This window comes from Apodemus sylvaticus, chromosome 9 (assembly GCF_947179515.1).
Source record: "Apodemus sylvaticus chromosome 9, mApoSyl1.1, whole genome shotgun sequence".
Lineage (NCBI taxonomy): Eukaryota > Metazoa > Chordata > Mammalia > Rodentia > Muridae > Apodemus > Apodemus sylvaticus.
The window spans coordinates 81,933,992-82,078,170 of record NC_067480.1 but is presented as its reverse complement, the minus strand read 5'-3'; the positions used below and the strand labels follow the sequence as shown (position 1 = coordinate 82,078,170).

The window sequence follows — 144,179 nt, the reverse complement described above, 5'->3', positions numbered from 1 at the left end:
GAGAGAGAGTGAGTTCTGGTTCATTTTCAAAGTATTCACTGATATTTCCTGTGTTCTCTGCAGATACTTTTAAGCTGATTTTCAGTTCTTTAGACATAATAAACACAACTCTTTCCAAGTTAGTGTCTGATGATACCAATGTTGGGAATCCATGAGTCAGTTACATCTGTGGGTTTCTGATGGTATTTTACTTTATGCAAATTTGGTTATCTTTCACTGTGTGTCAGGCATTATACTCAAAAAAAATTATTTATATAAGAAACGTGTCTGGAAACATTAATTTAGAAGCCACATTAATCCAAAACCAGGGTCTGAGTGTCTATGGACCACCCAAATTGTGTAGGTCGGAGCTCAAGGAAGACCTGATTTAATCCAATTCACTCCGGCTTTGATAAATTAGCCTTAGGAGGCCCAGCTCATAGAGAGGGCCTCCAATTAGACCTACAGTCTACATGGGTCTTTGACTGTGATTTTGGTAGACAAAACAAAAGTTCAGAATTGTTCAGAAGTCGGGTTCTCTCAGGGCAAAAGCAGACCCTATGTTCGCTGATGTAGATAGCTCCCGTCTCCTCTGCAGCATCGGCCTGGTAACTGCTTCAAATACGTAATTAAGATGTTCTTTTGATTTTACGTAGGGCCATTGGTTATTTCCAAAAGGCAAATAAACTAGCTCATAGTCTCCAGGAACAAAAGCTGTAAGGGTCCATTCTATACCAAAGACAGCCTGGCTCTCCGGCGTGTCCTCTCCACCTGTCTCAAAGCATCTGCATTTCATCTCATTGAGTAAGTCCTCCCAACCAGTGGCCACCTCACACATCCCTGTCTGTCTTTGTGACCATTTTGTCTCCACTCCCTAGTTTGTACCATGTCCTACTTCACCTTTCATTGCTGGGACACAACACCATGACCGAAAGCAAATTGGGTAGGAAAAGGTTTATTTCAGTTTACAGTGTATAGTCTGCCGTGAAGGGATGTCAAGGTAAGAACTCAAAGCAGGAGCCTGGAGGCAGGAACTGAAGCAGAGGCCAGGGAGGAGGAGCACTGTTCGCTGGACTACTCTAGTGATTCGCTGAGTTTGTTTCCTTATAGACCCCAGGCCCACCTGCCCAGGGAATGGCACCACCCATAGTGGGCTGGACCCTCCATACCAACCATTAATCAAAAAAAAAACAAAAACAAAAAATGCCCACAGAATTGCCTACCCACCAATCCAACAGGGGAATTTTCTCATTTGAGGTTCTTCTCCCATATGATCTAGACTTAATGTCAGATGGACTTTACCCTGTCCATCAGTTCAGCACTGCATCACCAGACGTCTTCACTTTCTCTTCTCAGTTTCCCTCTTATGTCATCTATCTGGAAAATCAACTCCTCGGCTGAGCCAGACCTCCTAGTCTTTACACTCAAGCTGTTGAATACTTGTGAGTAAACACATCCACCCATTCATTTTTATATCACTCTCCTTTGTTGGTTCCTGATGACTGCTGGGTACCCATTACCACTCAGGAGACATCTATATCTATGACATCATCAGCACTATGCCGCTTTTCCCCAGGACTTTGACAGTGTCCTCGATAGGAAACCCTTCGGCTCCTCATCAAGTCCTCCTACACAGAGAGTGTGTTTCTCACCCACTTCTACTGAAGCAGCCACATCTGGAGCCTCATCTAAACGCCTTCCCCTTTCTCCAACAAAACCACAAATCTTTGTCTACGTCTGGCTCTTATCTGCTGTTCTCACAGCTTCTCCATCCTCCTTACCTGGCCCCGTCTTCTTCCACTTAGGAACCTTAGACCAATAACTGACCTAGATGTTTCTCTTGCCAGTGAGCCTATCTCAGAGTTTCCCCACCTGTGGATCACGACCCCTTTGTGAAGATTGCATATCAGATATCCTGTGTTTCAGGTATTTATATTACAATTCATAACAGTAGCAAAATTACAGTTATAAAGTAGCAATGAAATAAGTTAATAGTTGATGGTCACTACAACATAAAGGGTCACAGCTTCAGGACAGGCGAGAACCACTGTTCTAGCCCATTGCGTAGACACATGCGCAATCCATCCGATGTTTAAAATGGGATCTGGGGCTGGAAGTGTAGCTCCTAGAGTACTTGCCTAGCATGCACAAACCTTGCATTCAATCCTTAGCTCCTGGTGAGTTCAGTACAGCACTTATCCCTACAATCCTAGTACTTGGGAGGTGGGGGAAGAAGAATCAGAAGTTCAAGGACATCTTCAGTTACATATAGTTCAAGGTCAGCCTGGGCTACCTGAGACTGTCAAGGCAGCAAGAACAATGGGCTATTTGCTTCCAACCTTCACCCACATAGGATAGTCACAGCAAACAAGTTCTCACCACACACAGCCGCCAATTATGGGTCTGCTTTCTTGTACTGTAATTCTTCCCCCCCCCCCAAAGACCATGAACTCCTTGAGGGCTGGAACTTCTCTGTAATCACTATTGAAGTTTCAATACCTAGCATAAAATTCACAGAAGAAATGAAAGAGTAAGACCTGGGGTCATTGTTAGGCTCCGCAGTGGCATTGGTCACTGAGATCTAGTTACCAGGGCATTGCGCTTTGAAGAGGAGCCAACTGGCAGAGCGTTAGCGGTGCGGCGTTACTGATGTTGTGCCCTTCTTCTGGTGCATGGAAACTCTGGCTTTAGCCAGTAACTGATTTGTGGGTTAATGAGTCTTTGTCTGAAGGTCTTGATGCACAGCATGAGGCTAAGATCACCTTTCTCAGACTCCCCCAGGGCTTTGGGTGAGGGGAATGAGTGTGTTCTGAAGTACTAACTCTTTGGATCACGTACAGAATCTCAGTCAGAGCGCACTACTCATTAGGGTTTATTTACCTTTTGTGGTGGCCTAGAAAAAGCCAGGCTTAATGAAGTGGTTACCAAAAACCTTTAACATCATATTTTCCACAGAGTTCATAAAAATATTGACAGTGGACTTAACTACCACGTTGCATCTTTCAAAGAGATGAACAAAAATCACATTAAGCATATTGATTTAGTGTTTTTTTTTTTAAAGTCCACATTTGAGAGGCCTGAAATGCTCTCAAAAAACTTGGGCCTTTTGTGGATGAGACGGTGGTCTCAAGGCCTTGGGCACACTACTGTCGCTCTCTGGTCTGTTTCCTCACAACAAATACGTACAGATGAAGTGAGCCTATGATTGTGTCTGCTTTAGAACGGAACAGGCTATTCTTTCTAAACTCACTCCAGGACTGGCTGTGTCTTTGATGTAAAAAGAGAGACAGCAAGGAATATTTTCCTATCTTAGAGATGCCCCACAGCCAGAAGATAGGAGAAAGTAGTGGTGGCCCCGTGTGTAACCGCCATGTTCTTACAAGCTTTTCTGATGCCAGCTTTTCTCAACTCTTTGCCTAGCTCACCCTGAGCTCAGTAGGACAGACCCCTCCCTCTTTTCCTCCTCTTCTCCCAAGATCCTCAGCTGTACTGCACCCTCCTCCGCAGAAGAGAGAGATCAGAGAGATGGGAGAGCTATCCCAGGAGAGCCTTAGAACCATAAGATAGAGGGGATATTTAGAACAGATTCCTGTCAGCCTCTGATGGTGCATGCCTTTAATCCCAGCACTTGGGAGGCAGAGGTAGGCGGATTTCTGAGTTTGAGTCTGGTCTACAGAGTAAGTTCCAGGACAGCCAGGGTTACACAGAGAAACCATGTCTCAAAAAACCAAAAAGAGAAATAAAAAAATAAAAAAAATTAAATAGAATAGATTCCTGAGCCCCACTCAAGCCTCTGGATTCTAAGTATCTAGAGCTGGGGAATGAAGCCTCAGGATACGCAACAAGCTCATAGGTGACTGATAGACGAGATGAAGATGCTCTTAAACACCCACTGCATGCTCTCTCTTAAAGTGTCAACTGTGGGGCATTAAGACTGGCCTGAGATGGGGGAACAGTAATATATACACACACTTAAACACACACTCACACACACACACACACACACGCATTCACACACACTCACACATTCAAACACACACACTCTCACACACATTCACACACACATTCACACACTTACACACATTCACTCACTCACACATATACACACATTCACCCACCCACAATCACACACACATACACACACATTCATCTACTCACAATCACATACACATTCACTCACACACACATACACACACACATACTCACACACAGTCACACATTCAAACACACACACACACATACACACACACTCACACACATACAAACAAAAACCTGGGTGATGAGGGTCATACTCCTGTCTTCCTATATATTTCCTATATTCCCTAATGTCTCCCCTCACCAGATATGAGATGTGTACCTCTGTCCCTAACACATGGTGAATGGCAACTGTCAGCTCTCATTGAATCTTTGTCTTTCTCATTTTTGTCACCACTGTCACCACCATTTCTCCCACAATATATGAGTCCTTACTATACCTTTAATTACATGTATAATACGTAAGTAGAGGCAGAAAGATAGACGGTGCCCTGCTATTGTCCGTTAGCCACAGAGGGAACTCCTGTCACACTTCTAGAAGAGATTTTCATCTCTTAGAGGGCTGCACTTGTGCCTTCCGTCCCTAGCTTCCAGCTCTAGAAAATGTCACTGTCATGGAAAAAATGGGGGCCTGAAGGAGGCGCTCTGGGGATCAGACATGATGTTTGGTGTGCCCTGGTGTCACCAAGCTTCAACCAAACCCAGAACCCTGCTTCAGGACCTTCCATGACAAAGTGGCAGGAGAATGACGATTTGGGAATCAAAGCATCTGGGAGCCAAAGCATCAGGAGCTGGCCACTTGAACTGGAGCAAGGCGCGTCCTCACCAGCACGCAGTGCGGAGACCGTGCTGCCTCCCCCATAGAGATGACAGCAGGGCCAAGAGCACAGGCATTGAGAAGGCAAGAGCCAGGGTTGTGGTAGTGAGCAATACACAACCACTACTGCCAGGTGTAGCAGTGCAGGTCTGTAATCCCAGTACTTGAAAGTCTGAGGCAGGAGGATCACACAAGTGGGACAAGTCTGGGTTACATAAGGAGACTATCTCAAAAGAAGAGCGCTCACTATTATTACATGAGATCATTAATTATCTTTTTATTTAATTTACGTGTGTTAAGGTGTGCTATATGTGCATGGTGTGTACGACCATGCTTGCAGGTGCGAGGTCATGTGTGTGTACAGGCTTTGGTGACTCCAGGTCGGTGGCCTGTCTTTACCCAATCAAACTCCACCTTTATTTTTTGAGACAGGAACTCTCACTGAACCTGCAACCTGTCAGTGTGGCTCGATGGACCAACCAATGAGCTTCGGGGATACAACTATGGTTTTTCCTTCTCTTCAGTGCCAAGGTTAAGCCATACCCAGCTTTTTAAGTGAGGCCTGCGCATCTGAACTCAGGACCCTGTGTCTTCAGTGCTGGGGCACGGACGGGGGTGGGGGGCACTTTGCTCACTGAGCCCCTCCCTGGTGCTCTTCATCATTCAAACCATTCACAATCAGAGCTTCTGTTCTTGATGGCAAATGCATCCTAACTGAGCGGTGCATCTAATGACCATGACTTCTGACCTTCCTTCATGACAGATAGTGAGATAAGGCCTGAGACTCTTCCTCTGAAGCAGAGTCTTTTAATTATTCAGTCAGTAACCATTTATTGAAATGTCACAAGAATTGGGAGCCTTTGAAGGACCCAAAGGCCCATCCGGGAAATCTGGTTGGGAGAAGGGTTCTTTCATATATAAAGAGTAACCCCAAGTGGGTATTCCCAGGAAACTGCCCAAACAGGATTCACCCTAGTTTAATCAGCTCCATCTCGGAACCAGAGGTGCTTCGCAGCACCCTGGGAAGACCCTGACCTCTTTCTATCAGGGAAACAGGCCAAAAAAGAAAGTCCTCACACAGATAGGTATGACAGCAGCCGTGCGTGTGGAGGCTTGGGAGGTCCCAAGCAAGCTGCTGACTGCAGTGATTTTAGTGGTTGCTGAGACCTCATAAGAAGCAACCTAAGAGGAGAAAGGTTTGCTTGGCTCACGGTGCAGAGGACACCGCAATCGTGACAGAAAGGCAGGCGGGCAGTGCCTGTCAGCCAGTGTACGCAGTCAAGGCGCAGAGATGTGTGCTCGGCTCTCTCTGCTCTCTCTTAATCCAGTCCAGGACTCCAGTCCATGTGTTGGTGCTACCAGCGCGGAGTGGGGTGGTGTGCACAAACTCACACGAACCTGCCTACTCAGTGAAATACCTCTCTGATACACCCAGAGGTGAGCCTCCTGGGCGATTGATTCTAAATCCAGTCGAGTTGACAACAGAGATAAACTGTCACTCTGCAGAAGCTATGTTTAAGAAAGGAAACATTTGGGAGAGTGGAGAAAGGTCATCACTAGGAAATTACACTTAAACCAAGACCTAGAAGGTCAGAGGCATAAGGACGGCAAGGAGACTTGGGAGTGTGTGGAGGGCACAGGGAACACCATGCCAGGGACCCAATGGGAGAATGTCGCGTTGGTCTGCGAGACCCACACAAAACTGCTGCGTCAGAGGCCCAGGAAGCAGCGGAGAGCTGGGAGCCACCGGAGTCGCTTAACGCTTATCCCAAACTGGGGGGTTACCAGGGAGATGACAGTGCTCCTTGGGTACAAAGAAGAGAAGGGTCTCATGGAGGAAAGAAAGGGTTCAGCTGGATGTGACTGTGCATAACTGTGACCCCAGCACTTGGGAAAATGAGGCAGGAGGGTCACTAGTTTAAGCCAACATAGACTGTATAGTAAGATCTTGTCCTAAGTTAAAGTTATTGTTATTGCTATTATTGTTATTGTTATTATTATTATTAATTCCTAGCTGAGCCATCTCTGACTGCTACCGACTTGTGCATTTGTTGTTAAAAACCCTCTAACAAGCGCAGGGCTGAAATGGTCAGGCTGGGCTCAAGCTCCCTTTCTACTTAGGAAAATAATCAGAAATATTAATCTCTAATTAAAAACAAAAAGGCACTGCAGAACTGTAGGAGACCTTAAACAGCTTGCAGGATTCCCAACCTCCCTGGAAACCCACACCCACACGTCTGCTAAATGTGGTCTGGAAAGACTTCTGCACAGATACAGTGCCTGTGGAAGCAGGGGACATCAGCTTAGCTTTAAGTGGCATCCACAGATATCCAGGCAGGGTAAGCGACAGGGCCAGGCTGCCGAGAAAGCGTTAGAAGACAGCAAGCAGCTCTCCCCATGGGGATCACAGGTCCTCCACCCCTTCCCGCCTTAATGCTCAGCCAGAGTCTGAAGCCATCCCACCTGGATTTCAGGAAGCTGAGTAAAGTCGTCCTTGAAAATAACCTCAGGCCCTCCACAGTTAATCTTAGTTCCTGCCTCTTTCCAATCAGACCCTGAACTGTAATCCATCTTCATTATGCCTCTTTTAAAGCAAAAACAGTGCATTTCCAAAAGGCTAATTAAGGAAGGAATGTTGCAGGCCTTAGATCATGACTCTCTGCCTACCACAACTGTTTCTGTGCCTGTTACAGCTGTATATAAACATGTACACATATACATTTATGCATGTATATATATGTACACACATACATGCACACATATGTATACATGCATGCATACATGTATACATGTGTGTACATATATATACTCTAAGCACAGTCACTCGTACACACAAAATCACACACACACACACACATACACAGATGCACACAGTTGCACACACACACACACACACACACAGGCTGCTTTGGAGGAAGGCTACTCCCAAGCCCATGAATGTATGAAATAGCAACGTCACTATCAACTGGCAGCCCTACTCTCTTGTCCATCTTGCATTCACAGACCCATCATATGGTGTGCACACCCAATGGGTACCAAACAGATGGGGCGGGGCTGCCTGCCTGGGCCCCACCCCAAAGGATGTAGCAAGCTTTGACGGAGCTGAAGCGGCCATCAATGCTTTTTGACAATGTAGTTTTAGAATGGCACTTGACCCATTACAACAGTGAGACCAAAAGAAGTTTTGTTCAGGGTTCTGGTGAAGACTCTTTCCAAGGCAAAAAGGACAGGGTGCTAAATAGAGCTGGGTTATGTAAGGGTGACACACATCTCTGCAACAGACAACAGGGTGAAAACCTATTAGCCACAGGGAAGGCAGTAGCCCACATGTGGTCTACCTGCCAATGGTGTAGCTTGAGTGTCTTTTGGGGAAAGGGAATGTTAGGATAAAATTATATTATCCCCGGGCACGTCTGGCTGCTGCCCTCTAACTGCATGAATCTGACTGTGGGACCCTGTGTAAAGGCTGGCTGGGATGATTCAAACCTTGCCCAAGAGTCACAATTAACTCTGAAGATGGGAATTAGACTGGACTATGTTTGAAAATACGGTGCCACTTACCTTAAAGATGAGAAGAAGTTTAAGAACTTGGTGACCTGTGTCTTCCAGGTCCAGATGGGTCCTTCTGTGGGTACATTCTCAGCCCACTTCCAATCGCCACCTGCAGTCTCAGGCCAATCACGAGGCACATCTGAGTTTTCTGACTGTCGGTGAGGGGATGGTTCCTATAAGCCTCCCTTCTTTTATTCATCTAAGTACATGAACATCCTAACCACTTCAGGGACTCTGTATTTACTGAGGTCACATCCTCATTCATGCAGACCGTCTCTGTCCCCCATGCAATGATCCCACCTCATCCCCACTTAATTAGTATGGCAAACCACGCAAGTATGTTCTTACCTAACACACACCAGCAGTTAGTACATCTTGAAAACGTACTGGCCATTGAATTTCCTCTGGGGGATATTTAAAAGTCTGGGCATGATTTCTATGCATCACAGAACCACCTCAGTGCAGAGGAACAAGTCTGGACCAGCCCATCGTATTTTAACAGATGCCACCACAGTTTAAGGATGCCAGAGGAGACTGATATCACAGCAGCCTAGTGGCAGAGCGCGTGCCTAGCATGCACAAGCTCCTGGCTTGGTCCCCAACACTGCCAAAAAGAAAAGAAAAGGAAGGGAGGGAGATGCCATATGCATGTGTGTGTGTGTGTGTGTGTGTGTAACATCCTCCCAGAGAGCATATGCACATGCACATATTTGTGCGTATTCTCAGCTTGAGACCCAGCCAGGAGTCTTCAACCCTGAGATGGGGGAGGGAGCTGTTAAGCTGCCCCAGCTGGCAGAGTCTGTTGACTTGAAGGGACCTTAAAGATCAGGAGGATTAGCCTCCTCTTGGTGTTGATGAGAAGCTAAATCCAGAGAGGAAAGAAGCTTGGCTGGAGGGCCAAAGCTCTGGGCTTAAAAATCCCTGAAAACAAGTGAGTTCGCATGATGTCAAGGATGCTAGTTTTCAGAGTCAGAGATGCAGTGGCTCTCTCGGCACACTATGCACAATTAAGACCTGAGGTTCAGTGGATGCTCCCAGAGCACTGTAGAGACCTCTTAGATCGTACTGTTAGATAGCTGAAGCTCCACTGTTCAGTGGTGCACACAGTCACACTTTTCAAGGCAGGTCCACGGCCCTGTCTCTGTTCCATGTTCCCACAGCTGACTGAGGGTGACCGGCCATGGGAGAAGGCATGGCCCAGGTTGGCCAGGCAGTCTGCTTACCAGGGACTTGACATCTAGCACTGTAGGTGGGGCTTTCTAGTAGCCTCTGGCTTCTGCATCTCCCACTCCTTTGCAAACCGTGTGCACCCTGCACACCTGCCCAGCCAAGGCTACAGTGTTGTTCCTGCCGATTTCTACCGGTACCAAACAACAGCCGCCTGAGAACTTGGTAGGAAAGAACCAATGCAGGCAAGGCATCCAAGCAGGGAGTCCATGGCCGGAGGGTGGGAGGGGTTGGGGGAGTGAATAAACCAAGAAACCGTAGAGAATGTGGGAGGAACCAACAGATCTGTTCCTCCATGCCCCCTGGGGAGCTAGATGGCCACTTGGGGTTAGTATCCTCACTACCTCAAGTTTCCTGGTATTCATTCAAGGGAAGAGAATATGCCAGCCCTGACTAAGTATGTCCTCACCCCAGGTGACCTCAGGGCAGCCACTCGGACAAGGTACAGCTGTGAGGTATGAGAAGACTCCCAGGGGACACACAGCTGGTGGCTTCTGAATTCCGCTACCTAGCTGTTCTGCTCATGTTCAGGCCTACAGGTGAGGCCCTGGCTTAGGGTAATCATGTGCGCTGGGTAACACAAATCTGGCATTTCAGGGCTAACATGAAGAGGGCAGTGCCAGTTTCAGGGCACAAAAAAGGGAACCTTAGTAAGAATGAGCCCACACTCCTTAATAAACAATAGAGTCCATACCCCAACTAGATACTTGGATTCAGGGCCCCCCAGGTTCTCACTAGGGATAGAATGATGTGTGCTCACCCAGGATAATGAAGGGTTAATCTTCATCAATAACTTGCCTGGATTTAGAATCATCTAAGACCCATGAGGTGTAGGCCCCAGCAAGCACATCTGCTAGGGCATGTCCAGATGTGTGTAACTAAAAGGGAAGGCTCACCCAGAATGTAGGTAGCAGCATCCCATGAGTTGATATCCTGGATTGGGAAAAGGCGGGCACAAAGCCTGTGAGTCAACCAACCAGGTGCAGCCTAAAGGCAGTTCTCTGTGGGCCACCCAAAGGGGCCAAGTGGGACGAGAGAAGAGACAGCAGAGTCAGGGAGAGTCTGTACACACAGACATTAGAAAACCTACAGGGCACCCACATTCCTGCCAGCTGCTGCCAGCGCCAGCATTTTCAGAGAGCCCACTCCCTGAGGAGCATCAGCACAAGAAAAGGTCACAGCTGTCTCCCTCCATTTCCAAGCTTTACAGAGAAGAAGGCACTGGGTCTTCCACGTGTGTGCTGTCCCGGGTGTGCAGTAAAATCCGCCTGCACATGGGCGCCTCTGTGCTGTGTGTTAGACGCTCTGGTCTGCCTGTGACTCTGAGGGTCTGTCTGCCAAATGCCATAAATCCCATGACATCTCTGAGCTCAGGGTCCCAGCAAGAACCTCACACGCAGCCAAAACTACAGTTGAGACACCAGGTCCCCGCCCCTCTGCAGTTCTCTAGAGCAGTGGTTCTTGGAGGGTGGGCCTTGGATTGGCATGGAAGCATGGCCTAAGAACTTTCTGGAAATGCACATTTCCAGGCCCTAGGCCGCCTGACTCGATGACCCTCTCGGACTCCCACCACACCCTCTATGACTAGCACCCCCTGCCAGCCCTCCAGGGATTCTCAGGCACAGAGAGGGCTAGGAACCATCATTTCCCTTAGGCCCTGTGACAGTCTTGTGAGGCAGGAGAGTTACCTTTCAAGATGAACGCGAAGGTAAGTACTCTTTCTCAAGGCCTGGGGACAGTACGAAATCAGTGGCAAAAGGACATGAGGATTAGCAGAGGGGGCCAGGCTGGGAAACTCGGGCCTGAGAAAAGTTATAGTAACAAGATGCAAACTTGTCCACGTGTCCTCCAGGAGAGGCCAGGTAAGGGGGCTGATACTGGAGAGTGTGGGAGAGAAGGAAAGTCAGCATCCAAGCAAAGGCTCTCACATTGCTAGGGAGTGACGGATTCCGCACCCCTCTCTTTCAGAGCATCCAGGCCAGCAGGGAGGAAAGCCCCCACCCCATGGCCACCTCCCTGTGCCCAGGAAGACTCTCAAGACCTCAGAGTCACATCTCCTGCCCAAACTCAGTGGGGTGGGGCCTCCCACAGCTTTCCAGTCTGGCCATATAGATTCTAAGGTGAGAGGACAATGAGGAACCGTGCACAGGGAGATCAGCCACAGATTCAAGCACGTTAAGTCGGAAGGCCTTTGCTAGGCTTCCATTGGAAGAAAAACAAAAGCAGCTCGTGGGCTCACAGCTTTAGAATCAATCACAGTGCCAATACACAGGGGCGAGCATGAGGCACAGGGTCACACTGCATCTGCAGTCAAGACAGATCAAATGATGCCCAAGACAGAGGAAGAACACAGCATGGATACTCTGGCCCTTCTTAGAAGGGGGAACCAAACACCCACAGAAGGAGACACAAAGTGTGGAGCAGAGTCTGAGGGAAATACCATCCAGAGACTACCCTACCTAGGGATCCATCTCATATACAGTTACCAAACCCAGACACTATTATCAATGCCCACAAGTGCTTGCTGACCAGAACTGGACATAGCTGTCACCTGGGAAGCTCTGCTACTGCATGACAAATACAGAGGGGACACTCTCAGCCAGCCATTGAACTGAGCACAGAGTCCCCAAAGGAGGAGCTAGAGAAAGGACCCAAGGAGCTGAAGGGGTTTGCAGCACCTTAAGAGGAACAACAATGAGCCACCCAGTACCCCCAGAGCTCCCAGGGACAAAAACCATCAACCAAAGAGTACACATGGAGTTACCCAGGGCTACAGTTGCATAGGCAGCAGAGGATGGCCTTGTTGGACATCAAAGGGAGGAGAGGCCCTTGGTCCTGGGAAGGCTCAGGGCTGCAGTGTAGGAGAATGCCAGGACAGAGAAGCGGGAGGGGGTTGATTGGGGAACAGGGGGAGGGGGGTGGGTTATGGGATTTTGGGGAGCGGGGGAACCAGGAAAGGGGAAAGAAATCATTTGAGATGTAAATAAAGAATATATCTAATAAAATAAAAAAAGAAGCAAAGAGAGATGAAGGCAGCCCACTTGCTCTCTCCTTTTCTTTCAATCTAGCCCCACCCCCTCCCCAACCCACCCGCCCCCCCCCCCATGCTTCCATTCAGGGTGAGTCTCAGATAACCCTTCTGGAAACACATAACATAGGCATACCCAAAAGTATGTTTCTATGGTCATCCTAAATCCAATCAAATTGGCAGTGAAGATTAACCATTTCTTTCATGTGTATGTGTGTTTTGCCTGCATGTATGCATATATGTATACCTGGTGTCCAAGGAGGCCAGAAGGAAGCATTAGATACCCCCTTTAAATGTAGTTAGAGATGGTTGCGAACCAACATGTGGATATTGGGAGTCAAACCCAGGTCCTCTGGAAGAGCAGCCTGTGTTCTTAACCTCTGAGCTATCTACACACACACACACACAGAGAGAGAGAGAGAGAGAGAGAGAGAGAGAGAGAGAGAGAGAGACTCACCATCACCACTACTGCTTAATTAAATAGACATGGAAAATAAAGGCCCCAAACCACCTTCCACCATCTGCCCAAGGCCCAACCCCTTAAGGGAACAGCAAGGACTCTACAGATGCTGCCCTTGTAGTGGCTGAACAGCTCTGGAGAACTCTTACAGTGTCTGCGGAGGAGACAGGAGAAGGGAGGTTCCTTCTGGTTTTCTCCCTGGCTGTGGCAGGCCATTTGTAGATCTAATAAACCTTTCAACTGGCTCCATCCAAGGCCCCAGCACCAAGGTGTTGTAAAACGGGCTGTGAGTCAATGAGAGGCAGCTGGTTGAAGCGTTTCCCAGCTTTTCATATGACTCATAAATTTGTTACACGGTGAGGAAATTCCCTGAAGGCTCTTTGGCAGGCTCATCCAGTCTGACCAGTAGCTAAGAAACACATAGCCTTCTAGTTACAAAAACACACAAGGCTTTGACTCAGGCCTTAAACATAGGGTCACTTAACAAGCTCTCCTTGCAACAGTGTTCACAGCAGCTTTCTGGGAAAGAGCGGGGATTTATTAGGAAGATACACAGCGAACCAAGCACTCAGAGGTCAGAGGAGGCTCTGTGTGGGACAGCTCACACATGCACACGCTGCTGGAACAGTCAATCCCTGACTCAGGCAGACAAAGAGGGACATCTTGCATCACTAGTATGCCCGCTGAGGAACACACAGCCTGCTCCTCACACCTACCCATAGGCAGGCCTCTGCCCAGCCAGTGGATTTAGGACATCAGCCAGTTCCTCTCCTGCCACTGTCCACCTTTGAGCTCATGTGACAAGACAGAGCAGGAGAAAAAGCCACACAGTCCATTTCCTCCCAGTCCAATTTCAGGCAAACAGTGTCACCAATCCGTGCAAGCATCGATGTTGGATCTCTTTGAGAAAGAGAGTGAGGAGGGGTGACCTGGGAAGTAATTCTACTTCTGGGGGCTCTGGGTGGTAATGAATGGTGTTTGCTTTGTGATGGTCCAGCACAGTGTCATTCATCAAATGGAATGATTCTTCCTTGTTCTGTGCAAGCTGTAAGCTGCTGGGCATCATGGTGGCACTTGATTGTGTCAGCCTGCTCCTCGGCATCAAGGACACGACCTTCTCCATGAGATGGGTCGAGCTCTCCATAGGTCTGTAAGATTTCAATACAAGTTTATCTTTTAAACACTACCTATTTATTCATCGGGGGCCTAGATGTACAGAACTATAATTCCAGCTACTCAGGAGGTTGAGGCCGGAAGATCACAAGCTGAAGGTCGGCCTGAGACACTTAGTGAGACTTGGTCTCAAAACTTAAGAAATTCAAAGAATGAATGGAGAGTGTAGTTTAGTTGGTAGAGAGCTTGCCTAGAAAGCACAGGGCCTGGGTTAGAGTCCCAGAACCTCATAAAACCAGGCCTAATGCCTGTAAATCCCAGCTCTGATGAGGTGGAAGCAGGAGGGTTAGAAACTCAAGATCACCTTTGGTTATACAGAGTTCAAGACCAGCCCAGGCTGCATGAAACCCGTTCTCAAATTACTTAACTAGGCAGATGATAGACAGACAGACATACTGACAGACAGATAGATAGATGATAGATAGATAGATAGATAGATAGATAGATAGATAGATAGATAGATGATAGATAGATAGATAGACATAGGTAGATAGATAAATTATAGACTTATAGACAGATACATGATAGACAGTAGATAGATACATAGATAGAAACATAGATAGATACATAGATAGATAGATAGATAGATAGATAGATTATAGAATTATAGACAGATACATGATAGACAGGTAGATAGATGATAGACAGACAGACAGACAGATGATAGAGAGAGAGATACATGAGAGAGAAAGAGAGAGAGAGATGATAGACATAAATACATGATAGATATCCCAGCCACACAGTCCACACTATAGTGTGTGTGTGTGTGTGTGTGTGTGTGTGTGTGTGTGTGTGCTTTTCTATCTGAGCCTCTGTTTCCTCACCGGTTAAACAAAGTTAGTAACAAACGCCTAATGAGCATGTGGTAAGTAGACACTGGCACCTGTGGAGGCTGCATGTGACAAATATGTTGACATCCTTTGTCACAGAAAGTCATAGTTCCTGCTTCCCTGCTATCTCATCTACTCCAGCCAACACCTCCTTTTCTGTGCCTTGTGTGCATTTTTAGTCTTACTGTGTGCTAGGGTTTCAGAAAGACCAGGTCGAACAGTAAAGAAAGACTAGGGAATCTTAGTAAATGCTATTGCACAAAAAAAATAAAATAAAATAAAAAATAAAAAATAAAAAATAAAAGCCCTTCATGATGCACTTGAAAGGCAAGTCAGGCAGTCTTTGAATTTGAGGCCAGCCTGCTCTAAAGAATGAGTTCCAGGCCATCAAAAGCTATAATCTCAAAATAGACAAGTAAATAATCATTTTTTACTTTAATTTCTTTTAATCTTAAACTTTTTAAATTTTAAATTTTTACATTAGCTAATATCAGCACTGACCACGGTGCTGGCCATGCCTGGGGAAGCAGCAGGGCAGCCAGGGCTGAGGGCAAGGAGGGGACAGCAGCCTGGAGCTCACACAGCTCCTGCCCCCAGACATGCTGCCCAACGGCTCCATCACCCTGACTCTGAGCAACAGCAAGATATCCAAGATGACAAAGGGCTCATTTTCTGGGTTAAGTCTCCTCAAAAGACTTCTATGTTCTATGCTACCACCAGAAGCCATGTTGGTGTCCAAGGTCCACGCTGACACTGGAAACTATGCGGATGTCTGTTGGCCATGCTGCCGCAGGCTGCTATAGGAAAGCAGGGGAGCTTCTCTTGCAGTGGTACTGATGACTGCGGACTCATAACTGAGAGTGAGAGACACTCAAGGCTTCCAGAGAAAGAAAAAGAAAAAGAAGCCGGGTAGCAGTGGCGCACGCCTTTAATCCCAGCACTTGGGAAGCAGAGGCAGGCGAGATTTCTGAGTTCGAGGCCAGACTGGTCTACAGAGTGAGTTCCAGGACCACCAGGGCTTTACAGATAAACCCTGTCTCAAAAAACAACAACAACAAAAGAAAAAGACATGTTCCAGACTTGAAGCTATTGAAGAGAGTCCTTAAAGATGTTCAAGTGCAGCTCTTCACAATTGATGACTCCTAGTGGGGTGGGGAGACATGACAGGACAACATGGACACTGCATCATGGACACCGCGACACGGATACCATGACAGGAACACCGTGACATGGACACCGTGACACCACAATGGACACCATGACATGAACACCTCAAGGGACACTGCTTTAAAGGGCTGGCCACTTTAATTTTGACCATGCTCCAGTGAGTATATGCATACAACACAATTTAGAGGTGGTCTTTTCTTCTCTTTTCTTTTCTTCTTCTTGGGGGATGGGGGATGGAAGGGTGGGAGGGTTGGCCTGGAATGAATGGGAGATGAATGTGATTACAACGCAATGTATGAAATTTCCAAATAACAAAAATGTTCAGCGAGGACATTCTATTAATACAAACATCTGGAATTGTGGGAACAAGGACAGGCTTGGAGAGCACACAAGCACGTGAGACAGAGAAAGTGAACAAGTAGGGCTGAATGGTGGCCCCATGTCTCCTGAGCCGAGTTCACCCCGAATGTGGACTCTGGAAATTTATAAGAACTGTTGGGGTTACAGTTGCTTCTCAGAAAGAACACAGTTTGGAGGGTGGGACTAAAGAAAGGGCATACTCCAGAGAGATTTTAGTCAATCTCTTTAACTGTGTCAAAATAACAACAACAGCAACAACAATAATAATAATAATAATACTGCCATGAGACAGATGAGATGGCACTTTCTGAACAAGCCTGGAGACCTGAGTTCCATTCCTGGAGAGAATTGACTCCTTAAGTTTGTCCTCTGCCTTATATGTGCACACCATGACACACACATGCCATCATATACACGCTGTGCACACACACGTGATGATAAATATGTAAATAATTCTAATACCCATGCAGAAATGTAAAGAGCCTAAGATGAGAATGAGCGACAGGCAAGCTAGCGAGGAGGACGGGTAAAGCGATCACAGAACATCGCGGACATTCTAGAAAGCCGTGGTGAAGAATTAGATTTTCCTCCAAGAGCAAAGAGAAACCGTTGGTGGTTGTTAAGAGGTGAGAAATACACTCCGCAGAACTTCGAATTCTAACCGTGTATATGGGCACCATCGGTCACGTAACGCATACTCACACGGCCACACAGCCTGTCTCCAAGATTCACCTCCAGCGCACAAGTCCCCTGTGCACCATCAACTTCGACATGTGAAGCAGAGGTAGAGGAGGGAGGGGTGACTGCCAGATTTGGGGGTTGGAAATCCCCAAGTTCAGTAGTGGACAATAAACCAGTCTGGGGACAGGGAGGACCTCAGTTATCTATTGCAAATCATAAATCCGCTCCAAAACTCTTTGACTTGAGACAAATAAGATTTTCCAATGCTTGCGATTTCCCACCAGCTAGAGGGGCTTCTGCTGCCTCTGCTGAAGTCATCCATTATGCCTGATGCCCAGAACCCAAGGCAGGAAGCACACCACTCCTGGAAGGTGTGCTCTGGCTTCACGCGTGTTCTGTGGCATGTGAATGCCTGCACTCATACAAGCTGATTGCTCATGTGTGCATGCCCAGACATGACAACAACAAAAAAGAAATACACTCAGCAGAAGAGATTTCCCCAGCCCAAGGCAGACCGTGACGCAGAGAGGCTCTTACCCGGTAAGAGGACAGGAGTAGAATGGTATTAGAAAGCCAAGGAGCTGGAAAGAGCACTGGGAATGCTAGGTCCTGGGAGCTGCAAGGGAGCATGACCAACAGGAGGGCACGCAGCCGAGAAATCAACATAAAGCCAAAATGTGCTGGTGTGTATATATCAGTGGGTATAATGCCTAACACTCAGGTGCCCAGAGTTTAGTCCCTAACACCATATAGACTGGGGTACGATGTAACCCCAACACTGAGGTGTCAACAGGAGGAGTCACTCAAGGACATCTTCATGGCAAGTATAGGGAGGTGATCAAACTCCCCTAATGGTAACAGAAGAGGATTTGGGTCCAGGATAAGAGCAGACCCAGAACTGCTCTGAACGGGGAACCCAACGACCCCACATTTAATCTGAATAAAAATCTCAGTCATTGAAACCTAGCTCCCTGACAGAAGTGGGTCATGAGGACACCCCAGGAGGAGGGTGGAATTTAAGCTTGGATGCTGAGACACGTGGACAGCACACACCCATGGGGATGCTTGTGGTGGAGTTGTTAGTGAGACCTTTGTTCCTCCCACACGGCCTTCATCCGTGTGAGCCGCTTTGGGCATCTGGATGCAGTGATGCAGTCATGTGTGTTATATCGGAGCAGAGACTGAGCCGCTATGTGCCCACCATCCCTTCCCCTCTGCCTCGGGAACAGCATGTGTCAGATGAGAGGTGAGCGCTTCCTCAGCCAGGCCCAGAAAGAGCAGAGGCCCAGAAGCCATTTAGTTGTGGATCTGGTTCTTTTTTTTTTCACCTTTTTTTTTAATTTATTGATATATTTATTTACATTTCAAATGATTTCCCCTTTTCTGGACCCCCACTCCCTGAAAGTCCCATCAGTCCCCTGCCCTCCTCCTGTTTTCCCACCCAACCCTTCCTACTTCCCTGTTCTGATTTTGCTCTATACTGCTTCACTGAGTCTTTCCAGAACCAGGGACCACTCCTCCGTTCTTCTTGTACCTCATTTGATGTGTGGATTATGTTTTGGGTATTCCAGGTTTCTAGGTTAATATCCACTTATTAGTGAGTGCATACCATAATTCATCTTTTGAGTCTGGGTTACCTCATTTAGTATGATGTTCTCCAGTTCCATCCATTTGCTTAAGAATTTCATGAATTCATTGTTTCTAATGTCTGAATAGTACTCCATTGTGTAGATATACCACATTTTTTGCATCCACTCTTCTGTTGAGGGATACCTGGGTTCTTTCCAACTTCTGGCAATTATAAATAGGGCTGCTATGAACATAGTAGAACATGTATCCTTATTACATGGTGGGGAATCTTTTGAGTATATGCCCAGGAGTGGTATAGCAGGATCTTCTGGAAGTGAGGTGCCCAGTTTTCGGAGGAACCGCCAGACTGATTTCCAGAGTGGTTGTACCAATTTGCAACCCCACCAGCAGTGGAGGAGTGTTCCTCTTTCTCCACATCCTCGCCAACACCTGCTGTCTCCTGAATTTTTAATCTTAGCTATTCTGACTGGTGTAAGGTGAAATCTCAGGGTTGTTTTGATTTGCATTTCCCTAATGACTAATGAAGTTGAGCATTTTTTAAGATGCTTCTCCGCCATCCGAAATTCTTCAGGTGAGAATTCTTTGTTTAACTCTGTACCCCATTTTTTAATAGGGTTGTTTGGTTTTCTGGAGTCTAACTTCTTGAGTTCTTTATATATATTGGATATTAGCCCTCTATCTGATGTAGGATTGGTGAAGATCTTTTCCCAATTTGTTGGTTGCCGATCTGTCCTTTTGATGGTGTCCTTTGCCTTACAGAAACTTTGTAATTTTATGAGGTCCCATTTGTCAATTCTTGATCTTAGAGCATATGCTATTGGTGTTCTGTTTAGAAACTTTCTCCCTGTGCCGATGTCCTCAAGGGTCTTCCCCAGTTTCTTTTCTATTAGCTTCAGAGTATCTGGCTTTGTGTGGAGGTCCTTGATCCATTTGGATTTGAGCTTAGTACAAGGAGACAAGGATGGATCAATTCGCATTCTTCTGCATGCTGACCTCCAGTTGAACCAGCACCATTTGTTGAAAAGGCTATCTTTTTTCCATTGGATGTTTTCAGCCCCTTTGTCGAGGATCAAGTGGCCATAGGTGTGTGGGTTCATTTCTTTTCAATATTGTACTTGAGGTACTAGCTCGGGCAATTCGACAACATAAGGAGGTCAAAGGGATACAAATTGGAAAGGAAGAAGTCAAACTATCATTATTTGCAGATGACATGATAGTCTACCTAAGTGACCCAAAAAACTCCACTAGAGAACTCCTACAGCTGATAAACAACTTCAGCAAAGTAGCAGGTTATAAAATCAACTCAAGCAAATCAGTGGCCTTCCTATACTCAAAGGATAAGCAGGCTGAGAAAGAAATTAGGGAAATGACCCCCTTCACAATAGCCACAAACAGTATAAAGTATCTTGGGGTGACTCTTACCAAATATGTAAAAGATCTGCATGACAAGAACTTCAAGACTCTGAAGAAGGAAATGGAAGAAGACCTCAAAAAGTGGGAAAACCTCCCATGCTCATGGATCGGCAGGATCAATATAGTTAAAATGGCCATTTTGCCAAAAGCAATATACAGATTCAATGCAATACCCATCAAAATCCCAACTCAATTCTTCACAGAGTTAGAAAGAGCAATTATCAAATTCATCTGGAATAACAAAAAACCCAGGATAGCTAAAACTATTCTCAGCAACAAAAGAAATTCTGGGGGAATCAGTATCCCTGACCTCAAGCAATACTACAGAGCAATAGTGTTAAAAACTGCATGGTATTGGTACAGTGACAGGCAGGCAGATCAGTGGATCTGGTTCTTAACACAACAAAGCGAAGGTTGACTGGCGGAATTGCAGTAACTACAGAGAAAGGGATGGAGGCAGAATTGGATGACTGAGGTAGTGGCCAAGAGGAAGGCCCGGGAAGGGACCATTTGTACTAGGCCTGACCTGGGGAGGAGCTACCCGGGAGGGAGGCAGTATGCTAATGCCTTATAATCAAGACCACTCTTAGGGCCCTTTGCGTGTTTGAATTCTGCGTAAGAACTTTCTAGTTCCTAAGAATACTCACTTAATAGCACACTCTGGTTCTTTTTTGAAATATACTTCTAACTCCTATCCTGGCGGGGCGGGGGAGAAGGGGGGGGATGCTGTATCTTAATGGCTTGGACTACCTCATGCGAAGGACATCCAAATAAGACTGGAATTTCCCAGCAGAGAGTATAGAGAGATCTGGAAAGAACTCCATATTCTTGCCTGGGAAGAAACACGGTTCACTTTAAGAGGCAGAGCTCCCTGCCAAAGGTGGGCTATGAGGCTGCCTGGGGGCGAGAGGCGGGAAGGGGGGGAGGTCTGATTGACAGGGTCCGCTATGCCCACCTCCTCGGGGATTCTCCCCTCCCCTCTCAGGACAGCCATTCTGAGCTAAGGTAAGAAAGGCGGACAGACACATAGTGATGGTTGGAGCTCTAGAACCCAGAGCTGTCCCAACTAGAGGCTGTTGCAAGGTCTGCAGTGAGTAGTGGGGGGGGGGGGAGAATAATGTGTGTGTGACTGTGTGTGTGAGTGTGTGTGTGTGTGTGTGTGTGTGTCAGTATGTCGGTATATGTGTGTGAGGGTGTGTTTGTGTGTGACTGTGTATGTGTATATGTGTGTGTGAGCATGTGTGTGTGTGTGTGTATTTGTCAGTATGTGGGTATATGTGTGTGAGGGTGTGTTTGTGTGTGACTGTGTATGTGTATATGTGTGTGTGAGCATGTGTGTGTGTGTGTGTGTGTATTTGTCAGTATGTGAGCATATGTGTGTGTGTGTGTATTTGTCAGTATGTGGGTATATGTGTGTGAGGGTGTGTTTGTGTGTGACTGTGTATGTGTATATGTGTGTGTGAGCATATGTATGTGTGTGTATTTGTCAGTATGTAGGTGTGTGTGTGTGTGTGTGTGTGTGTGTGTGTGTGTGTGCATAGCAGAGGAACTAAAGCCAAATCGTTTAATGACAACCATCCATGGAGACAAATCTGAATCATTTTCTCATTAGCAAATGCAGCATGTGGCCCGCCTAATGTCCCATGAGCCAGTAGCTCCGCCCCCCTCGCTCTCCCACTACACTCTGATGGGCTGCGAAGGACTTCCGCCTTCCACTCGGGCTGCTGGGTAGCCAGAGTCTAGTGACAGAGGAACAGGGCTTATCTTCAAATGCGAACATGAGGCACACCATGGAAAGCTGGGGACAAGGACACCTCCTGATGGAGAGCCAAGGTCCCCACACCCGCCCTCAGCTGAGGTATATCCAGAAGCTTCTGCTTCTTCCTCTGCTCCTCCCATTACCCTTCCCACTCCCACCATCTGCCTTCTTTCCTCTGTCTTTCTGTCCCTCTGTCCCATGGAGTCCTCCCTCTCCCTCTCCCTCTCCCTTTCCACTTCCCAGTGGACACATGCTCCTGGTGTGTGTGTGTGTGTATGTGTGTGTGTGTGTGTGTGTGTGTGTGTGAGTGTGAGTGTGTGTATACCTCCACATGTGTGCATGTGACCCACCTGTGGAACCAGGTCACAGTTCTGTCTTAGAAGACGTCAAACACAGTTTTCTCAGACACACCCCACCTTCCGGCTTCAGTACATGATGTGATCATCTACAAAATTCATATCTGAAAACCATGCAGTTCCAAAAGGGGGGCGGGGGAGATGTCGACGTGATTAGAGTGATTAGAAAAACATACTGCTCTTCCAGAGGACCCAAGTTCTATTCCCAGCATCCACTTCGAGCAGCCAGCTCTAACTCCAGCTCTGGGGGATCCGAAGCCTCAGACCTCCTCCGGCACCTGCAATCACATGTGAATACCGTCACGCAGGCACGCATACGGGCAGAAATTTAAAATAATACAAATAAATCTTTATTTTTAAATCTCACATTGTTTTAAGTACAATCACAACACAGTTTCGTGTCAGGCTGCCCTCATGGCTATCCTGAGGGCCGTGTGCCTAACACCACGACTGCAAGCCTTTCCTCAGCTGCCTCCAAGTGCTCTGCCTTCCAAGGAAAGTAAGGCTGAAGTGCGAGCCCTCACCACATCTGGAGATGAGCGCCATGCTGGTAGCCCCCCTCCATCTCTGAGCACCCCCAGCATCGACTCTGCCCTCCTTCTCAACAACGATGAGCTGTGACATCTCGGAGGATAAGAGCGATGCCCTCGTGCCCTCGTGCCCTCGTGCCCTCGTTAAAGCAGCGAGTGGCAATGTTGAACCTTTCTGGCCTGGCCTGTTTGCAGAGGTTCTGGCCCCTGTCAACACTGGGAGTCCCGGGGAGCTGGAGCCAAGCCAGCGGGCCATCCCACCCCCCAATGCTGCTCTCCCAGATGAGGGGAGGAAGATGGAAGCAGAGAAGAATGAGTCTGAAGAGTCTGAGACATGGGCTTTGGTCTCTTTGACTAAACCTCTTTTTGTTAACATGATCAGTAAACACCTATTTCCAGGGTTGGGGAAGAAAAAGAAATGTGGAGCTTGCCACTCCTCATGTGGCCCAGGGGCCAGCATCTCCTGACCTGACAGGAGATGGTTTTTGATTGGATGAATGAGTGAGTGAAGGACCTGTGGCTGTGACCCCGCAGGGATGCTGAGCCCAGTGAGCACACCCCCCCCCTTCACGCTCTCCCACACACTATGACCAACCCTGGCAAGGAAAGACAACCCAAAAATGTTAAGACCTCATTGGAGGCTCTCCCACAGAAGTCACTCTCCAAGGCCCCGCCATCTTCTCCATTTACTGCCTTAATGGTGAGACACAGGAGAAGGCACCAGACAAAGATGGGATCCAGGACACAGAAATGTCTATCTGTGGCAATCAGTATGGGATCAAGGATGCTATTCTCTGGACCAGCCATGAAGGCCACGGGCAAGCCAGCCTGTCTCGTGGTCCCAGACTTCTCAGCCAGCCAATCTTGTGGGGACATTTCTCCATCCACTACAAAGAAGGGCTAGGGATGGATCCAACTAAGGTGCTTGCTACATCTATGATCAAAATGCCCACCAGGTCAGAGACAAAGACACTGTCCTCTTACTTTCCCCTTCTCTGCCCTTAAAAAGCCCTGGGACGAATGCTTTTAACCAAACTAAAGCCTCACTACGCAAACCAGCAGCCCAAGCTCCCTGGAGCTTGTCAGAAGGGCAGCCTCTCAGATCCACCTCAGACTCTGCAGCTGGGCCTGATCTCTGGAGTAAAGATCCCTACACTGAGGTACGTGGAAAGTGCATCAGCCCAGGACCCAGCTGATCCTCAGGAGCCACATGTGCCAGCACATCAGCTCTTGCCAAGCAGAGATCTGCCTATGTACCCAACTTGACCCCTTCATGTCAAACTGAGGTAAGAGGGTGGGGGAGCTGGCCCAGTGATTGAAGTGTCTTTCATAGAGTTCAAATCTCCAGAGCCTATGTAAAGGCTGGGTAGGCATAAGGACTCATGTCTCTAAAGGCAGAGACTGAGGGCTGCCGGTATAAACTGGCTAACAAGATTAGCCATATCTGCAAGCTGTGGGACTTACTGTGAGACCTTACCTCAAAAAATAAGGTGTAGGAGCAATTGTGACTTCTACATGTTTGCACACACACATGCACCTTCACACCCATGCAAAAGCATCCATACATGCCCATGCACAACACACACACATACACACACACATTGAGAGCAGCAAGAATGGAATTCACAGTACCAGCCATGTGAAAATGAAAGCTCTTGTGCATGTTTATGGATGCATGGAAACGCCTAGAAGGCGAGGACCGAGCTACTAATCGAGGCAAAATGAGACATGAAGGGATGACCAGGGAGCAGAGACCATTGCTCCCGCAGATTGTCTTGACTCTTACTAACCTTGAATGAGCAGGCTGTGCAGCTGAGGGGTTTCTGAGTTCAGCCAGAAGAACACATCCAAAAGGGGGCGCCTTGCTCTATATGTCTTCGACACCCCTCCACCAGGATATCTCCAGGACAACTTGTCGTCGTTTGTCCCAGGAGATTCTCCAACTCAAATCTCAAAAGAAAAGGAACAGTCGCTTATGTGAAATAACCACCAGAGAGGGGATATTTTTGAATGTCACCGTGCTCTTGGGCACATTCACCTTTGCTAAAGTGCCGCAGACTCTAATAAAGGCTGAAACAGCATCAAATTTAGGGCAAGAAAGGGCTTGACGTCACCTTGGGAAGATCCCTGCATCTCCTGGTGGGCAGCTCCTAAGGAATAAGCCCTGGGGTTGAGCTCTAGCTTTACCTGTGTACATGCGTGTGAACACTAACACATACATGTACACAAGCAAGCACATGCTCATGCACATACACACACACTGGCCATCCACATTGCACAACTCGGGGCTCACCTGACTCTGTGGGCCTCACTAGGTGGCTGTAAGGAAGGCTAGAGAAGAGGGGAGCCCTGATGGTGTTGAGGGGACCCTCCTGGACTAATGTTCCCCACCATGTGACTTCCTCTTACTCGGAAAGAAATAGATCCCTGTGGCTCTGTAGAAATCTCCTTCCATGTGTCCTAGAAAGCAGGGTCTTGAGCACAGCCACCTTTATATGCTCCTCGGGATTCCCACTGGGAAGCAGTTACACATTTAAGAGAAACTCGGCTGAAGATGATCTGACAAGCAGCAAAATCTCCTCACTAGCCTCTCTGGGGCTGGGCTGCTGAGCCCAGGGCAGGGAGGGGCAGCAGGGAGATCTCAGCATCCTGAAGCACTCACTTCAAGGACTGCAGTCCCAATCCCAGCACAATAGGTAGGCACAGCAGCCTGTCAGTGTCCCAGTGCTGCGGTGGCAGAGAGAGGTATGTGCAAGCTGGCCATCTAGACTAATTAGATTGGCAATCTCTGCTTTCAACTACTCTTAAGAGCCAACACGTCTGCCCCTGCTGAAGTTCTGTTTTCGTGGAGATTCCCTCTTCGTCAATCTTTTCACCCAAAGTGTCACCCTCGATGGGCAGGACTTGGCTCCATATAAAACCAGGAGGAACCACCCGGTTAATTGCCACTAATGTGACTGGTTGAGGAACAAGGCCTGTGAGCACAGGAAGCCTGTCCTGACTCCTAAGCCCCAATAGACCCAGGGACTCCCATGTCCCCCTAAGAGGCATGGAAGACAGCAGGGTGGCTCTAGATGGGAGAACCTCCCCAAGGAGACTCTCACAGGGCAATTATATCAACACAGGACGCCTTTGTCTTGCTCTCAGACGGGGTTCCCACAAGCGACTGAAATAAATTAGAGCCTTTTCAACGAGGGCGGTTGAAAGCAGCCCTCTTGGAAAAATCTCAGCAGCTGTGCTTTATGGGATTATAACTAGTAGCAAAACACCCCAAACCACACAATCGCCTGCAAAGGGGGAAATCAAATCAAACTCAACATTGTTGTAGACCTGGAAAATGTCTCCCCAGGAAGCCAGGCCTGGGAGCCTGCTCAATGTTCCCTGCCCAGTGGCTCGGGGAGACAGGCGCTGCTCTCAAGAGGTCACAGGTAGTTTGTCTGTACAGAACAAGCAGCTAGAGCACCCAACAGACACCACACACAGGCAGACTGAAGTCAGGGGACCCGACCCAGGGCAGGACACGATCACCGGGATGTGCAGGGGTGTGCTGAGTGGTGCAGCCCAGATAGCAATGTGCAGGAGCACTCGCTCTGAGCTGATAAGTCTCTAAAAATGAGCGGGATTTAAAAACAAAAAGCCTGCTAAGGGGGTGGGCGGGGGGCGGGGGGGGCTGAGTGTGCCTAGAGATGAATACAAGCTCCACTCCATAGAGAGATGCTGGAGGCACCCGTACCAGGAGACCTCTAATTTAGTAGAACGTTGTCATGGAATAGCAGCCAAAGCCCTGGTGGGCTCCATCTCTGCCACACCCCAGCTCCATGACCTCCAAGGAAATAAGTGAGCCTCTGTTGCCCTGGCAATAAAATGGGTATCTCTGTATCCTCTGTTTTTCCGAAGACAGGGGCAGGGATGGTTAGAATGCTTCCGAAGAGAAGCCAAGGAGACAGAAGTCAGAAAAGGACTGTGTGGTGGGAGCAAGCCGGCCTGGGGAAAGGCAAAGAGAATTGGCCCGACTGACCGCAGTGTGCCAGCATCTCGACGAGGGGGAACCGAGCTCCTTCGTACCCGTCAGCACGCACCAAGCCTTGCGCTGAAGGACTCTCTGCTGTATGCCAATTTTATTTCTGTTTGTAAAGCTAGGAAGTGAAGTTTAAGTGCTAAGAGAAGGGAAGGGACACGGCCATAAAAGGGACTTCATGGCTGCTACGACCAGGACACGCCCAAGTCCATAACATTTCACATCACCTAGGAAGAGAGATTATTTTTGAAGTTCAGGTCCACCAGTTTTAGAAAACGCATAAGTTTGTGTCTCATTCAAACTGGTTTGGTAGATATTCAAGAGAAAACATTCATGGGATTTGGAGTGCAGTCAAAAAGTAATAATATTTGGGTTCAGTTTGGGGGTTTGGTGAATTGGAGCAGTGTTTTCCTACTTAGGGTCACGGTTTGGTTCAGTTCAAGCTCTCGTTGGGACAGCCCAGTGCAGGGCGACCTCCAGGACAGTCCTCACACTGCCCTCCCTGCCTGTCCAGCCAGCCCTTCTCAGCCTTCCCAGCACCTTCTGAAAGAAGTGGGAACTTGAGAGGAAAAGAAACAGGGTCCCCAACTTGGCAGATGAATAAAAGGCAGGTGGAAGAAAGCCAGCGGTCTATCCCCACAGTCCCTGGCTGGGGGCTGCTGGGCCCTCCTGCTGGGGGGGAAGGAGGCTGAGGAGAGATGGGGAGCTTGGCCCAGGCCCTGGTCAGGCCTAATATGAACACACAGCAGAGCTATAAGCACCTCGTGTAAGGCCCAATCCTCCCAGGCCACCCATATGCACTGAGGTGCTCGCTCCTTCCAAGCCTTTTTGTGCATAACCCTCTGTCCCAAGGAGTCCTCTCAGCACATGCACAGAGGAGCTGTGACGTTCTCTTTAGTGCCCACAACTCTAAAAAGGAGCTGGAACGACAGGCAGAAGACAGCTCAAAACTACTGATGGAAGTTTCCAGAAAGATCGTTGGCGTGGCACGTGAATAAACCTCCAGGAGCACTGTGAGAGGAAGGAGTTGCCTCCTCACCTGGCCTCCTCAGCTACTTGGCTCTTGCTGAGAGACCAAAGGGCACGGTGACCTCTCCTCCCCCTTCCCCATCTCCGGGTGTCCTGGCTCATTCTGCCTGGGCCTGAAGCACAAAGCCAGGCCTCTCCCTTGGCTGCTTCCCCTGTCCCCTACAGTCTGCGCTGCCTTCCTACTCTCCATCTGCCTCAAGGGTTGGACAAACTTGTGCATAGGTGTATAAATTCCCTCACCCCTGGGCCTTTCCTTGTCCTGGTTCTTCTGAGTAACATCTCTGGGTGCTCCCAGGTGGCGCTCACAGCTCTGTGCAGCGGGACCAGCCCGGGAGATATCTCCAAATCGGAAACATCTCTCCAGCTCACCCTCCTTTCTGGCCAATCGTCTCCCAAGGTCCTTTATAGAAACAGACAGCTGTCAGCAGGAACACCCTGTGCCGTTGTGCACTTCGTGGATTACATACATGTGTCAAACTAAGGGGGTCGGGCCGACAGGGCTCCTGTACAGAGTTGTGACGTAAGAGCCATGCCCAATCCAGAGAGGGCATTTTTCTTTAAAGAATCGATTCTCACCTATAAAAGCAACAGTGGCCATGTCCAGGCCACATGGACACAGAAGAGGTCCCACTTTGACTATCCATCTTAGTAAGTGTATCACTGTCTTGATTGAAGTGACTTGCTGAACTTAATCAGGGAACAACAAACTGGAGTGACGTGTGTGTCAACACAACACCTAGTCTAGGCAGCTCAGCAAGTACCCAGGGCTGATTTTACAGAGTACAGGGCCTGGTGAGTCTCCATTTTGGATTTCGGGGCTGAGTGTCAGGCCCAGTCCACACAGTGTCCTGGATCCAAATGGATCCTCTTGCTTAGCGACTCTCTGACACCTCAGGCCCACCACCCCCAGTTTCTCCTAACCAGCGTGCCTGGGAATGCTACCACCAGCCTAACGTACAGGAGAGGGACTGAAAGTAATTGATGCCCAAACTGCTTGGTCTGGGACACATCACAGAGGATGCTGCCCCACAGACCTCCATGGGGTCTTGAGGAGAAGAAATGGGGCTCACTCATTCTCTTAGATAGAAGTGCAGAGTGGGCAGGTTTCTAACCTGCTGGAAAGGAAAACCTTCCAAGATACTTGGAGTGGCCTGCCTTCTGGGCACCACGGTCCCCGCCGCCTGGGCACCGTGCGTTGGGCAGCAGCGACCCCTGCTGGCTGTGAGCGTGGCAGTCCTGAGGAGCTGAGGAAGGAGAGGGGACCACGTCTCTGTACCCTCAGACATGTGGTCACTGCTCCAGACTAGTGAGAGCTTCTCCATGTTTTTTTTTTCAGGGAACACGCAGAGGCCCCAAGAACGGATCCCACCAAATGTCATGCAAAGGCTGTCTTAGAACTGTGGTTTTTCTCTGCTTTCAGTCAGATAGGGTTGGTCTCCCTCCATAAGCCAGTCTTTTTGCAGCTCATAGACATGATGGGATGTGCCTGGAGGAGGTCGGCTGCCTCCCTGAGGGCCAACTGTCCATACTACAGTCTCATAACAGGGCCTACTCTATAGCGAGTCCTCCTCGTTGCCTGTGGCTGTCACTTCTCAAGGTCAGTCGCTACACAGGTGTGCGGCTGTGCAGGGCAGAGAGGTGAGGTGAGGAGAGTGAAGGACACACAGGGGCTCCCAGCAAGCCTGAGGCCCACCTGGGCGGGTCCTCGGCTCTGCCTTGCTTTGGCCTTCCAGAAGGTTTGAAAATACCATTAGAACAGACTGAACACAAATTTAAGTGGGTATCACTTGGCTCACTGGTGACAAGTAATCCCGATATCCTCCACAGCCAAAGACCATGCTGATCTTAAAAACAGCAGATGAGACAGGAGAGATGGCTCAGTGGCCCTCTGACCTCTCTCTCTCTCTCTCTCTCTCTCTCTCTCACACACACACACACACAAACACACACACACACACACACACACACACACACACGATAGATAGATAGATAGATAGATAGATAGATAGATAGATAGATAGATAGATAGATAGATAGATAGATAGATGGATGGATGGATGGATGGATGGATGGATGGATAGATAGATAGATAGATAGATAGAGAATAGATGGATAGAATGGGTAGATAGATAGATAGATAGATAGATAGATAGATAGATAGATAGATAGATAGATGGATGGATGGATGGATGGATGGATAGATAGATAGATAGATAGATAGATAGATAGATAGATAGATAGATAGATAGATAGATAGATAGATAGATAGATAGATGATAAAGAAGATGAGAGAGAGAGATTTTAAATAGATATACTAACACCATTTTATTTTGTTTGTTTGTTTGTTTTACAAAATATGTCCTTCCTAGTCCAAGACCTGAAAAATCTTCTGGGGTGTCTGGGATGGCTTGAGGAGAGTTTAGGGAATTATTTCTTCCTAAGACTGAAGTGAAGGAAGACAAGCAGGGAAGACAAAGCACCCAGAGCCCCTGTCCATCTCTAGCCCTGAAAGAGAAAGGGAGGAGAGCTGTGTAGGAGGGTCACTCACGGGAAGAGACCCCAGCAGAGGGCCAGGGAGAAGAATGACTGTCCCAGCAACATTTTCCATCCACACAGGCCAAGCAGCGTGGAAGCCAGCCTTGGGGCACAGATGCAGGGGCAGGAACTGGGGCAGCCCAGGCCGTGGGGATTTGAGGACTCTCAGAGCAGACCCCAAGGAGTGTTCCCATTGGAAAGAGGGGATCCTGGGACGCCAGGAGAAGGGGATGCCACTGGGTTTTTATTCACAGACTTCTATGTCGACATGTCTAACAGCCAGATGGAAGTCTACCCTCGCCAACAGGAGTGTTCTGTTTAGGGAGCAGCTCTGTGGGAAGAGCCCCATGCAGTGCTCGGCGGTCTGAAGGCTTGTTCTCACCTCCTTCCAGAAGCCCTGCCTCAGAACCAGTGGTATGGCTAAATGACCGAAACCGTGCCTGCCTAGCGAGTACAAGGCTTAGGTTCCTCCCCCAGAAAACTAAAGGCACAGAGGAGACGCTGGGGATGAGCAAGGGTAAGGGCCTGAGTTCAGTCTCCAGTGTTAAACATCTAAGTACACGGGGACACGTGAGCCCTGCTCTGGGGAGGCGGGGAGGCAGATTTCTGGGGCTTGTTGCCCCCCCCCCACTTCCCAATCTAGCTGAATCAGTATCCAGTTCAATGAGAGACCTTGCCTTGAAACAGTAAAGGGGAGAACAATAGAAGATACCCAGTGCGACCTCTGATCTTCAGCACATGCATATAAACACACGTGTGTGCCTACATGTGTACACACACACACACAAGCACACGCATGTGCACATACATACACCTCATGCAGGCATAGAAGACAGGGTCAGGGCTTATGATCACAGCAAACTGGTCCCCTCCTAGGCAAGGGGACCTGAGGTGTAAGTTAGGTGGGGTTACCTGGTGTACTGGCCTCATTCACTCCACTGACATTCTGTAAGTCACCCGGGAAAGCAACGTGTCGAGCCCAACACCCTGGTATTCATAACTGTAAATGCTTCTCTCTCCTTTTTTTTTTCCATTATTAAAAGGGGGGAACAGTTTAAGAAGAGCGCTGGCTTCATTTCCTGCCCTTTCCTGATCGCAGGGGCAGGAGAGGTTTCCTTCAGTGGCGCAGGTTCTGTTTCCATTGGGGGAGGCAGGCCTCTGGGGAACAGCCCCCTTTAGGACTTTCCATGGGCTGAGAAATCTAATCCAGTGTTTTGCAGCCATCATTTAGCAGTGAGCTGTCGTCTGGGTGGTTTGTTCAAGCCCTGTGCTGCCTCCACCTCCCTCCCTCCCAGTCCCTGAGGACCAACTCGGTGACTCTCCTCATAGCTATGAACTAGCAGATCTGCTAAAACCTAGGAGGCCCGGGCTAAACCAAAACGTTTTTCAAAGAAACACTTTCCAGTCGAGAAAGGTAATATCCTAGAGGCCTGCCTGCCTTCCTGCAATTAACTAGAACACCACCCAGCACCGCTTTCGTTGGCTGCCACTTCCCATGGAAATACCTCAAATGCTTTTCCTCAGCCCTAAAATGGAACCTTTGTCTCTTTCCTGTTCAAGCCACAGAAAGGCAGTGGGACCAGCGAGCCCTTCCTCCACCACCCACGGCAGCCAGGGCCAGTGGGCTGGCTCGCGGGTGGGCTCCAGAGCCAGGGCCAGGGCCAACCCCCTAGGCCAGAAGGGGTGCTTGCCTGGAGAAGGGCCCTAGGACATTCAAACCCAGCCTCGTCAGACAGACCCTCCAGCTCTGGGAGCTTGACCCAGGGCCTGCACCTTCCCAAAGCCCAACCCACCACCTCCTAGTCCTTACAGAGGAACAGAATCTGCCGGGTGGTTGGGAAAGGTGGTCCATGCAAACTCCTGACACACAGTAGTTGTGGACGCAAGACCCTGCTTCCTGCTGGAAACTTGTTAGCAGAAATTCTGGGGAGTCCCTCCAGAGTCAGTGCATTACTTGGGAGAATCAGGTTCCCTCTTGAGGTTCTTAGTCAATAGGAGGAAGACAGAGAGGAGAGAGAGAAAAGGCCGTGTGTTTGAGGGAAGCCAGTATAGAGGTTGACAGGGCTGAAAGGAAGTTTTGGAGAAAGTTAAGTAAGGAAAGCCAAGATAGAACTGAGATAAGAAGAAAAGGAGGGACTGGAGAGACAGGGGGACCGGGGTTCAGTTCCCAGCACCCACAGATCAGCTCACAGCCGCTGTAACCATGGTCCCAGGGATCCAACACTCCCGGGTTTCATGGCATAAATGCATGTAGGCACACACACACATGTAACATAAGTAAGAATAAATAAACCTTTTTAAGTTATTAATGACAAACAACACCTTAGATGACTTTTTGTTGTTTATGTTTTTCCCCCAAAATGCTGCACAGCTGAGCACAGGAAACCCAGAACTTGGGAAGCTGAGGCAGAAGGCTTGGGACAGTGAAGCCAGCCTGAATTATGAAACAAGTTATGTAGCAAGTTCTCGTCCCCAAAATCAATGAGTTCATGAAATGGCATATGGTTGAGTCTTTCAAAAGATATTTGGCCAATCCATATTTTCTCTGAGGAATTTTCCAAATTTGAAACAAAGCATGTGCAGGGGCAGCCTCGCTAGAGTCAGACGGTAAGACAAGGCAGTAAGATTTGTCTGGTTAACCGTGTGTACTGTAGCTTGGAGGATAAAGAAGAATATATTTTAATTGTTAATTACATACTAGACTGTGGGGCTTACCATACTGCTACACTGTTCCTGAATACACAGAAGGCAGACGCAGCCTAGACACCCATCAGCCAATGAACAGATACACAGTGTGAAGCCATGAAGAAGAGTGAAATCGTGACATCTGCAGGAAAATGGAAGGAACTGAAAGTTATTCTCTTTAAAATAGATTTTTTTTAATTTATTTATGTATATTATGGGTATGAGTACTCTGTATATATGCCTGCACACCAGAAGGAGGTCATCAGATCCCAATAGAGATGATTGTGAGACATCATGTAGGTGCTGGGAATTGAACTCAGGACCTCTGGATGAGCAGCCAGCATCCTTAAGACGTGAGCCATCTCTCCACCCCCTAGAAATTATTAAGTGAAGTATCCCAGATTCAGAAAAACAAATACTGCAAGCTTTCTCTCACATATAGTAACTTTAATTTTTACATATGTCTGTATTTGAGTGTCTCTGTATATATCTGTGACTGTGGGTATGTCTGTCTGTGTTTATATATGTGTCTGTGTGTCTGTATTTCTGCGTGTCTGTGTATACGTCTGTGTGCATGTATATGTGTGTATTTCTGTATGTGTCTGATTTGTGTGTATGTGTCTGTGTCTGTATTTCTATGTATTTCTGTGTATGTCTGTGCGTGCATCTATATATATAATGTCTGTATGTGTCTGTGTATGTATCTGTGTGTTCTTTGTCTATATGTATGTCTGTGTATGTCTGCATACAGATCATGAAACTATACAGAAGCACATAGAGAGGATAAACATGTCTTTAGGGAGGACAGAGGAGAGGAGAAAAAGAGAAAATGATTGGGTGATTTCATTTGTATTTCAGTTAAGTATAAGAACAACGCCAGTCCTACCCAATAAATGACAGTGTCACCTGGGAGAGAGGATTTTTAATTATCTTGTTAAACATGTCAGTCTACACCCTCTGCTTTCTCTGCAGTACCTTTTAATTGCTGCAGAGACTCACCCACAACTTATTCATCTTCCCTCTTGATGGACACCCAGACTCTTTCCAACATCAGGCACTTCTCCTAGACACATGCTGAAGAGTTGCTTTAGGAAGGAAAGATGGGAACAGAGTTGTTAGTCACAAGATACCAACAACCCCCATTTTACAGGATTCTGGTGGATAACTTCCACCTATCAGCCATAGATAGACATGTCCAGCATTTCTCTTTTATTCTAATTGATATATGGTATTGTTACACTTATATCTCAGTGTTGTCTTGCTTTTTTATATGTATATGTCAGGTTGTTTGGTTGGTTGGTTGGTTGGTTGCCTAGCTAGTTAAATAGCTGAATGGCTGAATAACTACCCAACTGGCTGGCTGATTGACTAGTTGGTTAGCTGGCTGGTTAGTTGGTTTTTTAGTTGATTGGCTGATTTTTTTGGTTGGTTAGTTGGTTGGTTGATTTGCTGGTTTGCTGATTGATTGGCTGGCTGACTAGCTGGCTGGCTAGCTGGCTGGCTTGTTGGTTGGCTGGTTGGTTGGTTAGTTGGTTGTCTGGTTGGCTGGTTGCTTGCTTGGTTGGTTGGTTGGTTGGTTGGCTAGTTGGTTAGCTGATTGGTTAGCTGACTGACTAGCTGGCTGGTTGGCTAGCTGATTGGTTGGCTGGCTGACTAGCTGGCTGGTTGGCTGGTTGGCTTTTTGGTTGATTAGCTAGTTGGTTAGTTAATTGGTTAGTTAGTTGGTTGACTGGTTTGTTGGTTTGTTGGTTGATTGGTTGGTTGGTTGATTGGTTGGTTGGTTGACTGCCTGGTTAATTAAATGACTAAATGGCTGACTGGCTGGCTGACTAGCTGGCTGATTGACTAGTTGGTTAGCTGGTTGGTTGGTTGGTTGGTTGGTTGGTTGGTTGGTTGGTTGGTTGATTCATTAGTTGATTGGTTGGCTTGTTGGTTGGTTAGTTAGTTGGTTGGCTGGCTGGTTGGTTGTTTGGCTGGTTTGTTGGTTGGCTGGTTGGTTGGTTGGCTGGCTGGCTGGCTGGTTGATGGGTTGGCTGGCTTGCTGATTGATTGGCTGATTAGATGGATGGATAGATGGATGGATGGATGGATGGATGGATGGATGGATGGATGGATGATGAATGGTTGGTTGGTTGGTTGGTTGGTTGGTTGGTTGGTTGGTTGATTTCTTGATCGGTTGACTGGCTTGTTGGTTGGTTGGTTAGTTGATTTGTTGATTGGTTGACTGGCTCGTTGGTTGGTTGGTTGGTTGGCTGGTTGGTTGGCTTTTGAAACACAGTTCATTCTTTAACTTAGGCTGTCTTGGAATCACTGTTGGCTCTCTAAACCATAGTGATCCTCCTGCTTCAGCCTCCTAAGTGCTGGAATTACCACACCCAACTTGTTTTAATTTTTCTTTCCCCAATGACTGTTGCTGTAGTCCTAGATGGTTCCTGGAGAGATGCTCCTCTTCAGTCTCCATTAGAATCCTGAAAAAGCTGAATCTAATACCAACCACAGAAACAGGACAGATGGACTTGCCAGCAAGAGTAGGAGGAAGCAGGTAGACAACAAAAACCTCATTCTTCCATGTCCTTTTAAGCGGCTGCCACTAGAAGATGGCAGATTCAGAATGGGTCTTGCTGCTTCAACGACTCTGATAATCTGATGAAGAAAATTCCTCACAGGAGTGCCTAGCATATGGGGTTTTAGTTGATTCCAGATGGAGCCACGTCAACAATCAAGATTAGCCATCAAAAGAGGACACTGTACTCTAACAGAAACCTGCCTGTCCCCAGACTGTGACAGCAAAAGGGATACAATACTGAGAGCTTGTGGTGTCAGACACAGAGCTTATCTGAACTGTAGTTCTTCTAATCTCTTCCTCCCCTGTAGATCATTTCTCACAGCTCATCCCCAGAATCATGTCCCTGCTTTGGCACAGTAGCTACAGAGCATGAGATCCACTGAGGCTAAAGGACGTTGAACCCACGAACAAAGACCAATGCAGAAAACACTGAGTCAGTGCCAGAACAATGTTAGCTGCACACAGACAGTTGCAGCCTGCAGCACTGACACTTGCATAAACGGATTAAGATCCCTTTCCTGTTGACACAGAGGAAAGCTACTAGGAACATGAGTGTTGACTTTCAGACAGGAAACTATATTTTCTCTGGGTAAAACCTTCTTCGTGTAACACGAGGGACTATATAACCATAGTTTTATGTCAACTTGATACAAACTAAAGTCATCTGAAAGGAGGGAATCTCAAGAAAACACTTCCATAAGATTGGGCTGTAGGCAAGCCTATAGGACATTTTCTTAATTGATAATTTTCTTAATCTGATTGACAGAGAAGGGTCCAGTCCACTGTGGGTGGTGCCATCCCCTGGGCAGGTGGCCCTGGATTCTATAAGAAAGCAGACTGAGAAAGCCATGATGGGCAAGCCAGTAAGTACACTCTTCATGGCTTCTGCATTAGTTCCTGCCTCCAGGTCTGGGCTTGTTTGAGTTCCTGTTCTGACTTCCTGTGATAATGAACATGTAAGCCAAATAAACCCTTTCCTCCTCAACTTGCTAGTAACACTAAGTATGCCACACCTTTGTATTTAAGTTATCATTTTAAAGTGAGGAGGCAAGGTGGCTCAGAAGATAAAGATGTTCGCTGACAAGCCATGACATGAGTTTGATCTCCCAAACTCACAAGGTAGGGGGTGAAAACTGACTCTTGCAAGGGGTCCCCTGAATTTCATGTGTGCACCACAGCATGCATGACACAAACATACTAAATATAATTTCAAAAATAAAAGAAATAGTCAAATACCATCTGCACATCTACAGCCTGTGTTGGACTCCAAAGCAATGAAAACAAAATCTCAGAGGCCCTAGGAGCCTTGTACTCCCTCATAGTCTAATACTGTTCACCTGCAGAATTCTCTAAGCCATGGAATACATATCATCAGATGAGCACAGAGACAGTGGGAACGGCTTGCAGTTGTTTAATTTTAGTTGCTGTTTTATTATATTCAATGGATGAGAATTCCTAAAGGTTTTCATCTGCTAAACCTCACATATAACTTGTTCACCAGTACCCTCCTAGTCAGTGGCAGTGTCTGGTCATCCAGAGAGCCAGTGTCAGGGCAGGAGCGGTAGCTCGGCTGCTTGCTCTGCAAGCCTAAAGACCTGAGTTTGAGCCCCAGAATTCACATGTGTGGTGTGTGCTTGCCCTCCAGCACTGGAAGATGGAAACAAGGCTAGCCTACTTTGTGAGCCTCAGGCCAAAGAGAGATGCCATCTCAAGAAACAAGGTGGACAGACTGGTGACTGAGGCTGTCCTCTGAGCTCCACACATACACGGCTTCTCGCACACCTGTGCACCAAGCCGGGGAAGCCAAGTGTGATGCTGAGTAGCCAGTAGCTCAAGATGATGAGACCAGCTCTGCTGCCTGGGAGCTCAGCACGCATGCACATACCTAACCCTAACCCTAACCCTGACGCGTGAGCGCACACACACACACACACACACACACACACACACACACACACGCACACACGCACACACACACACACACACGCAAGCACGCACGCATGCACACATGCACACATGCACACACACACGAATGCACACATGTAAACACACACCTAACCCTAACACACACACGCATGTACCCACATACATGCACACACACTAACCCTAACACACACACACACACACACATGCACATGTGCGCACATGCATGCACACACACGAATGCACACATGTACACACACACCTAACCCTAACACAAGCATGCATGTACCCACATACATGCACACACACTAACCCTAACCCTAACACACACACACATGCACACGCGCGCACATGCGTGCACACACACACACACACACACGAATGCACACATGTACACACACACCTAACCCTAACACACGCACGCATGTACCCACATACATGCACACACACTAACCCTAACCCTAACCCTAACCCTAACACACACACACACACACGCACACATGCACACATGCATGTATCCACATACATGCACACACACTAACCCTAACCCTAACCCTCTCACACACACACACACACACATGCCCCCTGTCAGTCAGTAGAGGCTGCAGGCAGGGGCTGCTCCTCATTAACTCTCCTCAGAGCGTCACAGAATGAAGAAGCATGGCTTTCTGCTTGTGCTGAGAGCTTTCCTAGACTGTGAGGAGCACCCTGAGCACAGGCAGGGCAGCTCTGATCCAAGAATAAACCATCACAATCCTGTATCACAACCCAGTATGAATATAATGTTGAAAACTTGGTCCCCAGATTAAAGGTACTATTTGAGGAAGGTAATAGGAACCTTGGGAAATGGGCCTAGCTAGAGGAAGCTGGCAACTGGGGACATGCCCTTGGGAATTTTGTCTTTTCCTGGCCCCCTTTCCCTCCCACCACACTGCTTCTGTGGCCTCCTCCACTATACTCTGCCTCACCATGGGCCGATAAGCAACAGAGCCTACGACTACGGACAATAAAACCTTAGAGACTGAGTTGAAATAAATCCCTCCTTGCTTTCAATTGTTCTAGTTTTAAACTGTACTGTCACAATAGGAAAGTGGCTACCAAATACTTCCCGGAGTAGCACAACCCAAGAGAACTCCCTGTGATGGTGGCGTTACTAGGGTAACTGGGGAAACTGAGTGTTTGATTCTATGTAAATTTAGATGTCCTTTAAGCCGCATGTAGCTAGCGGCTACCATGTCGGAGAGCACATTTTCCAGAGCCAGCATCTTCCCGGGCCTGTCTTTCCCACTGGCTCTCTTCCCTCCTTTGTCAAAGCACAATGGTGGGACTGTGGGCACAGCTCGTCTCCTGCCTTCAGTCTGCCACTGGACTTATCTAGAGTTTTCCAAGGCCAAATATTATTTCTAATAACAGCTTTCTTGTTCCAGGTATAATTCACAGCCTCTCTGGAGAGAAGGTCTTACAGGCCAACAAATGTCCTATCCAAAGGTTTCAGAAATGACTTTTTAAAACTGCTCTGGAGTGGACGACGCAGGGAAATTAAATAAGTATCAGATTTGAGTAAGTTATCACTTCTGCCCGTGAACTGCGGGGTATATTTGCAGACGGCTCTTTTCTTGGTTCTAAAGAATGGACAAATTGTTAATAGGTGTGTTGGGAGAAAGGGCAGAGCAAGAGCAGGAAGGCCAGCTCAGGGAACCGAATATTAATCAAGATTTCACAAGAGTTCAGGGCAACCAAAACAAACCAAAACCACCTTTTTACATATTCTGCAGTTCCTAGGTGAGGCCCAGTAGCATTTCCCAAATTTTAATACGTATCTCGCATTTTCACACTCATGTTAAAACGGAGGCTCCAGGGCTAGAGGGATGGCTCTGTGGTTAAGAACACTTGCTGCTCTGGCAGAGGACCAGAGTTTGGTTCCTAGCACCCACATCTAGCATCTCACAATCACCCATAATTCCAGAGGACCTGATATGCTCTTCTGGTCTCTTGGGACACCTGCAAGCGTGTGGTAGACACTGAGGGGGAGCTGGAGTCACTAGTCTCAGCTGGGTGGGTGCAGGGCCTGGAAGCCTTAGGAAGCCCTAACTCCACAGGCAGAAGCCAATGAGAATAATCACACAGGACAAGTGATGGCCTCCACACTGAGTCCCAGATCCACCTTAGCATGTAGAGAGCTTGACCCTCCTGAAGTGAGCATTTGGAAACCTGTCTCCTTCAAGGTATTCATGTTGTTTTAACAAAATCCCACTGCAACTAGTGATCTGCAGACCTCCAGGAAGTGATCAGAGCCCACCACCCACACTTAACAGGGCAGAAACCTAGAAGGTCTGCTGCCTTAGTCAGTATTCTGTTGCTGTGAAGTGACACCATGACCATAGTCATGCTTACAAAAGAAAGCACTTAATTGGGGCTGGCTTACAGTGTCCGAGGTCCAGTCCATTATCAGCACGGCAGCAAGCACAGCAGCGTCCAGGCTGGCATGGTGCTGGAGAAGGAGCGGAGAGTTCTACATCCAGACCCACAGATGACAGGAAGAGAGAGAACCACTGGGCCTGGCTTGGGCTTCTGAAAACCTCAAAGCCTACCCACAGTGACACGCTTCCTCCAACAAGGCCACAGCTCCTAATCCATCCAAATAGTGCGACTCCCTGGTGATCAAGAATCCAAATCTGTGAGTCTATGAGGACTATTCCTATGCAAGCCACAACTTTCAAGTACAAGAAGCATCCACACCTCCAATTTGCAATCTTCTCCACTTCCCATGTTGTAGAGACACCAAGATGTCAAATTCAACGCTGCCTGTCCCTAACTGTCCCCATTATTTGGTCTGTCTCAAGAAGCAAGGTGATTGAGGAAGACACCCAACTTGAGTCTCTGGTCTCCACATGCATGTGCACACACATATTCACACACTTGTCACACACACTGGGGACCCTGGGGGTACATGACTCACTGGAGGCAGGAGGTTTAGCCAGCACTATCCTTCCCTGGCACAGCTGACAGACCCAAATTTGGAATGAGAGGAGCAGAAAGACAAAACGCCGCTGACCAAGAGGACTGACAGCCACTCGGTGCTTGGGCAGACTGTTCTCTCCATCCGGCAAGTTCAACTTGCAATAGCATTTCTCAAATGGGTAGGTCTCGAGAACCTTTCACAGTGACGTTAAAAGGTAGAAACACAACCACTTCTGTTTCTGGAGTCATTATCAATTGATATTTACTGTAGAAGTTAAACTTGAGAAAATAAAACTACTTAGCTATATTCATTTATTTAAAAGACTTATCTTTATTGTTTTTAATTACGTATGTTTATGTGTGGGTGTTTGCACATGAGTGTTGGTGCCCGTAGAGATGAAGAAGCTGGATTTCCTGGAGCTCGAGTTACATACAGCAGGCCGCTGTGAGCCACCCAACATGCACACTGGGAACGGAACTTAGGTTCTCTGCAAGAACAACATGCAAGTGTCGCCAAGCTATTTAAAAAATAAAAATAAAAACAGTAACAGGAGAGCAGAGATGCAGCTCATCCGCAGGAGGACACAGCAGCCTCTGTGAGAGTACACAGCTCTGCTGCAGGGGAGTGGCAGCAGACATAAAGGAGTGAGTCACAAGCAGGGCATGACATTAACAGTGCCTGAGCAGGAAAACCCACCAACCCCTGAGCTGCCCACAAAGCCCCACCAATCCTCGCTCAGGAGATCTCTGCCCTGAGAAGCTCCGCCCCCTCAGAAATCCTATATAAGCACTGTCCCTCCGTCCAATTCTCTGCTCTTCAGCTCCTGGGAGCAGAGGGCAGCCATCGCTGGATTCGGGCCTCCACATCCTGTACTCACCACCAAATCTCTTTCATACGATTTTCTGCCTGGTGTGACTCGGAAGAAGCCAAGAAAATAAGAAGTGAGGGAGGAGAGAGGAGCGGGGATGAGGGTCCTGAGCGCCTCAGCTCCGCTGGGAATCCCCTCCCCTGGGAGCTGCAAGGCCTCTGCTGAGGAGATGCGTCCTCTCAGAGCTCCCACGTCTCAGGATGCATTCCCACTCCACCGGACACCAGAGTGTCTCCTCAGAGTTGTGTGCTCCTGGGCTTCCCAGTCCCCAGATACCTTCGATCAGCACAGAAACACTTCCCATCTCAATCCTTTATCTTTTTGTGATCTTTTAAAGATGTGGAGAGACTATTCACCCGGCATTCTCTTTTCAGATGAATTCATTTCTTAGCCCTTGTCTGATTCCAATAGAGGGTGATGACTAACAGAGACCTCCAGCTGGCCACGGCGGAGAAAGAATGGAGACCGCTCTGCACGGAATGGAACATACAGACGATGGCCCCTCCTCCCAGGGCACAAGGATCACTGCAGAAGAGGGGTGGAGGGTGTAAGAGCCGGAGGCAGGGGATGGAAAGTGTATAAAAACTAATACACTTCTTAAAGATTTAAAAGTTTTTAAAAAGTTGAAGTTGGCAGGCAGACAGATAAGCCCCAACCGTTCGATTGACCAAATGAAGATTCAGGAGCCAGACGCTGTGGTGAAAGAGACAGAGAAGGCGAGCTGAGAGAGGCAGAGAAAGTGCCCGGCTGGCCTTCCCACTCCACGGGACACCAGAGCAGCCAACAGGTGCTCGTGGTCACGTGGCGGACCAATCTAAGAACTCTGGCAGTTTCGGACCCCTTCCCGCATCGGCCCCGGGTCAGGGTGGAAGTCCTTCCTGGGTGCGGCTGCTTTTGCTGAGGTGCTGTCTCCGTGGGGCTGTCGGGGGAGGGGTGGCTGCCCCTGTGGACAGCGCCTGTGGGACAGCTCCTGCAGCAGTGTTCACTGAGGCCGTAGCTCCTGTGCAGGCAGGAGGCTGAGGCAGGAAAGGAGTGGACAGCTCCCGAGACAGCTGCAGGCTGAGGAGAGGTGGTGATACCACCATTTTGGTCAGCTCCTGAGGAACATTTTACTATAGTGGCCTCAGGCTGGGGGGAGAAGGAGGTGCCTGGTGCCGCGCTGACAGGTTTTGTGCCACAGCGGTTTTGTGGTATGCTACTCAGTGACGGCACCAGTGCTAATAACCGAAGGTTATTAACAGCTACATAATGGTTGGGGGACAATTCCTCAAGACGTAACCCTCCTTGCTGGATATACAGACTTTGAAGCTTCAAGACATCTGAGAAACAAATACACACACAATAATGTTAAAACAAGAAAAAGGTTTTGAAGAAATAAAGCACCCCAGAGCACCTCTTAAAAGATTCTAGGTCCCAACATTCTAAAGCAAAAATTACATTGGACACACTTTCTTTATAGAATGCAGAATCACACAAGTAACAAAACAACAAAATATTTTTAAAGCTAGCAACATAGAAATATTTAAATAGTATTAATTGTTGAATCACATTTTGAAACAGTGATAAAGTATTTACGAAACGGTACCACACACATGCAAAGGCCAGAATAGTCACACTATTCAGAGAAAAGCCAACGCCTTCAACACTGCATTTCATTCAAATCAACTGAACCCCATACTGAATGTTAAAGGGGAGGGGGGCAGGGAGTGACAGTAAATGAGAAAAACATTTTAAAACAAAGCCACAATAAACCAAAACAGCAGTTTTCTCAAGGAAACGAGCCCATTGGATACCAGACTATGTGATACAGAGCCTGTAAAGCTCTCCCAAGGAGCGGCACTAACTGCAGAGAGTTCTCCGTTAGCAATTGTTTAAATTTCCACAAGAAAATAACTTTTCAGAAAGTGTGTGCACATTAATGTACGTGTGCATGTGTATGTGCACATGTGTGTGTGCACGCGCTTGTGTGTGCGCGAATGCACGCGTGTGTGTGCGTGAAAATAAGGAAAGGACTCCTACACAGGGCTCTCTGAACAGGATCTCTGTGTGTGTGTGTGAAAATAACAAAAGGACTTCTACACAGGGCTCTGAACAGGATCTGTGCTGTGTGTATGCATGCGTGTGTGTGTGTGTGTGTGTGTGTGTGTGTGTGTGTGTGTGTAACAAAAGGACTTCCACACAGGGCTCTGAACAGGCTCTCACCGACAGTCCTTCTGCCACTCCAGGAACAATCGGTGCCCTGCTTTACACAGCTGTCAGTACTCAGCTCAGCTACCAAAGCCCAAAGCTATAGGTGGTAAAACAGTCCTCAGACTTATGGTGTTAGTGCCACCCCTGACACTGAAGCCACACTGTCCTCTTCTTGCTCCCCCAAACACACAATAGCATGGGGCTGGCAATCCAGCCTGGCAGGATGGTCTTTCCTGGATCTAACAAGGCCCTGGCTTTCTAAAACGGCAACCAAGTATTATCTCATTGTTACACCTCTTCAAGGTGACCTCTTTGGCCACACTGATGTCTCCCTCTTTAATAGAACCTAAAATTCATGACACTTCTTTCCCTGTGCATGTTTAGAATGCCCTAACTAACGTCAACAGCAAGAGCTCTGCTGTAACTACCGCGCATCTCTGAGACGTGATATGTATTTGGGTTTTCACCATATGTCATAGAGCAACTCAGACCTGGAATCCCAGTACTCAGAGGTGAGGCGGGAGGATCACTTCACATTCCAAGCCAGAGTCAGGACTGTAAGTTCTAAACTACCCTGGCATACAAAGCTAGGCCTTGTCACAAAAAAGCACAAAGGTATCTGTCATCCTCAAGAGACAGTTATGCTCAAGAAAACAAAAACAGAGCCTATTTTATCCATTGTTCTAGCTCCAAGATTCTGGCACAGGATATTTATTTGACAAATAACTGGTGAATGAATGAATGAATGAATGAATGAATGAATAATGAATGGTTTCCTCTTTCCTTTAGTCCCTAACAGACTATAGTCAGGCAAACATTTCTGCTAAGTCCAACCCACTACTGACCTACACTGTTGTGTCTGTTAAGTTTTGTTGTTATTGTTGCTGAAGCCTCAACCTCCCAAGTGCTGTGGTCACAAATCTGAACCACAACCCTCTGCGACTAAGTCACCTTACAGGAGTTAGTTTAGATCTCCCTACATCTAGCCATCCTCATTTCCAAATGTATGGAAGTATATTAAGCTAAATGCTAAGCTTCACACAAAGTTTGATGTCCTTGTTGAATGCATCTTTATAATGTCTGTTTCAAAAATTTCATGTAAAATATTAAAAGTCAAAAAAAGAAAATCTTTTGAGTTACAATCCAGAAGTTTTCATGTCAGTAGCCAGAAGACATGATACCCCCCTCTAAGGAGATACTGGGAAATAATGTGAGGTTTTAACAAGTCTATCCATCTTGCTAGTGTAGAGAAATGAGCGCACAGGCCTGCCTCTCCGGACTTACACTGAGTTAGCATCACTCTCATTACAGAGTGCTCAGGAAGTGTGGCTCACAACAAGCCCAGTGGCAGGCTGTGGGCACCCTAAGGATCTAATTACTTCAAACAAAAGGCTACACTCAATTTTTCACATGTTCTTTTTATTCAAGGATTTACTCACAGGCAGTATTTAAAGTCAGGCTTTTTAAATTAAAGGCCTAAACTACGAAATTTTGTAAATATGACACTAGCAAAGAATGAGCATCTGGATAATTTAAACCCTCATTATCCTGGAGTCCAAGTTTATATCATGGAACGCGCAAGATCAGTATCATTCAAAGCAAACAACTGAGAAACCACAGGTGCTGGGTAACTTTGTCAATGAAGAGAAAGGTCAGTTTTAGCCTTGCTGAACTAGTTCTCCGGTGGCAGAGCATCAACTGTGCTTCAGAACTTTGCCTGTAAAGTCTCTTTCTCCATCAGCAAATCCGCGTATCTCTGCTGAAGCTCTTTCTCTCGTTCCTGTTGCCGCTGCACATCTTCTTTTAGACACTAAAGAGAGAAAATTATTCAAGTGACTTCAAACCTAAGTCCACTTATGGCAGCCTACCTTACAAACAGTTGGGTACGTTCTCAGGAACCGAACATTTACAAAGAATCTTTGCTATAAAACTAATACCGCAGCCATTCTTTGCCCTGGTCCTGTGATTCCATCCTGTAAAACCTCTGCTGCTCTCACTGCAAAAAGCTCTGACTGCCCTGAAGCTGGGCAGACGCTAGGGTGCACACTAAGAAGATAAATCTAAACCCAATGTGGCCAAAGGATCTGATGTTCTGTGATGTGCAGCATCTTCAATCACAAAAACTAAAAAATGCTGGTTCCCAGTGCTACATAAATGACGAGCCACCAAGTTTCAAGGAAACTAGTCACAAAATTAACTCATATTCTCTTACACAGTCTATCCTTTAATACAAAAGAGAATGAGAAGGGTCACAATCAGAGCAGCAATCATTTGCTTGATACCCATCTAAACATAGGCAAGTCTAGATCAGAAAGTCAGAAACCCACTTCAATACTAACTCCAGAGATAACCTGCTAGAAGGAGAAAGAAAGGACTGGGTGACTCTTGACAGTTCTCTGAGCAGTTAGGCCACACAAGCTGTTACCTCTAGCCTCCGGGGAATAGCAGAGTCTTCATGTTTCTTGAGTTCTTCAAAAGTGCGTAGCTCCAAGTGAGCCTGCTCAATCTGGTCCCATAAGTCATTCAACTGTTTCATGAGCCCCATGGCACGAGACTGGTAACCACCAAGCAAAATTTTCATCTTCTTTTCCATCTTTGCAGCTCTCTTGGCTTCTGTTGTCATGTGACCCCTGTTTATCTGAAAATTGGGGAAGAAGTGGAGAATCACATCAATATACATAAGAAAAATATTATAACAGGGCTAAACTAAGTACCTAAAGTAAAATATACCAGGGTTCCTCTCACCTTCATTGGTATAATATGTAACACAAAATTTGCCTCAAATATTCTATAACTTCACCCAAAATCCAATCCCAAAGCAGGCTGGAGTTTCAGAGTATGGGAAAACTGCTCTCTATCTTGTGCAAATGATTTCTGTGATCATTCATCAGTCATTCTAGACTGCTGCCTAGCCATCTTCCTTTACATAATAAAGTTCACTTCATGTGTTCCCCCTCATGCACCAAACAAAATTCCACTCAAGTACAGCAGGCTACTTGAAAAATGGTATTGCACCCATCCACCTCCAGCTTACCTGATTGGAAGTCAAAGTCAGGTGAGCTACTAGGGGTGGGGAAGAATACTACATGTGTGTGCTTGGAATATGGGATGGAGCTAAAGTTACTTTTTTAAAAAGCTCCTTCAAAGCCATCATTCTTTCAACATTTATACAGGTTAAGCTTCACGCTTCTGCAATTGACTTAAACCCAAGTATACTGCTATTGTTGCTTATTTTTCTCTCATGGGTAATAAATCAATAAGTTCACAGCATAATAAATCTGCCAAGAGAACCAACAACCACTGGTTGGGCAGGCAGCTCAAACAGTGGGTAAGAACCATGGGACTACCCAGCTGTTGTGATGGAGGGTTAGCTGACCTCTGTGCCTCCATTTCTCCAGCAGTAGTAAAATGGTAGTCACTGCTGACAATTATATATGAAACTGAAGGAGATCATCCAGAACCTGACCTAGAATGAGCAATCAACAGTTATGAGCTGATTACAATGATTGCATTATGGATATGAAGAGGCCAACCATTTCACTCCTCTCTAATCAGTAAAGGACTGAGAAAAAGACTTGAAAATCTTTAAATTCCAACTTCAACAAAAGACTTCTTTTGGGGAAAGAGCAGAAAACAGCTGTGCTTTCTTTTAGATGAGCAGTGTACCTTCTGCAAACCATCATATCAAAGGACATACACTGGACTTCTGTTCTACAATGCAATGTTATCAGAACATAATATTGGTACACTTTGACTTGAGAAGATTTTTTTAACCATGAAGTTCAAATGAGGTGAAGGATCCCTGAGTACCTGGTGCCAGTAATGTCCTTCCCAGCATATACTTAAGTGAAGACATGCTGTGGCAGAAACAGATACACCCTGCTCACAGCAACACTATTACAACCCCATCATCTGCCCATGGTTTATGGGTAAACAAAATGAGCTATTACCTGCACAAGAGAGCAGCACACAGCTATGAAAAGCAGGGAAGTACTAACACATGCTACTAGTGAACTTGCAGAACACAATGTTTGATAAAAACCAACAATCACAAATGCCAACACATGACATGACTTCACTTCTGTGTGTCAAGTACAAGAACGGGCCAAGCTACATGAAAAAGGACTAGAGCTGCCTACAGCGCACAGGAGGAGGAGGAAGTGGCTCCCAGGATAGAGGGTTTCTCCCTGGGGTGAAGAAAATGTCCTAAAGGTGTAGTAACATCTGCATAGCTCTATGAACACAGGAGAAACAGCTATCTTTTAACTGAAAGCAGCTGTCTAAGCTATGTGATTTACACCTCAAAGAAGAGTACTTCCAAGAGAGAAACAATCCTCACCCTCAGTTCCTCAGAATTCTCCCTTGTCCTTGAGATCAAAAGCAGGACTTTCTGGATCTAGGTTCTAGAAAGTTGGTATGGAGAAAACTAAATGGTTCTCCTATGGTGCTCAAGCATTAATAGCTCAGCAAAGGACCCAGCACCCAAGCCAGGCAGAGCATAACCTCCTCTAAGTCCCAACTCTGGGGACCCAAGGACCTCTGGCCCTTTTGGGCACCTGTACTAATGAAGTGCACATGCCCACACACTACACACACATAACTTAAAATAAATAAAAATATTTATTTTATTTTGCAAAATAAAATATTGTGTCACACAATGCAATCAAGAAGACAGTATTTTACATTTACCTCTTCCATGTCACACATTTTAACCACGTCTTTTTAAACTAGTGATTTAGACCATGACTAAACATGTAATTATTTGTGAAGCTTTTTAAAATGACCAGCTCCAGTTTCAGATTCAATGGTTTGAGAACACTGTGTCCCAAGTCCTCATTAGTAAGTTCTAATGAGCAGCCAAGATGGAGAATAGATCCATTTAGGATCAGCAGAGAGCTGGTATCAACTGTCTTCTCAACTACACCCACTCCATCAGTCCTCCCTCCACAGGAGCCAAGCAGCAAATTCCACAGAGCTACATCAAGGTCTGAACTGTGTGTAACTCAATACGATCTAATACCCATATTAGACTTCACTCACATGTGGGTTTCAATACATATCCAAAAACCCTTAAAAGCATAGAATTTCAAGTTAATATGGTGTGTCTTAAAAATTAGTTATACAAATTAACATTTTCATTGGTTAGGATATCTCAATTAGCTTTACATTGACCACACTCCATAGATATTCAGTTTCCAGCCTGGTTAACAGCTTAATACCTATGTGCAAAAACCATTTAATTAGTCATCGTGGTACATTTAGCACTGAGTCCTCTGTCTCTGGGAATTACCTCACTCATATAGTTCAGCTGTTTATTATTCCCAAACCACCAGAGGTTTTAAAACTTCAAAGTTGTTAGTTTCTAGTTATTGCCAACAATTACATTTCATTCACCTCAAACTTCATAAAAATCTTCTGGCTCAACTACAGCTTTAGATAAATAAATTGAAATACAATAAAAAAAATAATTTCACTAAGTAAATATATATATATTTGTGTGTGTGTGTGTGTGTGTGTCATCATCAGACATAAAAATTTAAAAAGTAGCTTTTAATATTAAACTTTAGCTTTTGGACATCTATCTAATTATTAAAATGGGAAGAAACATATCAATTAAGTGTTGAAAACACAACCTACTGACTGCTGAGCACACTAGGAAAAAAAGCCTATTAAGACCTGAGGTGTCAGAAGGTAAAAGCTAGTGTTCAAAAGATAAAACGCTGACAGAAATCAGGCTGTTATCAAATTCATACCTTAGTCCCCTAGAAAATAAGCAAGCAGAGGACGAGAAGGGAAGCAGGAAAGTACACTGACATACGTGTTTAGCTGTCAGAATGAAGCCCGCTGCTCTAGATGCTCACTTAATTTTTTTTTTAATTAAGCATTAGCAGCTGTACCAATGAAACTTATTTTGGAAAACAAAAACAAAAACAAAAAAACAAAAAAACAGAAACAAAACAAAACAGCTGGGAAAAAAAAAACAAACACCCCAATACTGACTTAAGGAAATGATACAGCCCCCTACATCTGACTTACCAAATGCTCTTCTAAAAACTAGGGGGATGGAAAGGACTACAATGCCTTTCAAACCACCCACCCCATTTTAAACATTGCTTACTACACAGTCAACCATGATGGCACACAGAAGCAGGCTGACCCTAGTGAGTATTCCAAGCTAGCCAGGACAATAAAGTGAGACACTTAAAAACAAACAAACAAACAACAACAAAAAGCACAGACACCATCTACACTTATCAACAACCTTCAAAAACTACTATTCGAGGGGGATGGACAGCTGGCTCCCCAGTTACAAAGCTCATGCAGCTGTTTCACAACCCCTGAATTTGGTTCCTAGCACCCATTTGGAGTTTCCTGTCTATCTGTGACTTCTGGCTTTGTGCACACTCGCACACACTAAGTGACACATTCATTTTTAAAAAACAAAATAAATTATTTTTAATGCTATTCAATTATTTTTAAAGGATGAAGATCTTCTATCTAAAAATATGAAATATAAAATGTTCTAGAGTTTAACGTGTTCTGAGCACTGACATGTACCCCAATGGAAAACTTTATATTTACCCTCACTTAACAGGCCTCAGAATTATTTAAAATGCCATATTTGTAAAAGTTTGAAAAATAAAATCATTTTATTTTTCAGGCTATTTGCATAAGAAACAAAGAATTTCCATCCCAAGGCTTCTCACTATGCATATGTAAAGACTCCACTCTGCAACACAAAACATTTTAAGGTCCAAACATCTGGACCAGGGGAGCTCAGCCCAGTGCAGCCCAAGGAGCAGAGAGAGCAGCAGCCTACCTTCGCCTCTCTTTTTAACTCCACGACAACTCCACAACAGTCAGGTGAAGTTCATTTTCCTTGGTTACACTGGAAAGCTTTCCTTGGTTATACCGGTCCAACCTATCTGTTGTATATGTCAGAAACTGCATGTGTACAAACTACTCAAGACAAGAAAAGCCCAAGAAAGTGATTGTCTTTGAGATGTACAGGATTACAAGTAACTTGTATAGCCAATTAGGATCACATGTGTAGGCAGTCGAGGCTTCCACCTGTGAGAACAGACCGCCAACAGGGAGCATCGACCTCTCCACAAACCACCACTCAGGCTCCCGAGCAAGATAACATCCTTCAGGGTCTCCAAGAGCAGGCCTGGTGCTGTCCAGGAAGGAGATTTAAATCTAAAATCAGCCTGGGTAACCCAGTGAGAACCTGTCTCAAAAATTAAAAAGCAAGTTGGAGATGTATCTCTGGGGTAGAGCACCTGCCAAGCATGCACAGGGCTCTAGGTTTACTCAATTCCCAGCACCACCACCAACAACAACACAAGATGGACTCTGAGCAACAGGCTAGCCTTTAGTCAGCCTGCTTCCCTGGCATTCTCACCATGTAAGTGGCCTGGACTGGAGCACATTGCTAATAAACCAATGTCCTCCCTGGGCTGAAATGCAAACATCCCTGAAGAAATTCAATGGGGGGTGGGGAGGTGAGTGGCCTAATTGCCACCAGACATCTCCTTTAAAACAAACAAACAAACAAACAAACCGGTCTAGACACATAAACAATGAACCTGTATGTCCCCACATAACACAAATTTCAATGCTTGAACAAAGCTAGAAGATTTTTAATTGTGAGGCTGGAGAGTGATTAAGAGCCCAACAGCTCTTTCAGAGGTCCTGAGTTCAATTCCCAGCAACCACATGGTGGCTCACAGCCATCTGTAATGAGGTCTGGTGACCTCTTCTGGTGTGTCTGAAGAGAGCAATGGTGTATTCTTATACATAAAAATTTTTTAAAAATCTTTTTTAAAAGAAATTTCTAATTGTTTATTCTAAAGAATCTATAAAACTATAGAAAATACACACCAGACATGGTTCACAGGATTAAAAGGTGACATTCACAACCTTGTAAGCAGAGGCACACATAAACATAACTGGTACTTAACAGATTTTACAAGCTACACTTTCCTGTAGAGTTTAAATGGGAGTAAATGTTCTTTTATCTTAAACTACTATTTACACTATTATGCTATTAGATGGAAAACATGGTACACAATCATTTCAGTTCAATTTTAGAATTTTCCTTTCTTTACACACTAAGTTTACACACTGAGTTTACACACTGAAAGGTTGTGAGTGTGAACGGAGAGATGTTAACTGCTTTTGCAGAGAACCTGGGTTGGTTCCCAGCACCCACATGACAGCTCACAACCATCTATGTACCTCCAGTTCCAGAGGGTCCAACACCCTCTTCTGACCCCTATGGGCTTCCCATGCGCATGGAACACAGACAAGGATCAGGCACACTCACACTAGCACTCACCATAAAATTAAATAAATAGCTTAAAAAAAATACAAGAAAAAATGAAAAGAGGCCTGGAGGGATGGCTCAGTGGTTAAGAGCACTTTCTTTTCTTCTAGAGGACTTGGGTTCCATTCCCAGAACCCACATGGAGGCTCACAATCAACTGTAACTCCAATTCCAGGAGATCCAATACCCTCCATGGCCACTAGACACATACATGACATGCTTATATATAATCAGGCAGCACACACACACCATAAAATTAAATAAGTAAAAAAATTTAAAAGTATATGTGTGTAGACGTGTGTACTGTACCAAAAAAATCTGAGGTGCCTGTATCTATCTACAGAGTAAACTTCTGAATAGTAAGCTTCTTTTCTTCTGTAGTTTTTCTATTTCTCTTACATTTTCTACAAAGCACAGGTATTATTTTTAGAAAAACGTCTAGAAATGTTATTTTTAAGTGCATAGAAGAGAAACTGTCTAAAACAGACTGGCCAGAGACCAATGGAAAACTGATGGTCCCCAGGAGATGAATCAGTGGACCCGTAAGTGTTTCCTCGGATCATTACAAAGGGAGCTGTATGGGACTTATAAAAGTCTAATTGTTACTTTCAAGCTCACTGCGTTTGTTAAGGTTACTAAGCTTAAGTAATTCCAAAATAAACACATTCTCCTTGGGTCTCCTGTACTGTCTGCAGTTTAAGCCCATTCCAGTGAGGCTCAGAAACATTCAGAGCATCCCTCACTGAAACTTGCTTAAAGGCCCAGAATATAACCTTATATAAAAAGAGGTTTAGGGACACCCAAAATAAACACACAGCAGACGGCAGCTCACTGCCCAGCCCATCACTCAGCTCATGATCCTGTCAAAGTAAGGATGGAGTTCAATCACTACAACACTCTCAGACAAGTCAGGAGTACCTCTCCTTCCATCGCCACACTCCTTATTAACATCAAGTTTTTCCAATGACCCTTCCCTCTACTGATGAGATGCAGGATCAAGTAATTACAGTCACCACCTATGAGACTTAGTAAGCATTAGATAACCAGCAGTCAGTCACCTGGCAGAGCACCACAGAGCACGCTGCATCTTCAGATTAGGAGACAAAACACAAAGTCAACTCATGCAGAGGAGGACTGAGCACCACGGCCATGCTGCTCAATCTCTGCCTGACTGAGTGTCCAGCACTTATCTGAGTTCTTGCTGGAGACAAGGAAGAAATCTGCCAGTGCCCTGAAGAGGCATGACAGATGACAGACAGCAGAACTGGACAAAGAAAATTACCAAAGACTGAAGAGTCCTCCTCTGTACCCTGTGCCACCTATTCCAGCCATCCCAGCCTCAGGAGAACAGATGGACAGCTACAGAGGTATTTCCAGCACAGACTTCTCTATCCAGCAATGCCAACCAACTTAATCCTTAGCCTAAGTTTTCACTCTGGAGTAACAAGTGCATCTTTTCCTCTGTTAAATATCCGCCTTTACAATGAAAAGCACCGAAAAATGGGATCCATAGTACAGCCAATTCTGCTGAAATGTAACTCTCAGAAAGTCAGGGTCCTTGGCAGAGCTTTAAAAAATATACCAAGAAGGCCTTTACCTCTGTTCTTTAAGCCACTTATTTCCAAGAAGTCAACATTACATAATATTTCTTGACTACATTGACTGTACAAGTAACATATGGAGAACAGTGTCCCCACTGGGCCTGGTTTCTACCTCTGAGCAAAGCCTTTCCATTTTTATAGCTAACATGACAAAACCCACTTTCTAGCCAAGCTTCCTCAACACAGCAGTTAGTTACAATTTCAAATATTATTAAACTTAATGGCAGGGCCTAAATTTTGGCTTTTCATTTCACTTCTGCACCTAATGGAAACTGCTTCACTCAAACTAATTATGTCTTCAGATGATTTCCTATTTCCACTCAAAGTGGAAACAACTTAGAACACTTCAGATTCTCTTTACACTTCCCAAACACAGGAATGACTCAATGATCCAAAATGAGGCCCTCTGCTAGTGTTTCCAGATAACCCAAGCCCACAAGAGTGAAGCACTGTTGGTCCTGTTCCCTGTTATGTGTGCAGCCTAGTGCACTGTCTGGAACACAGCAGCTATCTGATAATATTCCCTAAATGTGTGAGTAAATAAGAGGACAGCATTGTAACAATTTGGTGAAAGTTTTTCTACAATGAATTATGGCCATCCCTCATTTTCTAAGAGTCACGGCAATGAACAGAAATTGAGCCTCTTTGTTACTCTGGGGCTCTAGAAACAGTAAAAGCTCTAGCCTCCCCCAGGAGCTTATAATGGCCCCAGAAGTTATTCCAAGGCTGGGACTTTCTGCTGCATGTTAAAATGCCTTCTGTACGCTGTACTTGCAAACCTTTCCTGAGCTCTTATTCCTACTTGCCCCTTTACAAACAAATGTCTGACAAGGCTAATTCTACCTCCAAAGCAAACAGAATCCCCGAATTCAGTTACAATTCAGAACTCTTTCCCACTTACTTCTGATCTGTGCCTACAATGCTTAACGGGCTCTGAAGCACATCCAACCACATGCTGCATCAAATGAGTTGGTTCTATCTTTTTAATGATTTATTTATTTACTATTATTTTATTTTATGAGCACTGGTTTTTTTTTTTGGTTTTTTTTTGTTGTTGTTGTTGTTGTTGTTTTTGGGGGGTTTTTTTTGGTTTTTTTTATTTAGTTTTGGTTTTTTTCGATACAGGGTTTCTCTGTATAGCCCTGGCTGTCCTGGAACTCATTCTGGAGACCAGGCTGGCCTCAAAATCAGAAATCTGCCAGAGTCCTGGGATTACAGGCGTGCGCCACCACTGCCCGGCGAGCACTGGTGTTTTGCCTGTATGTATATCTGTGTGAGGGTATTGATCCCCTGAAAATGGAGTTATATACAGAGAGTTGTGAGCTGCCATGTGGGTGCTGGGACTTGAACCTGGGTCCCCTGTAAGAGCAGCTCTGTGCTCTTAACTGCTGAGCCCCAGTTGAGAGCACTGGCAGCCATGGTGCACTGTGCTTGCCCAGAAAGCCCACCTCTAGGAGCCCAGCCTGAGTAGAGGTTTAGCAGTTAGTTTACACCATCTAACTACAGTTCCTTCCCACAATGAACTCTGAATGATGTTTATAATTTAGCAATCAACTGAGATGATGAAAGATCACCACACAACTGAAACAAAGTATTTACATATTTCAAACCAGTAACCTGTGTCTTTAGGAGCTCTGAGAAATCTAGCTGTGAATTATTATGGCTACACACTAGATGGGAACTTTGTTTATTTGGATCTCTCAATTGCTTCTCTGCTTCCTCAAGACTTAATAAACGTTCTTCTGGAATAAGAGCTTACTAATTGAAAGATTTGATTAAGTATTCCTTAAAATTAACTAGCTGGGTTAAAAATAAGCCAAGTTACCCAGGAGTCAAAAAGAGAAAAAGTACTTTAGACTGTTTTATGAATATTCTTCTAACATCAGCAATCCTTCAATAAAAACAGTTCAACAGAAGATTTCAGTTCCTGGTATGGAGTAAACAGAGAACCACATGTTTTTAATGACTGCTCACAACACCCAAGTGCATCTCCACAAAACAGCAGAGGCTCTCTGTGCTTTTCCCTTCAGAATTCTCAGGGTTGATTCAACAGAGAAGAGCCACTGGACTTCACAGCAGCACTTACTTTGTGACATTTATTTGCTGTCATGAAAACTAGTGCCTCAACAGAGTAAATGAGATTCAGGGAAATTATCCTCTTTATTTTAAACAACATTAAAATGCCCTTGCCATTGGCAGCAGAGGGTTTACCCACCTCAAACTGAGAAGATTTTCAAACAAAGTGAGAGATTGAAGTATTTATATATAAATGTTACAAGAAAGCATTTCAAATAGTCTACCAATCAATTACAAAGTTGGCCTTAGATCTTTAACTGTCATTTGTAAGAAAGGAAGTCTGAACAACACAAAGTATAACCTACAAGTTAACCACTCGTGTTCTGTCTCCAAGAGCTTTAATTATGAATTAAAAAAAGAGCAACAGTGCCACCTGCTGGAAATCATAGAACTACAACACTCATGGCCCTGGCTCTGCAAGAATTACATTAGAAAGATTACTTTGCTAACTCAACAGGCACAAGGCATGACCATAGGTGTATTACAAATGTGGTCACAAAGATTAAATTAAGATATTCATATTAGAAGACACTGTTTTTTCCTGTTCATTTCTCTAGCTCCACAGTCCCAACTACCACAAGTAATTCTAATATCTAGATTTAGCCCTAAACAAAAATACTCTCAAATTTACTTTCTATAAAGAAAAAGTAACAATCACGTGGATGAGGAAGCTGAGGTCATTTTCTGCATCCAGTGTCCTTTTTCCTTCCCTATTCCATCTTGGCCCCAGACACATCCCTAAAGACCATCATTAAGAGTCTAGAAAGTGGGGGCTGGAGATGACTCAGCAGTTAAGAGCACAGACTACTCTTCTGAAGGTCCTGAGTTTTTTGTTTTTTTTTTTTCCTTTCGTTTTTTCGAGACAGGGTTTCTCTGTGTAGCCCTAGCTGTCCTGGTACTCACTCTATGTCCTGGAACTCACTCTAGACCAGGCTGGCCTCAAACTCAGAAATCCGCCTGTCTCTGCCTCCCAAATGCTGGGATTAAAGGTGTGTGCCACCACAGCCTGCATACAAATCCCAGGAACCACATGGTGGCTCACAACCATCTGTAATGAGATCTGACGCCCTCTTCTGGAGTGTCTGAAGACAGCTACAGTGTACTCACATATAATAAAGAAATAAAACTTTAAAAAAAAAAAGAATCTAGAAAGCAAGCTGTGTGTTGAGGCAGGCAGATGTCTGAGTATGAGACCAGCCTGATCTACACAGTAAGTACCAGGGATAGTCATAGTGACATAATAAGACCCTGTCACAAAAATATCAAAAACAAAAATAAAAACAAAAACAAACAAAAAACCCCAACAGACTCCACAAGGCAGTCTGGTGGTCTGTAAAGCACAACTTACATGCCTCTGGCAAAATGTCTACAGAGATTCTGGAATTCAAAATATGAACATTACATTAAGAAACCACATGCCAAGCACTGCTGTTACCAGGCTTCAATGCTTCACAGACACAGGAAATCACAAAAGCCAGTCTTCACAACTGCTCCACTCTAACTCACACTTCAGGATACACAAAAATGAACTGAATTTCTGTAGACGTCAGTGCTCTGTGAGCTCTGTGAGATCAAAACTCCCACTGCTGAGGTCTCATTGACCCACCTTGATCACTTCAGTAATTTCTTCTCCCTTGTATAAAAGGTTCTGGTTGACAGATGAGTATTCAGCAAAGTTTCCAAAAACTCCAAAGCAATCAGCTGTCCAGGCCTAGGTTACTTAAGTCAGGAGAGGTATTAATTGGCTCACAATTTCAACTTAATTAGAATTTTAAAGGATACCAAGGGCAGTGGAGACGTCTCAGCAGGTAAAGGTTCTTGAAGCACAACCCTGGCAACAGGAATTCAAGGCAAACCCCACTTAGAAGGAAGTGAAAGAATTGTCCCACAAAGCTTTTCTTGAGCACTTACATACACACACACATACACACACACACAATAATAAATTTTTAAACATATAAGCCAATGGATACCAACCTCAAGTCTCTTTTCAAGTGATTCAATTCTGTCCTTTTTGCTAGCAAGATTAGCCCGGGTGTAGCGGCTCTGAGCAGGAAGATAGAGGACTTGACTGTAGCACTCCTCCCACACCTGGTTGTAAGCTTCACTGGAGAGTTCTCCATGGCTCATTCCTTGTTTTACCACTTCCATCTCCTGTACCAGAACATCCTGGGCCTGTTGACAGTAATAACTGAAGCTGAAGCATACACGTTCCACCATCGTAAAGCTTAAGGCTAGTTTATTTCCCTCCTTCCTTAAACCAATGGTAAGGTTTGGTTGGTTGTTCTCTAGAAGGGGATGGACAGTACCTGGCTAAACAGATTAAGAAGCCTCTAAGTAGGTGCTAGGGAGATGATGACTCTGGGTAAGAGCACCTACTTTGCAAACTTGAAAGCCTGAGTTCAAATCCCGAGAACCCATCTAAAAGGAGGGAGGGAGGGAGGAAGGGAGGGAGGGAGGGAGGGAGAGAGAGAGAAAGAGAGAGAGAGAGGGAGGGAGGGAAGGAGGGAGGGAGGGAGAGGGAGGGAGGGAAGACAACAAACATGACCATGTGCCTATAGCCTCAGCCAGCCAACTCAGCAACAGCAAGCTAACTCAGCAACAGCAAGCTTTCGTTCAGTGAAAGCAATATAGACTATATCCTATGTCTCAAGGACATAGAGCTGAGAGTGATAAAGACAACCTATGTCCTCTAGCATGTACATGGGCATATACACATACCACAAACACATATAATCACACACAGAGAGAGAAAGATCTAAGGGCTCTAAGATGCAAACTGATTTTTCAAAGTCAAACACCCATGGTTCCCCAAGAGCACCAACACTGCTATTACTCATTATACAGCAACATCTCTCAAGTACGTACCAGTCACTATAGGCCAGAAACTGGACAACTTTCATTACCTCCAAAAACTTTAACCATGGCAAATGTAAAACAGGTAGAGAGTTCAAAGCCAGCCTAGTCTACAGAGCAAGTTCCAGAACCAGGGTGACATAGTCAGACCTTCTCTTTAAAAAAAAAAAAAAAAAAATCTAATGACTTTACAAACTAGCCAATATTAACTTCATTTTAAAGCTAATGAAACTAATGAACTCAGAGAAATTAAACAACTTGTCTAGAACCATATCAGTAGTAATCAGATGAGGCAGACTCTAAGCCCAAGGCACCAATGCTGGCTTAGGGATGCTCCATCCCACCTCCTCCTCATGAGTTCACAAGGTGAAGGGATCCCGGGCATCTCTGACAAGCCTTCTCACCCCAAAGGAGCACCACTGGTATCGTGAGGGTGAGGCTGAGAACTTAAGTAGACAGGGGGCCTAAGCCAGAGTTCTCTACTAAAGAAACAGTTTAGGTGGCAGAGTGAGAGAAGGCACTGAGCAGGCCAGGTTCAACCACAGCTTCCCTGTTTAAGTGGCTGCCTGCAATGCTTCACTCCTCTGAGCCCAACTCTCAACTATGAAATGGGTTAATGCTCTGGGTTATAAGACAGCTCAGCAGGTAAAGGCACTAACCAGCAAACATGACAACCTGAGTTCAATACCTTCATCCAACATAGCTGAACAGGAGAAATGACTCATACCACGTTGTCCTCTGACCTCCACACATGAACCACAGCACGTTCCCACTCAAACACACACGCAATGTTTAAAAAAATTAAGATAGTTTTTAAAAACTGAATAAAAATGTTTAACAAAGAATTTTCAGGGGCTGGAAAGATGGCTTACTAGTTGGGAGCACTTTCTGCTCTTGCAGAAGAACTGGTTTAGTTTCCCATACCCACAGTGGTTCATAATCATCTTCAACTCTAGTTCCAGAGGATTCTATGCCCTCTTTTGGCCTCCAGACACTACACACAAGTAGCATGTAGACACATATTCACACAAAACACTCAAAAAAGTAAGTCTTAAAATAATAAAATAAAAGAATCTGCTAAACAAATAGCTGCTTTAAACAGCTTTTAGAACAAAGATGAATATAAACAGATAAACCATGGAACATTTATTTCAAATAATTCCATCAATCAATTCAAATATCACATCCAGTGAGGACCTTCTGACTGAATCACAAAGTGAAAAAAGAGAGCTTCACTCACAAAACAACTAGCCCACTCATGAAGATAGAGCCCTCAAGAACTAATGACTTCTCAGGAGCCCACATCTTAATACTGCTACAATGGTAATTAACTTCAACAGGAATCCTAGAAGAGATAATTAAACCACCAGAGCTCACAACTAAAAACTGCTCACTTAGTATAAAACTCATACCTTTTATATTAGTCTAAATAACACTTAACTACTAAAGGCATTCAAATGCAGTCTTTAGCACAGGAAAATAGCAATCAACAAAATTCTCAACCATGCCAACAACACACACAAATTAAAACCACCTTGCTATCGAAGCCTCTGTAACTAATAATATAGAGAATATTAAAAATGTATCCTGGAGGCTAAGAAAAGAGCTCAGTGGGTAAAGTACTTGCTCTGCAAACACAAGGTCCTAAGTTTAGAACTCCAGCACCCACATAAAAACTGGGTACTTATACCCCTGTAACCCCAACATGAGATGGCACGGTGGTCCAGAGGACCCCTGCAGCTTATACCAGCCATTCTAGCAAAAATGGCAAGTAGCAAGCCCCGAATTTGGTGAGAGAGATACTATCTCAAAAATACGGTAGAGAGAGAGCACCAAGGGGACAGCCTGACATCATCCTCTGGCCTCTGCACTATGCACATGGGCTCCAGCACCCACACACCTACACACACACACTACATACAAATTAAAAGAAAGAACATATTCTCTGCATAGCATTTCACATGACATTTATCTCCTAGTCATGCTTCCTTTGGTTCTGAGTAGCAATGTAGCCGCATAAGTTCTGACTGACACACGGCATCTAACAAGAGCTGCAATGTCACGATGGAGAGGTTCCTGATCAACCTCACCTTTTTCAGATCTTCTTTGGAGAACTTCTCATAAGGGCTATGCTCAAGATAGGTAATGTGCTCTGAATTGTTGGTAGCAAACCCGACATTCTTTCCTTTTTTATTTCCAGATGGTTCATAGGGGTGATGTAGAAGATCATAATGAAGCATTGTAATCATTTCTTTTTTGATCAGTTCTTCACTCTTCTGTAAATCTGTGAGAGGTGGTTCTACATTTAAAGGTCTTAAAATAGTTTCATTTACCTACAATTTTAAAAGAAGCAAAATGATCAGACAGATCCACAATATACTGTGCCTACTTTTACAGCATAAACTAAATAGCACTTTCATATTTTCAAAAGCAAGTTCCCCCCTTCTTCTAAATCCGTAATGGTATTAGAGCAATATTTTCACGAATGGATTTGAGAACTACTTTACTATATTAAAAAAAAAAAGTAGAGGAAATTTTGTTATAGTCTTTATGAATGAGTTTTTTTTTTAAAAAAAAAATGAACTAATAGCAGGTAAAGTAACAAACTTCAGAAATTGCACCACTTACTTCAGACGGTCTGGGTAGATCCTTCTGAACAGCTTTGTGCATTCGTTTCATTTCCTTTACACGCTCAGCATCTCGTATGGCCTAAAAAGGGAATTTATGTCCATTACTGTAGCTATATAGCATTTGACATTTCTGATCAGCTACATTCAAAAGCTTAAAATCTATAGAAATTTGTGTAGGGGTGTAGAGGTAATGCTGAGGCTCCAGGTATCAATCTATTCATTCTCATTACACAAAAGATGTTAAGGACAACTGAAGTATAATCTCGAGATCTCCAGATTTACATGGCTCTGCTCACCAAATAATCACATTCTTGTCTAAACAGCAATCATAAACATAAAAGAGATTCCCACAACACAACTCTTTGCTTTCACCCAAAGCTAAAGCCAGCCAATGTTCCTTGACCCTCCAGTTACAATTGTGTGACAACACATTAAAATTCCATGCTGCTTCTGAGAAAGTCAAGTGAGTATAACTGGGAGTATCTGCAAGATCAAAATAACAAAAAACAAAAAGTATCCACGGTCTGCTCCCCACATTCACTTCTTTCCCTGCAAGATGATTTATTTCCAGGTTAAGTAACAGCAGCCTCCTCAGCTACAGCCCACAGGCACTGAGACATCTGGTGTTACAGCCAGCAATGACATCATCAAAGTTTCAAAGAAAGAAAGAAATCAACACAAGAAATCAAAAAAAGTTGTTCTCTTCCTTTTAAGTGATGATATAAAAAGCAAAAATTCACAGAAGAAGCAATGCAGACCCTGAGGGATGATATCTATGATGCTATAGAGGATGCCTGCCTCTCTTTGCGAATATGCCACGCCTGCCAGCCTACTCTGTACAATGCCAGATGGACACCAAAGAGTCTAACGAGAGAAGTATTTATATTCTAGGCTTCTAAAAGTACACCACTAAAAAGCAAGTTCAGGCTCCCTCTAAAGATGCCATTTACAGAAGTTTGCAGGTTGAGTAAACAGCTCTGATAATCAACCCCTGGGTACAAACCAGAAGACTACATAGCAATTTTACTTGAAGGAAAATTGTCAAGTGCCACGTGGACCTTAAGGAAATTTCATTTCTCCAGTTTAGCTCATTGTAATAGTACTGGATTTTTACTTGTTTTCCCTCCCCACTAGACCCTCTCAAGAACTGAATGAAAGAGATACAGTATCTAAGCAGCCTGGCAATGGCTGCCACTAGACTTACAAAGTTAATAATCTGTTTTGCTCAAAGTACACACTACAATTAATATGACTTGTCAATGTAAATGGCTTATAATAATACAAAAAGCTAACTAACTTAATATTCTGGAGTATTAGCCACTTGCCAGAGTCTGAGTTTTCAGTATTCTTCAGAGCACTTAGGCACCACCTGCCTTGACAATCCTATTTCTGATAAAGCAGCACAGATAAAACATTATGTGTTAAAAGCACTTTGTTTTGTAATGAATATAACCCTCAAGGAATGCCAATTAAGTTTGGCTAACCATGCTAACCATGCTATCAATTGATTGCAATGTCTCAGTGTTTCTCTCACCTGCACAAAAGCAGTTGTGGGAGCTAATACATTTCACAAGTTCCACTACTAAATCGGGTAGGAGCTTAACGTTTACCTCACAGAAACACTAACAACAGTGTTAATTCATTCATCATGTCAGTTCCTTATTAAAACTTTATCCAGCAGTTTAGACCTCAAACTCTGCACCCTCACATCTGCCCAGTTTCAAGAAAAAATGCAGCATGTTATAGAGAAAATAAACAAAGCACGCTCTCCAGGGATTTTGTTCTCACAACCATCCTGAGACAATATGGCATAAAGGGGACATGCAGTATCTGAGAAAAACTAACTCAATGCATTTTCTCCTTTCAAATGGAGCTAAAACCTATCACTGGACAATTACTAGATCTGTATAAGAGGTTGCTAATATTTCCCAATTTCCAAATACAGTTTTTGTCAGTCTGTACAGGATCTAAGATTATTCAAAACTAATCCAATTTTTCCTTTTAACATCCTTTCTTCATTAGATTAAAGCAATGTTTAAAAAGCCATTCCTGTGTTTTATTTAGAAAAGTATAGTAAATTTCAGTGTTTAAACACACACACATGCATACAAACATCTTTAAAAAACTATTAAGATATTCTGAATACACATTCATTCATGTGAGTATATTATTGTTAAATAACATAATTTGAGGAATTTTGTTAAAATATTAGAAAAAGTCAGAGTAGCAACCTACAAACACTGACAGCCATGTCTCCCTCTAAAGGCTTTCAACCTTCCTATTGCTGCGACGCTTTAATACAGTACTTCATGTTATGGTGACCCTCAACCAGAACATTATTTCACAGCTATTTCATAACTGTAGTTTTGCTACTGTTATGAACTGCAATGGAAGTATCTGATATAAAGAATACCTCCTATGTGACCCCAAAGGAGTTGCAACCCACAGGTTGAGACTTGCTGCTCTGAAGCGTACCACCATTGCATAGCCATGCTTTCTAAAGGCTCTCACCTGCTTTCGAGCATCCACATCAGCAGCATCTTCAATGTAGGTATCATCTATCTCACGTTCTTCCAGTTCCTTCTCAGCATTTTCTGGTAGAACAATTTCAAAATCATTCTTCGGCGCAGGGAGGCCTAACAACCCTAGACGGAGATGTTCACGAGATTCTCTTTCCTATAGAAAGAATTGGTCCTTGTCAATTCACACTGTCAGTACTAATAAATTCTCTTTAAGAACTTCTAAAACAGCAGGGCATAGTGACAAATGCCTGTAGTTACAAAACTCAGGAGACTGACTCAGGATTACCACAAAACTCAAAACCAGCTTGGGCCTAAAACAAAACAAACAAAACTTTCTGAAACAAGTGGCTTGGGGGCCAAGACAAGTGCTTGCCTCCAAGACTGACCATCTAAATCTGAGTCACACGATACGCAAGGTAGAAGGAGAGAACCAAGTCCTTCAAATCGATCTGACCCACACACACACACACACACACACACACACACACACACACACACACACAGACACACACACGCACACACAGACACACACAGACACACACAGACACACACAGACACACACGACAGTAAATGTGACTCACATATGCCACAGGAATATACACTAAATAATAAAGTATAATTTAAATGTTTAGAGAGGTAAAAATCAAACAATTATTTTAGTTGTGACTCTTTGAAAGTGATCCTCCACTTTTTTATTCTCTTTTCTTCCTTCATTAATATCAAACAAAACCTTGACTTATAATAAACAAGTGTTTTGTGGTCTTAAAAATCTCAAAACTATTTCTTCATGGACAAAGAAAAAAGCTCATTAGGATCTGGATGGGGGTAGAGGGAGGGGAGAGGGAGAGGAGAGGGAGGGGAAAGGGAGGGGGAAGGAGGGGGCCGGAGGGCATGTGCTTGAGAGATAGCTCAATGATTAAGAGCACTAGCCGCTCTTCCAGAAGAACTAGGTTCAATTCCCAACACCCACAAGGCAGCTCACAGTTGTCTCCAGGCAGCTCAGTTGTCAGCTCCAGGGGCCCTGACACCCTCACACAGACACACTTAGCAGGTTGAAGGTCCCTGGTTCTCCCTGGGTTCGATGTACTGAATATATAAATACAGGAAAGTGCTGACACTTACCATCTGCTTCACATAAGAGGGGTCACTGTAGTCTGCCATCCCATCCTCTGGATTAATGTTTAACTTGTCTCTAAGTGGTGTTCTACCTGGGGTGGCATTAGTGACTGGCTTAGGGGTTGTTCCACTCCGGGGAGTCAGCCCTTCAGCGCCATTAGAAGGAGTCCTATACAAACAGAAATCTAAGTTACGATAAATGCATAAAGTAAGGAATAAAGACACCAAAGCCTCTCTCTTGCTTTCGCTGTGTCATCTAGATTAAGACTGAAGTTCAGCTTGGTGAACACAGTGTTTGGGTGTACTGTACGGGCTTCCAACCCTAACATCTGATGTTTTGCCTTCCTATACTAGGTCCACCCAACATTCTTTCAACCTCTGATGCGGTGGGGTAACTAAGAACAAGCAGCGGACAGGGAGGCTGACCACCGTACTCACTCGGGCCCCAGGTGACTCGCTGAACTCAGTGTGCTCATCCTTTTGTCGTCTCCCTTCTTAAGTCTTTAGCTTTCACACTCATTCCCATCAAAACCATATACACTTTACATGGTTTATGCTTTATATTTTGTTTGGAAATCAAAAACCACATTTTCAGATTCACATCTAAGGATGAACAGGCTCTGAGTTTAGGCTCTTAACAATAAAGTCCAGCAGCAATTTATCCTTTAATTATTCAAAGCCTTTCTAGTTTTGGTTGCTTACTTCCTGTATCTTGGCTGTGTTCCAGACTGATGGTACTGCCAGACATCTGTTCCCAACAGGTTCGGTGTTATCATTTAAGACATGGTCCCTGCCCCCAAGGAGCTTACAATCTATTTGAGAGACAAGATATACACAGGAAAATAGAGATTAGGCTCTCTTTAGCCTCACAGGAAGCAATAACTACTATACAAAGACTAGCTTCCAATGATTCTTGATTCTGCTGTCATCTACAAGTATAATGGACTGTGGGGATTTCTATGCTAAATAAACCATAGAGGGCAGAGATTACACCTAAAAATAAATACCAAGGCTGGAGAGAAGGCTCAGGTTAAAAGTACATGCTGCTCTTACAGAGAACCCAGGTTTAATTTCTAACACCCACATGGCAGCTCACAAGCTTAACTCCAGTTCTTTGGGAGCCAATATCCTCTCTAACCTTCAAAGACACCAGGCAATCCAATTAGGAGATATCAAAAAGGCAAACTGAATTTAAACAGTTATTCTAATCTCTGACAACATTATTCAAAAAAGACATGCTGCCCAGGTTCTTAAATTGAAGTTTTTCCAAAATACAGAGCATGCTGATTTTTACAATACCTGAAAGGGGTAGACAGAACTGTATTTGGAGTCTGCACAACCTGCCGCTGTGGGGTCACACCAGAGAAGTCACTCTCATGCAGTGGGGTATTAAGCCCACCTTTCAATGGAGTATCCACATTGGTCAAGGCCATGAGATTCTGAGCTTCCTGGAGATACAAGAGAGTGCATAGCAGTCAGAAAGGCTAGTAGAATCCTCCCTCTAACCCTATTACACAAATCTTGATGCAGATAGGATTTGTATACAATCTTTCACAAAAAAACAAGAGTGAGTACTGCCCTGGAACAGATCTCGGCACTTTTAGTCCTTTGTCCACCTAACACATCACATCAGTTCTGAATAAGTTCACATGTCAAGGGCTGGAGAGATGGCTCAGTAGTTAAGAGTACTGACTGCTCTTCCAGAGGTCCTGAGTTCAAATCCCAGCAACCACATCCATCTGTAATGGGATCTGATGCCCTCTTCTGGGGTGTCAGAAGAGAATGTCATTGTACTCATATAAATAAAATAAATCTTAAAAAAAAAAAAGTTCACATGTCAAAGATATGCTACCATCACTGTGAATGCAACATGCCTGCACTCCTGGCACCTAGGATGGAGAGGCAGGGCGATCAGCAGTTCAAGGCGACCTTCAGTTGCACAGTGAGTTTGAAGCCACCTGAGACTCTGTGTTAGGGGCAGGGGAAACAGTGCTGTGGGCTCATTATGAAACTGCCATTACCCAAGAGCTTCCTGTAACTATCTTTGCCTTAATCTTAGTTCCCAGCTCAGTGTCTAAGGTAGACTTTACCTTTCAAAGTCAGATATAAGCATCTCTTTCAGACTTGTCTGTGTGTCTCCAGTGTTCCTCTCCTCCCACTCCCCTTAAATGTAGGTGGGCTTGTGTTTCCTCTTGACAGAGAATAGCAAGAGTAGCATGGCTTGATTTCCAAGGTTAGCTTAGAACCATGATGCAGTTTCTCTCCACATTCACACCTCTTACATCAGTCTGAGATACCAGGAGAGAAATTCAATTGCCATGCTGAAGACTGCATAAACCACATGCAGATGCAGATGCAGACGCACGTCATGCACCATGCTAAGTCACCAGTGTCACTACCATATATGGAGGATGACACCCCATGTGTTCTGGCCACTACCTGCCAAGTCACCCTCAAATGCAGAGTGTTCCCAGCTGAGGTACTAGACATCTTAAGGCAGGGGAAAGTCACCTTTTACGTGCCCTGTTTAAATTCCTAACCCACAACAATCACAAGCATAGTAAGTGGGCTAAACCACTAAGAGGCAAAATGCAAACAACTAGAACAAGGCCTGCTCCATGATTCTGAGCATCTTTTCTCATGAGGAATCTAGAATTTCATACTATCAAAAGTCCTGAGCATGCTTTTCTCTTCCAAATAAAGTGTCTATTGGAAAGGGACAGGCTGCCGGGCGGTGGTGGCACACGCCTGTAATCCCAGCACTCTGGGAGGAGGAGGCAGGTGGATTTCTGAGTTCAAGACCAGCCTGGTCTCCAGAGTGAGTTCCAGGACAGCCAGGGCTATACAGAGAAACCCTGTCTCGAAAAAATCAAATCCAAAAAAAAAACAAAAAAAAAACAAAAAAAAAGAAAGAGACAGGCTTACAAGAAGGACCAAATGACAATGTATTCAGAAGAGCACAGGTAACATGACTCACTTTATGTAATAAACACACAAAGGCAGAAAATATACTATTCTTAAAAACACCCAAAAACAATATAACCACATGACCCAGTAGAATACTGCTTAAGAGCTGTCTCCTATTGAAATGTTTCCACAATCTCCTCTCCTACAGTTCTTCAAAAGCAAAAAAGGTAAGGGTGCCACCAGAAGGCAGCAGCTGCCGTTTGTGAGAGGTGCTGGCACAAGCAGTGTCCCTGCACTGTTCTGCTCCATGCCCTGTTCTGAGGCAGCCCTGGAAGCAGCAGCAGCAGCAGCTTCACAACCTTTCAGGCCCGGTGACTACCAAGCACCAACATCTGGAAGGGAGCTGGATAGATGGCTCAGGATAAAAGCACCGGCTGCTCTTAAAGAAGACCCAGGCACAACTCCCAGCACCTGAAAGGCAGCTCACAACTGTCTGAAACTCAAGTTCCAACAGCTCCAACACACTCTTTTGACTAGGCAGAGAAACCATCCACACATACAAAACTTAAAAGCATGAAACTGTAAGACCTGCACCTGTCAGACAAGTACAAAATAAAGGCAGACAGACAGGTCAGCTCCAAACTGCAGTGAATGAACAGTCACCACTGAGTCTGCTAGTTCAGACCACTTAGGCTGCTAATCAGCTTCTGTGCTGTAAGAAATGCTCTGGGATGGTGGCCATCCAGTTCAAACTGCTGGCCCTAGCCATACACAACCAAACCACGTGGTGTCCTCCATGGTGACACACAGACAGAGGATCAGCAGGTGCCAGCATACCTGTAGAATCCTGTCTTGGGAGGCTGGTGTCCGTGGCGTTCTCAGAGCGATGCTGTTATTTGTGACATTGTACTCAGACAAGAGAGTACTAGAAGCAGAGTTTGTGATCCCAGACTCCTCCGCCGTCTGCCGCGCAACTTCACTGGCCTGGCCTACCTTGACAACTTCCTGGAGCTCAGCATCTGAAATCTAAAGGACAAGACCTGCCCTGTAAACCATTAACAGGAACTGTGCAGCTTAAACATTCCATGCTTTAGAGAGTGATCTGCTGAAGCTGGGTCAAGGGCACAAAGACCTCTCTGTACCACTTAACTTTGCCTGGCATTAAAATCCCCAAGATAAAATTTTAAGTCTTCCTTTTACTATGGGGAAAAAAATTCACATTATAAACAACTGTAGTTTATAGCTGTAATGGCTATATTTCCGTACTTACAAGTGTTTTAGTATTTTTATTAATTCTTACAGAATTCCATACCATGTGTGCTGATCATATTTAACACCTGGAGTTCCTCCCAATCTAGTCCACCCTCCCTACCCACCCAGCTTCATGTTTTCTTTTTTGAAATATAGAATGGATCATACATGTGCATGCTACCCTTACACAGGAACCAGGCTAACTTTGTATTGTTCTTTGTGTGTAATGTGCTAGGCTTAGTTACACGTTTTAAATCAATATAGCAACAGATTGATTGCACCAAGAACATAAGTTCTGTACAAAGCTATTCCAGTCCACTAAACAACTAGATCTGTTGGAAAATTTTAAAGTGTTACTTCTATAATTTTACCAAAAGAAATATCCTCAGAACTATTAAGGAGAAATTCAATTAACTACCAAGAACTGCCCCACTTGAAGCAGAAGCACATTACAACACTGACTGTGCCCACGCCCTCATCAATGGACGTCCTCCACATGGCTCTCCTTTAGACTGTGGATTCTTGAGCATTAAGCACAAGCCTGAGATAGCAGCCCACCAGTGTTTGCTGAATATGATGTAAGCATGTAAAGTCACAGGATGACAGATTGTTCCCGTTACCTGAGGGGCAGGTAACACAAGTTTGCTTCTCTTTTTAGTAAACTCAGAGACACCACTGGTTTGAAGGATGGCTGATGGTAAATCAGATTCCTTTTTCCTTTTTAAATGCTGTTTGTCTTTTTTTCTGTCTCTTCCTTCTTTTTCACTATAATGGATAAAGACAGAAAAGAAGATTACACACAGGCAATAATATCAAAAACTATTTAACTATTAAGACTTTAAACAATTTCATTTCTAAGGAATTTTTTAAAATACAAAAGTAGTATGTTAAGCTATTCCTATATGACTAATCTAGTACATTTGAGAAAAAACTTGAAATAGTTACAGAATTATTAACAAAAAAAGACACTAATTTAAGTACTAAAATTTAAAGCCTAAAACTATAAAAACAGTAAAACATGTATGTCAAAAAATGTAAAAGTTTACTATGTTTATATTCACATAGAAACATATTGAGCATAAGAAAATGATGGGGCTGGAGAGATGGCTCAGTGGTTGAGAGCACTGACTGCTCTTCCAAAGGTCCTGAGTTCAAATCCCAGCAACCACATGGTGGCTCACAACCAACTGAAATGAGATCTGACGCCTTCTTCTGGGGTGTCTGGAGACAGCCACAGTTTATTTACATATAATAAATACATAAATCTTTAAAAAAAATTATTTTTAAATGTATATGTAGAAAAAGATAAAGGATACAAAATTAAAATACATCAAATGCTTACACCTCCCCATTATTGTTATGATTTTTAAATTCATACAAGAAAATGTTCCCATTTATTTTTTATTTTGGGGCTGGGAATGCACCATGTACAATGGTGTGCCTGAGACATTCAGAGATAACTGGCAGGAGCTTGCTCTCTCCTTCCACCACGTGGCTTCCAGATATCAAACTCAGATCACCAGGCTTGACAGTGGGTTCCTTTACCTGCTGGGTCATCTTACTGCCCAAGTTAAAAAAAAAAAAGTAAAGAAAAAGGGTATGTTCATAATGACACCCAAAGGTTGTTAGACGCTAAACCAGCCTCAGGCAGTATGTTAAAGATCTACCTTTTTCTTTCCCCACCACAGACAGGTCTACCCCTTCCAAATACCTAGCTTTCTTCTTTAATCTATTTGAAGAGCCTAAACACTCAAGAAAATTCTGTTGTACAGTGCTTAATAACTAAGTAAAAATTCCTATCAAAAGACTCACAGGAACTCCTAGATATCTCTAAAATGAGAGACAGAAACATAAAAGCTTCTACCTATCTGCATCAAGTATAAAGATTTAAGAATACAGCAAACAATTTATCTTCTTTTCTTTGTAAGAAAAAAATGGCAAATATTTTTCACTTTAAAAACAGAGTGGGTTGGGGCTGGAGAGAGGGCTCAGCAGTTAAGAGCACTGACTGCTCTTCTAGAGGTCCTGAGTTCAAATCCCAGCAAGCATACGGTGGCTCACAACCATCTGTAATGGGATCCGACACCCTCTTCTGGTGTCTGAAGACAGCTACAATGTACTCATATAAATAAAATAAATAAATCTTTTTTAAAAAAGTCTTTAAAAAAAGAAATAGAGTAGGTTAAGCCAATGAGATGGCTCAACACACAAAGGTATTTGCTACATAGCTCAATGACATGAACTGACCACCAGAACTCTGAGAGAACCAACTTCATAAGGGTGTCTTGGCTGTGACCTCCACATGTACTCAAGGGGGAAAACACAAACACTCCCACTCCTAGAGCCAGTGAAATTGAATCAGACGAATTTCTGGAGCTTCATACACCAAAACTGGTGAGCTCCAGGCCAATGGAAAACTTCACCTCATCAAAGTGGGGCTGAGATTCAGCTCAGTGAAGCTCTTGCCTAGTATGAGGTGGTAGTGAGGGAGGACACAAGCTGAACAGCTCCTAAGGAACAACACTCAAAGTTGATCTCTCTTTTCCAAATACACAAGCACACACTCAGATACACCCACCAACACAAACACACACCCATAAGGAACACATACAACCAAGCAAATGATAATAAGTCAGATTAGATTTTGATAAAATTTCTTCAAGTCATTAGCATAAGATCTAACTTGTTACAAATGTACAAAAATATAAAGATGTCATTGGTGAAAAAATAACTAAGTTAGACAATAGTGGTATTTAATCCAACACTACAAAGGCAGAAGCAGGTAGATTTCTGTAAGTTTGAAAACAGCCTGATCGACACAATGAGTTCCAGGAAAGCTAGAGCTACATAATGAAATATTGTCTCAAAAAAAAAAAAGTAATATATAAACAAACAAAAAATGTGTCATTAGTAATAGTAACTGGGCTAGAGAGCTGGCTCTGTGATTAGAGCACGGGCGGCTGCTCTTCAGAGGACCCTAGTTTGATTTCCAGTCCCCATAAAGGAGCTCACAACCATCTCTAACTCTCCTGAGTTCAAGGTAACTCAATGTGCTCTTTCTGCCCTCCACGAGCACCAGGCACCATGAGGTACACATAACACAGGCAAAACACCCAGACAGGCTCAAAAAGAGAAAGATGTCATCAGTGAGTCAACAGCCTACGGAAACACAAGCACTAATTAGGAAACACACATCAGGTCAGTGAGATGCTTAGCAGGTAAAGGTACCTGACTACCAAACCTGACAACCCTATGACCCACATGGTAGGAAAGAAACCAGATGTCATCTGACATACACCATAATATACGAGCCACACAAATATATACAAAATACTTACACACACAGTAAGTGGATAAAATGTGTCTTGTATAGTAACAACAATACAGCCCAGGTTCATTGATTTTCTCACAAAGGTAAATTCATTAAACAAGTAAAACATAAGGAGGTTCCATCACCCTGAGCCTGAGGACCTGGCAGACAGTAAAGGCTTTCCAGAGTCCTCCTGCACCTATTTCCAAATTCAAAGGGACTCACGATCTTAGCTCCCCATCAAGATCCTGCTGTCGTAATTTCCTGAAATCTGCATCAAGGGCCTGGTAATTCTCCTCAGAAGTATCATAAAAACCAAGAGCAGGCTTTTTTTCAAATGGGATTTCAGCATTATAATCAACTCCTCTCTTCTTTTTCCTTTTCTTCTGAATCTCTATGCCAGCTGCTCGAAGCTCTCGTCTTTTCTGGAGGGCAGCAAGGCGCCTAGAGAAAAAAAAAATACAAAGTCACCTTGAAAATTAACACTGCAGAGAGAGAGAAAAGGGTTCATCCAACATCACTAAGAAAATTATCTGGTTATCTAAGAAAGAAGTATTTACTCAAGCCCTTACCTCATACCATTTGCCAAATTCCAATTCTGATTTAAAGACACAGTAAGGCAAAAGGGAAAGTAGAGAAACTGTAAGTAAATATGTGCATTCTCTCTGTAAGAATATACCTGTGGGACACACAGTGAGACAGACGGTACAGTTTCCATAACAAAATGGGTTTCTTTGTTGGGGGTGGTGGTGGTGGTGGTGGTGGTGATGATGGTTTTGGTTTTGGGGGGCTTTTTTGTTTTTGAGGGGGAGGTTGCAAGGGTGGAAGGTGGATATAAAGGGACTGAGAGATGAGTGAGATTGGGGTGCATGATGTAAAACTTACAAAGCATCAATAAAATAATTTTAAAAAAAAAGAATATAGTCACTAGCCGGGCAGTGATGGTATAGACTTTAATCACAGCACTCAGGAGTTTGAGGCCAGCCTGGTCTACAGAGTGAGTTCCAAGACAGCCCCATCTTGAAAATAAACAAACAAAAGAATATAGTTACTAAAAATATTAAGTAGCAAAAAAAGATGAATAATGTTGACATTTAAATATTTTGCAACATAAATTACAGCAAAAAAATCATAAAACAAAATAAAAATATACTTGCTACTAATCAGAAAAGGTTAAATACATTTTATGTACAAAGTGGACCTGGGAAGAGTAGAAGGTATGTTCAAAATATATATGAAATAATACATAAATTCTCAAAGAAATAATAAAATACTATTTTTAAAGTTTATGTAAGCTTTTAAAAATTTATCATCTTTATTTATGTGTATGTATGTCTATGTGAGTGAATTCCACATGCATAAAGTGCCTGAGAAGACCAGACAGGGCATTAGAATTCTTGGAACCGAAGTCAAGGTGGTTGTGAGCTAGAACATAACTGTGGTCTCTTCAAGAGCACGTAACAACTAAGCCATCTCTCCAGCCCTTTAGGTAGAATTTTTTAAAACAAAAAAAGAGAAAGTAGAATTAATGGAAGTTTTACTTAACTAGCAATCACAAATTAGCAGGCACTATTTCCACATATCTAGTTACTATCTTTCTGAACTTTATCTTAATGGCAAAAAGTAAGGCTGGGCATGGTGGTTAATTAAAATGCTGCTTTAATTGCAGCACTTGGGACATAGCAGGAGGCAGCTGGATCTGAGAGTATGAGACCAGCCTGATCTATATGCCAAGCTCTAGGCCAGCCAAAACTACCTAGTTAGTCTATCTCAAAGAGGTATAAAAGCAGACCATCTCCAGCAAAGGTAATAGAAAAATCAACTGGATGACTTTCTCAAAACAAATTTAGAAACACACATTAAAAGCCTACGTTTTTCATATTTTTAAAGGCACCAATTCATTTCTGATTTCAACCATAAATAAATAAGTAAACAAACAAACCAACCAACAAACGAGAATTTAATCAAAGACTGTTTTGCCGACCACTGGCTACATTCTAATTTACCAATAAGAATTTACTGAATGAACTTACAAAAGATAAAGGGCTGGAGAGATGGCTCAGTGGTTGGGAGCACTGACTGTTCTTCCAGAGGTCCTGAGTTCAATTCCCAGCAACCACATGGTGGCTCACAACCATCTGTAATGGGATCTGACACCCTCTTCTGGTGTGTCTGAAGACAGCAACAGTGTACTCACATACATAAAATAAATAAAAGATCTAAAACAAGGTATTATGTAGGCTTTATGTAACTTCTGAAATATGTAACTTCTATATAATCCTGAGAAAAGCTATAAATCTATTCTTACATTTAAAAAAAAAAAAAGGCCTAAGGTAGAGCTGAGTAAAATGTTACACAACTCACAAACAGAAAAGCATGCAAATGCTACATGCACATCTATCAGTTAACAATCAGCAGAGGGTAAAATTCCATTTAATTCCATTTTTCCTTTGTATTTCTTAATGATGCTGTAATTTTAGTGAGTTAATAAGTAAAATTATTCACAGTATTAAAGATAGAAAACAAATCACACACTAGTATACACAAGAGTGACAGCCAGTCTGAAAATCCAAGAAGCAAAGAAAACATGAAAAAGGAAGGGCATGGCAAATATATAAACATTCAAGAAGATCTAGCTAAGCTTGGTAAGAAAGACAAGTGGTTAAGAGTTGCAGAGATCCTCTCCCTTCTACCCACCAGCCTAGGAGGAAACTACACAGGTCCAGCCAAGAACTAATCCCTCCCCCTTCTAGCTGGCAGTCAGAGGCTTTCAATCCAGGAGAGCCAGGTATCAGCACTTCTCACCATGCCCCCAGACACCCAGCTACACTGGCTCCCTTCGTCCACCCAAACAATGGTTCTCCCCTGGCACACTACCGCTGGGAATACAGCCCTGAAAGCTCTTTCTGCCCCAGCTTCTGGACTGAAGACTCTACCCTGTAAGAGATTTACTGCCCACCATGCCTGCTCCCCAGCACACTGAGCTCTTTAACCTGAGTATCAATCAGAAATGCAGTCAGAGCCCTGGAGAAGACGCAAGACCTAAAAGCTTGGACTCTCATCTACAACATGAACTCCATCCAGCCAAAGGGCACTTTCAAAAGCAGTGAAAGCTGTGGTCAACAGCAAGTGGGAAAAGAGGACAGGTTCAGAGGAGACTGAGGGCAATCCATGGGCCGACCAGCTTGATAAAGACTGAAAGATTGAGTCTCCTGGAATCAGAATGAATCTCAAAAGCTGATCTCAGAACTATTCTTCCGTGGAAATCAAATGGATCAGATCCTTCTACACAGCAATTTATAACCCCAGAACACTGCTGAAATCATAACAATAACTGGGTACAATCAGGGAAAATATATCAACAAGAATCCTGCCCTAACTACACCATCCCACAATGAATGTGGTATCCCTAAGCAGCAACACCAGAGGCTGCTCATCTCTAAAGGACAGCAATAGAACAGACTTCACTAAAGTAATAAAATTGGTCTCAAAACAATTAAAATTAACTGGGAACAGGTGCAGTACCCACAACTATTATAATCTTACCATATACAAAAATGCAGTTTTCAATAAAAAAGAAATGAGACTTGTGAAAAAAAAAGTCAGTTACAAGGGAACCCCAGTAAAATTAATAAATGACTGTATGTGAGTATGAGATGTGAGTATATATGGAATGATCCAATTAAATCTCTATATTAATGGGTTTATAGACATATAAACAAACATCTACAATGAAAGAGAAGTCTTGAAGGATGTATTCGAAAAGTTCATTCTTTAAATAACAGGAACAAAAGCTAACACATTAGAGAACATTCCCATTATCATGCTAAGGGAATCTAACTACAGTATATGCTACTGCATCAACCATGTCCTAAAACAATATTAACAGAAGTGGAAGGGAAAGCATACTCATTTACAATCAATAAAAGTGACTTTAAGTTGTAAGGAATAGATAAGTAATTTAACATCTGGAGTAGTCTTGTACCGTGCTTCACACACAGGTCAGTCCTATGTGTTGCAAGACATATGCAGCATACAGTTTACATAAACACACAGATGCTACAATGGTGAGGTAAATTAAAATCTGCACAGATGTGCTTTAATCAATCAATCCTAACCAAACCTAAAAGCCTTTCATAGACTGACTACTGTATTCCTTGCTGGCTCATATGATTAAATGGCTTTCAGGAAACTGGTTTCCAAACAGCCCTAGATAAAAAGAAGAAAAGTGTTTTTCCAATTTTACATTACTTAATCCTCAACAGTATACTGAACAGAAAAGTAGTTAGATGAGAAGAAAACATAGCACCTTCTCTTAGATGGGATAGTTCTCTATCCCATGTGTGTCACACTCCCATCAACTCTGACTACTCTTACACTAATGAATGGCCAGTTATGCCAAAAAGCATCCTTCATCCCAGGATCCAGCACTGGGGATACCAACAGAGTGCTAGCTACCCACCAGGTCAAGAAACAAGTTCTAGACAGCACAGGAGCCAAAAAAGGCTCTAGGCAGACTGTGGGGTGGGGAATTTGTCCAATACCTGAATCCCACAGGCTGCCACACAGTTCAGATGGTATCTTTACCAACTTTATCTTGGTTTCTGGGCATCAGAATGATATAAATTCAACCAAGAGGAAGCAAGGAGAAGGCGGGGCAAAGCCCGAGCAAATAACAATGCCTAATATACTTCGCTCACTTTTTAAATCAAGTTTTCTCTGACAGCCTAGAATGTGGCTCAAAGCTCAGTAACTGCCTCTCTGGTCAGCCTCACAGCCAGTACCTGCCCAACACTAATCAAGGAGGATGAGGAACTGGTAACTGACAGTCATGTGAAAGCCACCTGATGCCAAGATGCTACAAGAGATCAAACACAGCATGTTGGGTCAAATATTCACCCATAATTTCTGTCATGCTTTGTAAACTTTTTAAGTGTACTTTTCCTATAACTATTCTGAAACGGTGGGTTAGGGAGAAAATGCAGATGTTGTTTTTGTCTGTTCCAGAGCAATAAAGACATCAAGGAGTAATAGCAAAATGAGAATTGATCAGCTCAGACTAGTCACTAACTAGAGCAGACAGCCATACAATTTCCTGAGCCTAAGGTTGGACATAGAATAAAAAAACATGCCTTGCTTCTTCCAACTGCTTTTCTCTTGCTTTCCTTTTAGCCTTCTTTCCTTGAGTATTGGCCAAACGGGCTCGAGCCTCAGAAAGCATCTCAAGTTCATCTGCAAAAATAAAGACAAGAAAAAGTAAGTTCCTCTCCAACATAAGCAGTCAGGCCTATCTAGTGCATACAATGACAAAAGCATCAACGTCTGGTCCCACATTTATCTCTGTGATATGTTTCCCATTAAAATCAGAATGTCTAAGAAGTCTTGAGAGATGCTAAGAAGAGCTAAGAAAAATGAAGTGTATCAAGCAAGTACCAAGTATTCACTCACAGAAAGCTCTACTACAGGAACATCCATATCACCAACAAACTGGTACCTCACCAATAGGGAAATAAAGTAGCAACTAATCACAGGGAACTGACAACCTTCAAAGACATTTTTTCCCTCTAAACTGTTTTTTCTCCAAGACATTTTCTACAGTTCTCCCAAACAGTACAACTAAAAAAAAGTGTCATAATGATGGACAAGACTTCCCTCAGTAAAAACTACCAATTCAGTATCTCCAGGGGTGCCTATAGCTTTAAACGTTTCCCACGTGGAAAGGATGCAAAGTTTGTCACAGACAAGTCACTCTTGGGAACCGCTGCATTCAGACTTTAATCTGAAAAAAACTACCAAGTACCTGCAAAAAGGTAAAGTAGATATTACTCTCCACCCTCAGCAGGGAGGGCATATATGACTTAGCTAAGGTCAAATAGCTAATAAATAGTCGAGATGGAGCCAAAGTCCAGTGCCCGACTCTTGACTGGATGTGTCACAGAATCACTGAGTCTCCAGCACAGCTCTTTCCTAGAGAGTAAATTACCCTAAAGTGGAAGAAACGGCAAGGTCCCATATGCTAGCTTGTTGCCTCTCCTTCTAGAAAGGGAATGAGAGACAGGATCCTGTGAGGCTCACCTCTCACCTCTAGGACATCTGCCTATGACACTGCTCAATTCATTAAATGAAATGAAGAAATGAAAAATAAGGGAAATTTTTTTTTGCATCGTCAAAAAAGCTGTCACTCTAATAAAAATAGGACCAGACATATTCAGGGAGATACCTAGAATAACCACTGACAGAACTGGGGCTCTCAACAGTCAAGAGTTTAGGAGGAACTAAGAAGAATGTGAAGAAGGCCTAAGTCACGTACTGTGAGCAGAAGCACTTCAGTTTCCACTTACCCTCATCCATGTCAATCGGATCAGGCCGGGCTGGCTTGGTTTCTGGGTTTGGATCTATCTCCCCAGGCTTAAGTTTTCGGGGGTCATCTGTTGTTTCCTCTTCATTGTCCCTTTGGGCAGTTTTGTCACTTGGTGGAAAAAAACAAATCCCAGATGAGTTTAGTCACAGTATCACACCATTTAGTATGAGAATTACCAAAGTTCTAGCTCTGGCACTCTTTCTTTCCCAAAATAAACAGATGAGTATTATGGAAAACAGCATCTTTACAGTTGCTTCAAGTAAATAAAACAGCATTAAAATTCTCTAATTTCAGTATTTCCACTCATGATGAAACACACAGCCCTTCCTCACAAGTGCAGAACATCCAGACAAATGCACTCCTGAACAGAACAAGAAGGGCCTAATCATCTCTCAGCAGTGCAGGTGATGGGGCCTCATGCACTCACTCACTCTCCTGAGTGTGACTTGCACACTTTGTAAACAACCCTTCTAAAGGAGAGGCAGAAGACATAATTTTGCTCAACCATGTCACATCTGGAATACAGAATTCAGTGACTTTTGTTTCTTTGGTTTTATGCACAGGCACAATTATGGTGGAAATGCTCTAAGTTTGTTCAGCACATTAGCATATATACACACAGTCTTCAGGACTCTCTGGGGAGAGGACCACTCACAGGAGGAATTCATAGTGTTCCAGACACTGGGCTGCTGTCCTTCCTATGATCGGAGCAATAGTCCTCCACTGCGTTGGCATCAGCTTGGCCAAGTGCAAGAGTTTTTCTTCCTCTTCTCTGGACCATTCAGTTTTTTTAATACTTGGATCCAGCCATTCGTACCTATTAAAGACAACACAGCAAACATCAGTCAGCTACCATGTACTGACTCTAAGATCACATGCTCTCATCCCTCAACCACTATTTCTGACGAGCAAATTCATTCTGAAGTTAAACTTACTCATCTTCCCCCTTCACATTAAAATGCATTTTAAGTATGTAAGATCAGTAATACTTAAAAACCTAATAGACTGAAGTGCAAAATGCAATCATGTGACTTTTTTAACTAGTATTTATTTTTGTTTAATCTTTTTTTTTCTTGTCATTTAGTTTGGGTTTTGTTGGTAATTGTGGTGTTTTGTTTTGGGTTTTTTGGGGTTTTGAGACAGAGGGTTTCTGTGTGTAGCCCTGGCTGTCCTGGAACTCCATCTGTAGACCAGGATGGCCTCCTACTCAAGAGATCTGCCTGCCCCTGCCTTCCATGCTGGCAAAGGTATACATTACCACACCTAGCAGTCGTTCTAGGTGTTTTTATGGGAAAAAATGGTCCTTGTATTGTTTATATTACAATTTCACTGCCCTTCCTTATGTTTGAGTCCCACAGCATCATCAATTACTTCTCTAAGCATCTGTTTAAACCACGAAGTGTTCCAGAGCTGTGTGCATCCATCTGTTGTGCTTTAAAGTAGAACTCCTACAGCATCCTCCATCATCTAAGGTCTACCCAATCTGCCTTGTCTATAGGTATTTAGCTGGGTGAGAATCTGTCCTAGGCTGAAACTTAATGGCTTAAGGCCACTAAGAGGAAGGGAATCAAACTATTGCAGCCTGAGAGCCACCTTCCTTCTGCCCTGCATCTGACCCTTCCCACCATCAGAATCTGGGTCACTTCATACAGTCTAAATGATGTTCCTCACAGCACATGAGCTGCAGCTGAGATGGGTTCATTCAAGTCAACACCACTCGTGCCTACCATCCTCCTGTGACTTAACAAGGTGACACACGGGTGGAACATGGCATTTATGCAATATTGCTGCCCTAGTACAAGGAAACTAACCACTGTGACCTGGCCCTTAAAAAAATAAATAAATAAAAGCACTGTTAGCATTTATTTCTTTGGGAAAATAAGTCCTAAAATAACCAATTTATTAACTTTTAGATCACAACTCATTTAATGATCCAAGGCCCAGCTACCTAAGATTTTGTATTGTGTCTCACAAGGCACTCTCAAATAAAAATATTAACTCACTTGGACAATGATTCACAACTGATCAATTAGTGCTAAGTTGTGAGAAAACAGGCAGGGTAAAGAGAAGAGAAAATGGTTTGCTTAAGACACAGGAAGCAAGTGGTGCATACATCTAAAGGCACCTCTCTCCATACTCCCCCTCCCCCCCCACTACAGTTCATGCTCTTGGAGGGTGGGAGGTGGAGGGGACTGAGCTATCTCACACATCGCAATGGGAATGGGGTTCATGCTGTTTCCCACTTACTGACTGGTACATACCATCTGGCTTTGCACTGCTTTGCAGATTTCCTATGCAGCAATGAGGCAATCCTAGACCACTGGTTTTTCCCATATTTCATTACCGCTGCTTTCAAAATTTCATCCTAGAAGAGTTACCAAAGAGAATGCATTCAGTCACAAGCCTCCAAATGAAAAAAGACAAAACTTAAAAGTTAGTACCTGCAGAGTTCCTGTAGAGACACCACATAGGATCATATTTAAAAAAAAAAAGCCATGGAAACTTTTCAACAGTTAATGATAACTAGCATAGAAGAATCAGAAGATGCCTGGGAGGCAGCTCAGTGGTTAAGAGCATGTACTGCTCTTTTGCAAAAACTGTGAGTTCAATTCCCAGCACTGTCACCAGGCAACTTACCTATAACTCCAACTTGGGGGGGGGGGGATCCAAAGCCTCTAGCCACTGAAGGCACCTGTACTCATGTACAGACACATAATTTTAAAAATAAAAATATATGGTTTTTTGTTTTGGTTTGTTTTTTTTTTTTTTTTTTTGGTTTTTTGGATTTGGTTTTTTTCAAGACAGGGTTTCTCTGTGTAGCCCTGGCTGTCCTGGCACTCTGTAGACCAGGCTGGTCTCGAACTCAGAAACCCGCCTGCCTCTGCCTCCCAGAGTGCTGGGATTACAGGCGTGCGCCACCACCGCCCAGCAGCCTGTCTCTTTCCAACAGACACTTTTTATTTGGAAAAAAAAGAAACAGAAAAAGGACACCTTACCTGCCCCTCAACAAACTGAAGGTAGGAAAAGTCAATGTTGAAAACACTACTTTATAACAGACAAAATTATTTGCCAGTATGTACCTGCCATTCTCTTCACAAAATTCACATACATTTACATATTTACTCAAAACAACAACACAAGCTTCCTGAATATCTACCTTGAACCTGGCCTTATAGACTCCAGGAGAGAGAATCAAAGAAGCAACTTGAGACTCTGGTTCAACATAACATGTCCTCTCTGGCAGGCATCCTACTCACGACAGCCCAGGATCCACAGCTCACTCCACCTCAGTCTACCCTGTCTACCCCAATCTCCAAAACCTATTTCACCAGTGCACCCAAAGTATAGCCCAATCCCCAGACAACCTGCCAAGTGAACTCACAAACGTTAAGAGTCATAGATAACCGCACTTGAGCACTTTTAGGCTTTTTCCACAATGAACTTGACTTGCCTGTCTTACACTTAAGCCGCTCCACTCCATCTTCTCTCCCTACTAATTGGTAGAGTACCCACCTAGTACACAGTAAGACCTGGGCTAGATTCCCATACGACTTTACATAAGAGTACACATCTGTTATCCCAGCCCGAGAGAAGTAGAGGCAGGAGGATCAGAAGTTAAGGGTCATCCGCATCTACATAGCAAGCTCAAAGCCAATCTAAGCTATGTAGGACCTATCTCAGGCAGACAGACAGGCAGAGAGGCAGGCAGACAGACAGACACACACACCTGCAGGGTTTTGATCACTACAGAGGAATCCTGCTGTTACTTGATTTTTGTGATTCTGTTTCTTCCTCAGAAGCCTCCTCTTCTAGTTTAAATTGCCTTAGTGCATGCAAGTCCCTTTTCAGTGCCTCCATTTGTAACTATAGTAAAGTTTTCTATACTTCCACATCTTCGACCAAATACATATGGCAGGTACCTAGCCTACAAGATGCACTCCCAAACATCACCAAGCAACCTGCTTCATACTAGAATGCCAAAGACTGGTCCTCCTGTACTGATGAGGACAACAGTAACTTATTTTTACTGAAAGCCTACTAATGTACCCAGATGTGTTTGCAATGTTCCAAACTGGCAACTCATTTCAAGAGCTTAGATATTATTATTTGTCTTATAAAAATGAGTAAACTGAGGCTCTTGAGAAGTAACTCAGCCTGAACCACACAGAAGTGCTTGCGAAATCAAAGTAAGCTGTAGCACAAATGAAATATGGGTGCCACAAAACCACTAAACAACCAACTCTCAACGGGACGATTAATGAATGGACAAGTAAGAGACGTTCTCAGCTAAGTTTGGAGGATGGTCAGAATGATGCCAAGCAATAAGGAGCTACCTCGAGAAAGCACAAGACGGAAAGGTACTCATTCATCAGCGCATTCGATAAAATGCGCGTTAACTTAATTTCTATTTTACTTTCTTTCTTCTCCCGTCCCGCTCACCGTGACATAACCTACTACATAACTGGCTTCTATCCCGGCAAGGGTGGTGCGACTGGAAAGGTAAGAGAAAGGACCTTGGGGATCTGCAGAGAGCACAGACTATGCCCGGGTACCAGATAAGCAGAGAGGTGCAGACGAAAACGCGCAGCCTGCCCGGCTGTAAGGAAGTCACTGCAAAACAAAGTTACAGCCACTGCGGCTTCGAGCAGAGCGAAGCGCCGCGTACGTGCTGAGAAAGGAAGGAGCTGGAGAAAGGCCAGGCTCCCGGGGAGGTCGCGTCGGGGCCGCCACAGGGCTGCAGAGGACATTGAGGGGGCGCGTCCCTAACTGAACAAATAAGTGTTTAGGGGCCTAGCAAATGCCAGGCGGGGAGTGCCAGCGACAAGTCGCGACCTCGCCCCGGAGGTCAGCCAGGTGACCCGCGTCCGCACCCACGCATGGCAAGGGTCCCCACGCAGACCCCGCGGGACGGCCACGGCTCCCGGAGCTCCCCGCGCCTGCGCACACGCTACTGGACCCGGCGGAGGGCTGCGGACGGCGGGAAAAGCTGCCTCACCTCCGTATTCCTCCACACGCCCCCTTTGATCATAATCCGGGGCATCTTGGCGGCGGGGTGTCCCGGCAAGCGGCCGAGGGGAGCTTCGAGAAAGTAGTAACGGCGCTTCGGTCACGGGACGCAAAGAGGCCACTTCCTCCAAGAGCGACCTTCTGCTCTGAAGAGATCTGCGCAGGCGCGGCGTGGGCAGCCCCCGGTAAATCTCGCGAGATCTTAGCGGCCGAAGGCAAAAGACGCAGCTTGTTTGGAACCTTAAGACCGACGGAATATCAGCAAAGCGCAGGGGCCAAGCTCCTGACGTCGCGCGCAGGTCCGAGACAGGTCAGAGGAAAACAAAATTCTCGCGAGATGCCAGAGGTGGACCTTGGCGGGGAACGCAGTGAAGGGATTGGTCCTGACGTCACTCGGGAGGCGGTACGGGGGCGGGGAAGCATCAGGGGCGTGGCGTTCCGAAGCACGCTTGATCTCAAGGGAGCATTGTTAATTTAACATGGCTCCGTGCTGGGTGTCTCAGCGACAAGAACCTCGCAATCTCTAACCTGGGTGACGCGACTGTTCTCAAAGTGTTCGTTATCCTTCCTAGAAGGGCCACGCGGACTTCACCTCAACCCCCGAAGGGTTCGAGAGGGCCCTAGGAACCCTCAGAAAGGGTCACTCATTTCAGTTGAGTCTCTGCGGAACAGACTGGGTGAGTGGCGGGAGTCTGGCCCCTGTGTCGACATCTGAAGAGTGGGACTAAGGGCAAACACTTGTTCTTAAAATCAGAGGGCAGCTGCGATTGCACAAAACCTCGGTGAGGTGGAGTTTGTCAAACTCTCTGCTCTCTCCTCTCCCTCCCACGCTGACTTCTTCACTATTCCATAGCAAGTACTTGGTGCCACCCCAGGTCGCTGGGAAAGATTTTATTCCGTGCAAAGCGGCTCTGGTTTGTTGCCATAGTTTGTGCCTTTTCCGTTTACCCCTTTCTCGAAGACATGACGAATTTTCTGATTCGATTTTTGTTACTGTTTTTTTTTCTTGAAATAGGAAATTGTATCAGAATATCACTGCTTTCAGTTGAGAGGGAGGTAGTGCACTGTTATGAAGAACACTGGGGTTTAGTGACCTACAATCTCATTTCACTCTTGTCAGCTGACAGGATGACAGGGGACCAGCCACTTTCTGCCTCTGGTACTCTTTGCAATGCTTTCTTGTAAAGATGTGTAACCATTACCTCCTGCCATCATCACTTAGTTGTGTGGTTTTTTTATCCCACACACCCAGGTCACACACCACTTGGTTGGCCAGATCAATGCGAAGCTGAAGACTCCTTCCTGGGGATTTTAACGCTAGGACCCAAAAGAGGTCAATGTTTCTGCTAGCTGGTAAGTCTCTAACCTACCAATTGTGTGACACCTAACAGTTGTGTTTTGAACTATGGAGACCAAGCTGGGAAGAGAGAACATCACAGACACAGTGAAGGATGGAAACATAAACTCTAAAGACTTAGAAGTAGGTTCTGGCCACAACATGGTCCCTGGATCCAGAACATTCCCAAGTCATAGCTCCTTCCATATTCCCCCTTTTGGATTTAGCCATTGGAGTTAGCTTTCCATTATTTGTGATTGAAAGTCCTTATAAATCCGCAGTTGAACCAGGCCTCTATCAGAGCCCTTTCACATAGGCTATTCCAAAGATTCACAACAATGGCTTCTTCCACTCAGGACTGCCACTAAACTTTTGATCATCTTTATGCTAACTTTAAAAGGGTGTCTGTCTCTCCTTAAGACATGTTAATGTCACCTGCTAGAAAATTGTTACAAAGGATTGGTATTTTGAGAACAGAACATACTTAAGCAACCTATTGAGATCTACTGGCAGAGATGGCTCAGCCATTAAAGGATAGGCTCACAACCAAAAATATATGACATGTGCCATGTCTGTGGTGTGAATTCAAGTCAGATGCGCCAACATTGCCCCCTTTATTATGTGAATCAGACCTCCTCCAAGTGCCTGCCATACAGGCCCCTGGCAGTTTTGAACACAGATGGATGCAGTAGATGGAAAGTCTGGAGCTTCTGAGATCAGAGCTCCATATCCAGAAACAAAGAGATAGGTTCCACATCTTCCTCCTCACTCACCCAGCATACATCTTCCCAAATGTCCCTCAGAAAAATCAGTCCTATGGGAAACTCCATAAATGCATGGTTCGTGATTATTTCACTTCAGACAAACAGAAAAAAGACCTCGCATTTCCCATCCTCCACTTTACCAAAATTAAAGCCAATAAAAACTAGTACTATGAGGAAATCTCTTTTTCCCTGTTGTGAGTTGAAATATATTTCCAACTAGATACATTCACATTCTAGCCCTTGGTACCAATTTGGAAATATTGTAGGGTCTTCACAGATGTGATGGGGTAAGGCGAGACCATATAGTGTGGCACTAACTCTCCAGCCAGTGAGCAGTCCTCATAAGGAAAGTGGCATGTACTCTTTTTTTTTTTTTTTTTTAATTGTATTTTTTGAAGACTTTGTTGGTTTTTGTTTTTCAAGACAGGGTTTCTCTGCATAGCCCTTGCTGTCCTGGAACTCACTCCGTAGACCAGGCCAGCTTCGAATTCAGAAATCCGCCTGCCTCTGCCTCCCAAGTGCTGGGATTAAAGGTGTGTGCCACCACTGCTCCACTGACTTGGGGCATATACTTTTAATTCTCACCCATTCACCACACTTCCTCTTATGCAGTGATTTTTATCTCCTGTTTTAATTCCTAGACGAAAAGTTCATGCCTGCATTCCTGTGTATCTGACTGATCTGTGGCATAAGGGCTCCACTTTAAACGCGTTAGATATGCTCCAGGACATACACGTTCTAAAGGGTTCATTGGAATGATTTTTGTAGCTGTCCTAGCTGCCACAGTTACCCTATTCAAAACAAACAGTTGCAAATGATGTTTGATAATGCCTTTCTATAGCTTTCAGGGCTTCAGTGGCTATTCTTCATTGTCAGCCTGACTATATCTGGAATCAACTACAACCCAGAAATGGAGAGCACAACTGTGAGAGATTGTCTGCTTAACGTGGGTGACTCTACTTCTAGTCCAGACCTTTGAGGTAGGAAGACACACATCTTTAATCCAGATCTTGGAGGTGGGAAGACACAGACCTTTAATTTGAATCTTGAGGTGGAAAGACACAAGTCTTTAATCCAAATCTTGAGGTATGTCCAGGAAAGGCATACCTTTAATATGATCCATACCTTCAGCTGGACATCTGTGTAAGGGCGTGGAAGAAGGAAGCTTTTGCTCTTTGTCTGCTTGCCCTCACTTGCTAGGACATCCATTCCTTCACCGGCATTAGAGCCTACTTCAGGACCGCAGCGTGGACTGAGACTGCAGCCTTGTGGGACTGAGCAACTACTTAATTCTTAGACTTTCTGTTCATAGCTAGCCATTGTTGGATTAGCTGGACTACAGGAGAAGGGGAGAGAAAGAGAGACTCATTCCATAAGTTCTGTGACTCTGGAGAACCCTGACTAATACAGATTTTGGTATCAGAAGTGATTCTAGAGAAACAGGAGTATAAAGATGAATATTTTAAGTATCTGGAATAGGCATTTCAGTCCACCAGCTCCTTCAGCTACCGAAGCCTCTGCAGTCACCCCCTCTCCTGGGAGCTCGGAGAGTACTGAAAGCCCATGGTACGAACTGTATTACAAACTTAAAGAGATAAATGAATTTGATTATCCTGACTCAACAGCTGTGAGCAACAGTGGATTAGGTGACCCTGTATATGAAACTTTTGACAGTTTGGGGGAAAATAAGGGAAATGATGCTGCTGGTTGGTTTCTTTTAGCATCTCTGGATAAACTGATAAAGGATAGGAATGAACTCCGGGATAAAATTAACCAACTTCAGAATATGATGAAGGACAACAAAGAACTTAATGATAAAATTGATGAACTTCAGATGCTGGTAAAAAATCTAAAGGTTTCTAAATCAAAATCTAAAGATTCCCTGGAAGAGAATCTTCTCTCCAGCAGCCACAAAGCTCGATGTATGGAAAATCAAACTGAAGCTCTCATTATAAGGTTAACTGAATTACAGGGAAAATTCAAGTCCCAGCCTCAGAGGGTGTCAGCAGGTAAAGTAAGGGTGTTAACTGGTAAAGAATGGGATCCTATAACTTGGGATGGGGATGTGTGGGAGGACCCTATTGAAGTTGAGAACTTTGAATCCTCAGATTCTCAAGGGTTTACCTCACCTGAGGAAGTAGTCCCCTCAGCCCCACCCCTTGAAATACTGCCTTCTTCACCTTTTACTGAGGAAATTAATCCTTTATTGTCTATTGAACCAGCAGTGACTATCTCTGAAGGAAATGCCAGGCAAGACAATACTGATGTCTCCCAGAGCCCCAAAATAGTTGCCTCTAGACCTATTACCAGACTTAAGGCTAAGCAAGCTCCTATAGGGGAGGTAGAAAGTGTAGTCTATGAGGAAATACACTATACTACTAAGGAGCTTAATGAGTTTGCTAATTCATTCAAGCAGAAATCTGGGGAATATGTGTGGGAATGGATTTTAAGGGTGTGGGATAATGGTGGAAGGAACATAAAATTAGATCAGGCTAAGTTTATTGACATGGGCCCTCTAAGTGGAGATTCTAGGTTTAATATGGAAGCTCGCACAGTTCAAAAAGGTGTCAAAAGTTTGTTTGAATGGTTGGCTGAAGTGTTTATCAAAAGATGGCCAACTGAGAAGGAGTTGGAGATGCCTGATATCCCTTGGCTTAGTGTTGAGGAAGGGATTTTAAGGCTCAGGGAAATTGCAATGCTAGAGTGGATACACTGTGTAAAACCTAACGCTCAACAATGGGAAGGCCCTGAAGACATGCCCTTCACTAATCCAATAAGACGCAAAATGGTGAGAGGGGCACCAGCACATTTGAAGAGTTTTGTTCTCTCCCTTTTGCTTGTGCCAAACCTTAGGGTTGGAGATGCTGCTGCACAATTAGATGAATTAAATACAATGGGCTTAATTGGTCCTCGGGTTAGCAGGAGCCCAGTGGCAGCATTGAATCGACAAAAGCAAGGTGATCATAACTATTGTATGGGCAGCATAGACAACACAATGTTCATAATGGCATGACTCTACGGACCTTTGGTACTGGCTCATCGTTCATGGTGTTTCCAGGCGTGAGTAGATAAGAAGTCTACTGAATATTTGATCTGTATAAGCGGAAAAATTCTCCAACAAATGAAAGGCTACATTGAATCATGGCACAAGGCAGTCTTACCCAGTGAATCAATTTTCAGATTTGAGGCAGTTTGCAGACCCAGAGCTCCTTGAATGAAGGAATGGCCAAGTTCCCCTGAGGAAGGACCTTGTTAAAACACCTTAAAGTTTTATTGTTAATTGGTCTCCAGTCCTTCCCCCAGAGGGACATATGGCCTTTTATAAGAGTAACTGTACACTGGGGGAAAAGAAACAATCAGAGTTTCCAGGGTCAATTAGATACTGGTTCTGAATTGGCACTGAATCTGGGAGATCCCAAATAACATTGTGACCCTCCAGTTAGAGTAGGGGCTTATGGAAGCCAGGTAATTATTGGAGTTTGGCTGAAGTCCTACTCAAAATAGGTTCATGAACTCATCCTGCCCCAGAGTGTATAATTGGGATAGATACATTTAGAAGTTGACCGAATTCTCACATTGATTCCCTGACCTGTAGAGTGAGTTCTGTTATGGTTGGAAAGGCTAAATGGAAGTCTTTAGAGTTGCCTGTGCCAAAGAAAACAGTGAATTGAAAACAGTATTACATCCCTGGAGGAACTGCAGAAATTAGTGCCAGCATCAGGTTCTTCAAAGATGCAGGCACGTTGGTTTCTACTACATCTCCCTTTAACTCTGCTATCTGGCCAGTTAAATGACAGTTGGCCATCAAAAACTCAAGCCAGGCGGTGGTGGTGCACGCATTTAATTCCAGCACTTGGGAGGCAGAGGCAGGTGGATTTCTGAGTTCGAGGACAGCCATGGCTACACAAAGAAGCCCTGTCTTGAAAAGAAAAAAAAAAACAACTCAATCAAGTATTAACTCCAGTTGCAGCTTCTGTACCAGATATAGTGTCCTTACTTGAGCAAAATAATAAATCTGTTACATGGTATAAGGCTACTGACCAAGCAAATGCCTCTCAGAACCTGTTCATAAGGACCACCAGATGCAATTCCCTTTCAGATGGCAAGTCCAACAGTATACCTTTACAGTTTTACATCAGGGATATATAGACTCTCCTGTTCTGTGTCATAACTTAGAAGGGATCTTGATTGTCTGACTTCCACAAAATATCACATTGGTGTATTATATTGACAACATTATGCTCACTGAACCAAGTGAACAGGAGGTAACAACCACTTTGGACTTATTGGTAACACGTGTATATATATCAGAGGATAGGAAATAAATCCAACCAGAATTCAAGGACTATCTACCTCAGTGAAATCCTTAGGAGTCCAGTGGTGTGGGGAATACAGAGATATTCCTTGTAAGGTGAAGAATAAATAATTGCAGTTGACCCCACCTCCCACCAAGAAAGAAGCATAACGTTTAGTGGGCCTATTTGGATTCTGGAAGCATTCCAATTCTCACATGGGTATCTTACACCAGGCCATATACTAAGTGACTAGGAAAGCTGTTAGTTTTGTGTGGGGCCTGAGACAGGAGAAGGCTCAACAGATCCAGGCTACTGTATAGGTTGTTCTACCACTTGGACCTTATGATCTAGCAGACCTAATGGTACTTGAGATGTCAGTGATAGACAGGGATGCAGTTTGGAGCTTTGGCATACCTATCAGAGAGACCATTGGGATTTTAGAATAAGGCTCTACCGTCATCAGCAGACAGCTATTCTCCCTTTAAAATACAGCTCTTGGCCTGCTATTGGGCCTCAGTGGAAACAACATTTGACAATGAGCCATGCAACCTGAGGTGCCCATCACCTCTGAGCTGAGTATTATTGAGCCCACCAAATCATAAAAGTAGGATATGCACAGCAGCAATCCATTATCAAATCTCAAGTGGTATAGAGCTGGAGAGATGGCTTAGCAGCTAAGAGCCCTGGCTGTTCTTCCAGAGGTCCTGAATTCAATCCCCAGCCACCACATGGTAGCGCACAACTGTCTGCAATGAGATTTGATGCCCTCTTCTGGTGTGTCTGAATTTCATATACATAAAATAAATCTTTTTTTAAAAATGAAAGTGATATATACATGATTGGACCTGTGCAAGTCCTGATGACACAAGTGACATTGCCCAAATGCCTATGGTTTCTGCTGTTGTTACAGTGCAGTCTTGCTGCCAAGCATGCTCCTGTAGCCTCATGGGATGCTCCCTACAATCAGCTTACTAAGGAAGAGGCAACTAGGACCTGGTTTACTGATGGTTGTGCACTTTATACAGTCACCACCCAAAAGTGGGCAGCTGCAGCATTACAAACCCTTTTTGAGATAACTCTGAAAGATGCTGACAAAGGGAAATCTTCACAGTGGGCAGAACTTGGCCAGATAAACAATTGTTCACTGATTCATGTGCTGAAAAATGGATTGGCTGGGTAGTCATGGACATGGAAAGATCATGATTGGAAAATTGGTGAGAAAAACATCTGAGAAGGAAGTATTTGGATATGCAAAGGATGAGAAGATACTTGTTTACCATGTAAATGCTCATCAAATGGTGACTTCAGCTAAGGAGTTCAGTAATCAAATAGATAGGATGACCTATTCTGGGGACAGTCAGCCTCTTTCTCTAGCCATTCTTGGACTTACTGTTCACAGCTAGCCATTGTTGGATCAGCTGGACTGCAGCCTGTAAATCATTCCAATAAATCCTCTTGGGAGGGTAGGGTTGAGGAGAGATTAATTCATTCTTTCTTTAAGTTCAGTGACTCTGGAGAACCCTAACTAGTACAGAACTAACTCTTAAGGTGTGGTCTTTTACAGGTAACACCATTCTGTTTTCCTTCTCAAAGCACTGGTACACCTTTGCCAACTTTCCAGAAGGACTACCTAGAATGAAGTGGTGTCTTAAGGCTATCCTTATAGTCATGCCATGACCACCTCCAGTGACCACCTCCATCCACATGGGTTGTTTTCTTTAATAAAACAAAAAGAAGCCGGGTGGTGGTGGCACAGGCCTGTCTCGGGAGGCAGAGGCAGACGGATTCCTGAGTTCGAGGCCAGCCTGGTCTACAAAGTGAGTTCTAGGACAGCCAGTTCTATACAGAGAAACCCTGTCTCAAAAAAAAAATTATGTATGTTTAAAATAAATAAATAAAATAAATAAAACAAAAGGAGCAACTGTGGCAATGCATTGTGATTAAAAATATCTCTTACATCCTAAGAGACGAACTTTTTACCAGCCCTCACAGGTGGAATTAATAATACACCTTGAGGTCACTTAAGACTGCTGTCCTATGTGCTCTGCCTGTTTGTTTAATTAATTGTTAATTTGTTTAATCTGCCTTTAAGAGAACACTATTAAAACCAACTTTACTTGCCTTGGACCTCCCATGTGATCAACTTTTGTGATTGTTTTGTTGTGTTTTGTTTGTTTGGGGGTTGGGTTTGCTGTTGTTGCTGCTGCTGTTGTTGTTGAGACTGGGTCTTTGTAGTCCTGGCTGTCCTGAAACTTGCTATGTAGACCAGACTGCCTCCAACTCACAGAAATCCTCCTACCCCTGCCTCACAAGTGTGGGATTAAGTGTGTACCACTTAGCCAGGCAGTGGTGGCACACGCCTTTAATCCCAGCACTTGGGAGGCAGAGGCAGGTGGATCTGAGTTCAAGACCAGCCTGGTTTACAGAGTTCCAGGACACCCAGGGCTATACAGAGAAGCTCTGTCTTGAAGAAAGAAAAAAAAAAAGTGTGTACCACCATGCCCAGCCCGGATGATCAGGTTTTCCAGATTAAGCTAATATATAGCTATAATGTTGAATTATCCATGTCCCTGGCCCATGTGTGCTTGTACATATGTTCTGATAATCATTTGCTGGAAACAGCTCATAGCCTGAAAACCAGTCTTATAAAACAAGTATTTATAAAAGATAACATTCATATATTCCTTTAAAAAGAACAAAAGTGACACCGATATACAGTGTGAACAGTGTGTACAGAATGAGGCCCAGTGAGGGGTGATGGTTCCCAGACAGATGTGGGTCTCAGCCCTCTAACGCTGCAACCCTTTAATACAGTTCCTCAGGTTGTGGTGACCCCCAAGCATACAACTATTTCATTACTACTTCATGACTGCAATTTTGCTCCTGTTAATGAAAACATAATAAAAATATCTGGGTTTTCCGATGGTCATAGTTGACCCCTGTGAAAGGGTCGTTTAACATCCCCAAAGGGGTTGTGACCCACAGCTTGAGAACTGCTGTGCTATAGTTGAAGGGAGGCATGAGGTGCACTCTTCCTCTGAACCTCCAAGGACCCGACCCTGAGAACAACTTGTCCTCAGACCCCTGCTTCTGAAGTCAAAAGAGAATCCATTTCTCTGTTTTTTCAAAGACTTTTACTTTTTTTTTTCTTTAATGTGTATGGGTGTTTTGCCTGCATGTATGTCTGTGCACACTTGTGCAGTACCTGAGGAGGCCAGATGACAGTTTTGGATCCCTTGAGCTGAAGTGACATGCAGTTGTGAGCCACTGCAGGTGCTGGGAGCCAAACCTGCATCCTCTTGCTCTGCCAGTGCATGTTCTGGCTGCGCCGCCACCGGGGCCCAAAACCCACTTCTGTTGCCTTACACCATGGCAGCTCTAGAGATCTAATACACATTTCTTTTCCTTTTTGATTCATATGAGTGTCTTGCCTGCATGTGTGTTGGATGCCCTGGAACTGGAATTACAATAATTGGGAGCCACCAGGTGGGAGCTGGGGACCAAGCCCATCCCCCCACAGGAATGGTAAACACTCTTAACTACTGAGCCGGCTCCCCGCCTGCCCTTGTTTGTTTGTTTGTTTTGTTTTGTTTTGTTTTGTTTTAAAGAATTTCCAAATTGGCTAGAGAGATGGCTCAGTGGTAATGGGCACTGTCTGTCCTTCCAGAGGTTCTGAGTTCAATTCCCAGCACCCACATGGCAGCTCGCAAGCATCTATTAAGGGATCTGATGCCCTCTTCTGGTGTGCAGACATGCTTGCAGACAAAGCCCTAAAATATATAAGTAAACATCTTTTTTTTAAAAAAAAATTCCAAATTGATCTGACACAGAGACCCTTTTTCACACAATAGCTACTGACATGCAAGAAACATCATTTGGACGAGCCTGGCCCCAGAAGGACAGCAGTGGTCTATCTGGCTTACAAAGGAAACTTTAGGCCGTGCCGTTCTCCATTTTGTGACCATAATAACATGGAACTGGATCTGACTGAGTTGACATTTACTTATCTAAGGAAAATACTTAAATATCAACTTTTAGCTCACTTGTTTTGCCTTTATTTTTTCGTTTTTATTTATTCCTGGAGAGGGGGTGCTGAAAACCATAGCATCCACGCGGAGGTCAGAAGACAGCTTTCAGGGGTCAGTTGTCCCCTTCCCCAGAGGGCTGCAGAGATCCACGTCACCGGGCAGTGCTTTTACCTGGTGAGCCATGTCACCAGCCCTCACCAAGCCCTCTTCTAACACCAAGAGACTACACAGAAAAATCTTAATGCCCTAAAATTAGGGGTGAAAGTCAACAGCAACATCAGGACATGGGTGGGGAGAGTATTAGTCCTTATAATCTCCCCAGATAAATGTGTTCAATTAGAGAGAAGCCTAGCCTCTTCCTCTCATGTACACATTAGCAGCACTGAGAAAACTGATGACCTAGCATCTTTACTACAAAATGAATTGCATGCACCCTACCACAGTAATTAATACCATATTACAAAAACATTCTTTAAGGTTTTTTATTTATATGTAACGTGCGTGCATGTGTACGCAACACGTGTGAGGAGGTCCGATGAGGCAGGAAGAGGGTTTGAGACCCCCTGATGCTGGAACTACAGGGGGTTGTGAGCCTCCCTTGGGTGCTGAGAACTGAACTTGTTCCTTCTGGAAGAGCAGCAAGCACCTTTAACCGTGGAGCCATCTCCCCAGTCCCTGCAAAACAGTCTTAGTCACCTAACGTGGCTGGAGCCTCAGCCGCCAGCACTTCTTTGTGGTGGATCCAACTGTGGTTTTTAATCTTTTCCTCAGGAGTTCATCTTTGTGGGTCTCATTTGTAGAGTCTCCTGTGCCCTGAGGTGGAACAGTGTTCCCAAAGAGAATCTGCTTTTCCTCAGGCCCCAGGGATTCAAGAGTCATCTGAGTTCATTGCTCTGTTTGGGACCAGTATCCCCCAGACCCTGAATGCACAGGTCTCATGTTCATGTCTCAGAGAGGTTTTCTTTTGTCACATACATATATTTATGCCCCAGACTTTTTGCCAACTACATCATAGGCCTTTTCATCAGCATCTGTAAAACCTGTAGTTCCATGTGAATTTCTTATTCCAAGAACTAGTACTGATTGATCTGTATGGATGTATAGGAAGTTTACTGCACAGTAGGTAAGTAGGGGTTGACATCTGACTGGCACACAGCTCACTTTACATCCCTCAGCTGTGTCCATTAGAGGGAGGTTTAGTTCGCTTCCTAATTATATGATAGTACCATATGGGCTTCAAGGAGCCCTATAGACGGCACCGCCATCTCTCTGGGATCACGTGTCCTTCCTTCACGCACAGCTCCATCATCCCAAAGGCTTATTTAGTCCCTGCATCTCCTTATGTTGTCTTCCTTATTGTCGCTGTAAGTTTCTGAATCTGGCTAATATAAATGCAGAATTCTGAGTTCTATTTGAAACCCCATTAAAATCACTTTTGGCTAAGATCAAGTGTGAACCCCCATTAAAGAACAACTCAATTTAGTGCAGCTGTGCTCTGACTATCCATAGCAGAAATCTCTGTTACTATCATTATTCATATTTGTAGCCAAATAAACATGCCACACTACTGCTTTTACTATTGGGATAGAACTATCTGTTGACCCTGAGCACACTCTAAGTTTGGTAAAGATAGGCACTCTTACTCAGAAATTGAGGCATTGGGCTATTTGGCTGATAGTTTAAGAGATTCATAGGCTGGGCTCCTTTGTACACTCCCAAATGTTTGCCTTTCACGTACAGATTCTTACAGAGTTCAAGTAAAGGAACCTCAGCGTTAAGGCTCTCGAGATAGAGTCCTGGAGACTCACTGTGGGATCGTCCTGCTTTGTAAGGACACCAGTAATCTCTCTGAGTTCCCTGTCCTGTTTTAAATCCACTGGGAACTTGGCCCGTAGGGTCAAAAAGTACACCACACATCTCTGGCACATTCCTCAGTCAAGGTAGAGGTGTTTGTATGTTCAGATACACTATCTTGATTGTCAGACCAGAAAAGCCCCACAGACCTGCTACATGACCTTGAGACCTTGAGTATAAAACTGGAAAATACTTTGCCTTGGCAGACAGTGCCTCTACTGAGCTAAGTTTTGGGAGCCAATTGCTCAAGATCAAAAGGAAATAGTCCAACCAAAGTAAATCCCTCCAAGTAAAACTGTAGGAAGTACTGTGAGATGCTACAGAATACTCATAAATCTCTTAAGGAATTTGTTAAGTTTACTATTGCTGTAGCTTAGATATGGCTTGGTCCCTCTGGTGATTGGCCTTTATTGTTACCTTGACTAGATTTAGAGGAAACATACTCTGTGTACCCAAGGGCATTTTCCTTAGGGACATGTAACCAAGGAGGAAAGACCCACCCTGAATATGGGCAGTATCTTCCCGTGGGTCACAGATGAAATAAAAATGAGAGCTCCAGCTGAGTACCAGTGTTCACCCCTCCTCTCCCCACTGTAGATACCATGTGACCAGAAGCTTCATGTTGCCACTGCTGTACCTTCCCTGACTGTGGCAGACTGTGTCCCCTAAGACTATAAGCCAAAATAACCCTCAAGTTGCTTCTCATCTGATACACCAATGAGAAGGAAATTAATACTGTCCCATACAGTGACGTTGAAAACTGATAGGACTGCCTGATGGTGCACGCCTCTAATACCAGCACGTGAGAGGCAGAGCCAGGCTGGTCTACAGAGTGAATTCCAGGACAGCTATGGCTACCCAGAGAAACCCTGTAGGAGAGTGGGAGAAAACAAAGAAAATTGATAAGATTTTGATTAGGTAGAGCCTAATGAGAGGTGATGTGGTGTCAACTGTCCCTACGAGACGTAATGTTGGTTTTAAGTGATCTTTCAGGAGTGGATTAGATCCTTTAGGAAGGAGCCTCAGGGCAGGAAGTGGGTCACTGGGAGCAGGCCTGTGGCTCTATAGCCTGGTGCTTCTTCTTCATATTTGGACTATGGATGCAGTGTGAGCAGCCAGCCTCTGCTACCACAATGCCTTCCGTTTTCCCCACCACAGTGGACTGCATCCCTCTGGTAATGGGAGCCAAAATAAACCTTTTCTTTTTTAAGTTGCTCCCGTTAGAGTATTTGTCACAGCAACATACACACACCACACAAACACAATCCCCATCCCAAAAGGAAAAATAACCTCAGAGATCCAACTTCATCCCTCCCCCTATATGAGAGCAGAGCAGGAAGGCAGTGCCTCACCAGATTCCAAGTCTGCCTCCATCTTGGGCTTGGAATTTCCAAGCTCTAGAACTATAGAACTCCTCTTGTTTATAATCTACCCAGTCTCTAATATTTTGTAATAGCAGTCTGAGGAAGCAGAAACACTTCTGTAATGCCTGCCTGCCACAATTAACCTGTAGCATCTAAGTAAAACCAAACATGAGCTGTGTATTAGTGTCGGTACTAAATACCAAGTTTGCATTGAAAATTTGCATATGGTGGTTAGAAAATATCCCCCACTTCAAGAGACACATGTTTAAGGTCGACCTGAAGGTGTAAAGGATTCGGATGTGTATCACTGGCTGGCAAGTGGGTCAGCAAACAGCAAGAGGGAGAGGGCGAAAAAGCACCAGCATACATGTCGTCCATGGGAGAGACTAGATGGGGGCGCCCAGGTGTCTGCTTTATGATTAGTGCAACTTTTCTACACAGCTTCAAAGTTTCCACAGTTGAGTGTTAAACAGGGCCAAACAGGGTGATTCCTCGTTAGAGTCAAACAAATGGTTTAGGACAGAGACAATGTCAAAAGCAAAGAATAAAAAAACCCGCCCAGGAATGGCAGAGGCTGGCTGGGAGGGCAGTCAGCGTATGCTGGGGGGCTCATGTCTCTGCTCAGTGTTGTCTTGCAAAGTTGGAAGAACCTGTGGATAGAGGCACAGCATTAAAGAGCGTGTCCCCTCGCAAGCCCAACAGCGCTCAAGCAACACAGTCAACCCTCAGAGCACGGTGAGGACCTCTGCCCAGACGACCTCCTGGAGGCAGAAGGCACCCCCACTCCAGGAGAGGCACTGCCATCTCTTAGTGCCACATGAAGCCTCCCAAAGGATTGCTCTTCTGAAACCCTCCAGTCTCTGGAGGGGTTTGGTTTTTTGTTTTGTTGTTTTGTTTTGCTTTGTTTTGTTGAGATTTCTTGGACCTACCAGCAGAGAAAAAACCATGTAGGAAGGGCATCGGCGCCTGCCAATTGTCAAGCTCCTCAACTTCTTTTATCTCGTTCTTCAAATTGTTGGCCTTTTCCTTCTCCCAGAAAGGCAAACTGCAGGAAGAACACAGCCCCGCTGAGTTTAAATGCACACCATGTGAAATTTACAAATACCATCTATGGGGAAAGGCACTACATGCATGACCATAAAGTGACCGAGGTCTCCTCAGTAGGGAAATGGGGAGATAACTCAGTGAGTAAAGTGATTACGGTGTAACCACAAGGACCTTAGTTCAAACCCTAGAAACCATGCAACAAGGCAGGGCGTGGCCAGCACCTAAGACTAGCACCTAAGGTTGACCTCTGACCTTGGCATGCACATGTTTAAACACACACGCTAAGTAAATGTAAAAATAAAAATGAAGGGCTGGAGAGATGGCTCAGCGGTTAAGAGCACTGGCTGTTCTTCTGAAGGTCCTGAGTTCAAATCCCAGCAACCACAAGGTCGCTCACAACCATCTTTAATAAGATCTGACACCCTCTTCTGGAGTGTCTGAAGACAGCTACAGTGTACTTACATATAATCAATAAATCTTTAAAAATAAAAAAGTAAAAATGTAGATTTAAAAAGACAGACCTAAATACAGACTGTGCAGATGGAATAGAACAAGGGTTGTAATCTTCATTTTCAAGTTTTATAACTATATGTATGGGAGTTTCATATGCATCTGTATCATGTGCCTAGAGGCCAGAATGTGGAAGAGTCACTAGAACTAGAATTGCTGATGGTCATGAACAGCTCTGTGGGTGCTGAGACAAACCCAGGTCCTCTGGAAGAATGCCCAGTGCTCTGAACCACTGAGCCTTCTTTCCAGCCCCAGAGAGTTGTAATCTTAAGATTTAGAGATATAGCCGGGCAGTGGTGGCGCACGCCTTTAATCCCAGAACTTGGGAGACAGAGGCAGGCGGATTTCTGAGTTCAAGGCCAGCCTGGTCCACAGAGTGAGTTCCAGGATAGCCAGGGCTATACAGAGAAACCCTGTCTCGAAAAAACCAAATCCAAAAACAAAACAAAGATTTAGAGATATAATGAGAGTAATGCAATTGTATAAAGCCTACCCATCCAGTAACATGGGACATAGAAGGCCACCTGCAAATCGGCTTCAAAACTGAAGAAATGGGCAAACCAAGCAGACAGCACAGTGCTCTCAACGGGTCTGAAGAGCCAGAGATACGTCATTAGGAAACCTTAGATGCACAGAAACAGTGGGGCAACGTTGGGAGGGGGGGCACGAGGAGCTACACAGAAAACGGACTTCTGAAATTTGTATATCAGTTCCCTTGAGGATTGCTGGCTGTTAAGACACATATCATAGGGTGGGGTGCCACAGGACAATAATCTACTAGACAGACAAAGTCTACTGTGTGCTGTGCTGGATAGTTTTATGTCATTTTGACACAAGCTAACATCATCTGGGCAGGGAACCTCAAGCAAGAAAAAGCCAAGAGAGAGAGAGAGAGAGAGAGAGAGAGAGAGAGAGAGAATAAGAAAAAATAAGGAAGGAAGGAAGGAAAGAAAGAAGGAAGGAAGGAAAAATAAAATGCCGCCATAAGATGGGGGTTTTAGACAGGTCTGTAAGACGTTTTCTTAATTGGTGACTGATGTGAGAGGGCCCAGCCCATTCTGGGTAACACCATCCTTGGGCTGTTGGTCCTAGGTTCTGCAACAAAGCAGGCAGAGGAAGCTGTGAGGAGCAAGCCAGTGAGCAGCACCGCTCTAGGGCTCCGCTCTGCATCAGCCCCTGCCTCCAGGACCCTGCCCTGTTTGAATTCTTGTCCTGACTTCCTTCAGCAATGAACTGTGATATGGAAGTGTATATCAAATAAGCCCTAAGGTACGAGTTGCACTGTTCCCAGTTCTCACAGAAAACTGAAGAATCCTTCTAGATCCCACCAGCAAAGCTGAGAGCTCTTCATTGATTACTGCAAGTATTTGAGAAAGACTCCAAAGAGGGTAGTTAGGTGCTCTAAACTATCCTTAGAGACCTCTTAACAACAGTCAAAACATACTCAAAAGCATCAGACCTTTAAAAACTAAAGACCAAGCTGGGAAGGGGTAACACACACTTTTAATCCTAACAGTCCTAGCAGGGGTAGGTGAATTGCTGAGTTCAAGGCCAGCCTGGTCTACAAATCAAATTCCAGAACAGCCAGGGCTACACAGAGAAACTCTATATGTATTTTATATGCATATATATGTAAAGTACATATATGTAAAAATATACGTATTATATATAGTACAATATAGCATAACACAATAGAAAAGCCATTCTGCTTGGTATTTTATGATTCATACATGCAAATACATTTTCATATATTTATAAGAGGCAATTTGTAAAATATAAAATACTTGGGTAGGATGGTAAGATTAGGCAGTGGCTGACATTTTGGATATTCTAGAATAGTGTTTATTTAAAAAGAAAGTGCAGACATGAGAAGCTTAGTTGTGTGTTGTAAGGAATAATGAGGCATAATGAAGGCATTAGAGGTGCCGAGCTTAGAATAAAAGGCTTATTCCCACCGAGACTGAATGCTGGTGTGTGAGCCTCGGGAGCACATGTGCCTGCCTCACTGTATTACACGAGGCTATTTGTATCCAAAAATTGAGAGGGAGAAGAGGTAAATGAATATGTAAATAATTTCATGGGCAGAGCAAAAGTTTGAAATCAGGGGTTTAGAGATATGGCTCAGTCATAGTTAGGAGCATTGGCTGCTCTTCCAGAAGACCCTGGTTTGATGCCTGGCCAGCACCCACACTACGGCTTGAAACCATTTGTAGCTTCAGTTTCAGAGAATCTAAAGCCCTATCTGGATATCTGGACACCCAGTACACACATGTACATACAGGAAAAACACCTCTACACATAATTTTTAATTTAAAAAATATCCAATTCTATATGCGTGGAATTAGGGCCACTGCGATGGCTCCGTGGATGCTGGTGCTTGTTGCCAAGTATGACAGCGTGAGTTCAAGCCTTGAGACCCACATGTGAAACGAGAGAGCCAACTCCCGAACACGTGGCACATGCGCCTCTAGACATGCATACCTTTTTTTCTCAATCTTAGTATAAAAACAAAGGACTAGTCCTTCCCTCAAGTACAGGGATGTTCTATCAGCCTCCTGTTTGGTTTTGAAGTGCTAACCAAGTTCCCCCACTGGGATCATTAAATGTGTGTTTTTCTTTTCCAGAACGCTCTAATATTCTGGAAATTGGGTAGCAGTCATTTTGCTCCGGGTAAACTCCCTTCCCATGCATACCCAAGCGCACCTTGGCATCTGGCAGTTGGCCAGTGTCATATGTAGAATTTGTCCTCCTCACATTGCCAGATGCCACAGACCCTTGACCTCTATAGGTCTCTCCAACTGTCCACCATGTCTACTGCACTGACCCTCCTGCTGGGACACAAAAGGTCCCCGTGGTTTGACTGACTGCAGGCTCCTCCGTGGGAGAAAAGTATGTCATTTCCACAGAGATGGGATTACAGAAAACCTGGTAAAAAAAAAACTCACTTGGGAATTTGCGGAAGTGGCTCAAGCGGGATAAATGTGTCGAATTTTTTCTCATAAGGTCCCCTGGGGGAAAAACAAAACAGTAAAAACAACCATAAAATTGCTATGGTCTCTAAAAGCATGGAGAGCAACACATGATCATGTCCAAAACACGTCCTACCTTCTGGTATCAGTTCTCGAAAGTGAGCTTCAAGACTGTACAGAGAACAATGTTTCATTTTGTATCATGTTTCATCAAGATCATTGACTCCCGAGGAACAGGCTTTCTAGATATTTTCAATTTAATACAACGGCTGTTTGTTCTTTTGGTTGGATGACTCTTCTCTCTGATCTTATTGTCCTAAGTGCATCCCCACCTTTAAAGTCAACCCACAGACCAGTCACTAGCAATCAGACTTGGTACAAAAGCATCCAAGACTACAAGTGTGTGGTAACAGACATCAGACAAAATGAACAATGATTAGTTCTGGCTTTATCAAGTTTTAAAAGGACAATGTAATGGGTTTCATGACATTTCCATATGTGTGTATCATTGGAGTTAACTCATATTCATTCCCCCACTACCCTCTCTTACACCCTCCTTACTATTGCAATTCTTCCCCAAATAGTCTCCCTCCCATTGACATTATGTGTATGAGTGATGTGTTTGTATATGTGTGTGTATGTGTGTGTATATATATGTGTGCGTGTGATGTGTGTATATATGTGTGTGTATATATGATGTATGTGATGTATGTGTGTATATATGTGTGATGTGTGTGTATATATGTGTGTGATGTGTGTATATATGTGTATGTGTATATATATGTGTGTCTGATGTGTGTGTATATATGTGTATGTGTGATATGTGTATATATGTGTATGTGTATATATATATATGTGTGTGTGTGTATATATGTGTGTATATGATATATGTTTATATATATGTGTGTGTGTGTAATGTGTGTGTGTGTTTCAAGTATGGTGCCTTTTTTGTGGTCCTGACTAGGGGTTAATGTGAAGGCCTTGCACATCTAAGCAAGTTCACCACCAATGAACTATATCCTCAGCCCTCCTTGTATCTTATAGGCACAAATTAAGTAGATATGAACTCTTTAAGGAATTCCCACTCCATTCTATCTTACTGCCACCCACCCCTTTAAAGGATAATTCCTATACAGGGACTAGGGAAAAGGTTCTGTGGGTATGAGGCTTGCTATGAAGGCAACAGGATCTGGGTTTCAAATTTCCAGCACCCACATAAAAGCCAGGCACACTGGGGTATGCTTGTGTCCCCAGCAATAGGGGCAGACACAGGCAGATCCTAGACACTCACAGGCCAGCTGGCCTAGACAAAGCGTCAAGCTCTGGGTTCAGAGAGATCCAGTCTAAAAACATAAGTGCAAAAAGTGATAGAAAAGGACACCCTGTGGCCTCCACATGCACATGTGTGAGTATACACACCTGCTTCTAACATACGCAGACACACCAAGATGCATAACAAAATGACTAATGACATACTGTTAATTCACACTCAGCAGAGACGGCTAATACAACTGTGGAATGAGCGTGGACTCACAGTGAGAAGTTCACCGGCGGCAGAGTTGCTCCTGCTTTGAAGAACTCTTTACTCTGTTCTGGGAACATGTACGGATTATCCCCTGGTGTCAATTTGGGGATTCCATTTCTGGGATCGATATCTGTGGGAAAGGTCAGGAAGTGTCACATGTAAGGCTAAAGCCGATGCCCCGTTTGCCGTGAGCAGCAGCCTGACGGTGACAGTCAGGCCCCTCGTGTTTACCGTGAGGTAAATCTGTTATCCCACCTTAGGAAGGTCAAGTTCACGGGACTGTCTTTTTCCTATGCTGTGTTCTCAGGTATGATTCCTTAGACACACGGAGGGCTGCGAGAGAGCGGGCGTGGAGAGCCGTCCCCTGGGTGAAGCACGGCTGCAGCGCACAGACGCTCACAGCAGCTGTGCAAGGTTTGCCAGTTGCATTTTTCAGCATAGATTGGGGGTGGCTTCTGAGGCCCTGAGCATCTATTGGCAGTTGATACCTTCGAGGAGAGGGACAGTCGCTTTTATTTAAGAGGATGGCCACCGGTAGGGTCCCCACGCCCGCAGACCACCTCACACCAATATGCATATGGATAGCCCCAGTAGGTGTTAAAAGTTCACTAAATAATTTTTTTAAAAGGAAGGATTGAGGGTGGAAAGGAGATGGGGGTGGGAGTTCCAAGAGGATGGGAGGTAAGGCGCAACGTGTGGATATGATCAAGGTACATATCCCTTTAACTTAAATTTTTATTATTTTATTCAAATAATAAAAATTTAAGTTAAAAAAGAAAACATGGCCAAGTGGTGGTGGTGCACACCTTTAATCCCAGCATTTGGAAGGCAGAGGCAGGTGGATCTCTGTTCAAGGCCAGCCTGGTCTACAGAACAGAGTTCCAGGACAGTCAGAGCTATACAGAGAAACCTTGTCTAAAAACAACAACAACAACTTGGAGGACTGGGATTATAGCTCACTTGGTTACCATATATAATGACCTCGGGTCAATTCCAAGCACCACACACACACACACACACACACCTCTTTTGAAGTCATTCTTGCCTGGCTCTTACAAGTTTTCTGCCCCCCTCTCCTGCATCTATCACTGAGCCAGCCATGAAGGGAGGAGTGTGATACAGATCTCCCATTGCAGCCTAGGCACTCCAAGCCTCCCCCTCCTCCCCCCTTCTCCCCTTCCTCCTCCTCCCCCTCCCTGTATTGTCCAGTTGTGGGTCTGATGAGAACAGAGCTGTGTGCAGATCTGAAGTTTGGGTTGGAACTCTGTGTTTTGGGACAGGGTCTCCTGTAGTCCGGGCTGCCCTCGAACTCACTGTGAATGACCCCTAACCACCGATCGCCCTGAGGACATTGCCCGTCTGCTGCATTTACAGGCATGGGCTACCACCACGTCTGGTTTGTGCAGCACAGGAGATGGAGTCAGGGCTTCATGCACGCTGGGCAAGCCCTCTACCAACCGAGCACCATTTTATTCTATGATTGATGTGTTTAAGACTAAACACAGAGACGTGATTATCATAAGGTGCTGGATTTGCTAGTTTAATTCACGAAGTTCTGTTTATTCCAGTGGTCCCTGTGTGTATGGCATTCTGACTTCAACTCTAAATAACACAAGGAGTATAACATTGGAGTGAGGAGAAAAGTAAGTTGTGGACATTCTGGGTCTTAATCGAATGTGGTGCATTTCCCGTTTGGAATGCATGCGGGTGTGTAATGTACATGCATGTACATGTCTTTTGGTATGTGCAATGAGTATGTGTGATCTTACGTGTGGATGCCAGCAGTCAATGCTGGATGTTTCCCTCAGATGCACTCTCCCTTACGTCTACACTCAGACTCTCTCACTGAACTCACCTGGCCGGAGGACTGACCAGAAAGCTCCAAGGATCTGCCACCTCAGCCTGCCTCTGTTTGGGGTTACAGAGGATGGCCACTGCTGCTGGCTTTTACGTGGGTGCTGGGGATCTGAACTCAGGTCCTCATGTTCCTGCCAGACCCTTCCTGCCCTGCATTTCCTCCTCGTGTTTTTTTAAAATTTTATGCATGTAAGTGTTTTGCCTACATGCATGTCTACATGTGCACTACATGTGTGCCTGGTGGAGGCCAGGAACCGGTATCCGATCCCCTGGGGCTGGAATTATGGACAGTTGTGAGACACCATGTGGTGCTGGAAATAAAAACAGGTCCCCTGGTCCTCTGCAAAAGCAGCCAGTGCTCTAACCACTGAGAAATCTCTGCAGCCCTGCATTTCCTCCTGATGAATGGGAAGTTCAGGACCAGGACTAGGCACAGGACACCTGCGGGGACCCCACATCTGAGGCCATGTTTATAGCTTCCCCAGAATGGTTTTTTTGTGTTTTCTTTACCCAGACAAATCAAATCCTGGGTTTGAAAATCCATTTGTCCTTCACATGAGTTTTTACAAAAGAAGTTGCTACTTCTTTTTACACACAACTTCTACAAAGCCCTTATTCATCACTGAGGCATTGACTGCCTCCTCCTGCATGGGTATTTCTATAAGAAATGCCATAAATGGTCCTCCCGCACTCAGCAGCCTCTTAGGATCTTTTTTTTTTTTTTTTTTTTTGGATTTGGGTTTTTCAAGACAGGTCACTCTGTAGACCAGGCTGGCCTCGAACTCAGAAATCTGCCTGCCTCTGCCTCCCAGAGTGCTGGGATTACAGGCGTGCACCACCACCACCCGGCTTCTTAGGTTTTTTTGAGAAGTCAGAGTGAGTTGAGGCAGAGAACTCACCAAGTTACAAACTAAGGTTCTGTGTGGCTTTAGATACATCATATGTATAGATATTTTCATTGTAGTTACTGTTAAGTGAATTCAAAAATATTACTACATACTCCATGCTACGGCTTACTTTAGATGTGTGCGACAGGTGGCCTCCAACTGAAACATACATCATTTCCTTCGGACTTCAATGAGGCTGATATTAATAACAATCCAAAAGGACTCATCTGGTGACTTAAATGCCACATTAGCATTTCATGAGAGTCAGAGAAGGACAAAGGTGTGGGCCAGTATGCATTCATCAGAACCTGTCACCTGCAAACGAGGCTCTCTGCCTTCCTGTCTCCCTGGCTGCACTGTGGGAACACAAGGTGGCCCTGCAGAGCTGTTCCCAGCCAGAGGAAGCAGGCTCCACAGAAGCACAGCTGGGGCTTGCTTTTTTTTTTTTCCACCTTTGATGGAGGAGACACGCTACCGTATTTCTTCTTCCCGAGGCTCTTGTCCACTGTCCTTTCTGTCACGGACCTCCTGTTGCCCCGGAAGATCCCGTTGAAGAAGCACTGCTTTCCCACATGGTAGGTGTGGATGTTGCTGCTAAACCTTGGATAAAATGTCCACTCAGGACGCTGCCCATCTTCTGCAAGACATCAGAAACCCGTCCGTGAGCACTGCTCGGGACCTCAAGACGATTAGATGACAAGGTGTTGAAATCTGCCCTCCACAGGCTCTACTTGGTTCACAGCCTTCTCACATATACAATATTTTTTCTTTTAGATTTATTTTATTTTATGTATATGAGAACAGTGTGGCTCTCTTCAGATATACGATTACAGATGGTGGTGAGCCACCCCATGGGTGCTGGAAATTGAACTCAGGACCTCTGGAAGAGCAATCAGTGCTCTTAATCACTGAGCTGTCTCTCCAGCCCGCAAAAATGTGTATAAGCATTTACCTGCAAGTGTATGTGTATACCACACGCATGCAGTGCACGCATGTACCCACACGCATGCAGTGCCCACAGAGGCCAGAAGAGGGCCTTGGGGCTTCCCAGATATGGAGTTACAGGTGGTTATGAACCACACCATGTGGGTGCCAGGAGCCAAATCCAGGTCCTCTGGAAAAGCAGCCAGTGTGCTTGACCACGTATGCAGTCTCACTATGTAGTCCAGGCTAGACTGAATTCTTTTGTGGGGTGTGTACATGTCTGTGTATATATACATGTATGTTTGGGTAAGTACATATGTATGGATCTGTGTTTATGTAGCAGAGGTCAACATCAATATCTTCTTCAATTCCTTTTCACCTTTTTCAAAACAATGATTTTTGTTTCTATGTGTTTGGGTGCTTAACCTGCTTGTATGTCTGTGTACCATGTGCCTGCCTGGTGCCCATGGAAGTCAGAGGAGGGCACTGACTCCCCTAGAACTGGAGTTAAGCTGTTAGCCACTGTGTAGGTGCTGGGAATCGAACCTGTGTCCTCTGGAAGAGCAGTCAGTGCTCTTAACAGTCAAGCCGCCTCTGCATCCCTGTCCATCTCACTGATCTCTCCCTGGACCAAGAGCCCACTCATTTGACTTGATCGCTGGGATCTTTTCACCCCTGACATCACTGGGGTTGCAGGCACACGCTGTCATGCCTACCTTTCTGCATGGTGTCTTAGTCAGGGTTTCTATTCCTGCACAACATCATGACCAAAAAGCAAGTTGGGGAGGAAAGGGTTATTTAGCTTACACTTCCACGTTGCTGTCCATCACCAAAGAAAGTCAGGACTGGAACTCAAGCAGGTCAGGAAGCAGTGAAAGGATAGAAATTAATACAGCCTAACTCTAACGACCCCAAGAAATCAGAAGTTTAAAATGCTATCTCGCTTTGTTAGAAACTAGGTAAAAGGTCACATTCCAGAGCCCGCCCTTTGTTTAGACCTAGCAGAAAGGCCTTGAATAAGTGATCCTGGCCCCATAGGGTAACTGAAAATGGGCTAAGCTTATCTTGCTTCTGTAAACTTACGCCATTACCCTAAGCAGGAGTTCACGCAGCTGTAGACATTATAGGAAACTAATTGGTTCACTGAGCGCGGGCTCCGATAATTTAAACTGATTGGCCTACAAACTATGGAGTGGTACAAATCAATTGGCTCGCATTTCGCGGGCTCTCCATGCTAAGAAATGATTGGTTTGTGATTCGTGGGCTCTGTCGTAAACTTATAAAAGCTGTCTCAATTCGGCACTCGTGGTCCATAGTCCTCTGACCCTGCGTGGTGCACGGCGGCTATGGAACCCAGAATTCTGGAATAAAGAAATCCTCATGCTATTGCATCGAAACCGTTTCTCGCGAGTGATTTGGGTGTCGCCTTCCGGGGAGTGGGGTGCTGGGGCACCCTCAGTTTTTGGGGTCTTACAGCAGGAGCTGATGCAGAGGCCATGGAGGGATGATCCTTACTGGCTTGCTTCCCCTGGCTTGCTCAGTCTGCTCTCTTATAGAACCCAAGAATACCAGCTCAGGATGGCACTATCCACAGTGGCCCCTCCCCCCTCGATCACTAATTGAGAAAATGCCCCACAGCTGGATCTCATGGAGGCACTTCCCCAACTAAAGCTCCTTTCTCTGTGATAACTCCAGCCTGGGTCAAGTTGGCACACAAAACCAGCCAGTACACACGGGTGCTGGAATCTATTCTGAGATCCTCATGCTTGTGTGGTAAGCTTTGCCTACTGAGCCACCCTCCCAGCCCAGCCTTATTCTCTTGATCTTCAGCCTCCCAACTGTTGAAACTACGGGTGTGTGCCACCATACCCAGCTAAACTGTGGGGCCTTTCTCCATGCGTACGAGCCCTTGGTTCTGCATCAGGGGCTGGGGCAGCATCGAACTCTGGGAAACGAGACATGGGAAGAGGAGGAGGAGGGGGAAAATTATTCAAGAAGCTGCTCAATTGTTTCTGTTTTCCCTTCCCTTTCAAAACTCACTCGAGTTTCATGTTCACATGATGCTACAAAAACTGGGGTCATAACATCCTACCTGTGATCAGCCTTCCCTCTGATGGCTGGGGGGGGGGGGAGAGAGAGAGAGAAAGAGAGAGAGAGAAGAGAGAGAGAGAGAGCTCAACAGGGACCAGCCATGACAGCCTGTCTGGTGCAGCATGGTGTTGGCCCCACGTGTGTGCACCAGTGACCTGTGGACACACAGCCGCCAAAGAAAGGAAACCAGGATCCTGCTTCAGGCTAGTCCTAGTCCGTCTGACACTGTCCTCATAAAACTATAGTGACTAAACAACCAAAGAATCCAGTCGTTCTAGAGCTGCTGGAGAAGGCCCTGGGTAGCCAGCGAAGAGCAGAGGTTGGATGGGAAGCCTGGGGGCTTGGGGTGTTCTGTCCCCCGTGCTCCGCTTCCTGACTGTGCGTGCTTCTGTGGATGACTGAGTCTCTCCATAACCCCATTTCCATCTCTGTAAAATGGAAAGGTCTCTATCAGCCCACAACCATCTGTGACTCCAGCTCCTGGGGATCCAAGGCAAACGAACATAAAACATAATGTACATAAAACAGAAATCATCAATCTTTTAGGACGAGGAAAACATCTGATGCAAACAGCCGCATAGACCTACATCAGGATTACAGGGGAAGGTCTGGGGCCTATGCGACTAGAGGGGAAATGCCCTGCATACCTCCGATCAGCTGGTCGAGCGTGTGTCACTTGGTGACTTGAGAAATGCGCCAGTAGGCTGCTTCACTCTGAATGCCGCCGCCGTGTGCTGACACAGACCCTGTTACACAGCGAGGTCAGTGAGGCAGCACCGGTATCAACTGGGGATCTCACCTAGGACTCACCTCTGAGCACACCAGTGAGGGGTTCTAGATTGTGTTAACTGAGGTAGGAAGGCTGGGACGTTAGACTGGATCCTGGGTTGGCAAGCTGAGCATCAGCCATCCTGTCTGTCTGTCTGTCCATCTATCTATCTATCTACCTATCTATCATCTATCTACCTATCTACCTACCTATTTGCTGCTTTCTCTCTGTCTCCTCTGTGTGTGTGTCAGTCTGTCTCTGTCTGTCTCTCTATGTCTCTCTGTCCTTCTGCCTGTCTCTGTGTACCTCTCTGTCTCTCCCTATCTCTCTGTCTATCTCTGTCTTTATGTGTCTTTCTGTTCTGTCTGTCTGTCTCTGTCTCTCTCTGTCTCTTCCTGTCTATCTCTGTCTCACTGTGTCTCTCTGTCTCTGTGTGTGTTTCTTTGTCTCTCCCTATCTTTGTCTATCTCTGTCTCCCTGTCTGTCTCTGTCTCTCTGTCTCTCTCTGTGTGTCTGTCTCTGTCTGTCTATCTCTGTCTGTCTGTCTGTCTTTCCATTTCCTGAATGTGGATACAGACAGTGTGAGTTGTCTCCATGTCTTCCTGTCTGCTGTGTGGTCCATTGAGTCAAAATAAACCCTGACTTTTTTAGTTGCTTCTTCACAGGTGTGAAAAGCAAGTAGTAATTAGCCCTAAGCACAGTGTGTGAGAGAGCAGTGGCCAAGCACAGTGTCCTGCAGTCAACTTTAGGTTCTGTGCACACGTGTGCGCATGCTCGTGTGTTGTATCACCATGGTGGGGGCCAGGGCACAGCTCCCAGAAGTCAGTTCTCTCCTTCCACCCGGGTAGTCAGACTCAGCCGTGAGGACCTCAGCCCACTAAGCGAGCTGCCCTGCCCAGCCCCCTTAACTTCTGTACTAAGTAGGAAGAGTATGCTTTGTAATGATGGCATTGTGTAGTGTACTAAATATCTGAACCAGTAGTGTGGTTATTTGTCGTTATCAGATATGATGTGTATGCTGTGCTTTTATATAACTGGCCAACAGTAGCACCACAGACACAAGTCACGTATGTGTTACGACATTAGGAGAGCTATGACATCACCAGGCAATAGGAAGCTTTCAGCTGCATCATCATATTTTGGCAGAACCTCCGTCATATATGCAGGTCACTGTTGGCCAAAGCTGCATTATATGGCATATGACTGCTTTTGTATGCATATATGTATGTATACACAGGTCATATATACATTTCAAAATTCAGTTCTTCACAGCTATAGGGCAAAATATTGTTGGGGAATACTGAAAAGGAGGGTTTGCATTCCACACACTTGTATATTTATTTTCCCCTTCCCTTTCTCCCTCTTGCTCCAGCCCTACTCTCTCCGGGACCTGCTGGCTCCCGCCCTGTTCTCTCAGGCCCTAGGTTTTTTATTTGTTTCTCACTGCAGATGGTTGGGGTTGCTGGGATTTGAACTTATAACCTCCAGAAGAGCAGTCAGTGCTCTTAACCTCTGAGCCATCTCACCAGCCCACTTGTGTATTTCTTTAGAACATTTTATGACTCTCACATGAAGGCATTTCACATTCGAAAAATATATGACTACACCTCCCACACAGCTGTCATGAGGACCAGAGAAGAAACATGCTAAATGCCTAGCCCTGGGCAGGGGAGGTCTTCCGTGACTCCTCCCACATCAGGGCACATTTCTTGAAAGGTTCTGGGAGCAGAGGCCTGTGGCGGAGGGCCTGGGGCCACTCACTTGTCTGTGACTTGAGCAGGCTGAATTCCTCGGGACATTTTTCCTTCTGGATTTCAGGCAGGGAAACTTTGGAGGAGGGCTGAGACTGTGCCGAGGAAGAGGAGGAGGATGAAGAGGAGGAGGATGAAGAGGAGGAGGTCTTCCGACCCAGCCCCGCAGCCGTGCTGGAAGACAAGTGACAGGGTTAGAATCATCGCTGTGTTCGAACCGCAGGCCAGACTCTGATCTTATACTCGAAGTACACAAGTCCTCTGCAACAGGACTGGCCTCGCTTCTCCGTAAAGTCCCTGAGTGTGGTTTCCTGACTCACAGCTTGAAGGTACTGAAACTTACTCAAAAGATGTGCACTTTAAAATAATTAAGTAAAGGTGTTTGCTGCACAGCCAGAGTCTGGAGGGGCCAGAAAGATGGCTCAGCTGTTAAGAGCATTGGCTGCTCTTCTAGAGGTCCTGAGTTCAACTCTCAGCACCAGCATTGTGGCTCACAACCATCTGTAACGGGATCGGATGCCCTCTTCTGGCCTGCAGGTGTGTCTGCAGATAGAGCGCTCATATACATAAAATAAATAAAGAAGTAAATCTTTTTTTAAAAAAACCAAGCTAGAAAGATAGCTAATCAATTAGGAGCACTTGCTATTCTTATAGAGAACACAGGTTCAATTCCCAGCACCCACTTGGTAGCTCACAACCACCTATAACTCTAAGGAATCTTCTGGCATCCACAGGCACCAGACATGCATGTGGTATTTAGATCCATAGGTTTTTTTTTTTTTTTTAGCTTTTTTAGTTTTTTAAAGCTTTATCCCAATATTTCAAAGATTTATTTATTTATTTTATGTAAGTCCACTGTAGCTGTCTTCAGACACACCAGAAGAGGGCATCAGATCTTATTACAGATGGTTGTGAGCTACCATGTGGTTGCTGGGATTTGAACTCAGGGTCTTGGGAAGAGCAGTCGGTGCTCTTAACCGCTGAGCCATCTCTCCAGCCCCCAATACATCCATATTTAAACAAATTAAAGAAGGGGGGAAACAGTCAAGTCTCTAACTCCTCAGAAAGTAAATCACAGAATTGCTACATGCTCCAGCATTCTACCCTTAGGTGTATATCCAAAAGAATAGAAATCAGAAACTCAAGCAGACACTTGTCTGTGAATGTGCGTCACAGAAAAGTAGTGGCTCTGAGTATCCGCCAGCAGGCGGGTGGGCACGTTGAGAATATACCCACACTGAGGAGCATAGCTCAGGCGGCAAAGGGGCGCGATCCTGCAACATGCTGTGATACGGTGAGCCTTGAGACAATTATTCGAAATAAAAACTAGCCAACCATAAGAGGACAGATCAATATGACTGCTTATGAGAGCAGAGACTAGACAAGAGGGGTCCCAGAGCTGGAGAGGGAAGAATGCTGCTCTGATCAATGGATGCAGAGTTTGCATTTGGGATGATGAATTGGTTTGAATTGGTCCTAAGGCCACCGTGAATCTTAGTACTCAATGCCATTTCATTGGGCACTTACAAAGGAATAACATGCCTTTGCCGTATTGTTTTAATGTACATGCAATGCCCATGGAGGCCAGAAGAGGGCATAAAATGCCCTGGAACTGGAGTTACAGGTGGTTGTGGGCCGCCATGTGGCTGCTGCGAACTAAACCCAGGTCCTCTAGAAGGGCAGCCAGCACTTTATTTTTAGCCAGTGAGCCATCTCTTCGGCTTTATTGCGCTGGGATTCTTGACTCTTGACTGGAGAGAGACTCGAGCCAGTGTGTGTGCAGGTGAGGGGCCGTTTCCTCCCTTGCAGGCTCACCTCTTCCTCCATCTTCCTGTGTTGCCTGGGTCTGAAGAAGAGGGAGGCGGGCCTGGAAGGCCTGGGGTCTTCATCAGAGGACTGGATGCCTCTTGATAATTCTGATTTTTTATCTTATATCATTTTAAATTAAGGCCCGGGTAGGACCCAGCACCTTGGCATTCTGGCAAGTACATGTTCTACCCTGAGCTCCATCCTCAGCCTTAACAAGTGTTTGAAATTAGGTCTTATAGGAGAGTGAGATACATAAATAAAAATGTTCATATATGCATAAAAAAGAACTTTTATCAGGACTAGATGTATCACAGACAGCAGGGCCAGGTTGAGGCTCCTGTGTGTGATGCTGTGGGCTTGAACCCCCCTTACAGCAAAAGCAAGGAAAAACAAAACAAAACATAACTTCAAAATGTTAACATTTATTCTCTACAGTATGAAATTGTGACTTTTGTTTGTGGTAAAAAGTGGTTTGATATTTTTTAATTTTTCTATAATAAACTTTCATTATATCAAAAAAATTAGAAAAAGTTTTTACTGCTAGCAGAAATACAAATGGAGAAAAGTACCTAAAATATAAACGCAGTTTTACAAATAATCATAAATTCAATGCCCCCAGGCGTGGTGGCACACGCCTTTAATCCCAACACTTGGGAGGCAGAGGCAGGCAGATTTCTGAGTTTGAGGCCAGCCTGGTCTACAGAGTGAGTTCTAGGACAGCCAGGGCTACACAGAGAAACCCTGTCTCAAAAAACAAACAAATAATCAGATAAATAAATAAACAAATAAATAAATAAATAAGCAAGCAAACTTAATGCCAGGGCTGCAGGACCAGGTGAAAGCGTTTGCTGCCAAACCTGGGACCCGGGTTCGATTCCCGGGATTGAGGAAGGAGAAGAGCGACCCCCAAGGTCATCCTCTCCCTCCCCACGCTGCGGCCATGCACGCTCGCTGCGGCCATGCACACTCACAAAAGATGGAGATAAGTAAACCAGTGGTACAAAGTCATGGCTTGTTTGGGTTTTTTTTAATTAAGTAAATTTCCAAGTCAACAGACAAAACAATGCCAGGTCTTCCTTCCCCTCCTCTCGCTCAATGCCCAGGCACCGATTTTGTGGGCCCCTTACCCAGAAAAGTAAGCATATTCTTGACTGCATTTCTTTTTTTTTTCTTTTTTTCTTTTTTTTTAACAGAGCTGAGGACCGAACCCAGGGCCTTGTGCTTGCTAGGCAAGCACACTACCACTGAGCTAAATCCCCAACCCCTTGACTGTATTTCTTAGGATAGTCTCTCTTTACTTTTCTTTTTTCTTGTGTGTGTGTGTGAGTGTGTGTGTGTGTATGTGTGTGTGTGTGTGATTCTTTTACATTCTCCTTTGACCTCCACATGTTCACAACAGGGGGCAGGGGAAAATAAATAAATAAATAATATTTAAAAGCAAATCACCAGAGTCTCAGGGACGTGATGCAGTTTGCTTGAATTCACACAGTTGGTCAGAGGAAGACTTGGGATTTGAACCTGTGAACCTGTGTATCAGCTCTAATGTTCTTGTCTCGCAGGTTACACTGACCTCAGACTACCAGCTTCAGCCTCACAGTTCACCCCCTGACACCCTGACACACACACTTACTCAGAGGGAGTCAGCACCCTGGGAAGGCCTGGGGACTCAGTGACTCTCGGACCTGTTCCATCAGAAGACGAGAGGCTGGTCCTTTTGTTCTGATGAGAGGACGTCCTGTTAGCCAAGCAGCCTTTAGATTCTAGAACATCACTGTGCTGGGCATCTGCAACAGAGATATCACCATTTAAGCATATTGCTGGGACATCTGACAGGTTGTTTTATTTCCTGTCATAACTGAAAATCAGGGAAGGCAGGGATCTGGTGAGATGGCTCAGTGGGTAAAGGGGCTTGCTGCCAAGTCTGGCAATCTGAGTTCAATCCCCACCCAGAAGATCTCACAAGGTGGCGAGAGAGAACTGACTCCAGACTTTGTCCTCTAATCACCATGCCTGCCTGCACTCACACACCCAATAAATAAATGTATAAAATAGCTAATATTTAGTATTTGCTGTGTCCTGGGGATCACGGTAGCCCCTCACACAAATATCCAGTGTCCCATCTAGCTCTCATAAGTTTGTGTGTGTGTGTGTGTGTGTGTGTGTGTGTGTGAGAGAGAGAGAGAGAGGGGGGGGGAGAGCAGTGAGGAAACAGATTCAGAAGGTTCTACACTTTATACACTTGCCTGGGTTCAGAGAGAAAATAAACATCTAGCTCCAAGTTTAATAACACGACTTGTGCCGGGCGATGGTGGCACATGTCTGTAATCCCAGCACTCTGGGAGGCAGAGGCAGGCGGATTTCTGAGTTCGAGGCCAGCCTGGTCTACAGAGTGAGTTCCAGGACAGCCAGGGCTACACAGAGAAACCCTATCTCGAACAAACCAAATCCAAAAAACCAAAACCAAAACCAAAACACGACTTGTGATGCCAGAGTCTGAAATCCCGGCCACCAGGCCAGACTGCTTGAGCCCCACACAGCTCCCCTGCTCTGAACTTAGTGCAGGAGAGCACCTAGGGGTCACCGCACACTGTGTGGATACCTTGGTACAACTCTCCAGAGTGTTTGCTCGGGTCAGAATGAATGAAATGAACACAGCCGGTGGCCGTGGCCTGAAGAAATGTCCACAGGGCACCTCCCACTATCAAGCTACTCATTCACAACGTAACTTTGCCGCCAGGGGCCCCTAGAGTAGTACCTGTCGCGACTCGGGTCTCCAGCAGTATTTGAGTGAATAAATGTAAAGAGTTCTATGGACTGGGGATGGAGGTCAGTTGGAAACTCGCTTGCCCAGTGTGCAGGAAGCCCTAGGTTCCATTCACAGCACCACATAAAGTAGACATGGTGGCCCTTGATAGTGGTCCCAGCCCTTGGGAGGTGGGGACAGGAAAATCAGAAGTTCAAGGTCAGCCTCAGCTACGTAAAGTGTTCCAGGTCAGCCATTGTAGCAAAAGGAGGAGGAAAAAAAGAAAAAAAGAAAAGCTCCCCCCCCCCCCCCGCCACCACCTTAATGACAAGGAGTCCTTTAAGTCTGAGACTGTCACAGGGAGAGATGAACCTTTTATTTATTTTTTTTTTGATGTGTGATTTATATTTTGTAAAAGTCGGTCTGTTCTTTATTTTACGATAGTGTGTACCCTGTTCAGTTACTTTTTTAAAAAGATGTATTTATTTTATTTATATGAGTACACTGTAGCTATCTTCAGACATACCAGAAGAGGTGTCAGATCCCATTACAGATGGTTGTGAGCCACCATGTGGTTGCAGGATTTTAACTCAGGACCTCTGGAAGAGCAGTCAGTGCCCTTAACTGCAGAACCATCTCTCCAGCCCGTTCAATTAGTTTTTAAGAATTTTTCTTTATGTGTATGTGTGCACATCTGCGTGCCTGTATGTGCACCGCATGTGTGCAGTACTCATGGAGGCCAGAAGAGGGCATCAGGTCCCCTGGTGCTGGCATTACAGATGGTTGAGCCACCGGATGTGGGTGCTGGGAACCAAACTCCAGTCTCTGCAGGAGCAGCAAGTACCCTAACTGGCTGAGCCTCCTCTCCGCCCCTCCAACTACTTTTTTTAAAGTCCAGATGAGTAGACACTGTATTTCTTTGTGAATAACTTCACAGAGCACAAAAGCTCACTAAACAGAATGTAACTGCTTGTGGTAAGAAAATTACACAAGTCCAGAGTCCTCTCAGCATGTAGAGTCCATTTGTCGGCTCTGGCCTGGTCCCCCTGCCTAGGACCATGCTGGACACTGGTCCTCCATGAATCCCCACTCTCTGTCAACGGGACTACAGAGCAGAATGTCCTCATCGCCTCTTAAAGTCAAGCGTTCCCTCATCACCTAACTCTTCGTGTCTGCCAGATGTGGTCGCACGCGTCCACAGTTCTACATGGATGGAAGCTGAGGTAAAAGGGCCCTGAGTTCAAGAGTAGCCTGGGCAGCATAGTGATGCCAAGGAAGGGGGGAGGGGAGTAAGAACTGGCGAGGGAAAGAGGAGGGAGGAAAACAGGAGGAGAAGGAAAAGATGAGAAAGAAAGATGAGGAAAGGGAAATGGGGAGGAAGAGAGGGAAGGGAGTGGAGGGGAGGGAAAACAAAAGAAGCACACACATACACACGAACACATACACACACACACACACACACATACATCACACCCTCACAGGATCATGCTTGTGGTTACAAACTTCAAAGGTCAGCTGAGCTACTTCCTGTCTTCAAAATCCCCCACTCCACCTTCAGGTTTTCTGGAGTGTGGCATAAGATCTGAGACCGTAGCATACTCCCACTGTGACCATGGCAGACTCCCAAAGCCTTGGGAGCCAGAACCCAAAGCGGCCTCAGTACTGTGAGGCCAAGTGGTTGCCAGGGATAAGGTCAAAGCCCACTGGGTATGGGAAAACTACAGAGGTGTGAGGAGGGCAGGGCAGTCTCCTGCGACCAGAGCGTGAACCACCTTTACTCGGCCACAAAAGAGCCAAGGAATAGCATATAGACTCCACTCAACACAACACAATTAGAAATCAATAAAAAAAAGACAGCCCCAAGCCAAAACCTCACCATAAGCTTGGGAACTCAAACCACACTGCTGAATAATTCACCAAAAAGAAATAACAATGGAAATCACATTAACATCAAACCTATGGGATTCAACCAAACAGTAATTAGAAACTTGCATTCTTAAGTGCAAAGACTGTATTTCACCGAGTAGAAGACACAATCAATTTCACCAACGTTGTTGTATGCACCACAAAAAAGAAGGTTTGTCAGCTGCTGGCATGATGCTTCCAGGCCTGGAATTCTTTTTTATTTTGTTTTATTTCATGTGTATGTGTGTGTGGTGGTAGAGTGTGTGTGTGTGTGTGTGTGTGTGTGTGTGTGTTGTGAGTCACCCAGTGTGGGAATCTAATCCAGGTCCTCTTGAAGAGCAGCAAACGCTCTTGACCACTGAGCAATCCCTCCAGTCCAGATGACCTGGAATTTTTACTTTAACCCTCTTGAGTCACTCTTTTAGACCTGGGTGTAGGTTTTAATCACACTGTGACATGTGCAAATGCAGAGAATAATTGGGGCTGGGTGGTGGTGGCACATGCTTTTAATCCCAGCACTCCAGACGCAGAGGCAGGTGGATCTCTATGAGTATGAGGCCAGTCTGGTCTCCAGCGTGAATTCCAGGATGTCCAGGGCTACACAGCGAAACTCTATCACAATAAATCATCATCATCATCACCATCATCATCATCAACCTGGCGGTGGCACAGACCTTTAATCCCATCACTTGGAGGCAGAGGCAGGTGTATATCTGTGAATTTAAAGCCAGCCTGCTCTAAAGGGCAAGTTCCAGGACAGCTAGGGAGAGGGAGAGAAAGAGAATTGGTTGACTTATTTATGTTCAAAAATCTGGCTACTAAGTCATTTTCCTGCTCAGTCACTGGTTTCCACATCTTCCACCAACAGAGACCTCAATGCACTGAAAGCACATGTGTTCTCCTCTGTCCCCACAATGTTCCTGCCAAGGAGGCATTTGACAGGCTTCGGTGCACACATGGGGAAGACATGACTATGTCACTTCTGTCCGTACCTGAAGAGCTGGTGACACGCCAGCTCTAACTTCAGAAAGGTGGTTAAGCGGGGGACAAGCACTGTTCCCTTAAGCCCTAGTGGCCTGAGCTCCATCCCCAGAGCTCATGTAAGCTTGGAAGAAAAGAGCGGAGACCACCACAGACTTGTCATCTGACCAACACATATGCGTGGGGAAACACGCGCCTGCACACACAAGTGCACACACAATACTCCTTCAGTTATATATTTCAAAGCCAGGCATTGTGGCACATACATTTGTAGTTCTAGGACTCAACTTTTTAATTTTGTCTTATTTCATGTGTATGTGTGTATGGTGGAGTGTGTGTGTGTGTATGCATATATATATATATATATATATATATATATATATATATATTTGCATGCACTATGTGAGTGCAGTTCCTGAGAAGGCCAGAAGAGGGCAGCGGATCCCATGGAACTGGATTTATAGGGGTTGTGAGTCACTCAGTGTGGGAATCTAATCCAGATCCCCACAGTAAAATGGAAGGTAGAGACACGGCCAGATTAGTCTGGAGGGAGAAGAGAGACCCTGGAAGAAGAATCAGCTTCTGGAAGTTGTTCTCTGACCTCCACGTGTGTACAATGGAGATCACACACACACAGTGACCTATATGGATCAGAGGGTCTCACCCCTTCATAAGTATCTTGTCTGTGTTGGGATTCTGGGAGATTTTAAAAATGCTACACCACCCTGACCAGTGAACACTGAATCAGTCACATGTAAGATTTTAACATATTTCCTAGCTTTCTTAGTCAGTTTTACAGTAGCGAGACTCTAATAAAATAGTGACTCAGGGCTTCTGCGATGGGAAAGCTTGTCCGATGCAAGGGTGGTCAGAGCCATCTCTTAGCTAAATGTCACAGTCCCCATCTCAAGGGGAGCACAGGATCTCCCTAGGAGTATCCCTGTCTCAGACATGGGTGGAGGCATAAACATGGCCTCAGGATGCCTCCCGCTGCCCAGGCAGAGGAAGAATGCCTTCTGATGCTAATGCTGGCCATGCTCTAAGGAAGCCGGTCGCCCCCCACTCCCTGCTCCCAGCCCCTGTGCCGGCCATCTTTAGCTGCCTAGCTCAAAGGCTGTGGTGAGGACCACGTGCCTCCAGAGCTTCGCCATTTGTCCGGAAACCTGTATAAATGCCAAGTTATGACTCTAGGCAACACCGTGGGGTGAAAAAATATGACAATAACTTATAAAGCAAAGTGGGGGCTGGAGAAATAGCCCAGCTGTTAAGAACCCTTGCTGTTCTCCCAGAGGACCAGAGTTCATTTTCAAGAACCACCTGTAACTGCAGCGCCAAGGGATCCAGCGCCCTCTTCTGGCCTCCGTGGCTCACTGCACATCCACACACATAACGTTGATTTTTGTTTTGTTTTGTTTTGTTTTGTTTTGTTTTTGCTTTTTCAAGACACGGTCTCACTGTGCAGCCTGGGCTATCCTGGAATTTGCTCTGTAGACCATGCTGGTCTCGAAGTTAGAGACTCACCTGCCTGTGCCACCTAAATGCTGGGATTAAAGGCGTGCACCACCACTGCCTGACCATATTAATATTTTAAATAAACATTGTTAAAGACCAATGGAAGATTCTAGAGACCAGAAAGGAATTCACGAGGGAAAGGGAATTTGGAAGGAAATCTGTGCCTTTGGTGCCATCTGTGAAACTTGAGAAGATTTGCACTTCTTTGGGCGGAAACGACGCCTTACATAACGGAAGTACATTCTCACACTTGTCTCCTCAGCTGACTCAAAACCCTCTGTCTGGCTGGCAGGGAGGAAAATAATGCAGGCAGCAAACCATGTTGGCTTAATGCGGAGTGTTTTTAGTTTAAAATTTTTTTCCATTTACCCACTTCCTGCTTTATCTGCTCCACAAACAAGCTAAAGATCTCGGGTGAGCGACTGTTAAAAACACATCAATCCCCAGCCCCACCTGAGACCCATCCCATGAGCAAGCACCAGTCCCTGACACTGCTAATGATACTCTGTTGTGCTTGCAGACAAAGTCTAGCCTGGCTGTCCTCAGAGGCTCCACCCAGCGGCTGACTCAGACAGATGCAGACACCCACAGCCAAACAGTGGATGGAGCCTGGGGACTCTTATGGAAGAACAGGAGGAAGGATTGCAGGCCCCAAAGGGAATAGGAACTCCGCAGGAAGACCAACAGGGTCAACTAATCTGGATCCTTGGGGTTCTCAGAGACTAAACCGCCAATCAAAGAGCATACATGGGCTGAACCTTGGCTTTCCCACATGTATGTAGCAGATGTGCAGCTTGGTCTTCATGTGGGTCCTGAACAACTGGAGCAGAGGCTGTCCCAACAGCTGTTGCATGACTGTGGGATGTGTTCTTCTAGCTGGGCAGCCTTGTCTGGCCTCAGTAGGAGAGGATGGGCTTAGCCTCGCAGAGACTTGATGTGCCAGGGTGAGGAGATATGGGGAGGGCCAGGGGGAAGGATCCACCCGCTCAAAGGAGAAGAAGAGAAGGGGTGAGGGAAGGATTGGGGAAGGGGGTGAATGGGAGGGGGGCAATGAGCAGGATGTAAAGTGGATAAATGAAAAATAATAATAAATTAAAGTTTTAGAAAAGATAGGTCAACCCTACAGCGGTAAGGAAAGGAATGGGGCCTTCCTTCCTGCTGAAAAAGGCACACACCCACACGCTACACAAGAAGCTAGCTTGTGGGGCCCCCTCAGTTCCTCCATACCTGGAACCCTGTTAAACTGAACCTTCGTTGTGTCTCCTGAAAGGAACCCCCAATTACAAAGCATGCATCGCCCCCCTAGCTTCAAGTGGCTTTCTCCTTACTCCAAACCAGATTGGAGACACAGGAAGTTCTGAAGCGTAAAGTTGGGTCCCCAGGGACTGGGATGGTAGTTCTGTTAGCAGAGCACTCGCCTAACATACATGAAGCTCTGGGCTCAGCCCCCAGCATGCACGGGACCAGACATGCCGGTGCACACCTGTAACCCCAGCACCCGGGACGTGGGGCAGGCCGACCAGAGTGCAAGGTCACCCTCAGCTGCCGGCGGGCTTAGGTATGAGCCACATCAGACTGGGAAGGAGGGAGGGTATGGGGCGGAGGGAAGCTGCGATCTGGGGCCCCTTTCTCCTCGCTATCCTAGCCATGATGGGCCCAGGTCTGCCGGCTCCTTCCAGTCCAGTTTATAGCCGAGGATGGGAACAGCCTCCTGGCCTACAGTCATGACATCCTGAGCCGGGATTCACCCCGAAGGGTTTTGGGGAACTGTACTGTCGTCTGGACTGTGCCCTCAAGAGAAACAGGCTGCCATTCTTTCTCCCATTCTTTCTCAGCTGCCTTGAGAGTCAGCTATGGAGTAAGAGCACATTTCCACCTGAAGTGCCCCAGCTAATAAGCAATACCACATTTCTACTAATATCTGAGCAAGCGGAAAAAAAAACATGGATATGAACAGACTGTAGGGCAAATCTCATTCAAATCTCTGCTTTGTCTTCTTGTTGGGACAGGGTCTCATGTAGGCTAGACTGGCCCCAAAGTTGCTATATACGTGAGGATGACCTTGGACACTGCAGTCCTCGTGCCTGCCTCTCCAGAGTGTGAGCATCCGCAGGTGTGCGCGCTCCAACTTAGCTCCTCTTTCTGATGGAAGTCTGCCTGACCAGGTTTCGAATGTAGACCTGAGTTTGTTGTGTGCATACCCTAACCGCTGCTTTAGCTTCGTTGTGTGCATACCCTAACCGCTGCTTTAGCTTCGTTGTGTGCATACCCTAACCGCTGCTTTAGCTTCGTTGTGTGCATACCCTGACCTGCTGCTTTAGCTTCGGTGTGTGCATACCCTGACCCGTTGCTTTAGTTTGCCTCTGCAATGCTCTCCAAAACCGCCTGGCTTAAAGATTTAGCTCCCAGTCTGTCCTACTGTTGCGAGATGGTGGGACTTTTTTTTAAAAGTCGGAGGTCACGGAGGTGGAGAGAGTTAGAATCCTCGTAGCTCTCGCAGAGGGCTGGACTTTGATTCCCAGCACCACCCACGTGGTGGTTCACGGCCACCACAACTCCAGTTCCAGGGAATCTAACACCCTCTTCTAACTTCTGCAGGCACCAGGCACAAACTCAGTACGCACACATACAAACAGGCAGGCAAAGCATGCATATATACAATAGAGACAATTTAAAAACAAAAAAGTAGTCTTGGGTCATTGGGGTTCCGCTGAGTGCAAGAGCAGGACCACAGCCCCCCACCCTTTCCCCCCCTTTCAGTATTTCTTGACTAAGAGGGAGATGCTTTGATCTGACTCATGATTGCCTCTATGATATGCCACCAGAGGGCCAAAGCAGCAGGACCATGAACATGAGCCACACCTGGAATATACAAGAACCTGTGAAGCAAAAGGATGGAGAATTCCAGGCCACTCTGGGCTACATACAGGGCAGCAGTGCTTAGTAATAGTAATAATAATAATAATAATAATAATAATAATAATAATAATAATAATAATAAAGCTATGAGTCCAATAAACCTTTTCTCTCCCTAAGCCCACCCAACCCTTTTGATTTCTAAGAACTAAATTGTATTTCTTTTCCACCTTGGGCATGCCTAAGTCACTTTTCTCTGGAACCTTCTGCAGCTCGCTAATACAGGCTGCTCTTGAGACAGAAGTTTGCGGGCAGGCAGGCGGACGGGATTGCCCTTGAGAGTATTCCTGGGCTCACCAGTGCACACGGAAAAGCAACCGCACCCAAAAGGTGCTTTTTTAGAAAAGCCATAACATTCAAAAATCAACATGCCCCAAACGTCATTGAAATTCAAGGGGCAGAGCAAGGGGAAACCCTGAATCTCACTGGCCCTCCTAGCGGTTCATGGGTTTGAATGCCAAGCCCTCTCCCCCTCCTCCCGACTCTGGGCTCCAGCGAGTACTCGCCCCGCCCCGCCCCGTCCTTGGGTCTCCTTTCCACCTCTGAGTCCCACCCTACTGCCCCGGGGGAAGCCCTTCATCTACCCTTGGAGGACTCCATGGAGGATAAGGCCCAGATCAACGCACCAACTGGCAGCGGAACTGCCGAATGCCAGGATGCAAAGCGAAATCAAGGGCGCCTACCACCGCCTGCAAGGCTCGGTCCAGGGTTGCCAAGACAACGCGCCACTTCCCGCGAGCTGGCGCGCTGCTCTTGACGCACCTATCTCCCTGCACCCGGCGCTCTGGCCTGGGTTGGGGGAGGGGGGTCTCAGACCTGAGAGCTGTAGAACCTCAGGATTTTGATTTAGCTCTTTTCCAACAACTGTCATGGCTGCTTCTAGTACCTCGGTTGGCCGTGAACGATGCACCCTCTACAAAGCTTGCAGATGTCGGGGTAGAATTGGCATCCTGATTAGACAGGATTCACCCACCACTTACCGCGCCTTTTTCTGGGCCAGGCGCCCTGCTGGAGGCTGTCTTCCCACAACAGCCAGCTGCGTTTTTCAAAATAGAAAACTGACTTTGAGCAAAGGCTTGTTCAAGGTCATCCAGAAGACGGATGCACTCCCAAGTTCCACCCGTCCAAAGCTCTCTTTCTTTCCACGGTATAGATTGAAATGTATCTTTCTAACCCTTGCCCTAATAAACCTCGCATAGAAACACCTCCCCACCCCTAGCTTGGTCTCTAAATTTATATTGAGACCTAGTTTCTCCAATGGTTAAGTGGAAAAGAAATAGAAATCTTTAATTAATTTAAGTACTCATTTATTTGTGTGCTGTGTGCGTGTGCGTGTGCGTGCACACGCGTGGGGGCGCGCTTGCCTATGCATTTGCACGAGGCAGCCAGAGTTCAGCGTCAGGCGGCTTCCTCCAATGCTCTTTGCCTTCTTTTTTTTTTTTTTTGAGATAAGGTTCTTGCTGAGCCCGGAGTTCACTGTCACAGCTGGACTGGCAAGGAGTCCCGGGGAACTGCCTATCTCTGTCCCACCATCTTATAGACACGCTTTTAGTGGGTTCTAGGACTCGAACTCAGGTCCTCGGGCTTGGGCAGCAAGCACTTTACCCACTGAACCCTCTCGACAGAGTGACTCTGTTATTAGTAATTTCATTGATTGTAAACGAAACAGCAGAAAGAGTGTAGAAATCTTGAAAATGAGCTGGCCAAATATTGCATAGATGGAGGAGGTGATCTCCAGGCCACGCCCCTTACTAAGAAGTTATCCAATAGGAGACAGCCACTGGGGTTAAAAAAAAAAGAAGCCAGCGTTGGGAGGCAGAGGTAGGCAGATTTTTGAGTTTGAGGCCAGCCCGGTCTCGAAAAACGAAGAGGAGGAGGAGGAGGAGGAGGAGGAGGAGGAGGAGGAGGAGGAGGAGGAGGAGGAGGAGGAGAGGAAGGGGAGGAGGAGGGGGAGGAGGAGGGGGGAGGGGGAGGAGGAGGGGGAGGAGGAGGGGGAGGAGGAGGGGGAGGAGGAGGGGGAGGGGAAGGAGGAGGAGAAGAAGGAGGGGAAGGAGGAGGAGAAGAAGAAGAAGAAGAAGAAGAAGAAGAAGAAGAAGAAGAAGAAGAAGAAGAAGAAGAAGAAGAAGAAGAAGAAGAAGAAGAAGAAGAAGAAGAAGAAGAAGGACTATACAGAGAAACTGTGCCTCCCACAGAAGAAGGTGGTAATGTCAGAATGAACACTCATGGGATCAAACGGTTGAGTACTGTCAGTTTCACGGGATTAATTTTAATTGTAAATAGTAGCATTCCTGTCAGGGACCACAACGAGGTCAAAGGCACTGACAGATTAGAAGGCCCCATCTCTCTGAGGCAGGAGCAAAGCACTGTTAAAGCACTGTTCATTACGGCTGAAGCGCCTTTTACAATCGCGATAAATCTCATTGTAAGCATCCCTCAAGCAGGGAGGTGGTGGCGCACGCCTTTAATCCCAGCACTTGGGAGGCAGAGGCAGGCAGATTTTTTGAGTTCGAGGCCAGCCTGATCTACAGAGTGAGTTCCAGGATAGCCAGAGCTATGCAGAGAAACCCTGCCTGGAAAAACCTAAATAAATAAATAAATAAATAAATAGATAAATAAATAAATAAAAGTGTTCCTCTTAGCGTGATTTTTTTCTTTTCTTTCTTTTTTAGATTTATTTATTTATTTTATGTATATGAGTACACTCACGCTGTACAGATGGTTGTGAGCCTTCATGTGGTTGCTGGGAATTGAACTCAGGACCTCTGCTCGCTCCAGCCACCCCGCTCCCTCAGGCTAACCTTGCTCGCTCAGTCCCTGCTGGTTCCAGCCCAAAGATTTATTTATTATTATAAATAAGTACACTGTTGCAGTGTTGCAGACACACCAGAAGAGGGCGCCAGATCTAATTACGGATGATTGTGAGCCACCATGTGGTTTCTGGGGTTTGAACTCAGGACCTTCAGAAGAGCAGTCAGTGCTCTTAACCACTGAGCCATCTCTCCAGCCCCTGTGATTTTCTTTCTTTATAAAAAACTAGGCCAGAGTGGCACTTAAGCTGGTGGCAGCCACTGGGACACTCCAAGGAAGTTACCCAGCAACCCAACAACTACAGCTGCTTACTGCCAAAGCTCTCTGGCTCTGGGAGGCGCGACCCCACCTCCGACTGCTTCCAGCAGCTTGCATGGGACTCATTGTCACCAAAAGCTCTGGTAAACTCTAATGGTCAGGCCTCTGGTCAGAAGAGAAATACTTTCCTGGCAGCCCGGCAGAAAGCCTGCAACTAGTGCAAATATGGTCCTTCGTTTGCATGAGAGTCGGCTGTGGTTGGTTCAAGCATCCCTGGTTATATAAGCATAGTTTACAGAGCTCCCTTTGTATATAGTGGGTAGGAGACATTCTTCTGTGCACCGCTTGGGATTAGAGTGGTTGGTAGGGCTAATAGAAAATGATCTTTTCATATTTTGTGTGTATGTGTGTATTTGTGTGTGTGTGTGTGTGTGTGTGTGTGTGCATGTGTGTATACATGCGGGGTTGGTGGTCGATAGCAAGCATTTTCTTCAGTCACTCTCCACCTTATTTTTTGATAGTTTATAGGTAAACTGAATAGTTTACCTATTGGGCTAGCAGGCTCTAGGGGGCCATTCCACTGCCTCCCTAGTGCTGGGAGCAGAGGTACAATTTCTCAGCTTTTAACGATGGCTTCTGAAGATCAAACCCAGGCTTGCATGCTCTTCACAGGCTGAGCCTTCCCTGCCTACTCCCTGAGTAGAGTGGACTCAGCTAGCAACAGAAAGAAAGACTGCAGTGGTGAAGCAAACAGCAGTGGGGGTTATAGCAAAACCCCGAGAAAGAAAGCCCAGGAGGTCCCGACAGCTACCAAGCCTTAGGGGCCGAGTTTCCAGAGGACGGTGACAGAACCCACCATGGAGAACTAAGATTCCAGCATACTAAACCACACCCACGGCACTGGTTGCTGCATGAGGAAGGGTCCCACTACCTGAGACTCGCACAAGAACTGTAACCTTAGACCATCTGAGCCATCTGCTGTTGCTTGCTCTGGTCTGCCATGACTGCAGCCAGGGCCCTTGACGTTAAAGTTAAGCCTCCAACCCGAGCTGTGAGTCTCTGGCCTCTAAAGGCTTTAGAACTCGAAACCTCTGGGGCTTGGCCCACTCCGCTCAGTTTTCCAGGACTAGAAGATCTTGGCCTCGTCATTCAGTGATGGCTGCGGAGTTCCTGACATCTGATCAGAAACAGAGAGACTGGACCTGAGTCTGCATCCCTGACCTCTACTCTGTGGGACCTGGCTCTCCTCAGTTCAGTGATCTGGAGTTTGATTCCAGGTGAGGCAGAGAAGCAGGAGCCGTGGATCACATGCAGAGCTGAGACCCAGGCAGTCACAGAGCAGGGCGGGAGGGGGAGGACGGAGGAGGGAGCATGACACTACAGGGACAGATAGACACACACACACAAAACACAAGACAGATGGTGTTCCCTGGTTTCCCACACCTCCTGCTACTCCATCCCCTTTTTGAGAGAAGCTGTGGCAGATGTAAGAACTAGGTGTCCGGGTCTGAGAGAAGAGCAGCTGGCTGAGGAGAAAGATACCAGATAAACAATCCCTCTTCAAGCCTCATGAGTCTTGGCAAAGCATGCTGGGAAAAGAAAGTTGAGCCAGGCATTATCTGAGGAGTGGCATACGTTGGTAAAAAGTCTGTGTGCTTGTTCAGGCCAAAGGGCTGCAAGGTAAATTGAGGCTTGGAGGCCTAGCAGCTCTGCCAAAACCCCTACAGGGAAGCAAGCCTTCCTTCCTCAATGTCAGAAAAAGGACACCCACTGCATTTCATGGTTGGGCCTGCTTATACCACCAGTGGCCACCAGAGGGCAGTGTAAACCCAGGCATGGGGGAAAAAATACCAGGTCCTCTCTCACAACCTAAAGGTTGAGGCCTCCTGGGGTCTCAGTGGGAGAGCTGAGAAATGCGTGCTGAACGACACAGTCTGCTGAACCTTCAGTGGGGTGAGAACGTATGAATGGCCCCAGATCCAGCAAGCACTGCCAGCCCCAGATCTATAACGGACCTTGCTGTATTATGGCTTACCTAATAGCCATAATTAGATACCTTCTGTATTCCAAGTAGAGTGCTCAGTAAAGACTCAAGAGGTGAATTAAAAAACCTTGGGAGCCGGTAAGATGGTTCAGGAAGTGCCTGTTCCCCAGGCCTAAGGACCTGAGTTCAATTCCCCGTACCCACATGAAAGAGCTACACAGGTATTTATCTTCTGATTTCAGGAGACAGAGACCTGGGTCCTCACGACAAGCCCACAGACCCAGGACTTCACATGGACACTCTCCAATGAGGGGTGCATTTGTCACCTCAGTACCTCCTCCTGGCTGCCTGCGGACAGCAGTCTCCTTCCGCTGCCTGCAGATCAAGACGCAGAGCTCCCAGCTCCTTCTCCTGCACCGTGCCTGCCTGCATGCCGACATGTTGACCTCCTTGGTGATGATGATGGACTGAACCTCTGAACTGTGAGCCAGCCCCAATTAAATGTTGTCCTTTATAAGAGTTGCCCTGGTCATGGTGTCTCGTCTCAGCAATAGAAACCCTAAGACAAGACCCAAGAGTCCTAGGTGATTCATCTGATAAATTGAAAAACCAGGTATAAACGTTGGTAAGAGGAGAGGGGGACCAGACGGGACCTTCTGGATATGAGAAACCAGCCATAGGCAACAAAGACAACATCTAGACCCGTGACTGGGGCAATGTCTTTAAAATGGATGTAATGGAACATTAATCTCTGGACAAGCCAGAAAGGGCAAAGGTCATGGGGATCACACCGACTGGATTCACGCAGTGTGAGAGTTGACATCACACACTAACGGGAAGTGGAGGAGACTTTTTCTGTGGCCTGGAATTGGTACCTGGCCCTCCAACTTGGAACAGAAGCATTACATAATCTGTATTATTTTATTGTTGTTCTTATTTTTAGTTTGTTTTAATTCTAACCTAACCTCAAACTTAGACAGAAGTCCTTCCTGCCTCAGCTTCCCAAGTCCTGGGATAACAGCCTTGCTGAAGCGATCCACATTTTTTTTTCTTATGAAGGAAAACATTTAATTGAGGCTGGCTTACAGTTCAGAGGTTTGGTTCATTATCATCATGGTGGGAAGAGTGGCAGCATCCAGGCAGACATGGTGCTGGAGAAGAAGCTGAGAGTGCTACACCTGGATCCACAGGCAACAAACAGGAAGAGAGACAGTGACCCACACTTTTAGAGAGAATATCCAGTCCAGTGGCAGTGGTGGTCCATGCCTTTAGTCCCAGCACTCAAGAGACAGAGGCAGTGGGATCTCTGAGCTCTAGGCCAGCCTGGTCTACAAAGTGAGTTCCAGGATAGCCAAGGCTACATGGAGAAACCTTGTCTCGAAAAACAGGAGAGAGAGAGAGAAAGAGAGAGAGAGAGAGAGAGAGAGAGAGAGAGAGAGAGAGAGAGAATGAGAATCTTCCTGGGGCCTAATACGATATAAACAGTTAAACACTGCAAAACTGTATCCTGTTTATTTTCTTTTTAAGTGCTCTTCCAGAGGTTCTGAGTTCAATTCCCAGCAACCACATGGTGGCTCACAACCATCTGTAATGTGATCTGATGCCCTTTTCTGGTGTGTCTGAAGACAGCTACAGTGTACTCATATTAAATAAATAAATAAATAAATAAATAAATAAATAAATAAATAAATAAATAAATACTATAAACGAATGTTACTGGGGCTTTCAAACCAGCCAGTACTTTGTAACTTGGTAACGTGAATACCAAGATGCTGACTCCAGAAAAGCCCTCCATTAGCCTGGCCCCTTATTTGTGAGGCAGAATATGAGCAGAGCCAATACTCAAGGTTGTGGCAGGCTTCACAACCCCAGGTTATCCCCTAACCTTGCTCAGCTGGCATTTGTGAGCAGGGATGCTAGCCCCTGGTGGAAGCCATATGAGCTGTCAGAGTACACCCGCCTCCACCCCATGCCCACCCCCATTTCCATGTCCTTAGTAAACATGTATGTTTGAACAGTTGGTGTCCAAATAGAAATGCTGTTTGGGAAAGTTGTGGGACATTTGGAAGGCAGAGCCTCACTGGAGGACCTAGGTCACTAAGGGTGAAACTTGAAGTGTTGTGACTCCTTCCTGTCCTCCCTGCTCTCCGACTCAGAAGCACTGTGATTAACTCTCCCTCCCTCCTGCCGTTACAGGAAGCCTACCAGAGAACACCGCAGTCTATAGCCAAATGCAAGTCTTTAATTCAGCTAGCTGGGACTATATTCAGGTATATAATCCACATTATAGCTAAACATTCAGTGTAGCCCTGAGTGTCCGGTGTCTCACTCAGTAGCTGCAGAGAGAGATTTGTACAAGCAAGCAGTTTAACAGAAGCCAAGATAAGTTAGCCAGGGCATCTTGACCTCTGGCTCCTAGAATAGTTGGGTAATCTTCCACCAGGCTTCCCATCAAGTGAAGAATCAGCCTACCTCCATCTTAGGCTTAAAAGCTATCTTATGGTAAAGACAAACTAGGTTCATTTCTTTTACGATTAAGCCTGTTTTCCAAGGATTGGACTGTACCCCACCTGTAACTATAACTGCATATAATGGTACTTGCACTGCCTGTTTTGAGAATAGCACTCATGCCTTTGTTTATAGCCAGTTTTTGCAACCCTACCTTTGTTCCAAAAGGATCGTCGGCCTACTGTGTTGGAATATGGTCTAAGATGTTTGTCCACATCTGAAAACCAGGTTCCTCATAGCACCCCCACCCAGACCACCTTCAGTGACAGCCGCCATCACTAACGGCCAATGGAACGTGTTTCCACCATTCCCACCCTCACGGTAGTTCCCCTATGTGCATGTTCACAAGCGATCTATAAAGCCCACCATCTTGACCTGGCCTGCTACTGTCTCCAGACTTTCACAGAGGCAGCCATTTTGTATCCCCTTAACCTCATTAATCTCTGTGTGAGGTTGCTGCTTAGTGTCATTTTGTGGTGTTCCTTGCCTGCTGATCGCCAACACGCCCTTTCCCCTACCAAACCCTTCATTACCTGCTGTTACGACCACCTTGCCTTCATATTTTTGTTTCTGGAAGTTGTTATGACTAACTTGTTATGTTTATGGGTGGCTCCTGCAACCCCTCCCACTTAACCCTCCAGGTCCCCCATTTGGGAACCCCTACCCCTGAGCTATAAAAATCTTGTCTTCTTAACATCCAGTGCTGAGGTCTCAAACCCTATGTACATGAATTTTAAAACTTGCTTTAGTTAATTGCTGGCATTAATTAACGATGATTTGGGTCAGTAGTCTTTCTCCCTCCCATCTAATTAGTGTGGGACTAAGACAAAGAGATCAAATTCTAGTTAAATCTAAAGTGACCTCTGCAAGAACAAGATGGAGTGACTGCTGTGCTGTCTTGCCCTCTCACACTGATAGCACACCTTCCCCTGCCACAACGGGTGATATCCCTTCAACCAGACTCTAAAACAAACCTCTTTTAAGTAGCTTCTTGTTCTCGTTGGTAACAACAAAGAGAAAAGGCACAGGTAGAAACATCCAGGATGGGCAAAGGTCATTGGCTGAAGGCTTAGGGTATGGAAATACGTCATTAGCATGGGGAAGCATTTCAGGAATCTCTGGTGCTAGCTGATCAATTGGGTTCTTACCAGGAAAAAGAAAACTGAGCCTGTAGTCTTTACCAAAGCTACATGACATTCCTTAGGTGGGGAAGGGGGTTGTTGAACTCCCCAGACAAGATCAGAGAAGGAGAAGCCCCGACAGTGATGAGATCCCTCCTTATCGCACAGAGCTCAGTTATCCTGACAAAGGTAGACTCCCACGGTAATTAGCAGGGACAGTTTGCCTGGCTGCTGACCTCTGAGCCAGAACCGGGGACAAAAAGCCCTGAGAAGAGTTGACTTTAGAAAAGAGAGAGAAAAGAATCCTTCTTGGGACAGACAGCGTTCTCCACACAAACTAAGAAAAGCCATAAAGCTGTCTAGACAAGGACCTCACTAGTGTGGGATATCCTCGACCTCACTCATGTGGGATATCCTCACCAAGTTTGTAAAGCTGATCCAGAACTGAAGAGGAAAGGCAGTGTGTTCGTGTAAGACGTTGTCCAACTAGAGACGCTCCCAGCCCTGCTGTGACTAAAGGTGGTCACTCAGCCACCCAATGACAGAAGAGAGCGGGGCCACAGCCTATGCTGCTGGTAGGATGGAATGGCCTGCTGGGTGTGGCTGGCTGCTTCCCCACCTCTTCCTACAACAAGCAGAAGTGTAGACAGATCTCCCTGAGAGAGAAAAGACGGAAGGCCAGCAGGTTGGCTGACCGGAGCTGAGGAAACAGAGGGGACACTGATTTCAGCCAATGAGAGCACAGTCTATTAGATCAGATTTCTGCTTTTGTTAGATACCAAGGCAAGGAAAAAGGCAGAGAAAAGCATAGTATCTCTTTCTGTTTGTTTGTTTGTTTGTTTGTTTGTTTGTTTGTGTATGTGTGTATTTTGTTTTGTTTTGTTTTGTTTTTGTTTTCTTGAGACAGGGTTTCTCTGTGTAGCCCTGGCACCCTAGATACAATTGTTTTAAGGGATCTTAATACATACTGTCAGCAATCCGGTAAATGGGACCGAATCCTATACATTCAAGCTTTTATCTATCTCCGGTCTAAGCCTTCTCTTTGCGCTGCCTGCTCCCCATCTGTGTTCCCACACCCTTAGTTCATTTGCTCCTATAGGCTGTGTGCTCAAGTTGATGTTAACAAGCCTAAATCTGCCTAGACACCACAATTTTATCCATTGCTGCCAGCTTTCTTTCTGTGATCGTAGCATCTTCACTAACCAAGACAATATACTTTCCTCTACCTATACAACCTGTCAAAGCTACTTAAGATTTCCATTCCTAGTCTCTCTTTAACTATTGCTCTCCTATCTTGCACTCAATCTTGTCAGAAGTTTGTTATTAGATTTAAGACAGACAGAATTCCCAAAGGCCTGACAGCTTCTCCCAGGAGGTCTCAGAAGAAAGATGGACACCACCACAGGATGTCTCAGAAGAAAGATGGACACCGCCACAGGATGCTGCCTGAAAGTGCAGTGGACAAAACTAGATACCTTGAGTCAAATGACTTAGCTAAACAAAGGTAAGCCATTTCTCATGTCATGGGTATCCATTCCACAGAGAAAAAGCCGTGCATCTTCTGTGCTTGAAAGCCAGACTGACAGTCAAAGCCGCCATGGAGACCAGAGACCACAAAGAACTGCTGGCCACTGGAATCTGTCATTCTTTAATAATATAACTGCTAAGTTATCGTTTATTCCTCAGACTTCTGACTACATTGACAGCTAGACAGTTATCTCCTTACCTAAACTCTGTTTCCATTAAATGCTTCATATTTCCTCTTCTTGCTCTGTCACTGTCCCAATCTTCAATTCTATTCCTTCTGATCCACAAAGGTTCATCTTAAAGACTGTTCATGTGGTTAACTCATGCTGTTATCTAGTTAATAAACTTGTTAGCTACAGGAAACCTACCCAAATCTACTGCTCATGGACCAAGTAGGCTCCATCCAGATAAGTACATCTGCCCAAGTTCCCACTTTACTACCTTTCCAAAGGGTGGGATTCCTCTGGGTTTCAATTGTACATCTTAAAAATTTTTCCTTTCTCCCAAATGTACTTAGTCTTATTCCCTAACTATACTAATGTGTTCCAACATCTTGTTAAGTCCAGGCCTTTGCCATATCCAGGACAGCTCCAGAGAAGCAACCTTCAGATGCTCCAATCTCCTCTCAGCTTCTCCAGACGCAGACAGCTTCTACTGGACCTGTTCTCCTGACCTATCCTCAAATGGCTCCATAGACCCTGGACAGCAAGGAAGCAGCCAGTCCTCCTGAGACTGGACAATCACCCCCCATACCCCTTTCTCTAGGTTCCCCAGAGACACGCCGCCCCAATGTCAGCATGAAGCAGCCAGATCACAACAACGACCCTATTCCTGCTTTGCCGTATGCGCCGTCACTTCTTTTCTTTTTTCTTTTTTCTTTTTCTTTTATTAATTAACCAAACATTGGGGACTGTTGGGGTTTTGTCTAAGCTCCACCCCACAGCTACCTGGCAATAGCCAGGTATGCCCCGCCCCAGAGATCTGGCCCACTATAAGAGGGGCTACTTGCCCCTCCTCTTTCTCTTTGCTCACAGCTCTCCCACATACTCTCACCTCTCTGCCCCTGGGGCTCTTCCCCCCCCCCTCCACGTGGTCATGGCCGGCCTCCACTCTCTCTCTCTCTCTCTCTCTCTCTCTCTCTCTCTCTCTGTCTCTCTCTCTACCTCTCTCTCTACCACTAACTCCCATCCCCTATTCTGAATAAACTCTATTCTATACCATGTCTATGTGTGTGTGGTCCCTCAGGGGCAGAGGTGCCCAGGCAAGGGCCCGCCTGGACACCCACGCCGCCTAGCCACACTCGCCTAACCCCCTATATTACCCCCTTTAAGCCTCATCATCCTTCACTAACTCCTTCACTGGCTGTCCTGGAACTCACTCTGTAGGCCTCAAACTCAGGTAGACCCGCCTGCCTCTGACTCCCAAGTGCTGGGATCAAAGGTGTGCGCCACTGTGTCTGGATCTTTCTGTTCTTTTTAAGGAGAAATCTGGACCTTCAAAGGAATCAAGATTCCACTCCACTCTTTGGAAACCTCTCAGGCATTGTGAGTGTGTGTGTGTGTGTGTGTGTGTGTGTGTGTGTGTGTGTCTTAGGTTTTACTGCTGTGAACAGACACCACAACCAAGGCAACTCTTATAAGGACAACATTTAATTGGGGCTGGCTTGCAGGATCAGAGAGGTTCAGTCAATTACCATCAAGGCGGGAACATGGCAGCATCCAGGCGGGCATGGTGCAGGAGGAGCTGAGAGTTCTATGTCTTCCTCTGAAGGCTGCTAGCAGAATACTGGCTTCCAGGCAGCTAGGATGAGGGTCTTAAAGCCTGCTTCCACCTGACACATCTACTCCAACAAGGCCATACCTCCAAATAGTACCACTTCCTGGGCCAAACATATTCAAACCACCACAGTGTGTGTGTGTGTGTGTGTGTGTCTGTGTGTCTGTGTATGTGTGTGTGTGTCTGTGTGTCTGTGTATGTGTCTGTGTGTCTGTGTGTCTGTGTCTATGTGTCTGTGTATGTGTCTGTGTGTCTGTCTGTTGGGGTGGTCCTTTTCCAGCTGTTCTTCTAGCCTGTGAGTGAACTGCACTGACAACCATCACTTGCTATCTGTCTCACACCCCAGCATCTCCTTCCCTTCCTTTTCACTCTTGGCTTCTGTCATTTGATCTGGATTAGTCAGCTCTGGCCATAACAATGCTGTGTGACAAGCAGCCTCCAAACTCAGCTGCCTACAGAGCAGGCAGGAGATGTCCTCGTTTTCCCTTTCATGAGTCTGGATGAGCCGGTGATGACCAATCAGCTTCAGGCTAGAGGTTGTCCGCAGATTTGCTCCGCTCTCCTGGAAACAGCGAGGATGGGTGCCCTCATGTCAGATGGCAGAGGCAGGAGGTGAGCAAGAGCAGGGTGCCCTCATGTCAGATGGCAGAGGCAGGAGGTGAGCAAGAGCAGGATGTGTAGTGGTTCAACTTTCTGAAAATGTCACATTGTCACACTCTCTGTGCTGTTACTCAGAGTCACATGACAAATGCCCAAATCGAGGAGTTGAGAACATATGTCCCATCTGAGGCAGGGCAGAAAGAGGAAAATTAAGGGAATTTAGGGAGAGGGAAGGAGTCTGGCTGTGACCTCTCACAAGCTGAGAATCAACTCCAATATAATAAACATTTGCTGCGAAGGTCGCTGACGTAGAGACAGTATCTCATGATCATCATTATCAATTTATTGTGTGTGCACATACATGTGAGTGCCTGCACCCACAGTAATCAGGAGAGGATGCTAGATCCTCTGGAACTGAAGTTACAGACAGCTGTAAGCCACCTCTTAACTCCCCATCCCCACACCGATGCTGGGAATAGAACTCCTCTCTGCAAGAACCGCAAGCGCTCATAACCACTGAGCCATCTTCCTCATCATAGAGACAATATTTCTTTTATGAATGTAAGAATAGCAATGAGGGGGGCTGGAGAGATGGCCCAGGGGTTAAGAGCACTGACTGCTCTTCCAGAGGTCCTGAGTTCAAATCCCAGCAACCACATGGTGGCTCACAACCATCTGCAGTGGAGTCTGGTACCCTCTTCCAGTGTGTCTGAAGAGAGCAATGGTGGTGTGCTGATACATATAAAATAAATAAATAAATAAATAAATAAATAAACAAATCTTTAAAATAAAATAAAAAGAATAGCAGTGAATTGGGAGTTAAACCTGAGTGTATCTCACGTATGGCCTGCTCCATCTCCAGATGCACTCTGTATAGCTCACAAACAGGAATATCAACTTTGGAACAGAGTGAAAATATCTTCATTTCCTGCATCTCTATCTCCGGTGTCCCCTTAACTGTCATACTCCTGACAAGAACCATCCTGTGTACACAAATTTCTAGGAAATCCTCTGGGACTAATAACCAGAATTCACCAAAACTGTACGTATTGTTGACAGTGGAGGCTCCCCCGGCCACTCAGGCCTCTTTCCCCAAGGGCCTCTTTTCTATTAAGCCCTGTGCTTAAATCTGCTCTCAGAAGTCTCCTAATGAAGTCCAATCCTGAGCCACAGTGGCTCACCATGAAATTCTTGCTGCAAGGGATCCAGCTTTACCTCAGCGGATCTCTGAAGGATGAAGGAACTCTTCAGGATGCTGGGGGCAACCACTGGGTCGGTGTCTCTGTTCCCACAGCGGCAGCACATCTAACAGTGCTGAGTCTCCAGCAAGGATAACCCAGTGAAATTGACCCTTTCTCAGCAGCGCCCCCAAGACATCCCTTGTTCCTGTTCTGTCTTCTCCAACTCCCAAGGAGCTTGTGGCGCACACTCACGGCTGCTGGGTGGCTCCTTCCACCACCTTTGAGGCAACAACAACAATAACAGTTTTCGAAACAAAGGTCTTCAAAGGTTTTTAAGATTCCAGTGCCCATGAATAGACAGGAATGTATTCTCCTAACACACTTCAGTCTTCTCAGAGTTTATTCTGCTTCTTCATAGTCTAGAAAAACTCAAAACCAGATGTGCCTTTCTCCAAACGATGAAATGAGCCTGTAAATGGGCCCGGCATTCATTCTGAGCAGCAGAACACTCGTCAGATTTCAGGGAAAGGTGATAACTGAAAAGAATCTGCCTGCTCCAAGTTTATTTTTAAGTTAAGGTGTGTGTGTGTGTGTGTGTGTGTGTATGTATGTGTGTGTGTGTGTATGTGTGTATGTGTATATGTGTGTGTGTTATGTTAGGCCAGAAGAAAGTGCCAGATCATAAGGAGCTGGAGTTCTAGATGGTTGTGAGCTCACACACACACACACACACACAGGTACTAGGAACTGTGGCCCTCTGAATGAACACCAAGCACTCTTAACCACTGAACCATGTCTTCCACTCCCAACACCATTAAAAAAAATAGCCCACCACCACCACCACCCACCGGATGGCACTTACTCTGTGACAGCAGACAGCTAGCTATGAAGTTGACCGTTCCTTGTACCTATGCTAGGGGCCATGGTGGGAGTCAGAGCGTCAACTGAATAGCAGCTTTCCCCAGTGGTGACCATTAATAAGAGGAAAATCCACAGGGACAGTCCTATCCACCACAGTTACCACCAAATAATAATGTAATATATAATGGTATAGGAAAGGTGCCTAGATGAACTCTTGGGTGGATTTGGATGGCCAGCCACCACACAGGTGAACACTAATGCATAAAGAAACCAGATCGGTGTCACACCTTGTATCCAGTCTGTTCCACATCAAATGTCCACGCCTGGAAGGGCCACAGTCACAGAGACAGGGTCAGTAGTTGCCAGGGACTGGCGGGTGTTCAGAGGACACAGCGATTCCATAAGGAGATAGGTAGTGGTGACTGCGGCACAGTCATGTGAGTGGACATTTTAAAGCCATTGAAACGAGGGCTGCAAAGATGGCTCAGCCGTGAGAGGTGCCTGCTGCTCTCATAGGGAACTGCATTTGGTTCCCGGCACCTAAGCAAGGTGGCTCACAGCTGTAAACACGGCGTCCAACTCCAGTCTCGGGACCAGACACCCTCTTCTGGCTTCTCTGAGGCTCAGCACTCATGTGTGCATACACACAGACACACAAACACACAGGATGTTCAGAACTTCAATATCACTCAACCTTGGCTACATAGAAAGTTTGAGGTCAGCTTGGTGTATTTGAGACCCTGCCTTAAAATAACAGTCTCAAAATGATGACGGTGATGATGATGATGATGATGATGATGATGATGATGATGTCACAGGTGATAGCACATGCTTGTGATCCCGGCACACAAAGGACAGAAGCAGGAGAATCAGTAAAATTCGAGGCCAGCCTAGTCTGTGTGGTTGTCAGTTCTGGGCCAGCCAGAGCTACATGAGGCCCTGGCTCAGAAAAAGAAAGTTAAAATTGTAAATCGTACATGTTCTGTGGCATAGATTTTTGTACAATTACATAACTGTATACATCATTTTTGTTTTAAAAGTTCATAATCGTTGGGAAATCCACCCAAGAGTTCATCTAGGCACCTTTCCTATGCCATTATATATTACATTATTATTTGGTGGTAACTGTGGTGGATAGGGTACCGTGGGTATGGAGAAGCCAGAGAACTATAGCTGCCCTCCTCTATCAATTTCTGCCTCATTCCTTTGAGACACGGTCTCTCGCGGAGGAGGCCATTACTACTTGTGTGCGCATGCGCACATATGCATTCGTGCCCGAGCATGCGCACATGGGCGTTCGCGCCCGAGCATGCGTACTTGTGTGGGGGAGGGTATGTTACTCTGGTTCTGTGTGCTCAGTGCACACACCTGTATGTGTGGGTAGAGAGCTGAGTGATGTCCCATCATTTTATTGACGCAGAGTCTCTTGCGGATCCCGTTTGTCTTGCTAACCAGCTTGTCCCAGGAAACTCCCCTCTGCCTCCCGCTGCCGGGATTGCAGGTAGATCCGCACTGCCCGGCTTTTCAGTTCTGCAGATCTGAACTCGGGTGCTTACACATTTAAGGCAAGTGATTTATCCACTGACCCACCTCCCCGAGCCCCGTCAGGGCTTCCTTCTTCCAGCCAGGCTGGCGGCCGTCGTCCTGTCTGCCCCAGGTCTCCAGCCAGCAGTGAGCCATGGGCACGCAGAGCCATGCTCTGGTTTCTGTGTGTGCACTGGACATGGCTTGGCACCCTTAGTGGACGATGGTACAGATTTAATTGTCCTATCAACATCAGGAGGCCATTTTATACTTTTTTTTGTGGGAGAAAAAGTAGATAAAAGTTCAAGTGCTGGATAAAATATACTAAATATTGATAGTTCAATCTACTCGCCAATCATGCCAAGAGGACATTGTCTATTCACTGAGGGTGAAATGAAGTGTTTCCCATGCACAGACGTTAAATTTTATTTTGGCCATATTCGAGGGTTTGCATCTCAGTATGTTATTTACTGTGTGGTAGTATAAATTTTTGAATCTGCTCACTAAGTTTTGTGTAGGAAACAACCCTGATAAATCTTTTTATTGAAAGTCAAATTAGGGCCTGCAAGATGGCTCAGCCACCCAGCTAGAGGACCTGCATTCCATCTCAACACTCATGGTAGAAGGGAAGAACTGGCCGCTTCGAGTTGTCCTCTGAACTCCACAAAAGCCACATACACATCATACATACATGCATACATACATACATACATACATACATACATACATAAATGTTTTAAGGTTTAAAAATAAATGAAGCCAAACGAAGGTCTGGAGACATAGCTTGGCATAAGAGTGCTTCCTTAGCAACTCAAAAGTTCAGCAATGAAAAATAGAACAGAAATCCAGATGAATATGTTCAGACGTGTGTGTGTGTGTGTGTGTGTGTGTGTGTGTGTGTATCTCGGTGTGCGCATACATATGTACATGCATATGTATTTACATTAATTTATATGAAAGAAAGCAATTTTCCCAAAAATAAAATTATAGACAATTTGTTAAGCTCATGACCATCTGCTGCTGGATTTTGGCTTTCACTCGGGGCCCAGCCCAAATCAGCCCAAGTGTTGTCTCTGCAGACCAGAGACGTTTCTGTAAAACCCAGACAGAGACTCCAGGGAAGCCAGCTTTGAGGAAAAGCTCTCATGGCTGAGCCCAGCCTGCTACCGCTTCTCGCTTTCCCTTTGGTTTCACCTTTCTCGCCTTAGATTCTTCCTGAGTTCAGTGTCCTGGGAAAAAAAAAGTCAAGTGTCTTGTAGGCATCGATATTTCTCCAAAGTAAATACATTTCTTTCTTCTCAGCTTCTCAAGTGCCATTTAATCCCTTCAATTTCTCACTCCCTCGGTTCTCTGCCTGCGAAAGGGCAACATCGTCACCCACAGCCAACACCCAGGGATTTTTACTTGGTGTCTATCTGCCTGTCACTGCGGGCAAGCCTGCCTGGGAGTGCTGTCTCCATCCCTGAGGCCCCACTACCCGCTCTGCTCTCCCCACTTCCAAAGGATATAGGAAGAAACTGGGTGTGAGGGTGCATGCTACAATCCCAGCACTTAAAGAGATGCAGGCAGGAAGGATGCAGAGCTCAAAGTCACTGGGTATGGTGGCAAATGCCTTTAATCCCAGCCCTAAAGAGACAGGTGCTCGACAGGCTAGCCTGGTCTACATAGCTAGTTCCAGGACAGCCTAGGCTACACAGAGAAACCTTGTCAAAAAAAAAAAAGTAAACCATCCTTCTGACACCCAGATGATAGCTGGAGGTGACACTGCTGACCCACAGCCAAGAGCCACATGGATGAAAAGGGAAGGGGGGAAGCAGAGGGGGACTCAAAGTGTAAGTTTCTGTGGACACACCTATTTCTCTAGTTTCTCTAGGCAGAGGCTCTGGTACCTCATCTGTAGATTCCCCCCATCTGTAGCCTTTGTTTAAGGGAATTTCCACATCATCCAGGAAAGAAGCCCCCAGAATGTGGCACAGAAATCTTCTTAGAGTCTCCTTTCCCTTCAAAGCTTGTCTAATGTGTGCCAGCCTGGCCAGAACTCACTGTAACCAGACAGCTGAGAATAACGTTGAACCTCTGACCCTTTAGAGGCATATATCACCACATCTGTTTCATGGGATTCAGGGAGCTTAACCCAGGGTGTCTTGCATGTTAGGCAAGCACAGTAGCAGCTGAACCCCGGTCCCCACATCAGTCACACTATGTGCTCCCCGACAACCAGCTCCTTCTTATCGCCATATATTCTTCTGTGTGCCCTCTGCAATCACAGTAAGAGTCTAGCTTGGCTATGCCAGGAAGTTTGCTGGACATGAGTACAGCCATCTTGCACCTCAACACTGACCCCGGCCTGTTTCTCCACCCATTTCCCAGCACTACAGTCAGACAGACAGGCAGGTAGGCAAACAGATAAACAGAGAGAACCACGGGAGTCCTTATGCAGAGCTCCGTGACTGGAAACTGGAGCTCTGAGCCAAGAATATGTCTAGCATCATCTTTGATGTGAGCTTGAGATATACCAGATACATGTAGCCAAGAGGAAAGTCACTTCTGTCCTGACCACAGTAGGGGCCTATTTCTTCTGACCTAAATGGCGGGATTCAGCTGTCCTGCTGCTACTCTTGACCATGCTTCTGCTAGCTGGTCCCCAGTAAACTGTTCTTTGCAACCCTGAATCTGGTTCTTCAGTCTCCTAGCACCTTTGGAGATAGTTGTTCTGTGGCTCATTTTCCTGGAACGCCCCCTCTCAGAGAGCTCCCAGAGGGCAGGGGCTGTATCAGGCTCACTGGGCACAAGGTCACCCTCCACATTTGCAGAACTGAATGGAACGTATGTTTACACTTCATTCTACTAACCAAATGACACAGTCTCTCTTTTTTCTGGACCACTGAGGAATTTCCCAGTGGCCTTTTTGAATCATTGAAGCCCCCCCCCCACCCTGCACGCTGCTATCCAGGTCTCCATGGGCCCCCACATTTACTCTATCACGCTTTCAATATTTCCTTGGCTTGCTGACAAAATGGCGCAAACGTATATCACATTTATCATAATCCATCTTGTCCCACGCATCGACTTTTTATTTTCTTCCGTCAGCTTGAAAAAAAATCTGGCTACTCATCTACTGACTTGGGTGATACAAACAAAAATGTTATTCTTCTTGCCCGTAACAATGCAGACCAAGTTCCTGCGTGACTGCGTCAGGCCAGAGACACGGTCTTTCCACCCTCTTTCTCTGTCCTGGCCAGATGTGGGCCTTCCTATCAACCTCAGCTATGACCCTATGTCTCCGCCTATGAAGGAGAGAAGTGTAAAGTTTGTATACCGTGGAGCAGATTGCTTCTGCCCCCATCCAGGGAGAGCCTGTGCCTGGCAGTGAGAAGCTTCTGTGGTGAATGGACTTTTTAGTGACCCTGTTTCCTTCCTAACTTACTGAGAATTAGGATTGCAAATACACGGGCTTCCAGAATTGTGTGTATTAAACACACATACATGAGGCTAGAGAGATGGCTCAGTGGATAAGAGCACTGACTGCTCTTCCAGAGGTCCTGAGTTCAATTCCCAGCAACCACGTGGTGGCTCACAACCATCTGTAATGGGATCCGAATCCCTCTTCTGGTGTGTCTGAAGACAGCTACAATGTACTCACATGCATAATATAAACAAATAAATCCTTTAAAAAAAATCTTGCCAGGCAGTGGTGGTACACGTCCGCCTTTAATCCCAGCACTTGGGAGGCAGAGGCAGGCGATTTCTGAATTCGAGGCCAGCCTGGTCTACAGAGTGAGTTCTAGGACAGCCGGAACTACACAGAGAAACCCTGTCTCGAAAAACAAAACAAAAAACAAACAAACAAAAAAAAAACCTCTAAACACACACACACATGTACACATACACTAAGTTAACAGTATTGACTCTAGAGGCAGGCTGTTGGGTTCAAATCCCTGCTCTACCGCTTATTGCCTGCATGTTGGTAAACACACCACTGAACCACTCTCAGCCTCCTCTTGTGTAAAATAAGGTTCATAACAGCTTTAAGTGAAAACTAAATGTTACTACATATAAAGCCTGGGTATGGAGGGTTGGTGCTACAGAGCTTACCTGACATGCAGGAGGAAGTGTTGGAGCCCTAGCACAGAGGGGAAGAGAAACACAGCACCTGACACACAACAGGTGCTCAGGACAGAGAGCTGCTGTTAGGAGCCTAAGTACTCTGCTGCGTCCCGGCCCTGAGCTGGGACGGCAGACGGCCTCATGGACAGTCTTTGGCTCCCTGGCCTCTGGAAGCACATACCATTGCCTGGGGCCCTTTTCCATCCGCTCTCTTCTGCTCTGGGTTAGGTCCCAGATGGCCACTAAAAGCTGAAGGGCAGGCGTTGGGGGTGGGGGTGGGGGCGAGATGGAGGAAGAGGAGAGCCGTCATCAATTACAATCAACTTGTATTTTGATAGGCCCCATCTCCCTCACATCCTGGATGCATTTTTAATGGCGTCTCAAAGGG

General features: G+C 45.4%; 3 protein-coding genes across 6 annotated transcripts; 1 reads left to right on the top strand and 2 right to left on the bottom strand.

The window, feature by feature from the left end:
- Positions 1-43,663: 43,663 nt before the first annotated feature.
- Cdc5l (cell division cycle 5 like) lies at positions 43,664-83,996 on the bottom strand. Its single transcript, XM_052192346.1, has 16 exons — positions 83,689-83,996; positions 80,954-81,057; positions 79,348-79,509; positions 78,673-78,800; positions 77,464-77,563; positions 72,557-72,775; positions 69,642-69,786; positions 68,608-68,796; positions 66,163-66,311; positions 64,870-65,032; positions 63,737-63,901; positions 61,224-61,304; positions 60,686-60,928; positions 57,717-57,914; positions 46,159-46,371; positions 43,664-45,543 (listed from the first exon to the last, which is right to left on the bottom strand). Exons 1-16 carry the CDS (start codon positions 83,731-83,733, stop codon positions 45,439-45,441), a joined length of 2,409 nt encoding a protein of 802 aa, XP_052048306.1. The 5' UTR covers positions 83,734-83,996; the 3' UTR covers positions 43,664-45,438.
- A 142-nt stretch (positions 83,997-84,138) lies between these two features.
- Positions 84,139-92,226, top strand: LOC127692451 (Friend virus susceptibility protein 1-like). Of its 3 annotated transcripts, XR_007979469.1 has the most exons (4): positions 84,139-84,376; positions 84,952-85,052; positions 86,641-87,808; positions 91,659-92,226. XR_007979469.1 is itself a non-coding variant. In XM_052192816.1 (3 exons), exon 3 carries the CDS (start codon positions 87,253-87,255, stop codon positions 88,810-88,812), a length of 1,560 nt encoding a protein of 519 aa, XP_052048776.1. In that variant the 5' UTR covers positions 84,139-84,376; positions 84,952-85,032; positions 86,641-87,252; the 3' UTR covers positions 88,813-92,226. The 3 variants fall into 3 exon arrangements, 2 of the variants coding, with proteins under 2 accessions (XP_052048776.1, XP_052048775.1); XM_052192816.1 differs by having other exon boundaries at positions 84,952-85,032; positions 86,641-92,226; XM_052192815.1 differs by having other exon boundaries at positions 86,641-92,226.
- A 2,368-nt stretch (positions 92,227-94,594) lies between these two features.
- Spats1 (spermatogenesis associated serine rich 1) lies at positions 94,595-124,136 on the bottom strand. 2 transcript variants are annotated; one of them, XM_052193606.1, is made up of 8 exons: positions 124,121-124,136; positions 115,110-115,263; positions 111,681-111,844; positions 106,611-106,772; positions 103,401-103,521; positions 101,843-101,905; positions 98,270-98,385; positions 94,595-94,797 (listed from the first exon to the last, which is right to left on the bottom strand). In XM_052193606.1, exons 1-8 carry the CDS (start codon positions 124,134-124,136, stop codon positions 94,595-94,597), a joined length of 999 nt encoding a protein of 332 aa, XP_052049566.1. The 2 variants fall into 2 exon arrangements, with proteins under 2 accessions (XP_052049566.1, XP_052049567.1); XM_052193607.1 differs by lacking the exon at positions 101,843-101,905.
- Positions 124,137-144,179: the final 20,043 nt, after the last annotated feature.

Coding starts and splice junctions, on each gene's coding strand:
- Cdc5l (XM_052192346.1), bottom strand. CDS start 83,733: ATGCCCCGGATTATGATCAAAGGGGGCGTGTGGAGGAATACGGAG. Junction 68,797..69,641: donor TTGTGTTACCTGCCCCTCAG/GTAACGGGAACA, acceptor CTTGTCCTTTAG/ATTTCAGATGCTGAGCTCCA. Junction 46,372..57,716: donor CACTTGAAAAGAGACTTGAG/GTTGGTATCCAT, acceptor CCCAATTTTCAG/ATAAACAGGGGTCACATGAC.
- LOC127692451 (XM_052192816.1), top strand. CDS start 87,253: ATGAATATTTTAAGTATCTGGAATAGGCATTTCAGTCCACCAGCTCCT.
- Spats1 (XM_052193606.1), bottom strand. Junction 98,386..101,842: donor CCACTTCCGCAAATTCCCAA/GTGAGTTTTTTT, acceptor TTCTTCCTGCAG/TTTGCCTTTCTGGGAGAAGG. Junction 94,798..98,269: donor ACATGGTTTTTTCTCTGCTG/GTAGGTCCAAGA, acceptor ACTGTTTTGCAG/GGACTGGGGAGATGGCTCCA.